Raw genomic sequence first — 144,179 nt, 5'->3', positions numbered from 1 at the left:
TTATACAGTTTATTTCATACAATTTGTATACCACTTTTGATTGTGTAAAAAAAAAACCAGTAATAAAACAATAAAAACAGTTTGAAACAATTATTCAAAACAATCAACATAGTAAGCTGACATCTAAAACCATGTAGCCTTGATAGGTGGCCCACTGAATGCCAGGGGTGGGGAATTCCCCCCTCCCATGGGCCATATTCCTTCATTGGCAACTTTGGGGAGGCCACATTCCAGGGATGTGCTGGGCCAGAAGCAAAAATGGACAGAGGAATGGATGCAAATTTTACCTTGTTCAGTAGGTTGTATTCTTTCTTTTAGAAAGTGGTTTTGCAAAGAATATACTGAGCCATGCCTATCAGCGCATAGACAAAATCGTCATACATTAAAATGCCTAATCAGTAAAAGATAGCTTATAGTTAGACTACTGGACTCACTCCCACAAAAAACCGCGATGGCCCCCAACTTGGAGGGCTTTAAAAGAAAATTGGACAGATTCATGGAAATAATGCTATCAATGGTTACTGGCCATGATGACTATGCTCTGCCTCCACAGTCAGAGGCAGCAATGTTTTTGAAGCTTGCTCTTTCTTAATCCTCTTATTAGTTACTTCCAGTTTCCCTTTACTTCCTGCATCCCTGACAGAGACTGCTGGGAAGGGTCATAGCTCTGTGATAGAACACCTAGTTTGCATGTAGAAAGGCCCAATTCAATGCCTGGCATCTCCAGATAGGGCTTGAGGAGACTCCTGAAACGCTGGAGAACCAATCGTATGACTCAATATAAGGCAGCTTCCTGTGAATTGTGGCCTGGCAAGAATATCTAGAGTCTTCTAGAACTTATATGAGCCAAACTGAAATATCATGTCCTGTGTGAAAGCAGTTTTGGGCAGCCCACAGACCTTCGCCATATTGGTATTTTTGGCCGATTGCTATCTTGAGGAAAGGAAGTTATTTAAAGAGAGAGAATGGCAGCCGATATTTGCACTTGGAGATGACAAGCTGATTGTTGCAAGGATCATTTGGAAGGAGATGGGGGACATGACATAGGCATATAAAGTCATGCGTTGGGTGGAGAAAGCAGTTCCTCCCCCTCTTTCATAATGCTAGAACCAGGGATCATTGAATGCTGAGAGATTCCTGACAGAGAACAGGAAGTACTTCTCCCAGCACATAGTTAAGCAATGGATCTGCTATCACAAGATGTGCTGATGGCCACCAACTCGGACAGCTTCAAAAGTGAATTAGACAAATTCACATACTGTCAATGACTACTAGTCAGTTCTTACAGTACTGGAGGCAGTAAAAAGGTAAAGGTAAAGGGACCCCTGACCGTTAGGTCCAGTCGTGGACGACTCTGGGGTTGCGGTGCTCATCTCACTCTATAGGCCGAGGGAGTTGGCGTTTGTCCGCAGACAGTTTCCGGGTCATGTGGCCAGCATGACTAAGCCGCTTCTGGCGAACCAGAGCCGCGCACGGAAACGCCGTTTACTTTCCCGCCGGAGTGGTACCTATTTATCTACTTGCACTTTGATGTGCTTTCGAACTGCTAGGTTGGAGGGAGCAGGGACCGAGCAATGGGAGCTCACCCCGTCGCGGGAATTCGAACCGCTGACCTTCTAATTGGCAACTCCTAGGCTCTGTGGTTTAACCCACAGCGCCACCCGCAGTAGGTCTCTGTATTTCAGTTGCTGGGCATCTTGCGCTCATGTCCTTCTTGTGGGTATCTAGCTGGCCACTGTGAGAACAGAATGCTGGACTAGATAGGCTTTCGGACTGATCCAGCAGGTCTCTTTTATATTTTTATTACTGCTGCTAATAATTCTATGCCTATCGCTGTTCAGCGTACAAAAACTTTTACCATTTCTATCTGATTTAGGATACTAGAGTTGATACATCACATATTTAAAGTTGAAGACCTAGACAGTAACACAAGTGGTCCATCTTGTCCAGCTCTTAAGAACCCTTTACTTGCCTCCCTCCTCATATGCAGTGGTCTATGTATACCCAGCATGAAACATATGAAAACCTGGGCCTGAATATTTCAAATTATCCACAGGAGGCTGTTTCCTGAATTTGAATGTCTTGCAAACAGTCGACTGAGGTTTCTGAAAAATCCAGTTGCTTTAGCTTTGTATCTGGTTACACTGGCACTGGATGAAAGATTCAGTTGCGTGGGTGAATGAACAATGACAATCAACCAGAAGTTAGTTTGTTTTCTGACTCTGTGTGTGTGCTTCAGGAAGAGGGGATACACCTGATTCACAAAATCATTTGATTTAATTATTTTATCTTTTAAAACTATGCATTCTGGGCTCAGGATAAGTTATCTAGTTAAACTGACATGTGCTAAATGCAGAGAAATTTAAAACTGGGTCAACAAATGAAAATACCTTGTTACATCTAAAAAATGTTCACGTTTGGTATTGAGTAGCATAACATAAGAAGAACCTGCTGGATTATGACAATGGCCCATATAATTCAGCATCCTATTCTCAAAGTGCCAGATAGATGCCTCTAGGAAGCCTGAGTGAAACAGTTCTCCTCCCACTTGTGATTTCTAGCAACTGGCATTCAGAGAAATACTGATTCTGGCAGTGGGGGGGTAGAACATAGATATCATGGTTAGTTGCCACTGATGACCTTATCCCCCATAAATTTGCCTTATATTTTAAAAGCCATCCAAGATGTTGGTCCTCACTACCTCTTGTGGGTGCTCAGGAAGATGGTGGCAGGACAGCTTCAGGAATGCTTGAATAGAACTGGCTATCTAGACCCATTTCAGTCTAGCTTAAGACGTGGTTTGGGGATTGGTTGTCCTGAGTGATGACCTCTGTCCTTGACCTTTCATCAGCTTTTGATACTATTGACCCTGGTACCCCCTTCTTGGACTGCCTAAGGGATCTGGGAGTTGGGGGTGCTGCTTAACACTCATTCCACTTGTATTTCCAAGGTCATTTCCAGATAATAGCATTGGGTGATTTCCACTCACCCCCCTGGAAATCAGCTTGCAGAGTCCCACAGGGTTCACTCTTATGACCCATGCTGTTAAACATCTTTATGAAGCTATTGGAAGCAGTCATCAGGGGAGTTAGAGCAAAGTGTCTTCAATAGGCTTCTGATATCTATCTATATGTTTCATCAGTATCTCAGCACCAGAAATGGCCATGCAGGTCTTTAATCTGTGTCTGGAGGTGGTAATGGGTTAGATGTGGGCCAATAATTTGAAGCGGTATCCAAAGCAGATAGAGTTGCTGTAGATGGGTCGTTCCTGGGTCAGAGAGTTGGCAGAACATCCTATTCCTGGTTGTGTTACATTTTCCTGGAAGGAAGGATGCTCCTTGTCAGGCTCACATGGTCTTGGTGGCTAGGAATACCTATGCCAGGCTTCCACCAGTGCTCCAGAAATGGGCACTCCTGGATAGGGATAGCATGGTTATAGTCACCCATGCTGGGTGGGCCAGGGTGGGAGAGTGCTAGAGTTCTGTCTAGTCCTGTTACATGGGATCAATTCCAATCTGTTACCTCCGAGGATGTGGACAGGCTGCTTGGACAAGTGAAACCAACCACCTGTCTCCTGGATCCTTGCCCATCCTGGCTGATAAAAGCGAGCCGGGAAGGGCTGGGTGATGGGCTCTGCGGGGTGGTGAATGCTTCCCTCTGTGAGGGAGCCTTCCCAGACCCGCTGAAAGAGGCGGTCATTAAATCGCTTTTAAAAAAAACATCTTTAGACCCAGCCAATTTGGCCAACTATCGCCCAGTCTCAAATTTACCATTCTTGGGCAAGGTGATTGAGCGGGTGGTTGCCAGACAACTCCAAGCACGCCTGGAGGATGCGGACCATTTGGATCCCTTCCAATCGGGGTTCAGGCCTCACCATGGGACTGAAACTGCCTTGGTCGCGCTGGTTGATGATCTCCGGCGGGCTAGGGACAAAGGTGAGAGCTGTTTCCTAGTTCTGCTGGATCTCTCAGCGGCCTTTGACACCATCGACCATAACATCCTTCTGGACCATCTAGAGGGGCTGGGAGCTGGGGCACTGTTATACGGTGGTTCCGCTCCTTTCTCCTGGGCCGTGTCCAGAAAGTGGTGGTGGGGGATGAGTGTTCAGACCCTGGGCTCTCACTTGTGGGGTGCCTCAGGGTTCCGTCCTCTCCCCCATGCTTTTTAATATCTATATGAAGCCGCTGGGAGAGATCATCAGGGGGTTTGGGCTGGGTGTTCATCAGTATGCAGATGATACCCAGCTCTACCTCTCCTTTAAATCAGAACCAGTGAAGGTGGTGAAGGTCCTGTGTGAGTGCCTGGAGGCTGTTGGAGGATGGATGGCGGCTAACAGATTGAGGTTGAATCCTGACAAGACAGAAGTACTGTTTTTGGGGGAAAGGGGGCGGGCGGGTGTGGGGGATTCCCTGGTCCTGAATGGGGTAACTGTGCCCCTGAAGGACCAGGTGCACAGCCTGGGAGTCATTTTGGACTCACAGCTGTCCATGGAGGCACAGGTTAATTCTGTGTCCAGGGCACTGTCTACCAGCTCCACCTGGTACGCTGGCTAAGACCCTACCTGCCCGTGGACTGTCTTGCCAGAGTGGTGCATGCTCTAGTTATCTCCCGCTTGGACTACTGCAACGTGCTCTACGTGGGGCTACCTTTGAAGTTGACCCGGAAACTGCAATTAATCCAGAATGCGGCAGCTAGACTGGTGACTGGGAGTGGCCGCCGGGACCACATAACACCGGTTCTGAGAGATCTGCATTGGCTCCCAGTACGTTTCCGAGCACAATTCAAAGTGTTGGTGCTGACCTTTAAAGCCCTAAACGGCCTCGGTCCAGTATACCTGAAGGAGCGTCTCCATCGCCATCGTTCAGCCCGGACACTGAGATCCAGCGCCGAGGGCCTTCTGGCGATTCCCTCATTGCAAGAAGAAAGGTTACAGGGAACCAGGCAGAGGGCCTTCTCGGTAGTGGCGCCTGCCCTGTGGAACGCCCTCCCAGCAGATGTCAAAGCAATAAACAACTATTTTACTTTTAAAAGTCATCTGAAGGCAGCCCTCTTTAGGGAAGTTTTTAATGTTTGATGCTGTACTGTTTTTAATATTCAGTTGGAAGCCGCCCAGAGTGGCTGGGGAAACCACTTATTATTATTATTATTATTATTATTATTATTATTATTATTATGCTCAAAACCTCCAAGTTGGACTACTGTAATGTGTGCTCTTTTGGGGGCTGCCCTTGAAAACAGTCCAGAAATTGCAACTAGTGCAAAATACAGAGGTGACAGTGCTGAGGAGAATGGCAGGTCAATCAAATATAACTCCCATTCCAAAACAACAGCATTGGTTGCCAATTGGTTTGGGGGTTTAGTTCAAGATGCTTGCACTTATGTTTATAACCCTGAATGGCGTGGTACCCATATATCCCCACATTCTCACATACCATCCTGCCCATGCCTTAAAGTTAGGAATGATGCTCAACTGGTGATCTTTGTGCAGGATGATGTGTGTATTCCTGTGGGTTATGAAAGGGCCTTCTTGGTGGAGGCTCGATATCTGATGAATGCTTTTCCCATGGAGGGTTCCCTAGAGGCATCCCTGTATTCTTTCAAGAAAGAGATGGTGATGCACATCTTCCAACAACCTTCCAGATGAGGGGGATTGCCATGGAATGAATTAATGAACTGTTCCTTTTATTATGAACTGTACTGAGATAATTGCTATTAAGTTTTAAAGGCTTTTGAGTTTTACAGCTGTGTTACACTGTTTTTTGTGTTGTATACCACCCCGTGGCCTGCTAGCAAAGGATGGCATCTGCATTTCTACATAAACAACTAATAAATAAATAGCCCTACTGATTGCTTCATACAGTTTTTGTGAACTTGTGACCGTTGTGTGTATCCTGTTGTGTTTGTGTTCCAATTTTATAAACTACTGTTGGGGATATGATTGAAAGGAGCTATAGGAAATGGCTATCACAAAGCAAATATGTAAAAAGAGAAAAAATATAAACACCTGATGTTCAAAACCTTCTGAGCTTCAGTTGGCACTTTTAAAGCCAATTCAAAGAACGGAGGAAAAAAGCGGAAGTCACTTGTGAAAGCTGCTTCTTTCACTGCTTCTGAAATGAAACTGAGGACTTGCAATCCAAGGTCCTCCAGAAAGATGGCTGAGGGACCACAGGAAACAGCATTAGTACCATTTTGCCAGGATATAGGATGGATGTACACAGGTGTCATGATGCACTGCAGGAAGTCCCTACTTACATGCTAGCTTCACTAGCTTAGATATTCCACCATTCAGTTAAGGGAGGGTGGAGAGTATCAAGATAGAGTACAGCAGTGGCAGGTGTCAGAAGCCACTTAGGTAAAGGTAAAGGTAAAGGACCCCTAGACAGTTAAGTCCAGTCAAAGGTGACTATGGGGTTGTGGTGTTCATCTCACTTTCAGGCCGAGGGAGCCGGTGTTTGTCCACAGACAGCTTTCCGGGTCATGTGGCCAGCATGACTAAACAGCTTCTGGTGCAATGGAAAACCGTGACGGAAGCCAGAGCGCATGGAAATGCTGTTTACCTTCCCGCTGGAGCAGTACCTATATATCTACTTTCACTGGCGTGCTTTCAAACTGCTAGGTTGGCAGGAGCTGGGACGGAGCAAAGAGAGCTCACCCCATTGTGTGGATTCGAACCACCAACCTTCCTTTTTTTTTAATAAATGTTTATTATAGTTTAAAATACAAATAAAATAGTACAGAATATAGCATATGTCATAACATATTTTCATATCTTCCTTGGACTTCCTCACGTCTCCCGCTCCCACCTTCATCATTATAGGCTATTGCCAGCAATTCATTATCTTATTTGCATTCTTATAACCCATCTATTTATTTATAATGTAATAATTAATAAAATTTATATTCTCTCAATCTCACTTGTCATCCCATATCATCTAATTTAGTGGTGCTCAGTTATTTATGATCTAGCATCCTGCTTAACGTTCAATCAAATTACAATATTTTTCTAGATAAATCTTGAATTTCTTCCAGTCCTCTTCCGTCCTCTCTTCTCCCAGGTCACGGATTCTGCCGGTCATCTCAGCCAATTCCATATAGTCTATCAGTTGCATCTGCCCTTCTTCCAGTGTGGGTAGATCTTGAGTTTTCCAGTGCTTCGCAAGAAGTATCCTTGCTGCCGTTGTTGCATACATAAAAAATGTTTGGTCCTTCTTTACCACCCCTTGGCCGACCATACCCAGAAGGAAGGCCTCTGGTTTCTTAGTGAAGGTATACTTAAATACTTTTTTCAGTTCATTATAAATCATTTCCCAGAAAGCCTTCACTTTAGGGCATGTCCACCAGAGGTGAAAGAATGTTCCTTCACTCTCTTTACATTTCCAGCACTTATTGTCAGACAGGTGGTATATTTTTGCAAGTTTGACTGGGGTCATATACCATCTATATATCATTTTCATTACATTTTCTTTCAAAGCATTACATGCAGTAAATTTCATCCCTTTATTCCACAGCCTTTCCCAGTCTTCAAACATGATATTGTGCCCAATATCTTGCGCCCACCTTATCATAGCCGATTTAACCATTTCATCTTGTGTATTCCATTTTAACAGCAAGTTATACATTCTAGAAAGTACCTTAGTCTTTGGTTCTAACAGTTCTGTTTCTAGTTTCGATTTCTCCACCTGGAACCCTAGTTTCGAACCACCAACCTTCCAATAGGCAAGCCCAAGAGGCTAAGTGGTTTAGACCACAGCGCCACCTGGTCCATCTAGCTCAGTTTGGCCTGCAGCATACCTGGCAATGCTGCAGGTTGACCCTGACACCTTCTGCATGAAAAGCCTGTGGTCTAACACTGAGCCGCAACCCATCATGTCCCCGACAAATGCACAGAAATGGTACAACTCTATGTCAGCTTTGGTGTTGAATCAATTAATTCCTTCCCATCAGAGCCAATGGGAAGGAAGAAGAAGGAGCCGCTCCTACCTCCCGCCATGTACAAAGCAAAATGACAGGGCACTTTATGTGGCAGCTACAGATCTGCCTACACAGAGAAACTTGGTGAGCTTGTTTCATTAGGCTGCAATCCTACACTTAACATAATTGAGAGTGAGTCCCAGTGAACCTAATAGAAATTGCATTCAAGTAGACACAGGTGGCACTGTGGTCTAAACCACAGAGCCTAGGATTGCCGATCAGAAGGTTGGTGGTTCAAATCCCCACGACAGGGTGAGCTCCCATTGTTCGGTCCCAGCTCCTGCCCACATAGCAGTTTGAAAGCACGTCAAGTGCAAGTAGATAAATAGGTACCACACCAGTGGGAAGGTAAATGGCATTTCTGTGCGCTGCTCTGGTTCGCCAGAAGTAGCTTAGTCATGCTGGCCACATGACCTGGAAGCTGTCAGTGGACAAACACTGGCTCCCTCAACCTATAGAGCGAGATGAGCACCGCAACCCCAGAGTCGTCTGCGACTGGACCTAATGGTCAGGGGTACCTTTACCTTAGGGATGCGGGTGGCGCTGTGGGTAAAAGCCTCAGCACCTAGGGCTTGCCGATCGAAAGGTCGGCGGTTCGAATCCCCGCGGCGGGGTGCGCTCCCGTCGTTCGGTCCCAGCGTCTGCCAACCTAGCAGTTCGAAAGCACCCCCGGGTGCAAGTAGATAAATAGGGACCGCTTACAAGCGGGAAGGTAAACAGCGTTTCCGTGTGCGGCTCTGGCTCGCCAGAGCAGCGATGTCACGCTGGCCACGTGACCTGGAAGTGTCTCCGGACAGCGCTGGCCCCCGGCCTCTTGAGTGAGATGGGCGCACAACCCCAGAGTCTGGCAAGACTGGCCCGTACGGGCAGGGGTACCTTTACCTTTACCTTTACCTTTAGACGCACATTGTGTTGTGCTGTCATAGATTACATGGATTGAGGTTTGTGAACCCCTGAAGTTTGTGAACCCCTGAAGTAATCTGAAGCTCACAGTCCCACTTGATAAAATACAGAAAAGATTCCTGAAGACACTTGCACTTCCGCTTTGCAGCCTGTCTTTGTAAGGTTTTGTGTTCCCTTCATATGATGGCTTTCCAAATAACACTAAGGAGGAGGTAGGGCAGCAATACAGATACATTACGTTCATGAAAGGAACTGGAACAAAGCAGATCTAAATTAGAAATCTGCAACTTATTTGACATTAAGCACTTACTGCCAGCCAGCCATAGCGCATATATATATATATATATATATATATATATATATATATATATATATATGTGAATGATTTACTTATTAATTTATTAGATGTCTAGCCCAGCGTTCATTGATCAGTGATCCCAGCTATGCATAATGAACATTTTGTGGATCAATACGAAGCTATTGTTGATGGTTTGTTGCATTTCCCCCTGAAATCGACCCCTTGTTGAGGGCAGTCTGTTAATACGAGCAGTTTTTCAACTCATATTGACAAATTCCAGTGTATTTCGCATGTTAAACTAGTCCAATGTGGCTGGATTGTGACCCAGTTCTTCCAGCTGGGTCAGTCTATTTATGGAACTTTCCCCAAGAACCACTGAATCATCATTTGGATTCAGGTCACATGATTCAGACAATGAGTTAAAGGCAACACAATCACTGAAAAAAGGTTATATACACTGGTTTTGTATATTTAAAGAAAATGGGTTGCATGAATTGGTCTAGAGAGAAGTGTCTAATTTCCCCTTGACATATTGATTTTTGTTTGTGTAACATTTGTTGTATCATGTTAGTCACCTGCCTTTTGTTCTGTCATTTGTGTGGCATTTCATTAAGAATACTTGGATCCTGGGAAGGCTGATGAGTTCTCCTCTCATTAGATGAGTCCTCCGCCAACAGGGGTGTTTTAGAGCCCCAATATAGCTAAATCTCATTGTCGAGAAGTCATGAGTCAGCTCCTCAAACTTAGAAGGCTTTAAAACCTAAGAAGCGTGGGAACCTTTTGTATGGCTTGCTGAGGCTTTGGTACATCTAAAGAATACCTAGATTGCACACAAATCATGCTCATAGTTTTAGGATCTCCCATCACTGAACTAGCTCAGTAACACTGTTCCAAAAAGCATCACCCCCATTGTGGGGGAAATCACTAACTCCAATCATATGAGCTTTCGTGTGCATGCACACTTCTTCAGATACACTGTATCTGAAGAAGTGTGCATGCACACGAAAGCTCATACCAAGAACTAACTTAGTTGGTCTTTAAGGTGCTACTGGAAGGAATTTTTTTTGTTTTGACTATGGCAGACCAACACGGCTACCTATCTGTAACTCCAATCATATGGTTTGCTGAATTTGCTGTTAATGGGGGGTTCTTATCCCAAAATGAAATATAGATACTTAATACGCTAGCAATACAATCCTGCTCCGGCCTTAAGATCTTCTGGGGAAGCCCTTCTTAGCATCCCACCTTTAAGAACTATACATTTTGTGGTAAAGTGGAAGAGGATATTCATCATAGTGGCATCTTGACTCTAGTAGTAGTAGTAGTAGCAGTAGCAGTAGCAGTAGCAGTAGCAGTAGCAGTAGCAGTAGCAGTAGCAGTAGCAGTACCTGCCCTTCATCCACAGGCCCCAGGATGGGTTACAACAGTTTAATATTCAGCAATGAAAACAGTTACAACAAATTACAGTCAGAGGAATAGGGTGGGTCCTCAAAACACAGGTCTCAGGTGTCAAGAGGTGTGCGTTGAATCCAGTCTAGAGACTTGTGATCCAGCTGGCACCTCTATTAATGGAAGTGGAAGGAAGACCATTGTTACCCATTTCCCCTCCACCTGCACCCTCACAGAGCTACAGTTCTCATAGTTGCCTCTGAAGAGGAATTGATTGCTAAACCACTCTGGGAATTGTACCTCTGGGGAGGAGAACAGGGTTCTCCTAACAACTCTCAGCACATTTAACACAATGCAGCTCTCGTCATTCTTTGGGAGAAGTCATGATTGTTTAAAGTGTTACAGTAAGTGCTTTAAATGCACAAGTGTGAATGTGCCGCAAGTGTGTTTAATACACATGTGGTGGTAGTGGTGTGACAGAGTCTATGGTGGACCTTGGTGCCTCAAATTTCAGTGGCACCCTGTGTGATGCTAAAATCCAGTGCCCCTCACCTCTCACCTTCTGTTGGATGTCATAATTGCGGCACCTGCTATGGTCACTCTCCGCTAGATCCGCCTTTGATAGAGTTTATCTTGAAATCTAATAATCTTATTCACTTAACAACTTTCTGGGTGTCACAGAAGGTTGACACCACTGTAAGGCATAAGCTGGGATTTCTTTCAACTGAAAAAAAAAATGAACTCCATTCGAACCTATGCAGAAGTATCACCTCTTGTGTTGCATAAAGCGGACAAAGATTCATTAATGACTTGTGACCCTTCAGGATGTCTGGAATTCAGTTCATTTCACACATAAGTTCATATGGATTCATATGTCTTTGTAAGACATTTCGACTGCGTTCATTTGGGTTTATTGCCCGGAAAGTGTTAAAAAGATTGCAAATTGAGAAACAGATAGACAACAGATTCAGTTTCCCAAGAAAGGAAGCTCTTTTCCCCTCCCCCAGAAGCTTTTTCACTTCAAAAGTTGCTACCAAAATGAGCCAAGTCTGCTTTTACCTGCTCATACAATCAGCAAGCCATAGCTTCCACAAGAGTGCAGTCAATTTTAGTGAGACACTCATAATGGAAGGCCTGCTTGCCTGAATACTAATTGACAGGATTGGGCCCATGGTGAACACCTGGGGCTGTCAATATATTCAGATAAACAGATGGCTGTGAAGAGTTTGTTTGTGGCTCTCAAAATTATTTTGTCAATGGTGCCATCTCCTGGTAGATAATTGCTAAGAATAGCTCCCCCACACAAAAAAAGGAAAAAAGAAGCTTTTGCCCCTGAAACCTTGCTAGATGTTTACTCAGTTTATGCTAAAATTACAAAAAGCCTTAACATGAAGGGATAAAACTACTTTAATCTGGCTGGGTTGACATCCTTATTTTCTTCCACACAGTTTCAAAAGGCCCTGTGGTTTTTCCCCCCTTTGGTAATTACTTAAAGATCATTCAGAAGCACAGTTCAGAAGATCTTTGGATAATTAGCCGGTTTTCAGGGAAAGTATGTCTCAGCAAATGTGCTTATATTTTATTACATTTTAATAGCTTTTAACTGAAAAAATCCATGCTTTTATATTCATAATAAATATTTTAGGTAAATTGTAGAGCAAGGGGAAAAGAGAAACAGCCCCAGAACCTATTTAGCTTTGGAGCATCGTATGATTGACCAATTTAATAGCAATTTCTCCAATCATTGTTATATCATATCTTTACTTACAGTGACTCAGATGTGATTAATTGAAACTCAGTATCATAATAGAGGTTAAATTCTATAACTGTGTTAAGTTCTTCCACTCTGCCTCCTTCCTCTCTCTAGTCTTTCCTTCACATATGTCTGAAGAAACCCCACGTCAAGCCTAACCTTCTCTATTTCACTCTTTACCATTACAAGGTCATCAAAAACACCCTCATACCAACCCAAACCAGTTATTTCAGCGCAATCGGTCTTTTAAAAGGGGCCTGAGGAAAGGCTGTGACTTGATGGACAGTTGCATGCCATAGGCACCCGAAAGATTATAAGCCGCCTGCCTAGACTTGCAGACTTCACTTGTCCCCTTCAGAACCTTCTGGAAAGCATGACATTGAAATTCTCTTTGAGCAGAGGGAGGGCTAACTATGGCCTGTTTAAACAAATTCAGCCTGTAGGGAATCATATTCCTCCAGTTGTAGAGCCAGGATTCATAGAAAAGGCATCTTAACTCTTCTTTCCTAGAGACTGTTCCCAGGTGATGTTCCTCTCACTAAATTATGAGCGGAGCCAAATGCAGCAGCAGTGCAGCTACAATGGTTGGTGGCTCCTCCGCTCTGGCACTCAACCTCCTCTTCCTGCCTCTGCCACCAGCCCAGAGCTGCTTCTCCCACCCTCCTTCCCCTATGTGGCAGGAGGAGCCTCCAGACACAGAAGCCACACCGTGCTCTTCTTGGCTCCACACTAGGCCTCCTCTGCCCCTGATTATTTGAGGGGAAGCCCCCCAAATATTTTAGTGGGGGGGCTGAAGGGACCTTGGCCCCTTAGAGTTGGCATCTATGGTACCTAAGATTCCAGGAACAAGGTCACCTTTTCTGCTGCTACCACAATTACAACATCTGCCACCAGCTCAGATAAGCGAAAGGATTGCCCAATTCCTTACCACGTCATCAGAAATGCAACAGCGTTCCTGCATTTGGAACTGCACTCAGAAAACCTGAGATCTTTTTTTCAAAATTCTGTAGGGAAACAAATCAGTTTATCAAGCCCAAGAAGAGGTTGCACAGATATTTAACACTGGTTAGTAGAAATAATTAAATTGTGGGGCCCAGAATTCTCCTCAATAATGTAAACATCTTCAGAAGCCTTCTGTGTCAGGCACCAGGAAATGTTGGCAGTGCCCTCAGCTATCCTTGCTCCTCCTCTCCATTTGCAGTATAGTTTAGTAGATGAGGAGAGCAGAGAAAATGGCAGCTGGCACCAAACTATAACAAGCTGAGCTCTAGCATCCAGACAGGGTGGAGGAGTTAGGATCACAAGAACCCTGGCCTGGGGATTTCTAAACCGGAGGAGTTCAGTTCCTACATCTTTCATTTCCACAGCTTGCTGATATAACTCATAGGTAGATATGGGCATAATCTATAAAATGAGAAACTGAGAGAAACCAATCTAAAGTTCAGTTTGATCCATTTCTGTATGATTTTGAACTTTTTTTAAAAAATGGCTGCATGAAAATTTGTATACATTTTTCTGGACTTTTCTCCGAATACAGGCAGTTCTGCAAACACTTCGATATAATGCATTTTTGTCACCATGACGATCTTTGTGCACACGTCCTCCTGATGTATTCTTTTTTGCACGACTCTTTTGGTTGGAGAACTGCCTCACAAACCCCTAGCAGTAGCTGCATTTCAGCACCTTTATTTGTTTGCAAAGTGTGAATTAGGCAGGTGAGGGGGAGAACCTGCCCCATTCCTAATCACAGGGATACTTAAAACCAGGCACAGGCAAACTCGGCCCTCCAGATGTTTTGAGACTACAATTCCCATCATCCCTGACCACTGGTCCTGTTAGCTAGGGATGATGGGAGTTGTAGTCCCAAAACAGCTAGAGGGTCAAGTTTGCCTATGCCTGCTTTAAACAGATTTCATCCTTCTGAGGTTATCTTCTGTTTGGTAGGAGGTTCTTTTCACTGCTGAATATAGGATCCCCCAGGAAGCAAGTAGTGTGCTGAATAAAGTTTTGGACAAAATTCTTCCCTAATGACAGTGCCATCCGTGCAGACCCAGCAGTTTTTACAGTTTGCCATGTGGACTAATGGAGAGCATTCTAGGAAAGGTATGTAGAACCCTTTTCAACTCCACGAGGCCCACATTCTTCCCGAGGCCACATTCCAGCAGTGGGTGGGGCCAGAAGGAAAAGTGGGTGGAGCAATGGACAGGACTTACCTTTTTGCGGTAGGCTGCATTTCCGCCACACAAAAGTCAGAAGGTTCTATATCCACACACAGACACGTACCTCTTCATCTTCCATCCAGGCAAGAAAGACACATCCCAGTTTTTCGAGCTAGGTAAAAGCAACATAGGAGAGTGTTGGTGTGGGTTGTGTTATGGGAGAGAAGGAGGGGACTGGGAAGAGTCCCAAAGGCTTGGGAGCACACTTTGAAGGGAAACATTTGGCCCCCGGGCCTGAGGTTCCCCACAGCAGGCTAGGAACCGGCACAGCTGATGCAGTGCATTCTAGACTTAGTCTCATGCAGAAGCATCTACCCCCCACCCTCCCCGAAAGCTCTCTGGCTGTTGCTTCTAACTCAAGAGGCTGTGATTGCATCAAACTCCTCCAAATTAGACAATACCTAGGAATCAAGCACCTATTAATGAAAAGCCAAATGTCTATTTGCGCTTCTCTTTATGCCACAAATATGAATGCAGCATAAATAGCTATAAAGCAAAATCAGCATTTACAAGGCTTGCAAAACAAGGCTGGCAGATTACGCATTTCCATGAAGTACAGCTGAAACATGCTCTGCGGAGTCCATTTGTGCATACTGTTAAGTAGCTGTTAGCAGATTCATGTAAATATCGCAAACTGCCACAAGGTGGCAAGGTACACAAATACACCAAAGCAGAGAGAGAGAGAGAGAGAGAGAGAGAGAGAGAGAGAGAGTGTCTTCTGAGAACAGGTAAATTCCACACATATATGTATGAGGCAGCTTGAGTTGTCTAACAATAACTGTACTCCAAGGTCTCTTTCTTGAACAGATTCGTCTTTTTTAGTTTTTGTTGACATCCATCTTTTCTTGGGAGACAATGTAAGAGTGTGCCTTTGGGGGTAAAGTCAACCATTGGAGAGTTATGTTGCCTGCTATGGTTGTAGAGACCAAATAGGAGAGACATGTATTATTGCAGGTGCCTGCTTGTGCTGCGGCAGATGCGCTGTGGCTTTTCTTCTCTCTGTGCTCCCCCAGTGGTCATTCCTCCTCTGGTCATTGCTATGGTAAAGGTAAAGGTAAACGACCCCTGGACAGTTAAGTCCAGTCAAAGGCAACTATGAGGTTGTGGCGCTCATCTCGCTTTCAGGCCAAGGGAGCAGGCATTTGTCCACAGACTGCTTTCTGGGTCATGTGGCCAGCATGAGTAAACTGCTTCTGGTGCAACGGGACACTGTGACAGAAGCCAGAGCGCATGGAAATGCTATTTACCTTCCCATTGTAGCGGTACCTATTTATGTACTTGCACTGGCGTGCTTTCAAACTGCTAGGTTGGCAGGAGCTGGGACCGAGCAACGGGAGCTCACCCCATTGCGTGGATTTGAACTGCCAACCTTCTGATTGGCAAGCCTAAGAAGCTCAGTGGTTTAGACCACAATGCCACCCGTATCCCTTTTCATTGCTATGGATACATGACCTAACTGTCTCCAGGCACTTCAGTCGTCTGTCAGAGATTCCCATACAGTGGGATTAATGTGTTATCCTTCATGTCATGTTTGCAGACATCTTTCTAACACAGAGTTCAGTTACTCTATGAATATCATTTGTTGAATTTATGAGTTGATATTTAAAATTTTCTTGGGCTATATGGCCGCTGCTGCTGCTATTATTGTTGCTTTTACCTACTAACAGTGTATAGAGCTACTGAGGCAAAATATTCAAACATTGTCCTTTTTTCAGCAGGTAGGTAGATCACAGTCATGATAATCCATAAAGTACATGGATGAATTATCAGATTAATTCAGAAATTCACCATCCATCCTTTATAGTTTCTTTCCAAATGATCATCTCAGCTATCAGCATGTACAGCAGAAGCAATACAGTGGTACCTCTGGTTGCGAATGGGATCCATTCTGGAGGCCCGTTCGCAACCTGAAAAGCCCACAACCTGAAGTGCCATATCTGCGCAGGTGCGCAGCGCAATTTGGCACTTGTGCAAAGTGCAATTTAGCGCTTCTGTGCATGCGCAAGGGATGAAACCCAGAAGTAACCCTTTCCGGTACTTCTGGGTCGTGCAAAAGACAAAACATGAAGCAAACGTAACATGAGGCATGACTGTATATATGTGAATGTAAAGCAATCCATAGTAGAAAGGAAGGAAACAGGTGTGTCTAAAACTACAAGGCAAGAAAATATATATATTAAAAAATCAGAAAAAAATAGATGCATGGGTCTATTAAGAACATCATTGTAGGTGATGCCCAAGGGCCACAACATGCCCACCATACTTTACTTTTCTCCCTTTGAGTGCCAGACCAATGTGCAATATCAGATGATCTGAAAGTCCCATGACTTTCCCAGCATAGCCCACTATGAAGCATGGTAGGCTGCTGTTTGGGAAACATAGGTGCAAAGCCCCTTTGAGCATTTAGGATTAATTGTGTGGTTCCTTGTATCCAGGAATGAGGGGAAGGGAGGGAGTAGCACTGAATGATTTTCGGAGGAATAAGCGACAATCTTTTGAAGATGAATTTCTCATTACAATTAGATTTGATTGATTGATAACTGACGGTAAAGGAGGAGAAAAAATTAGACTCCATTTGCACTTAAAGGATAAACTCCCTAATATTCACTTTCCAAAACAATACAAGAACTGAAGCACAGGTGTTAGTCAAAATTCACACTTTCCTGAATTTTGCAATGCAGTTCTCCAGCCAGGTTGTGTGTACAAAAACGAACATTCTGTGGTAAAATGTGCATAAAAATCCATATTTTGGTGAAAGTAACATGCAAAAGTGAATTGAATTAGAGGAGATTGCTTTGCAAAAGTATGTGTATTAGGCAAAATTGCACACACATATGAATATTAGGAAAAAATTGAAATGCTGATGAATTTTCAAGAGGAACCCCCCCCCCCTTCTTTTTAAACAGCAAACTGATGTGGAAATGTGGAGGCCTGGACTTGATGCTGAGAAAATGAACAATTGAGAGATGCTGAAACTGACAGATTGTCCCATTTCCTCCACCACCACCGCCCCCACAGAGAGAGAGAGAGAATATTTAGTCAGTTTGTATGGGCTCCTTTTGTTTTCTTTTAATGGAAATATAATTCCACGTCCAAATCCTTCTTATATGTTCTGAATGCCCTTGTCCAAGAGCAGGTTTTGTTTCTCTGCTCAAGAAACAGCCACAGATTTAACAGTCAGACTTATGGATCACAGTGCACTTTCTTCACGTGAGGAACTCAAGACTGTATTTCATTATGTGCTGCATGCTGGTGTTGAGCTGAACCACATCTGGCTCCTGTGCCTGAGGGTCTTCACCCCTGATGTAGGCCTTTGGGATTCTGTTGTCAGATTGAACAATTAGGTTTTATCAAGTCACTAGCATATCATATGTCATGTTCAGAGTATGACATAAATATATGACGTTTGCTACTGGGGCAATGTCATATTAGCATATAAAGCCCTTAACAACTTGGGACCAGTTTTCCTATGAGATCATCTGACCCCACATGTGCCCACGCAACCTCTTCGATCGTCGGAACTGGTGCCACAAAATACCCATTCCAGATTTGTAAGAACTCAGTCATTCAGTCTTGCAGCACCTACACTTTGAAACTCCCTGCCTATTGAGATCAAACAGGTGCCCTCACTGTACAGTAAGTCCACAACTTAACCAGGTGTTACAATCCTGGGATTGCACCTGAAGTGAAAATCACATATATTCAAAACACATTGGGTGCAATGGTGGGTGGAATTGCCAAAGTCTTTTTTCCCAGACACTTGCCACTTCCTTTTTAATTTCTTTTCATTGCCAAGTGCATAAGGCTGATTGTGCAAAAGTTAAATGCATATAAGTTGTGTGCTTACTGTACTTTTTTCAGTGCCTGCTAAAAACATTCTTGTTTAGACAAGCCTACCCAGATGCTTAGACAGTTGAGGCAATTTTAAATTGCTTTAGTATTTTAACCTTTGTCTGTTTTAAAGTATGGTTGTGAATTCTTCTCCATTTTTATGTTTTATCCTTTTGTAAACCAAGGTGGTGGTTTTTTTTTTTGGTTTTTTTTGCTATTTTTACAATCAAGTAGTGTATAAGTTTAATAGAATTTTAAAAAATAATTACTGCAGTGCCTATCATAGCTATGAGGAGCAGGAGACGTAATTTTTGGTTGACCAGATAGTGTGGGATCCAGACCCCATTGTAATAAATCAGGAGAATTTGTACTAGTTGTAACCCACTGCCACCAGTGTGTTTTCTAACAAGTCATAGTACATAAACCATTTCTTAATCAGCCTTGGAGGAAAACAAGAATGTTGAGAAAGTTTGGGTTATAGCCAACTAGGTCGTACTCAGAGTAGTAGACCTATTGAAATTGATAGACCTAAATTAGCCATGTGGGCCTTCTTTGAACAGGGCTAACACCAGATACTTCTCAAATGCCACTCAAAGGCTTTTTGTCCTGCTTGGAGAAGAAACCGTTTAGAATCCCTCAGATATTGTCCAACAAATGTACGATGACTTACTGCAACCGTTGTTAAGCCACTTCATTCAAATAAGTCAGCAAATTGCAAAGCAGTCCATGGATGATATTCTGTTGTGTATTTATACTTGCATAAAATTCTAAATTCTGGAATTATGGGGCAGGTTTTCCACATGATCTCATCAGTCATTTTGTGACCCAGCTGCTGAGTGTGAAGGTATCTATCTGATGCTCTTCAAAGCTTTCCACTACGAATGTTCAGTATAATCTGCACTGATGGTACCAGTGTTGCCCTTACCTCCATTTCATTTCTTAATAAAGCAATGGTCTTTATAATAAAGTCCACGGTATTGGCGGTTAGGCATTGGTGGGGGTACTGCTCTATTGTTATTCAGATGAAGGGGGGAAGGAGCGCCATCACCTTCCCCCAAACAAAAGGGTAGTCCGGTAAAGGATTCCGGGGGGGGTGGCCTTGTCCTAAGCCTATGGAGGTGTGGGCCCATGGCACGCCCCCACGCAGTGACCCCGGGGGGAGGTCCTAGTTGACGTGCCTCAGCAGGACTCCTCCCACTGGTGGTTAACCCTCACCAGCCTTCAAGCATGCAGGCTGAAGCTGGTTAGTTTTAGGACCAATGCCTAAGGCCAATCCGGGAAGATTGTTCTTTCAGGGCTCTACCATCGCCATCGATCCCCGGCATTGAATGTGTTGGCCTAGTGTGGGGCTCCGAGGTGAGCTTGGCTGTCTGGCTGGTGTACCGGCCACCTAGCGCACCAGCAGCCACCCTGTCAGGCCTGCTGGAGGCGGTGGCCGGCTGGGCCTTGGAGTTCCCTAACCTATTGGTATTGGGGGACTTCAACATCCATGCTGATGCCACTCCCTCCTCACAAGCTCTGGACCTGGTGTCTTCCATGGCGACACTAGGGCTCTCCCAGTTTGTTTCGGGCCCCACACATCAAGCAGGCCACACGCTGGATTTGATCTTTGGCGTCGGTATAGATGTGATCATGTTTCCTTCGATGAAGGTGCCATGGTCTGATCACTACGCTCTGAAAGCCAGGATTGACGTTCCACCCCCACCCTGCTTGGGTGGCGAGCCGATTTGGGCTCGCCCGCGGAGGCTGATGGACCCTGATAGATTCCGTCAAGCCTTGCGGGACCTTGCTCCCCCTGGCGACTCATTGACTGAGCTTGTTGAGGGCTGGAATACCCAGCTCCTGGCAGCCATCAATGAGCTCGCACCTAAGCGCCCTCTGCGACCCCGCAGAAACCGGGCTCCCTGGTTTACCGAGGAGCTCCGGAAAATGAAGCGGGACCTCAGACGGCTAGAGCGAGTATGGCGGGGTGCCCGTGACGGAGCTTCAAGAACATCCTATAGAGTTTTTATGAAAACCTATGAGATGGCAGTGAAGGCCGCTAAGAAGTCCTACTTCTCGGCCTCCATTGCATCCGCTAGCTCTCGCCCGGCGCAATTATTTAGTATAATTCGGTCTTTAACGTCCCTCGAAGGACAGCCAAATTTAAATAACAATTGGACACACAGCTATGAGGCATTTGCGAGCTTTTTTGCGGAGAAGGTCCTGTTGCTCCGCCATGACCTCCCCGCCAATTTCGATACAATAAAGGAACTGGAGGCCCCTCGACTGTCCTCGGGTCCAGTATTGGACCACTTTGACCGGATATCCCCAGCCGATGTGGACAGACTCCTCCGAGCTGGAAAGCCCACCACTTGTCCTCTCGACCCGTGCCCGTCCTGGCTGATTAGAGCGTGTCCAGACGAGGTGCGGGCCCCCCTGGGGGATATCATCAATTTGTCCCTTGGCACCGGGACATTCCCAGGGGAACTGAAGGAGGCAGTGGTGCGCCCGCTTTTAAAGAAAACATCATTAGATCCCTTAGATCTATCCAATTACCGCCCGGTTTCGAATCTTCCATTCCTGGGTAAGGTGATTGAGAGAGCGGTTGCGGAACAGCTTGGTAGGTTTCTGGATGAAACATCGGCTCTGGATCCATTCCAGTCTGGCTTCCGCGCTGGTCATGGGACCGAGACGGCTCTGGTCGCCTTAACAGATGATCTCCGTAGGCAGCTGGATCAAGGCGGGTCGGGGCTGCTGATTCTTCTAGACCTGTCAGCAGCCTTCGACATGGTCGATCACGAACTCCTGGACCACCGCCTTGCCGACGTGGGGATCCAGGGCACAGCCCTTCAATGGCTGCGCTCGTTTCTCTCTGGTCGGGGACAGAGGGTGGCGCTTGGGGGGGAATTGTCATCCCGCCACTCCTTGGTGTGTGGAGTGCCTCAGGGTGTGATTCTCTCCCCGATGCTTTTTAACATCTTTATGCGCCCCCTTGCCCAGCTTGTCCAGAGTTTTGGGCTGGGCTGCCATCAGTATGCTGATGACACCCAACTCTATCTGTTGATGGATGGCCATCCTGACTCGGCCCCAGACACACTGATCAGATGCTTGGAAGCTGTGGCTGGATGGTTACGTGGGAGCCGGTTGAAGTTAAATCCTTCGAAGACAGAGGTCCTCTGGCTGGGACGGGACGATATGAGATTGAGGGGGCAACTCCCTTCTCTTGCGGGGGTGCAATTAGTGCCAGCACCGTCCGTTAAGAGTTTGGGTGTAATCTTCGATACCTCCCTCTCCATGGAGGCGCAGATTGCAGCTATAACAAAGGCGGCATTTTTTCATCTCCGCCAAGCTAAGCAGTTGGCTCCTTACCTCTCTCGCCCTGACCTAGCCACTGTGATCCACGCGACGGTCACCTCCAGACTGGATTATTGTAACTCGCTCTACGTGGGGCTGCCCTTGAGACTGACCCAGAAACTCCAGCGGGTGCAGAATGCCGCAGCGAGACTCCTTACGGGGTCTTCGCTGCGAGATCACATTCATCCGGTGCTATACCAGCTGCACTGGCTCCCGGTGGAGTACAGGATCAGGTTTAAGGTGCTGGTTTTAACCTTTAAAGCCCTATACGGCCTAGGACCCTCGTACCTACGGGACCGCCTCTCCTGGTATGCCCCACAGAGGAACTTACGGTCTTCAAATAAAAACATCTTGAAGGTCCCAGGCCACAGAGAGGTTAGGCTGGCCTCAACTAGAGCCAGAGCTTTTTCGACTGCGGCTCCAACCTGGTGGAATGCCCTGTCGCAAGAGACAAGGGCCCTGCAGGACTTGACATCTTTTCGCAGGGCCTGTAAGACAGAGCTGTTCCACCAGGCCTTTGGTCAGGGCGCAGCCTGACTCCCTCCTTTGGCAATCTCTACAAAGCTTTAGTCTATGGTTGCCATCAATTTGTATTTTAATTAATTTTTAGAATGTATTTATAATGTTGTACTGTTTTAGTGTTGTTAGCCGCCCTGAGCCCGGCTTCGGCTGGGGAGGGCGGGATATAAATAAAATTTATTATTATTATTATTATTATTATTAATACCGCTCAATTCCTGTAATCAATAAAGTTGTGGCCTAATTTGACCCATTAACTCAAATTCTTGTGTCCTGTGTCTTTATTTCTTGGGGGGGGGAGGCGGGAACTTGCCACGCAAAGCATTTCACACATCTGGTTATCTAGAAAACGGTAAGCAAGCAAGCAAGCAAGCAAGCAAACAAACAAACAAACAAACAAACAAACAGCATAAGGTAAATCTGCAGGTAAGGGGTCATGTTAGGGTGAGACCATCCTATTGCCTCTTCATTTCAGTAAACAAGTTGCAATGTTCTTTTCCTAGTGATTTTGGCAAGCATTCGGTTATCTTAAGAATTCATGAGAGTGTCTGCCTGATTGATTTGCAAACAGTTCTGATTTCACAGCATAAGCTTTTTTTGGACAGCAGTGGGGGGAAATGCAATTTATTCTGTTGATTAATAATGACACATTCTAGTATAAAAACCAACAAATATTTGTACAAGAAGTTCTCTAATATGTTTGGCATGCTCGGTAGCTTGAGTGAGGAGGCTTGAGGACGGGGGCGGGGTGGTGGTGGTGGCGAGAATTCACTGCTTGCACACTGGAACAAAAGCTGATTGCGATCATAGTTCAATGAGCCTCAAATAAAATATCTGCTAAAAAAAGTGTAAAGCCATTATTCAGCTCTCTTTCTCATTTATATGTGAGAAATTATATGCTTTAAATCTATCTATGGTACTTCAGCAAATTAATTACTAGAACCCCTTAACAGTAACTGGGCTGGTAGTATTTGTAATTATTAAGCAGTGTTTGCCACATTTTGAGAAGAATTTGGTCAAACTGGAAATTATTGAAAGCCAGAGTGGATATTTTGAGTTCAGAGGGTGTGTAAGTTTTTATTTTTTTATTTTACTTTAAAGTATTTCTAGCTTGCCTTTCTGCCTGACAACAGACATCCAAGTAAATATATCACAATCATTCCTTTTTAAAGGCAGTAATTACTTTTGAAGGCTTGTGGGATAGGGAGAAGATAGGAATATTGAAAAGGGTCCCTAGGCCTTTGACCAGGCCTGGAAAACCTATAGTCCACCAGATGTTGAACTACAACTCCCATAATTCCTGATCATTGATCATGTTAGCTGGGGCTGATGGGAGATGCAGTCCAAGAACATCTGAAGGGGCACAGATTCTCTATCTTCATTTTATTATTATTATTTATGAATTTATATACCAATTATGGGCCAACATGGCTTCTAAGCAAGTTGCAAAACAAACAAAACACAAACCAATACATAATTGGTATACATAACATTAAAACATCATTAATTAAAATATTGGATAAAAGAAATGATGAACAAACACAACAATGAAAGCTGTTAGAATGCCATGGTGTGTCTGCAGCAGCACAACCGGCTTCTTCATCTGCCCCAGCTGCAACAAAACATGTCTCTCTGTCTCTCTACAGCCACAGCAAGCAATGCAACCTTTCAACAGTTTGACTTCACTCCCCAAGGTGCACTTGTCTCTCAAGACAGAAGGATGCCAACAACAATGGCCCAGAGTTAGTTAAGGCTTTGTATGTAATTAGCTTGATGGCTAATACGCAGTCAGATCCCTCAGCACTGGCGTGATATGTGCCCAGTAAGGAACAGCACCCACCACCCAGGTTGTGGGGTTCTACACCAGCTGCAGCCTCCAGACCAGCAGCAAAGAAAGACCCACACAGAGTGCATTGCAATAGTCCAGCCACGAGGATACCAACGCATGTGATAGACTGGCCAAATTATCCCTCTCCAGGAAACGGTGTAGTTGACACACCAGCCAAAGCTGATGATAGCTACTTTTCACCACAGACGTTGCCTGGGCCTTCATGGAAAAGGTGGCTCCTAGAGAACCCATAAACTACCTGCCCATTCATCCAGAGGGAGTGCAATCCTATCTGGCAGACTCCCAATTCTGAGATCTGGGAACCACTTACCAACAGTGCCTTCCTTACCGCTGCTGAAGCTCTTAGACTGCTGGTCTTTGAAGATTTAAGGATAACTAAAGGTACAAATAGACCCTGTCAGGGCCAGCTCAAGACATTTTACTGCCTGAGGCAAAGGACAATATAGCACATACAGAAGCCAATTGGACTGGTAGTTGAATCTTACTCCAATACTGGTGAAAGGACAATGTCTTCCACTGCACTTGAGGTTAGCAGGCCACATGACACTCCCTTCCTTAGTAGCTACCGCCTAAGGCAAATGCTTCACTCTGCCTAATCATAGGGCCCGCCCTGGTCTCTGTTCTCCAAGTGTGCTAACAATAGTGAGGACCAAGTAGCAACAATTTTCTATAGGATGTCCATCATCTGCTCCCAGATGTTCAGCCTTCTATCATGCTAAACCATGGTTACGCCTACAAAACATTGGGAACAGTGTAGTAAAAGCAAAGGACTGTAGAAAGCTGTTGTGAGTAGAGTCAAACCACCAACACATCTAACTCAATATTGTCTACAACAATGGACTGGAGCTCTTCAGGATTTCAGACAGGTGATTTTATGGCCCTTCCTTGTGGCATGAGCTTCTATGCTGCATTTCTGCAGCAATGAATTTGGCTGAAGTGAAATTGTAACATCATTTATATCTTCGATAGTGCAATCCTGTGCATTCTGCACACTTTCTAAGAGCGCGTCAACTAAGAAGCAAGTCTTATTGGGCAGGATTCAGTTAATGAGGACTTCTGCAGGCTTCACCCTTCTCCTCCTCCTCCTGCAGACCAAATTGGCTTGTGGGGGCATGGGGGAAACCCCTGGAACAGGGTGCAGGGAGAGAAGAGGGCAGATAGTTCAACCAGGCAACCAGAAATGCTTCTGCTGATAGATTGCTATGTTGGATTCCTCCCACTGATTACAGTGAGATCCGTGTATCCAGTGAGTATAGGATTATTACAGCATCAGGGGCTTGCACACACACTCTTTCAATGCCAGCTCCATGAGGGAAATGAAAGGTCATTTTGCCCGAGCCCATGAAAAAGAAGAGCTACAGATTGCAGTCAGTCAGGACGAGACAGAAGATGTGGTGCTAGACAGGGAGGGCGGGAGGGCAACTGTCAGGAAATGGAGCTGGAGGCAAGGTGACAGAATAGGGCAGGGGAAGCCTTGAGAATATAGGAAGACTTGGTGCCTGGGAAATGATCAAACAAGGAGCAAAGAGCAAGCTTAGGACACCAAACATTTGTTGGTCTTTAACCCCTTAAAGTTTCAGGGGAAGACTAATAGTGGGAAGGGCCAGAGCTCAGAGACAGAGCGTCTGTGCTGCAGGTTCAATTCATGGCATTTTCAGCTAGAGCTGGCAATATAAAACCCCATCTGATACCCTGAAGAACTACTGCCAGTTGGTGTAGACAGTGCTGAGACAGACAGACCAACGGTCTTATCCAGTTTAAGGCAGCTTCCTAAATTCTTAAAGCCAGAAGTATAGGAAGAGAATTAGTTTAGATTTGAACCAGCCACCCAAATCTTGAGTTTCTAGCTTTATTTGTAGGTTATTTGGTTTCACCTTGCCTCCTTATGTCCCCATGAAGAGGCAGGGTATATAAATTCAAATCTATAAAAACAAACACATTACATTTTGGCACAGGCCTCTCCTTTCTTCCTTTCCCCTCGCCAGAGCTCGTTCCCCTTGCACTTCCATGAGAGTAATTCAAAGCAGGCCTCAGAAATGTGATCCAGTTGGAGTTGGAAGGCAAACAACTCATTCAAATTGCCTCCTTTTGAAAGATTATACTAATTTGCAGCCTCCTTTGTATTGGTTTTAATCTCTAGGTATAACTCCCAACAATAAACAGGTTTTGTAAGTTTCAGAACACAATAAAAGTTAACATACTTTGCAGATTTTATGTATCCCATTCACGTCAGAGCAAATTTAACTTAATTATAATAATTGTGCAAAATTAGCCATACAAAAGCCACAGTTGTGTTGTTTCCTTGCATGAGCCTCCAATCTTGACAAGTTTTCAAAAACAAATCCCCCTGCAGACCATTATAAGGGGATGAATGATTCAGTTGGTGTTCAATGGTTAAAGCGTTTTTTAAATGAAAACAAATACAATAACAGTTAATGAGACAATTTGTGCTGCAGCGGAGAAAGAAGTTGGTTCTCACGTGGCTGTGTATGCTTTCTTTATCTGCCACATCATTTAGAAACTGTAAAGAATAGCCTCTTTGTTTTGAAAATATTTGCAAAGATATCGTCTATGAAGCATTCACTTGACCCGACATTGCCCAACTGCTTTGTGCGATGTAAAATCAAGCTACCTTGCAGGTGCTTTGGAGATAACCACACAAAGTTGAAAGAGCAGTGATTTTGAGCAGTGGCTCTTTTTATAGCCTTCCCCACCTTTTTGGTCATTTTTGTGAAGCAAAACTCTTGAGTTGGAGGAATCATGTCATGGGTGTGCCAGCCCAACATAGACAATTGCCAGGGTTGGTCTGCATATTGGGTGGCTCCTGAACAATGTAGGATAAAGCATTAAAAAACTTATTCATTTGTTTGCCACATTGATATTCTAGCTTTTGCTCCAAGGAACTCAAGATGACACATAAAGTTCTCCTCTTCTTCATTTAATCCCAACAACAACCCTATGAGGTATGCTAGGCCGAGAGGCAATGATTGGCCCAATATGACCCCATGAGCTGGCTGGCCAAGCAAGGTTTTGAATCCTGCTCTCCCAGGTCCTAATCCAACACTCTAACCACTCTTCCACCCACTTTGTGATGTGTCTGCGGGGGGGGGGGGGGGGGAATCCATTATCTTCCTTATCATAGGACCTAAGCCCGAACTGAAGTTCATAGAATCGTAGAGGGTCAGCCAGCAGCTGCCCCCATTTTTAAGAATGGCTTTCTAGGGTGGTACAAGTGGCAGCAGAGGTGAGGAACATGTAACTTTCATTTCATAAACTTCCTTCAGTTAACTTAATTTAGGATCCAGGCCTATGCATTTTAACCTATTTTTGAATGAGTCGAACTAAACAAGGTTGCCGCTTTTCACTAGGTGCTCATCAATCTACCTTGGCATTGTACGGAGTTGGAATTCAACATCTTCCAGTCATTCCATCTGCATAAACATTGTAGCTTGCCAGATGGAATGATCTCCCATCTCTTTCCAACATGTGCCGTCATGAGGTTTCTCCCAACCCCCCCAAGTCAATTTTAGGGGCCATGGAGGGTGGGGGTGGGAGCTCCACTGTACAAGTGGAAGCCATCGTTTGGGCTTTTCACTGACAGGGCCAGTTAGGTGAGTCCTGTCTGGAAGAATCACCTATATTGACCACTGTCACAATATGCATTCATAGGCACACCATCAATTGTACACGATCCATCAAGGACTCTCTCAAAAGGCATACATATGAATCACAACATGATTGCTCCTAAGGATTACTAATGTAAAATAAATTGTTTCACTGATGTGCAAAGTACTTGAGCGTAACTGGGTGACTTCATGAAAATACAATTTTATTCCTATGTACTGTAGGGTAGCATCTCCTTTTGGTTACACCTAACACTTCTTTGTAAATATTCCATTTGTCAATGGCCATCTGCCACTGACTCTTCTTCTCTTTACATGCAGATTTTCAAACCTGAAAGCAAATTAATTTAAAAAGAGTAGATGAATTTCTTCCCCAAAAAAGTAGTTGCTAAAAATGACTGTTATTGGTCTCTGTAAGTTCACACATTGAGCTGAGACAAACCCGGGTATACAACTGAGTGTACACTCAGCTGAAGCCCATCCTGGCTCCTTGCCATGTAAGTTTGATGCAGGTATTTGCAAGCAAAAAAACCCTATTTGTTGCAGTCAACACATTTTAGGTATAAGCTTAAAACTTACCAAGTGGGAATCAACTAAGTTTTACTCAGGGTAGCCGCACTGAAATCAATGGCTCTGACTTAAGTCACAGCAATTAATTTCAGTGGATCTACTCTATTTGAATACCACCTTTTAGATAAGACACCTAAAACTATTGTGGGTGAAACTGCCTTCAGCATATTGGTTTGACATTCTATAACTTAATGTACTCACTTATGTTCATAGTTTTAGGTACCGCTATGCTGAGGACTCATATTTCTTTTCCATTCCTGACCACTTACCCTTATCCAGTCCCATCTCTCTGTTTTGCCAGCATTTCCTGGATATCTCATCCATCAGCACATTGGAGACATAGGTTTTTCAACCCAACCCTGCTCCTTCCAGCACGTCTAAGTCAAACATTAACTCCCTCTCTTCCAGAGCATCACATGTAATTTTGCACATCACATTCAATACTCTCCTCTTGTGTCCCTGACATACGGCTGGTCGTCATGCCGAGCCACCCATAACTGTGTCTACCCTTTTAAAACCTTTGCTGTATAAGGCACACCTGTCATTTAGACTCCAGCTACTTCCCCCTTGCCAGTTTTCCATCCGATCCTTCTCCTAATCACCTGTATGTTCACAGCAACTGTGTTCATATTACCTTTCTCTCCTTCCCTATTAAGTCTCTGCAAGGATTCTCTGGCTGCTTTTCATATTTCAGTCACCATCACTATCACCTGCTGATAGGGGTAAAGAAAGAGACAGCCCTCACCACACCTGTGCACAACATTATAGGATAAGCATGAAGTGCCAGGTAAACCCAGACCTCATTTTCTGTATGTACACTACCCTAGGATGAGGGTAGCTATGTCTTTAAATGGCTATAAATAGAGGGTGGCTGTCGTCACGTTCTGATTGTGGGCCTCCCCAAGCATCTCGTTGGAACAGAATGCTGGACTTTGAAGGCTTTTGGTCTGACCCAGAAGGCCTCTTCTTATTGTACTTTTCTTCTTCATTCCACTGAAGTTTCAGAGCTATATAGTGAACATTTCAATGGATTCAACAATGGCATGTGGCATTGCCCTTTTTGGCACCTGCTTAAAACATTTTTGTTTCAGCAAGCAGAAATGTATTATAATATATATATAATAGTATTATAATATAATACTACTCAGAAATGTATTATAATCTCTTTTGATTACTGTCGATTTTAATTATCTTTGAAACGATTTTAATTCTAACTGTTGTTTTTTATGCATAATGTGTTGGTTCTGGAAACCGCTTCAAGGTTTCATTACAATCATGTGTTATATAAATTTTGTGAAATAAAATAAATAAATATGCTACCTTGAGCTCCTTGGAAGAAAGGTAGAATATGAAATTAAGGAAATAAACGAATAACTATTTTGGGGGAGTGAAACACCTTTACAATCACAGTAACGTAATGCTTGGAAAAGGATCACTTATTCTTTTTGACAGAACCTCAAGCTTGACAAGTCTTTGGACTGGTAAAGTAATTTAATATTTATTTTTTTAAAAAAAGTATTTTTCAGCAGAATTTTATTCAAAACATACACAAAGGCAACATATTGTCCAGCTTCTAAATGTATATGTTACAGCAGCATGTCATAAGAACAAGCAGGGGCTGCAATTTACATTACTAAGGCATTTAGGCTTAAAGAGAGGTTGCACCATGACTGGTTGTGGGCATCCATATAAGTGTCCAAAATGCTAGGGCATCTCATCTGCAAATTTACAATGCTGTGTGCTGCTTTTGCATTTTTAAAAAAAATATGCTTCCTTGCATCAGTATCTCAACATATTGTTCCACAGCAAAAAGCAAAAACCAGAAACAGAAATCCCCAACCCCATCGAAAACGTTAAAAGTTGTTCACAGAACAGCAGTAGTAATCTACTCTTCAAGAGTTTGCAAACAAGTACAATACTAATTTCATGATGCACACAAAACCAGCGATCCACCTGCAAATGCTTCATGGTACCCCACAAAGTTATGAGTAAGAGGAGACACTTGTCTGAGAAGGCACAGTGGAAACAGGTTTGAATGCTCCGAGTACAACAGGAATCATCCACAACAACAGGTTGAGTGTTTCTGGGAACTTTTTGTTAATAGAACACAGTTGCTCACACAAAATGGGGGGGGGGGGGGAATGCTTCTGTTGATTTGTCTTGGCAACTCCCATACATCAATGGTGGTAACAGAGTAACAGCTTTGTTCCCATCTGACAGAAAATAATGGCAGTTCTGCAAAGCAAATGTTAAACATGACCGTATGTATTTATTAGTTCCACAGTGTTTTGACAGATTACAAGGGCTGCAATTTAAAGGATGCTGACACGCTCACTGAGGGCTTTCATCTCTGCTTCTTCTGGCTCAGGGTTTTCATTGTGGTTAGCACTTGGGCTGATAAGGTGTGTTGGATACTGCAAGCCATTTTCTCCGGCATACTGTTCCCACCGCGAATCATCACTCTCATGGGTGATATAACGCTCGCCTATTTTAGATTCGAGCTCACGCAAGTCTAGCCAGGTTTGGTAATCCTGTAGGGAGAAAAACAACATGCTTAAATTAATATCTGAAAAGCAGTCTTACAGATAATACTATAGATGCCTGTTTCTCCATAATTCTGTTAAAATTTAAGTGATGTAGCACGTGTTACTTTCATAGCATCTTTTGTGAAAACGTTGGATATGAGAACACATCAATGTGTCTAGGTTCACTGGAAAGTATTTTTGAAAAGCTAGGTTCCAGAACCAGGCCCAAAGGTTCATGGGGTCTTTTCCTCAAAATTTTGCATGTATAATTTATCAAAAGTATGTTCATCACACCTTTCTGCCTTCAAGACAATGAAACGACAATAAATCAATATAGACAAAAATAACTCAACAGCATGGAAACAAAAAGCAAGAGCAGCACCAAGCAACAACAGGAATGTTTAAAATAGTATTTATTTGGGTGACCAGGGCAAACTTAGCCAACTGTTTCCTCCACACACACTCCTTATGCTTCAAGATTAGCAGAGGAAAACTCTGATGATTGAGCATGTGGTCAACCATTGAGCTATGACTCTGGCCAGCATAAAGACGCTGTATACTAATGATAGGAAACATAGCCAGGGATGATGGGAGTTGTAGTCAGTCAGCATCTAGAGGGCTATAGGCTCCAGATCCCTACTGTATGCAAAATGCCTGTGGAGGGAAAACATTCTAATGTTACAGCCTGGCTCCCAGGGCCTTGCATAGCAAAGTGGGCACACTTTCCCACAGTCTCCGGATGGGATTGTAATATTTAGCCTTCATCGAGGTAACTGTGCTGAAGTTTTGGAGTGGCTGTGGTAAACTTTTTGTCTGTGTTTGGTCTATCTTCACTACAAACAAGGTGAAAGGCATGAAATTTACAGCATTACCTGTAGCCATGGGTGGCTTAACGTCTTGTCCACACTATAGCGCTTTCTCATTTTCACTTGCAGCAAATTATTTATGAGATCAATAGCTGGAGAAAAAACATAATTTCAGAAGACATCACTCTCAAATACCTCTTGAAATCGCATATGGTTCAGAGGCAGTGACAGAACTAATAAATTGCAGGACAGAACTAATAAATCTGTTTATGACAGCCATGCAAGTTGATTTAGCTTGATTTTTTAAATGAATAAATAAAAACAACTTTTTTCCAAGTTACTACCTCACACAACTATAATGTTCACAACTCCCAAACTTGCTAATCAAGCGTCCATCACTGAAAACAGTAAACAGCTTTGTACTGAGTTAAAACATTAGTCAGTGTAGCCTAGCAATCATACATTTTGTTCTCTGCCTTATAACTAATAATATTGCCATGCATTTGGAGAGATGAAATTGAAGATATTGCGAGGAAATGCAAGGCAGCAATAAAGTGAATAGATCTCCATTCCAATTTTTGAAAGCTTTCTCTCCAAGAATAATGTATTATTACTTCAAAAGCCCTAGATAACTTTGGACCTGGTTACCTGAAAGACTGTCTTGTCCATTATGAATCTGTCTGTGTATTAAGATCTCTAGGAGAGTTTCTCCTTGCCAATATAATGTGACTGGCAGGGACATGGGAGAGTTCTTTTTAGCGGCTGCATTCATGCTCAGGAACTCTCTTCTCAGAGAGGCTGAGTCAAACTGCAGAGACCTTCCCTTCTGTTCTGTTCCTCTGCTGCAATATTCTCTAGTTTTTAGCTTACACCTGGCTGGGTTTAAATACACACTTTTGCAATTGTACATACTTGACCCTTACAATATTTCTCAGAGGCCCTTCTCTAAGGGCTCGATCATATATAAAGTAAGGTGGGTAAGGGACAGGGCCATTTAAGTAACTGGACCCTGATTATGAAACAGCCGAGCGAGTTCGTTCACCTTTTCAGTCAGACCTTTTAAAAAATCTATGTTTAACGGTTTGGGCCTCTCAGATTAATTTTTAGTTTCACTTTTCTAATTTTCATGTTACAGATAGGTAGCCGTGTTGGTCTGCCATAGTCAAAACAAAAAAAAAAAGGATTTTTTTTTTGTTTTGACTAATTTTCATGGTTTTTCTTGTTTCACAATGTATTTTATTGGTATTTATTTGTTTATTTATTTATTTACTGCTTTAAGAGCTACCCAGAGGACTCCTGTTATTGAACATCTATATAAACACAGTAAAGAAATGAGCAGATGAGTTTTAGAAAGTGATTTTATTGGGTGGTATTCAGTTTTAGTCATACTCAGAATGTCTTACTCAGACCCGACCCCTTGAAGTTAATGGACATGATTCACTAAGGTTCTTTTCTTTCAACTGGTCTACCTTGAGGAGGAATTAATTGAATATTTTTATTGTATTTATGATCATTTTTAAAAATGGTGGTTAGCTGCTTTGGGAAGCTAGTGTGAAAACATGAAATCTATATTTTCTATAAAAAATAAGTAAATATTTTGATTCTTCTCAAATATGTATGTACTAGAATTAAAAAAATAAATACCTTCATGTGAGATTTCCTTCCAGGGGTTCGGTGGGTACATAAAAGCAGCATTCTGGATTTGATCATGAATGTCCTCATCTTCATTGAATGGAAACGTGCCACTAAGGCTGACATAGATAATAACCCCCACAGACCACATATCTAATGATCTATTGTACCCTTTGTTTCTCAGGACTTCAGGAGCGAGATAGGCTGGCGTACCCACAACTGAACGTCTGAATGATTTCTCTCCAATGATCCGTGCAAAACCAAAGTCGCAAAGTTTCACCTGTTTAGTATAAAGCCATTATAATAAAATTTGTATTTTTTGTTTTATTCCGATGTTTTTCAAAGAAACAATGTGCAAGTCAACACGGTGCTTGTGCTATCTATAAGTCAATTTAGCATGTGCTAAAGCTGTTTCTCCCCCACATAACTGAGCAAAGAATGTTTCAAGCAGACAACAGTCTTTCCAAAAGGCCTATCGTTATTATAAAGTAAAACCATATGTAGTCCATAGTGCCTAGCAGTGTATTCAAAAGGACAGAACCAGTCCCTACAGTTTGGGGATACAATAGAGAAGGGGTAAAGGAAGCGTGTTAGCCAATGTATGGGCCTCAACATTCATCTTGTAACTGCATTTAAAAAAAATAAAAATAAAAATCCAATCTCTTTCTAAGCCGCCCTGTGCTCCTTCAGTTTCAGTTTATGTTTTGGGTTCTGTGTCGCTTTGTGTTAACAAGCTGCATTCTTCATTCCAAAACTAAAAGCAGCTATAACTTTTCACCACTTTGAGCCAACTGGATTACATTTACAAGCACGGGAACACCCTCCAAAATGTAGACAAATAGGTTCAGGGGCTTTTTATGGGGGGGAAATGAAAGGGATTGACTTTCCTCCATAATCCATAGTAGTTTCACATATTTGAGAGGCTTTCTCTTTCTTACTTACTTTAAACAATTAGAGGATGAAGCTTTTAACTTAAAAATAAATAAATCCTCCCACTGCTGTACTTTAAGAAAAAATAACTTTGAGCTGTTCAGGCAATACTTTGGACAGCCTCAATACTTGCAAAGCACAAAGACCAAGAGAAACTTACAGGAAAACAAAGGAACAAGATATAGTGAAGTACAGAAACAGAGTGACAGAGGAACACAGGGCTTTGTGAGAGCCCTTATTTCACACAGTGGCAGTGTTACTGACATCATCTTTCAAACTGGTAGAGGGGGAGAGACCTCAAAATCACCCTCATTTGCTTTGTTATCTGGCTCCGACACAAACCCATTGCACACCCCTAGTAAATGCATAGTCACGTAGGTGTACTAAATGTCCACAAACCCAAGAGTTATATCATGTTTCCCCAGCAGGATGAGCCCAGCTTCCTGCTGCATTTGAAATATCAATGACAGATGCAACAATGTGCAGTTGATTGTCTTCCCCCTTCCTCTGTGCTTCATGCAAACTGCCTGTTTATACAATGTTTTAAAGCACAGGATAATACCTCCGATTACTTATATGTTTGTTGCTTGACTTTAAAAACAAAAACGGCCTTCAATATATTTTTTTCCCAACTTGAAATTACACACATCTGGGTGCACCCAAAAACTTCTTGGCACTTGCAGATATAGTGTGTGTGAGAGAGGGGGGGTGGGGGAGATATCTCTGCTACTCTTCTTCACAATTTAAAAAAAACAACCAGTTGGGAGAGATTAGAGACTTGGGGTGGTGCTGGGGGACGCGGGTGGCACTGGGGGATGCGGGTGGCGCTGTGGGCTAAACCACAGAGCCTAGGACTTGCCAATCAGAAGGTCGGTGTTTCGAATCCCCGCGACAGGGTGAGCTCCCGTTGCTCGGTCCCTGCTCCTGCCAACCTAGCAGTTCAAAAGCACGTCAAAGTGCAAGTAGATAAACAAGTACCGCTCCGGCGGGAAGGTAAACAGCATTTCCGTGCGCTGCTCTGGTTCACCAGAAGCGGCTTAGCCATGCTGGCCACATGTCTGCAGACAAAAGCTGGCTCCCTCGGCCAATAAAACGAGATGAGTGCCGCAACCCCAGAGTCGGTCACGACTGGACCTAATGGTCAGGGGTCCCTTTACCTTTAGAGACTTGGGGAGGCTGCTGAAAATAAGGACACACCTGTTTTCTACTTTCCTCTTGACTACAGCAGATTTGTGTACCAGTGTACCAAGTGGAAGCAAGTGGTATCTTCATGTGGTCCGGTCTGTGTATATACAGCTCAGACCACAGGGTAGATTCATTAATTTGCATATGCAGAGGTAAAAGGGACTTGTTAGGCATTAGGTGAGTGCTTGACTAAATCAAGCCATTTCAACTATTTATCAAACTGAAAAAGAACAAAGCACAAATCTCTTAGTAATAATAATGTTGTGAGTTTGAGCGGGTAGGTAGGCTATATTGCCCGAGTCCCTTCTAATTCCTGGTTCCAACAAGGATCCAACTGCTGTAATAGCCAGACAAGTTTCTTGGAAATGGTCCCTAAGCATGGGTTGCTAAGGTAACAAAGGAAGTGGCTCTGTGCCAGACAACAATGGGTGGCCCCCCCTTCCTCAACTGTCTGATAATTAGAAAGAAAAATCCAGAGTAGAGGGGTGTGAGCTAGAAGCTAGCAGCCGGATGGGCAGCTGCTTTTGGCTGGAAACCAAGGCTATGGCTGTGGGAGAAGCAAGATTCTTTTGGGGTGTTAACGCTGTGAGTCCCTCCATTGTAGGCTCAGCTTGTACACATGTGTAAATAAACCATATTTCCTAAAGACACCACTGTCTCTGCTGTCCCTCATTCCAAGGGAACCAAACCCCAGGTAAATAGGCTGGACCCCTGGAGTCTCTTACCACGTAGAGATTGGTGTGGCATTCAACAATCATTTGGCTTTATCTAAAGGAACTGTATGTTACCTGTACAATGTGAATTTGTTTCTACTTGCCTGTGGGAAAGGATCAGCAGATGCCAGCAATACATTTTCAGGTTTGAGATCACAATGAACAATGTTTTTAAAATGAAGATGTCTCAAAGCAACCAGGATCTATAAAGAAACAAACCAGCCCTGTTGTAACATAGTTTGCTCAATATTTACTTCTGTTTCAATGTTTTTCCCAGAGACGAGATGAAAAGTAGCAAGCGCAAGCAAGCTCAAGCACAACAGCTTAATTCATGCGATTTTATGCTCTTATTCCAAGCTGTGTAAACAAACAGGAATATAAAGCACAAGGGACTTAATTTTAAAGGCATCCTCAAGTAGCAATACTTCCTACTATTATTACAAAGCATTCTTTTAGCAGCGCGTACAGCTGTGCTCTTATTCGTTAGGGGAAGTACTCCAACTTTAGTGATCAGTAGTTGGGGTACAGACAACTCTAGAAATTTAAAGGCTGGTACTATCTATTATAATGGGAGCAAAGTTTTAATCTGGAAAATGGGGGAGTGGGGGAAAAATTGGGAGGCATTCACAACCCCTCAGAGTCATCCCATGGTTGGGGGAAGAGAGAATGGTGCCTATAATGTGAGCTATAAGCTTAATTCTAAGAGGTCTTTGCCACTATCTAAATTGGGCACCCAAGTTCTGAGCACTAGCACAGCTTCTTTGAACCCACAGAAATGGTCTCCCAAATGTTTTGCTGGCTAACTTGGTTAAGCACCCCTGCCTGTGTCAGAGATGGAGAGGAGATGAGTCCATCAGAGACATGCAGGCTACATGCTAGCCCCAACATGCAAGAAGGATTTGGTGTAGACTTCCAAGTACCACACCTGAGAGATGCACTGTAGGTCATGATTTGTGGTTATCATCGTACATTAAGCTCAGAACGATACAGTCAAGCACGTGACAACTAGTCTTTATCAGAGAGAAGACACAGAGAAAGGCACAGCACCCAGTCAACTTGATAAAGCCATACTAGCAAAGCAAAAGGAAGTTACCCTAATTAGACTTTACCCACTCTGGACAGCTCTCACTCTTTAAACCTTCACCCACATTGTGACCTGCTATCCATTTCAAGGGTATAAAATCATAGATCTGTAGTGTTGGAAGACCCCAGAAGGGTCATCTAGTCCAACCCCTGCAGTGCAGGAATCTTTTGCCCAACATGGAGCTCAAACTCACAGCCCTGAGATTAAGAGTCTCATGCTGTGCTGTCTGAGCTATGACGTGAATATCATAGAAAAAGAAAACATTTGACACTGCTTAATGGGCCCTTACCTGCGTAATTAAAAACTTGGTGATTCGCTCTGGCAACCTCCCTTTTTCACTTGACAAGATCATCTCCAGCATGTCTCCATGGAGCTTCTCCATAACAACAAACACTCTTTCTGGTGTCTCGAACATGCATTCCAAATTTACAACCCCCAGGTGATGCAGATTCTATGAACAAAGAAAAACACTATTTGAATGAGCCCGATTTGTTTAGGTCCAATGACAAGGCTCAGGAAACATTAGGTAATGACATAGCCATTCATTTTTCAAGCCCTTTGGCACCAGTATAAAAGTATAAACAGCCAGAATTATGCCACCAATGATTTGCTATGCAAAGTTTAACAGGACAGCCCAAATGTGCTTAGAAACTATCAAAAATATGCTTTGTCATTGATAACGTTTTAAACTTCTATATGGAAATGAGACCTTGCCCAAATCGATTTCTTTCAGAGTATCAGAATTGAGCCATGTTATCCTCAGGTTGTTTCCAGTACTCTGCTCTTGGATCTTAAAAGCAATCCCATACCTTGCATATCAACCTTGCATCAACTTTGCATCATCAACAGTCCATGCCCACCAAGTTTGATCAGTCCTTGTTAAGTGATTTTGGGAGGTTTCTATATTAGGTTTTTGTTTGGAAGACATTCCAACCTGCTGATATCTCCCCCTCGTGTTATATATGGATTGGCGCTCAGAGTTCCCTATTGGTATACAGTAAAAAGGGACGCGGGTGGCGCTGTGGGTTAAAGGACTTGCCGATCAGAAGGTTGGCGGTTCGAATCCCCGCGACGGGGTGAGCTCCCGTTGCTCGGTCCCTGCTCCTGCCAACCTAGCAGTTCAAAAGCACGTCAAAGTGCAAGTAGATAAATAGGTACCGCTCCGCCGGGAAGGTAAACAGCATTTCTGTGCGCTGCTCTGGTTCGCCGGAAGCGACTTAGTCATGCTAGCCCCATGACCCGGAAGCTGTACACCGGCTCACTCGGCCAATAAAGTGAGATGAGCGCTGAAACCCCAGAGCCGGTCACCACTGGACCTAATGGTCAGGTGTCCCTTTACCTTTATACAGTAAGTCCTCAACTTACGTGGGGGTTATGTTCCAGGGATAGAGCTTAAAGGCAAAATCGTGTATAGTCAAAATACAATGGGTTCAATGGTGGGTGGGAGGCCAAAGTCATTTCCCCCAGAATCTCACCCGCTTTCCACCCACTTTTGAATTTTGTAAAAGATTTTTGCCATGTGAGTAAACCTGAATGCACACAAGTTAAATGTGCGTAAGTTGTAGGCTTATGGTATATGAAGCAAAACTTAGGAATGCAGCCCTAATTCAACTCATAGCACAAGAAATTGGGCTGACAATGCTTTATTTTTGTTACCACATGTGCAGAGACACACAACAGGATCTCGTAACAGCCACTGGGTAATTGTGCTAGATTATCTCAAAAGCAAATTTATTTCTGACTATGCAGATTAGCAAACTGCTGAAATTTTTGGTGCAAAGTTCCTATATTTAATGCAGATTAGACATTATTTCAGAAAGAGACATCACTTGAAAACTTTATCTGTAGTTCCAATGCTTAATGAGGTACATAGATTCCTACTGCCGAAACCTGTTCTCAAAGAGTTTTATTGCCCTGCTCTAAATTAAATACATACAGGATATAATTGGTAATTAAATAAAAGATACCTGTAAAATTGCAACCTCATTACGAAGTTGGCTTTCTTGCTTAGTTGGAAATCTCAGTTTGTCAATGATTTTAATTGCTACATCTCTTCCTGTTTTGCGATGTTTTCCTGTTTGATGAAAAATATGCCAATTAACATGATCAGCTCTGAGAAGCGTCACCTTTCCAGAACTCAAGTATTTTTTGTGTGTTTTATACAAAACCTAACTGTCAAGGTATCCTCTGAGACAAGAATGCTCTAAACCATTCAGACTTCTTTCTTTAATTTCATGAAATTGTTAAGACAGATTTTGAGGCAAAAAAGGACCAGTATATTTCCTTTTATAGGTAAAAATCAGGAAGGTCAATTTTAGAAGAAGAAAAATGTGCAAGGGGAAAGGGTGAAAAGCCCATTATCCCTCCCCTACCCCACCCTAGTCTTCTGCATTAGTATGCATCCTGAGTCCTGCCTTTAATAAAAAAGGAATATGAAAAGCTAGTGTGACATTCACATCTAGTTTGGCCCATAAATTTGGTATGTAATCCAGCACCACTAAATAAATAGGCATTGTTTATAGTACAAAGAACCCTGTGTCCACAGGACTCCCATCATGTCATAGGAGGGAAAGGTCTGGAACATGGGTAGGCAACCTAAGGCCCGGAGGCCAGATCTGACCCAATCACCTTCTCAATCCGGCCTGCGGATGGTCCAGGAATCAGCATGTTTTTACATGAGTAGAATGTGTCCTTTTATTTAAAATGCATCTCTGGGTTATTTGTGGGGCCTGCCTGGTGTTTTTACATGAACAGAATGTGTCCTTTTATTTAAAATGCATCGCTTGGTTATTTTTGGGGCACAGGAATTTGTTCATTTCCCCCCCAAAAAATATAGTCCGGCCCCCCACAAGATCTGAGGGATATTGGACCGGCCCCCTGCTGAAAAAGTTTGCTGACCCCTGGTCTGGAAGAATACAGGACACCTTTCCCAGCAATCCATCTGTGTACATAGTGTGTTTAATATTTCAGCTTTCAAATTCCCAAAATGAGGGGTGCTGAAATGTTGTCACATGACTTGGGAACTCAAAATATATTCTGGTTAAATTAATATAATTTAGTTTTACATGGCAAATGATGACATAAAATATTCACTTTTTACGTTGTTGTGGAATTTCCAATAATTTTAAACTTGTCTTCTTTTTAAAAAAAATGTGTATAAAATTGCATAAAATCATTAAAAATGATTGCCAAGTACTTGTAATTATATGGTGCATTAATATTATTTTTATTATTTATATATTATACATATTTTGTATTAAATTGTATGTTACAATTACACACACACATATATAATTCACTAATGTTGTGTTGTAACTGTATTTGCTTCTTTCAGAGGTTGAGGAATTTTATCAGTGTGTTAAATATTACTTTTCCATCAGTGCTGCTACTACTATCCTAACCAGTGGGAGTTGACCTACAATGGCTTCTAAACAAGAGAATAGGACTGGGGACGTGCAGGCATATGAGCAACCTAATTGGAACTGGCAGAGACATGTTGCCAGTTCCTCACTGAAGAACTTAGCCGTGGCCCTGCTGTTTACATGGGCAATGCATTGGCAGGAGTGCCAGATTGGCTCTGCAGCCCTCTCGCCACCACCTTGGTCAACCTCTTGCAAAGCTAATAATAATAATAATAATTTATTTATTTATTTATTTATACCCCGCCCATCTGGCTGAGTTTCCCCAGCCACTCTGGGCGGCTTCCAATCAAGTGTTAAAAACAATACAGCATTAAATATTAAAAACTTCCCTAAACAGGGCTGCCTTCAGGTGTCTTTTAAAGAGAAGATAGTTGCTTATTTCCTTCACATCTGAAGGGAGGGCGTTCCACAGGGCGGGCACCATCTTAATTGCAATGATCTGGAAAACTTTAATGAAGTTGTAGAGCTTGTGTAGAATTTCAGACACACCTGAGTAGTCATCCTAACCATATTCCATGGGTCTTACTCCCAGGTTAGTGGGATTAGGACTGGAGTCTACTTTGTCCAATGATTTCAGGCAATCTTCTCCGAGTATGACAGTGGGGTGCCAGTCTTACCTCCATAAACAATTCCAAACTGTCCTGATCCCAGCACCTCATCTGGAAAGATTTGGTATACTGTACTGATATCCTGTTAGTACAAAGATGTTGCATGTTAAACATGATGAGCATGGAAATGAAGTCAATTCAGAAAACGATTGGACAGAAATGCTGCTGAATTCCATTCAAAATGCAGTTCGGTGGCAGAAGTCGTGTTCTGGTAAGGCAACGCATCAGAACCTATCTGGAGTCTGGCTTCATTTTGGAATTATGTGCAATGACTTTGGTCCTTCCTGAAGTGTATAAATGGACCCTGAATGTTTGTGCAGACGCGCAGTACATTCAAAGTTACTAGGCATCAACAGAAGTGAAGGAGCTACCAAATACCCATCACATGTTCAGTAGCATTTAAGAACTCTGCATACTTTCTTCCCTACTCTGAAGAAACTTTGGGTTTGTGAGTCTGTGAGGTGGGGAGAGGCAACTCTTCCAAAGGGCTCTAAACTCCATCACATTCCAATGATGGAATGTAGTGTAGGCCCTAGGTTATTTGGAAGGTTCCCTGTATCAACTGAATTCCAAAAAGGAAGGTGGGATTTCAACAAGTCCAAGTAAATGGACTTGTGCGGTTAACATAAGAGCCCACTGGATCAGGCCAATCTAGTTGAGCATCTTGTTCTCACAGAGGCCAACCAGAAGCCTGAAAGCAAGAGTGAAACACAACAGCACTCTCCCCACTTGTGATTGTGCAACTGGAATTCAGTGGAAAATATAATACAACTGTTTCATATGGTTCTAATCTCAGACCACTTACACTGGTGTAATCTTACTGTGGTGCTACAAAAGAGGAATATAAATTAACCCCCAAGATTTTGGCCTTTTTCTAAAAACTGGAAACCAAAAATCAAAGCTGCTGTAAAAATCATTTCTTCAATGGCTAATTTTTTTGTCCTTCTCTAAAGAAAATGCCCAATTAGACATCGTCTCAAAGTTTTCCAAACAGATAAATGACTTTGCAAACTGAGTTCTATCACATCTGTCACAAACACTGAGAAAACTTACCACATTTTCTTGGACCTGGCAATTTGACACCGAGATACTGATGGATATATTTCCTAGAAAGAAAATGTATGGAAATTACTTCTGCTGTGAATGCACAGAATGATATGAATCCACTACTTGAGCGTGGTAGAGGAAAGCCCCACTGCCATAATACCATGACCCTCACAGTATTATGGCAGTGGTGGGCTCAGGGATGAGGTGTGTTGGAGGAAGGTACCTTTTCTTCTAGAACGAGCCTCCCCTTCTGGATAATGATGTATGTGATATAAAGTTATTATTAAATTGATGCTGTTAAATAGCAGAGGTATAACATTCCCAAACCTAACCACACCATCCATTAGGAAATATTTTTGGTTCTGAAGTAATACTGCCTGATCTGTGATTCCACAGCAATATGTCCACAGCCTTTCACAGCTCCTGCAAAGGTCTGGGGACTGAGGGATGGGATTCACCCCTACACTGATCTTGTGCGAAATTAATCTGTATAACCATCATGATATCCAGACATCAGAGTACGTGTTAAACCTCCTTGGAAACCACATGCTGGATAATAACAGCATAAGTGAAAGGTTGATGTCCCTAGCTGCTTACCTTACAATAATGTACACATCAAAGTGTCCGAGTAAAATTGCACAACGTAATTATACTGCCAATAAAGAGGGTCTAGTCCACATGGTTTCATCCAGTGGCTTATTTTAAAGTAGAAAATTAATTAGCTTACGGTGTAGACTTTGTCCTGAACCAGTGGATGCCCCTTTGGGAATAACAGGCATGAGGGCATGCTGAATTGCCATCTCCCACATCCTTGCAACATCTAGGCCACAACCACTTGTGAGAACATTGTTATTAGCTGGAGGGCTTGGCAGGTTTTCCACATTTTCCCCGACGTAGTATACGACATTTGCTGTGGTTATTTCAAAGCAATGGGGGATAGCTTCCTGTGGCATTAAATTGAAGTTTTTTGCAGGTTCCAGAGATAAAATCTCAGACAATGGAATTTCCTGTGACAAATGATAATGGCGATTAATTTTGAAAACACTTTCTCATGAACAAAGACTACTTCAAACACCTACTTGATTACAGTTTCTGAGACTCATCGCCAGCTTTTGGGGTTCATGCTTTTCTGATGGCTCCCTGGGCTGACAATTACAAGATGTTGACAGAGGAGGAGAAAGTGAAAGGAGGAAATCTGCTGACCCCAGGGCTGTTTGACAGGAAAGGGAAGGTGTTTAAGGAGGTAGAGGTGGCAAGGAGTGATTTTGTGGACGAAGAGAGCTGGTGTGGACAAAACTGCAACATTTTCAGAACATGGTCCAAGGCAGGATTGGAATCTGATCCAAGACAGACAAGAATCTGCAGGTTTTAAAACCCATAATTTATGTATTTGAGCCTGGCGTGGGTGAACTTTGTCAGTATTTTTAGTTTGCAAGTAACAGCAGTCCTGTCCCATCTCCACTTTTCTTCCTACCATTTTCACAAACCCCATAAATCCTGTGGATCCTGCTAGTACTTAGGCATTGATCAGATTCCTGGCACAAATATTAGAATGGATTTCCTGGCTGCTGGGATAACAGCTGAATAGAGAAGCTAAGGAGTCTCTTTTGTCATTTCCCTTAATAAACACCAATGAAATAAATCAGAGGTGGTTTAGGTTTAGAGCCTGAAACAGCTACACTCAGGGAAGTCCATTTTGACATTACAGTGGTACCTCTGGATGCAAACGGGATCTCGGATCCCGAAGCGAACGCAACCCACATCTGTGGGTCGCGATTCACTGCTTCCGCACATGCACGTGACGTCATTTTGAGCGTCTGCGCATGCGGCGAAACCTGGAAGTAATGTGTTCCATTACTTCCAGGTCACTGCGGAGAGTAACCTGAAAACGCTCAACCTGAAGCTACTTCAACCTGAGGTATGACTGTACTATGGTTCACAGTTAAATAATAACTATTAGCTTAACAATGCAGCTAAGTATTAGACATGCCTAAGAAACTTTGGGGATCACGTAATGCTCGTTGAAAGAAAAGAAAAAGCTTTAAAATCCATTCTGGAAAATAATTCCCCTCTAAAAGGCTGTAACTCCCCAACCTGCTAAGGGGAATGGGGTGAGGACAAAAGTCCACTCTAATTGAGAACTCTTAGGAGAAGTGCCTGGCGTGCTCTGGTCCATGGGGTCACGAAGAGTCGGACACGACTAAACGACTAAACAACAACAAGGAGAAGCTTAGTGGGCTGTGAGCCCCCATCCATGGTTTTCAGTCCTGTAGCCTCTCTTCTCTCTTTCTACAGTGGTACCTCAGGTTACAGACGCTTCAGGTTATAGACGCTTCAGGTTACAGACTCTGCTAACCCAGAAATAGTACCTCAGGTTAAGAACTTTGCTTCAGGATCAGAACAGAAATCGTGTGGTGGCAGTGGGAGGCCTCATTAGCTAAAGTGGTACCTCAGGTTAAGAACAGTTTCAGGTGAAGAACGGACCTCCAGAATGAATTAAGTTCTTAACCAGAGGTACCACTGTATAGCTCTTTTCACTAGCCAGGGAAATGAGCTTTAAATAAAGTGTGTGTGTGTGTGTGTGTGTGTGTGTGCGCGCACGCGTGCGCGCGCATGTGATGTGCTGGTAGGATGAAAAGTGGCTGGCTGGATGGGAGAGGTTAGTGGTTCATTTAGATCATTTCTATATGGCTCTATCTACACACATACACAAGCACACACAAACAAGCACACACACATATATACCCTAAGCAGTGTTCAAGAAAATAAAGCAACAGGCAACTAAAACATTACAAAAATACACCGCTACATATAAAAATGTTACATAAATAGAAAACTGTAATAAATACAAACTGATATCAACATGCCTCCCCTCTCAGCCTCCTGGCTCTCTCCCAGGACTCCACCCATCCTCCTTGGGCCCAAAGAAACTCACAGCTCACCCACCCAAAATCGGACAAAGAGGAGGGCTGCTGGAAACTGTTGACATCAATCTAGTCTCTCACTCTAGGCTTCTTTTTTAGGAGCAGGCTCAAGATGGATGCAGCTTCCTCAGGCTGCCCAGAAATCAGCTGCATTTTCCCAGGAACAGCAGGTTTGGTAAGTTTCCCAGGGGGTCCCAAGGATGGAAAAAGGACACCAGCCACAGATCTTTCTCTGGTGTCTCTGTGCACACTCCTCCTCCACCACCATCAGCTGCTGGTTCATGGTGGCACTGGTGAATTTGGATTGGTTTAGGCACAAGTCAAGCTACGTCCCGGTATGTCTGTATCTTTGGGAAACTATTCAGCTGATTTCCAATTCAATCAGATGTGCATGTGTGGGTGGGTGTATGGTGCTCATCCATCTCTTTGAAATATTAACAAACACAACATAAACTTTAATCATAGCTGCATTCTGGAATACACTATATAAAACCAGAACCCAATTTTACCTTGTAGTATTTGCTTTCAGTGTCATTTTGAAACAGTGTAATACATTTGCTGTCTAATCTCCAGTAGTGACGTTTCCTCTGTGTTGAAATAAAAACAATCAAAAATAATTTAAGAAAATTTGAAGAAACAATGAAATAAAATTAAATGAGATAATGCAACTTGAAGATTGTGAGGGATGACAAAGAGACACCAATTTCATTTTCAATACAGAGAAATACTCAATGGTATTGTTTTAAACTTATCCAAAAGTAATAGGTATTTTAAAAAACCTTTTCCCCCCCTTGTTGTTCCCTGAAGACTGCATTTTCTTCTACATAAGTTTCATCAGAGATGTATACTTGGCTTCCCCCAGAAATATCTACATACAGCATGCTGTCACGGGAGTTTCAGAATGTTACTAGTAGCAACAGTTAGCATTCTACATTAATTGACCATATACAGACTGAATCTAACAGGTGAGTGATCGTTAAGATTACCTACATATGTCTTTACCAGGCAGTAATGGAAGTTATGCTATGTTGTAAAAGGTAAAGGACCCCTGACAGTTAAGTCCAGTTGCAGACGACTCTGGGGTTGCGGCGCTCATCTCGCTTTACTGCTGAAGGAGCCAATGTTTGTCCACAGTTTTTCCAGGTCTTGTGGCCAGCATGACTAAGCTGCTTCTGGCGAAACCAGAGCAGCACACGGAAATGCCATTTACCTTCCCGCCGGAGTGGTACCTATTTATCTACTTGCACTTTGACGTGCTTTCAAACTGCTAGGTTGGCAGGAGCAGGGACCGAGCAACGGGAGCTCACCCCGTCGTGGGGATTCAAACTGCCAACCTTCCAATTGGCAAGCCCTAGGCTCAGTGGTTTAGACCACAGTGCCACCCGCATCCCATGCTATGCTGTAGCTGTAAAAAAAATGGGCAATTATGTTTCAACTAGAGTTAAGGTTAAGTTGTGGGTAAGAAAATGTAATTGGAAGCCTCTGTTTAATTGGAAGCTGGATAATTTGTGTGAATCTCTCTCCCTCTGTTGTACACTGGCATACTTACAAAGCTGACTGAGAATAGAATAGTGAGAGCCTGCCAGCCCATTCAATATAGGAATTCCTTTCATTTATACCCATTCTGCTAAAAAGATGATCAACCTGTGCATCACAGGTTAGACAGAATGATCAAGAGGGGGAAAAGGACTTTGTTGGAGTCTAAATGCTCCTTCCTCCTTCATGCATAATAGCTGGCCTGCACAGTGACAGCACCTTAGGGCTCCATCTGACTTTATTTGAGTTGTAAAGGCACCACTCTTGTCTGTGTCCCTCTCATGCAGCCCCAGGGCCTTGGAAGATATGGCCAATGTTTGCTGCCATGATGTGTCTTCTTCCTGTGCCAGCATAAACTGAGGCAATAATGTCATGGCAATAAGCCAAGGAGAATAGTCGACGGTCAGGACAATAGTGAGCCAGATGGACCAATTGTGTAAATCTGTATTATAAGGCAGTTTCCCATGTAATTAGGGCATAGACCATAGTTCTTAAAAAGATGCTTTTAAGTCTGTTTCCATGAGCAACATAATCCAAGGTATTTTAAGGTGCAAAAATAGTTGCTTTGTCCAAGGTATAACACAAAACTGGACTGACCCTCCAGGTCCAACAGATATGAAGGAAACTGGCCAATATCATTCCTTCAAAGTCTTATCTCAAAGTGCCTCATGTTACAGCATTGCACCACTGCATTGCATTGCGCAGGGCTATAATTCTCAATGTGCCCTATGAAAGTTATGGATTTCCTTTTTATCTAACAACAACAACAACAAAGATAGTCAGATGAAAGCTGTTTTCCACATCTTGATTTGGTTTCCTTCAAAGTGCTTCACATTCTACAGCATGCCAGGGATAAATCTGACCCTTCTGTTTGTTTTGAAGTCTAATCTAGCCCTGACAAAGGTAGCAAATCTTCCTTAAAACATACTTCAAGCTGTTCACATTCAAAGTTTCCACTCTGCAGTCTGAAACAGCAAGCATACATGACTGACTTTCTCTCTTTAAAAGACTCTTTTGCTCTTAAATAAAGTTGCTCAGGCATACCTCTGCTCAAGATTTTGTTCTGTGGCCTTGGTCTGCCTTTGGAGGGCCCCAAGGCATTTTGTACATGTGCAGTAATCCTTGACTGTCAAGGAGAATGAGGGAAGCACCACCAAAATCATTTGGGAGTCACAATTTATCGGTGATGTTCAGAGACTTCTTTTGCTTAACATCTTTCTTACCAGAGTGTCTTTGCTTGTGTAGTGAACCATCCACCCCTCTTTCATCACTGTGCTGCTTCTCCTTTTTGTATGTTTAATAGATTGCACTACTCTCATTAATGGAATATTGTTGCTTGTCGAAGGGCTTAAAAGAAACCACACACCAGTCAATAGATTTTAATAAACATGCAAAACAAATCTTTCTAAAGTGAGATACGTTAATTTGTTGTCCTCTGTGGCTATGTCTCCAGGAGAACAAACAGAACAAGAGAAACAAAGAGTAAGGCTAGTACTGTTGGCCCATAAGAAAAATTCCATAAGAAAAAAGTCCTATCAGAGCAATACTTTTACTGGGCCAACCAAAATGACACGCAAATGAAGCATTAGGTAGCTCCTCCCACACTCCATGTATGCCATTCTGAGGGATTTTGGAGGAAGAGCAGCTGACATAAATATACTAAATAAACAATAAAAATTTATACACTGCTCTGGTTACAAACTGTAGCATTATTCTGGCACAACAAGGGCATTACACAGGGGTGCAAATGTGTGGGTTGGACTTTTAGATCTGCATTTTTCCACATCTATTCTTATACACTAATATTTGCAGGAGACACTAAATTTTTAGTGCCATGTTAAGTTTCAAAAGAGGTGAAACCTATCACCTTACTCCTAGGGTGATATATTGACAGATATAGCTAGCAGAGGCAACAGTGGAAACAAGTTCAACTATGTGCTGTGCAAAAACTCACCTGATCATCCTATTACTCTCATCCTGGTCAGGATCAGCATCTTGCATTTCTCCATTGTCATTCTGGTTCATGATTGCCATCTCAGCATCATGGCCCACAGATTCCTCCATTTCATCCAAGAGTCCACTGTTTCTTTCACTGTCATTGTCATCACTTCCCTCTTCCATGACAACATCAGACTCAGCACCCGGGCTAAGCAAATCTGGAATTATTTTGACCACGTTATTGTGAAAGCCTTAAAAACAGATCCAGTGTTAACTCTGGCATGAAACTAAGCTCGTAGATATGAATACTGCTTCTAAAAGAGCATTTCCAGCAAACAAGCAAGACTTTAATTCTAAAATAGCTTTGAGAAATCTACTGAAAATAAAAATAAAAATGTCTAGTGTATTCAGAATGGGATGGAGAAGTTTCTTTTAACTAACAGCTAAAGCTTTACAAAAATTCCCACAAAGCAAAGCAAATAGCACAGCGGAAAATGTTGAAAATGCAAAACTGTATTAATTACTGCATGTAATACTGGAATATGGGCTTCAAACACTTCTCCTCAACTTTCTTAAAAATAGCATTTTTCTAAGCATCAAGAGTGAATCTAGAACATTGCAGCTGAGTATGCCAGTGCATTTTCTTTTATGCTTTATCCAGAAATAACATCACACTGGTGGAATAGGGCCAGTTCTCTAGTTTCATTTCTATCTGCTGATACACGTTTTGTGCCAGGAGGAAATTGTTGAGTCTTTCCCCAATGATCCTTGCTTATTTATAATTCTACCAATCTTGCTTCCCACCTATGGAATGAACTTTTAATAAACATTTGTGTAATCCTTGGATGGATGACAATCCTCGGTGACAAACACTCTTCTGTCGTTTCCTGCAAGGCACTTCCCTAAGACAAGGATTTGGCAGGCATAACAACCTCCACCAAGGCAAGGAGAAATGGTTCTCTTTCTAACAGTGGCATATGAGAGCTTGCTTTCACAGAAAGGACTGCCTACACACAGAGCAAGAGGACACAATCTGGGGAACTTCTACTGGGGATAGAACACTAAATGAATCTAAATGTATGCAAGCAAAATGCCCATCTAGAGATGCTGTTGAAACTTGCTTATCCGAGGCTCAGATATGAGCTTTTATGGGACGTGCAATACTTATCTCAAAGAAGAGGCAAGTTTTAGGATTCCTAAAGTTTTCTCTAGGTATAAAACTACATTTTCAAAGGGCCAGTGGGACCTTTTTTGTCATGGTGGAATGTTACCAGACACTGGAGAAGAGAGGGGAAGGGGTAGGAAGAGACACCCCTTCTCCCCTCTTTGTAGTTGTCCAGAACACAGCCACACATTTATATATAAGAAATATTGTATTCCTCTTCTTAGATTGTCTGACATGAGATTCAGGTATAGGACCCTCCTTCTCTGCCTTTATAAAAGAAGCAACTACTTACATACATAGATAAAGTAGAAGACTCACATGTTCCAGACTTAACCTGCCTTGGTTTTCCATTCTTTATAACTCAGGAAGTCTAAAAAATATGCTCACTTTGTCACATTTTAAAGCATCATATTGACAGCTCATTCTCAATATATTTTAGTGTACAAGTGTATAATGCAACCTATGACTTTTCTTTAAAAATAACCCCTCATCTACTTCTAAGTGTCTTCTCTCTATGCAATAGGCTTTTAGAACATGCATTGCTACAGCCTTCAGTGCAACTTACCCCCATTAATGGCCACTTCCCCAAGGCAATTATTTGGCACTTTGGGTGCACAGCGTTTGTGACAATTGAACCTGCAATCTAATTAAAGATAAGATGCATAATTTCAGCCAATGATACTGCGACATCAACAGGTGTCGAGATTTGTACATTGCAGCATATAACAAAAGATAATTGTAAGATGGTCTCTTTTGGTTCGATCATAATTCCAAACTCTGCTTTGGTGCTAACGTAAACAAGCGTGGGGTAGACCTCAGGCTTACAAAACCTGCACTTGCAATTCCCCACTTCCCTTCCATTGCATCCAATTCTGCTAAGTTTGGTTTGCATTTTCCTCGTGAACCAGGACTGTAAAACATGGTTTGATCCTAGGTTGCAGGGCAAATGCAAACCCTACTTTTCCGGCTGAATGATAGGACTTATTCACACAACACCAAATGTGGTTTGACATTGTATCTTACATGAGTCAGTATACAGAATGACATTTTTTTTCCTTTTTAAAAAAATATTATTAATAATAATAATAATTTTCAAGAAACAGGAAATAAGCATGACATTATCAAAACAATTGGTTTTCCCCCCTCCCACCCCTCTCCCAGAATACAGCATACTTTCCCATAAATCTATATACGTAGTTGGAGGGTGTCAGTCATCAGGATGTTTATTTGAATACTTTTTTAAAAAAGATGCCATATTTTAACAAAAATGCCATTTAGCCACATCTATACCTCCAGAGGGGGGGGGGGAATCTGTACAAAAAATCCGAACTCTGTGATCTGCATTTTTTTATTCATTTAATTGAAAGTATTTCTACATGATTCAACATTTAAATACCTCTGAGCAGTATCCAAAAATGCAAAAGAAAAGCAATAAAAAAAGAGTATCATAAAAACAGAGTTACAACATAAATACCAGTACAACAGTATTACAAAAGCCACATAATAGCAGATATTATAAAATCATCCAATCTTAGGGGGTCTAGGAAAGCCTTGGAAAAAGTATGTCTTTAGTCCGGGTTACCTGGCTATGATAAGGGACAAGTAGTCACTGGTTTTATTACTGAGCCTGCAGCTGCCTGCCCACTACTGAGATCTCAATAGGCATTGCACATTCAGTTTCAAGCATATTTTTGCAGATATAAAGGCCAAAAAATATGGAGGGTTTGTTTACAGCTTAAAGCTGAAATTTTGAGCTGCATTCTATGCCAAATTCCACATACTGTGCTTTTTCTGCACCCCTGCAGAATCACATTACTCACAGATTATATATAAACAGAAAAAGCAGAATGTTGTGTAAATAAGGTTCTCAGGAAGAGCATCTTTTCCTTAGGAGGTTTTGGTCCAGGAAGGTATACGGAAGCCTTGCCTATTTCTGTATATTTTTGTCTTATCTTCAAGGGTCAATGAACCGAAGCCTTACTTTGGCAGCTGATTTGATTGCCAAAGGTCACGCCCACTAATGATGAGAGCGGTATTATCAAAGCTGTGTGCAATCCACCATTCTGCATGAATGCTCAAAACTTCATGTTTTCATTTAAAAAAAAAATCTTGTTTTTTTACCTCCTGTGGCTATAGTCAATGTCAGATGAGTCTGTGGTCAATATATGGTGAAATTTCTAAAGTCATAACTGATGCAGTAGGGTTTCCAGAAGTTGTGGTCTAATGCTTCCATGTCCCACACAGCTCTTCTGAAGAGCACAGAAGGGAATTGGCAGAAATGGACTTTCTCATCCTTCCTTCCACCCTCAGCAGCCTCCCATCCTTGCCATAGGTCAGGGTCCTTGTTGCATGCGATGGCTTAGCATGGGGGAAGGGGATCCCCCAAGATTAGAAAGAGGCAACTTCAGCGTGCACTTATCTCTGGATCCAACCCCATAAGTAGCAGCAGCAAAACAAAAACACACATATGAACTTTTAAAAAGACACAACTGGAATTCTTGGGAGCATATGACAGAGCTCCTCTGAGTTCTTAAATACACTTACCTTTGCATTGCAATCCCTGTCTAAAAAGTCCCTTGAGTAGCTTCTTACAATACTGACAGACCGTTGGCCGTGTATATGAATGGATCACAAACGTATGAGGCACTTTAACCTTGGAAAGCAAAATCTTGTCAAGTTGAATAGGTCGCCCAATGTATGACTGGGAATTGGATCTCTTCTCTCTCCCAAAAGACTCCGGAGGTGATTTTTGCTAGAATGTGCATATATGGAGGGCAGATGTTTAAAAAGTCATTTTAGCAGACGCTGTTTTTAACAAACATATACCTTGCACATTCAAATTTGGCTGTGTGTGTGTGCATATGTGCGCATGTGTGTTTTATCTATATCTTTATCTATCTAGCCATTGCATGGGCTTGTCACTGCCCTCTCCACTCCCACGCCTTCCATGGCAGCTTTCGTTGTGATAATCAAACTTCAGGGAAGTGTGGTACCAAGAAATGTCAGGGAAAGTCTTGGGCGATGCTGAAGGACTAGGTGCACAGTTGCTATTTTTGCATTGCATTTCTTCCCCAGAACGGATTGACTCAGTATACTTTAAAATGAGATATGCTTTTTCCCCCTTCAGAACTTAACACATGCAAATTTATGCATTAATTGAGTAATAAATCAATTAGAAACACAATTAGCTAAGTTTTTTTTTAAGCTGGGTGACAGCTACAAAATACCACCTTTGTCATTGGATGGAGTTTTGTGGACTCTCCTTCCTTGGAGGTTTTTAAGCAGAGGTTGGATGATCATCTGTCATGGATGCTTTAGTTGACATTCCTGCTTTGCAGGGGGTTGGGCTATATGACCCTTGGGGTTCCTTCCAACTCTACAGTTCTATGATTCTAACCATGTAGGGCAAGAGCTAAGGCTTTTCTCAGAAAATACAAATTTACTGTAAAAATGCCTGCTAAAAGTAAGATCTACTGCTCTGGACTCATGCTTCTTTATCCAATGTGTTGGTGGTTAGTTAAAGAGAGATGTGAATAATTTTTTTTCCGGGTAGCCAGCCAGATTCCTGACTCAGGAAGCCTGGACACTTACCAGGAAACAATTGCTTAACTAGATTACATTATGGAAACTACAGAAGCCAGCAACCCCTCCAGGCACTAAGCAAATCAGTACAATTATTTCTCAACAAGTATATTGCTTTTAGACTGGACAGCACTGTATTTCAAGCACCTTCTGCAAATCCTAAGAAGGTTTCACATGTGCAGATATTTAATTGGACAGCTGCCCAGCTGTTTCAGTAAAGCTGATTCAACCCAAGCCATAAAAATATTATTAGGCAGGCTGTATTGTACTTACATGATTAAAAATAAGCAAGGTATGTTGCCTTCGGTACAATTTAGGAGAAAATCAATTTTTTTAAAAAAAAATCAGCTTTGTGTCCTTTTTTAACAACAAAATTAAAAAGTTAGCTAAAGAGATCTGGGTAGGCTAACAGAAGCTACAACGCATCTAAAGCAATGGCATCTGTTTCTACATGACAACAGCAAGGTCTTTGTGGATGAATTGAAATATTGATTGAAATAAGAGAGTGACAGCTGCTAAATAGCAATAATGGCTTGTCTATTCTCTCTTTTACTTGGTTCATTTAGGACTTACAAACCTGGAATATGCCTGGAGAGACAATTTTATGATGTCTATTAAAATATTAATATTTTTAAAATACTACCTTTAAAAACTTGAGTCAGAGCTGTTTGAAGGACTGCCTACACACATACCATAAGATCAAGATAGAGTCACTTGTCCACTACTAAGACCAATGAAACTGGTAGGCACAAGAGGGAGTTCTCAGTGGTGGCCCCACATCATAGGAATTCACTGCCACCTGACCTCTGTGAAGCTACCACCTATTTATTTTTGCTAGCTTATTTGGGAGCGATGTTCTGTGCTGCTATTGAACTTCTTGGGTTGGTTGAAAATGCTGTTTTTGTTTTTGGTTATTTATTATCAGTGGTTTCATTAAAGTTGTGAGCTTTGCAGGAGCCTTTAATTGTATACTACTTTATTATTGTTGGAAATTATATTTATTTTATTTTATTTTAAATAGCCGTTTGTGGGTTTTACTTATAAAAAACAGCCAACACAGAGATACACACACACACGTCATACAAACATATAGCAGCAGCTCTCCAATGTCTTTTCTAACTGGAGATGTCATAGACTGAACATATGACTTATAAAGGCAAAGGAGGTAATTGCTTGCCCCTGCCGAGCTTCAGAACTGCTGTTTGAAAAAGAGCACCAACCACATGTGCATATCTATGTAGCATGCGGGTTTTCATGGACTCAGGCAGCTGAGCAGTGGTAACTTCAAGCCCTTTTGTGAACAGTTAAACTCCTGAGAGATAGCTGATCTCTGCCGAAAGCGGGTATTGAAGTGACTTCAAAACCCACAGAGTTCTTTTACTGGTGTGGTTTGAATTCAAGATGTGCCTGCAAAGGAATATCGTATTTTATCCTTTACAGCCAAGCTTGAGCCATTGCCAGTGTGTGTGGATGCTAATGAACTAGAATAGTCCAATGGTCAGACTTCTTGTGCTCCTTTGATTTCAGTGAGTCAACTCTGAGAACGGGTTAGTTGGAGATCACCCAAGACTGAACTACAAAAGAGCACCTGAACTTCTAATTTTGGGGTTGAAAATACATTTTAAGATCAAAATACATGAAAAGTATGACCACATTTCCAAATGAAAGAAATGTGGCACAGCACTACTTTCATTATGAAATTAATTCACTGCAAAATTTGAATTGCTAAGCATTTACCATTTAGCCATATTAGACAGGAGTATAAAAGAAGTACATACCTCAAAGCTAGGGCTTGTAGGAATCTAGATAAGGAAGACCACAGTCAAAACAAACAGAGAAGAACAAAACATAAAGCCATGTTATTTGGGAAGCAAATATAAAGTTCAATTGTTCAAATAATAGCAAAAAAGTTTAACCAGTCTGCATTTATCTACCAACACTATTATTTGTTCAAACTTCTATTTTATTTGTTTGCTTATTTTAAATATGTTGCCTTTGGGGCTTCAAATAGGATTCAGAGAGTTAGACTATTTAGTAATGAAAACAACTTTCAAACATTGTCAAAAACAAAATGTATAGAACCTTTGGATTACAAAAAAAGATGGTTAATCCCACTGATTTTTGTATGTACTTCCAACAAATGGGACCTGCAACAAAATGTTGAAGTGTGGAATGCCCCTGTTCCAACTAGGAGCTATAGTTTTCCCACCCCCACTACTGATTTGTGTACTTCTGCAAGCCTGCTGATACTTCCCTTCTTGTGTTTAGATGGTGGCATATCTAGGAGATATAGATAGGCATTTTTATATGGTCGAAAGCTACAAATCTGTACAAAATTACATGGAAATAAGTCCCATTGAACTCAATAGAAATTACTTCTGAGCAGACATGCATAGGATTACACATTTATTTAACTTTAAGTAAATAATATCTAGTTTTATTGTTTTTGTCTAGATGAAGTTTGCCTCTAAACTTATCTTAGAAGACTGTGCTTGTCCTAAAATGAAATCTATCCTGAAGCTTTAAAAAATATTTGCAAATGGACTTGTCAAATATTATCCCAGAGTCACTCCTGTCTTTGCTATCATGGTTATCAGGTGCTACCATGATACACTGATAAAGGCAGGTTGCCATTCTTGAGTGTCCTTGCCTTTGTGGAATCAACTGAAAATTTTCAAATAATAGAACTTCAATTAATAATACTTGACTGGTATTCACAACACAGATAAAATGTTTTGAATATACATTTAAATGCACAATTTTAAAGCAAGAATCATTTCCCCCCGTTGTATTCTTGCCACGTATCACATGAGAAAGACATGTGAGAAAGTAATGTCTCACCCACACTTAAGATTTCCTGCATCAGAACAAAAGCACTTTGTATGAAGTGCCCCAAGAGCTATGCTGGCACAATCTCGCAAAATATGTCTTACAACGGGACTTTCTGAACTCTTCAAAGGTGCCAATGCAAATGTTTACACATTCTTATTTAGGTTATGGCCTTACTGCCACTTGAATTGCCAATAAATCTGTTATAAGTCCTGTAGTGAAATACAGCAATTTGTGTTGTGTAAATGTGTCAGCCCCTTTGACCAAGCCAAAGAGCTTGAGATTGTCTAGTGAAATTTCTTCTTCTTCAAACACTACATCCCAGTGATAAATCCCAACTATTGTTGGAAATATCCAAGGAACATTGCAGGTACTTCCATGTGTTGAAGACAGTGAGCTTCTGATTTGTCACAGTAGTAAGTCATTTGGGACATGGAAGAAATATTTAAAGGCAGATTGTGACCCTGCTGCTTAAGAAGACAATGAAATCCTAGTAAGTGTCCTTAAGCCCCTGGGCTTGCCCTACAGCTCTTTAGTTCTCTGTGTATTAATTATTATAATTGTTCTTTATTATTCTTGAATCTCACTTTCCAAGTGCAGTGTGCTTTATAAGATTTTATCTTTATCTCCATATGGAGATAAAGCAAGTCCACTAATTTTCTCATCTACCCTAGTAGCCTATAGCCTACTTTTGATGACCAATGACTCTCCAAGGCATCAGAGAAAAGGGGGTATTTTACAATCCTGCTATCCAGAGTTGCCAGGGAATGAACCTAGAGCCTTCATGGTGTGACCAGATGCAAAGGGTGGACAGAGCTCCTACAGCTTTAATAGTTGTGCAGAAGAGAAAAAAATAAAAATTGCAGCCTGGGAAGATTGTCATGCAACTATTAAAGCTTAGGAAAGCCTGTTCTCACTTGTATCTGGTCATCTGATGCCTTCTGCAGATAAAGCCTTTGCTCTACTGAGCTGTAGCGCTCTCCTTTCCACAGCAATTCCTGTCAGCAGGTTCCTCTCGCAGGTCTTGCTGTTAACTGATTGGGAAGAGTCAATAGTATAGCAAGGCCAACACAATGAATGTGTGTGCCTGAATGGGGATTTGAACCCAGGTACAGCTCCAGTGGTGCTGGGAAAGATTGATGGCACTAGGAGAAGGGGACGACAGAGGACAAGATGGTTGGACAGTGTTCTTGAAGCTACCAACATGAGTTTGACCAAACTGCGGGAGGCAGTGGAAGACAGGAGTGCCTGGCGTGCTCTGGTCCATGGAGTCACGAAGAGTCAGAAACGACTAAAAGACTAAACAACAATAACAGCTCCAGTGCTAAGACCACTGAACCTTCATCGCTAAGACCACTAAAATTCACTGACAATTATTATGCGCCCCCCAAAAATATGAAAAGAATGCTGACAACACTTCTGTAGTGACCTTATTTATTGGGGCTGCGTTGCTACGTTACTTAATCATGCATGCAACTAAGTAGCAACATATCACATTAAGAGAACAGGAATTACACCAGAGGGTTTTTTAAACCTTATTATTCTTCAGACTTTGCTAAGACAGTGGGTGCTCATAATTCTTATTGGAGCTTTTTAGTGCTGGCATATTATAAACAGACTCTGTTCTAATGGATATTACAGCTCAAATATGGAATGTGACTCTATAAGAAAAAGAAAGCTCAAACAGTTTCAGTTGGTAAAATACGTATTTGGGGGGGGGAGGGCACTGAGAAAAAATATGCATGGGAAAGATGCACATGTAAGAAAACATGTGGAATGTATAAGTAATTACTTTTTAAACCCCATGAGAGTTTATTTAGAGCAATGTTTGTATTTTGGATAAGGGAGGGGATCTTTTGTTATTTTTATTAATGTAATAGTTCAAACTATAATCTATATAGGTCTAGCATGATAAGTGCAAGTAATAGATGTTTTTAAAGCTGATTTAAGAGTGAATCTAGCTTTCGTTTTCTGTGGCAGGCTAGCTGATTATGGCATGCAATATTTTGCACATTAACATTTATATTAAAATTTTACCAGGTGTGAGTGTCTGTCAGGCCGACATGTATGGTGCCAGTATATAAATCGGTGAATAAGGAAGCATATGCATGCACGAGAGCTTTGTGAACACACTGGAACTTCCTTATGCACAAGGAATGTTTGATAAGGGCATCCATCTGTGTGGAATTCAATATCTGTCCAGTCAGCTTCTATATGTGAGAAGAGGAGGGACCTCCATCTTGCCCTTCATATCATCAAGACAAAGTCTTGAGCCAGCCCTGTTGCAGTAGTCTAGCACATAAAAACTGGTGTGTGTTTTTCATGGTATATTACTGTGTGCAGATTTCTGGAAATATATATGCATGTTTACTGTGGAAAAGCAATGATCAAGTGTTCAAAAGTCATTCATTTATTATTGTAGAACCTGCTATGTTTAATATTTATAAATTTTGTACCAGGAGAGTTTCATCTGTAGTAGTAGGTGAAAGTTCTGCAGACACTGTCCTGATATTACTAAGTCCTGTCAAGGAAACATTTGAAAGCCGTCTCTTCCGGACACAACTACAGTTGTTAGGGATCTTAAATGCACATCTCTTGTGGTAATTTAGGCCACATCCTGAAAATTAAAAAAAAAATAATGCTGATTTCAGATTATGTCAATCTAAAGCAACAGATGAAAACTAGTAATTTGGAAAGGATTTCTTAAATGCCTGCTTTTGAATAAGCAAGTTTATTCAACAGTGTGGAGTTTAGGTGGTATCTCAGTAAGTTGGGCACTAACCCTTGATTTCCTGAGCCAGCTCAGAGTGCTTCATTAGGACGGCTCTGGCTTGCATTTGGATCAGGGATAAAAGGAGGTGTCATTGTGAACTCTTTTGATGGCAACCAGCAGACCGTTTTCTTGCATTTCCCTACATTTCAGTAGGTCTACTGAAAGCATGGTTTAGTTGGAGATGACCTGGTTATGGTACATGAAAGAGGAAAAGAACGATTGTGTCTACCAAATCATGCAGCATGTATGGGGACAGGCGATAGATATGTTTAGGTGGGCACAAATGTGCATGCACATTTGAATGTGCATGCCTAAGTCAAGTTTAATGATTTTCCTCCCACCTTAGCAGCACCCCTGTTATAGCCTCTTTATCCCATAAAAGCAGCGTCTCCAATAGAAGTGAATGAGATTGTAAATCTGAGCATGAACCTCAGTAGTAATTAGTACTATTTATTTATTTTCGCAAGATTTATATACCAGTTGATTGTAGTAAAACTTCAAAGTGGTTTATTACTGAATTAATCATAATAAAATAAGAGAGAGCATAAAGAATTTTCCAAGGAGGGGCGTTATGGTTGTATGGTCTAAACTTGATTGATTTCTTTGTTGCTGCCCAGAAATTTTTGAGCATTTATATCAGTTGCAACGTATTTGGAGACTTCTTTTGCAATTGCACAGAGGCCAATCTTTAACTCACCTTCACATTTGAGTCCCTGCCGTACAAGACCCCACAGCATTTCTCCGCAGTGGTCACAAAAGGCTGGTGCTCTGTACGAATGAACAAACAGAGCATGGGGTCGAATCTGAAAGTCTTCAAATGTTGCAGAAGCTGGTGAAAGAAAAGATTTCCCAAAAGTTTAAAATGAAATGTGATGACGACGATTATGGAGGCCTAACTGTGCCTAATATTGCTAAAAAGCTACTCTTTTTCAGCAAGTGGTTTAGCTCAGATAAACTGATAATAGGTAAAGGTAAAGGGACCCCTGACCATTAGGTCCAGTCGTGGCCGACTCTGGGGTTGCGGCGCTCATCTCGCTTTTTTGGCCGAGGGTACAGCTTCCGGGTCATGTGGCCAGCATGACTAAGCCGCTTCTGGCGAACCAGAGCAGTGCACGGAAACGCCGTTTACCTTCCCACCGGAGCGGTACCTATTTTATCTAATTGCACTTTGATGTGCTTTCGAACTGCTAGGTTGGCAGGAGAAACTGATAATAGCAGGGAGTAAAAAACAACAACATATTGGGGAAAGATTTCTGGATTTTCTTTGGTTTCAATCATGAGTTCCTCTATATAAAACCAAACAATTGTTACCAATGGAAGCCCCAGTTACAGCTTAGATTGAACTTCATTCATTTCTAATCCCAATCCCACGACATTACTAAAAGCCTTATCCAACCACTAGGAGAAATCCTACCTTGGCACGAAGGATCTATTGATACTTCAGGCTCAATCACTGAAGGCTATATCATTCATAGGAAGGATTCATATTCAGGGAAAGATACTGACTAGCAGTCTTTCTGTGCCTTAAATTTCATCATGTACTGTGTTGCTCATGCAAATTGGATGTAAATCTGTATTTTTTTAATCCATAATTGCAGGGTTTGCCAACTTTTTTGGGTCCATTATCAAATTATATCATTGAGTAAGAGCCTGTTCTGGTTACTTATCTCCCCCTCTCAATTTGATGCCCCTCTCAAGAGGCAGAAAGAGAGAAACCACACACAGAGAGACAATTCATTTTTCTAAGAGATTTGGGTCAAAGTCACATGCAACATTCTCCTTCAGTTCCACAAACCTGACAGAAGAGAAAATGTCACCTTATGACTAAGGGGACATGGGGGGGGGGCGGACTCAAGAGGTTTTGTGGGTACCTGGGAAAGACTTGAAGGAGATCATTGCACTCACAAGCATGATGCTGGTGATCCTTTATTTACTGTCTGCAAAAACTTTCTGAGTCTCTCTCTGTGTGTAAATGTATAAATTGTATAAATGTGAAAAGTTATTCATCAGGAAATACTGTCAGATAGTCATAAGTGCTACACTTACAACTTACTTTATCACTGTGTCTTACTTGTCAAACAATAGAATGCCTGAGGCATTTTGGCACAAGAGTTTTAAGTTCTAAGACCTTTGTTTGACTTAAGTATACAACAAAGGTTTGCTATTTCAAGAGGACAGTAAAAGTGAAATTCTGCAGCATATGTGGAACGTAAACTGTATCATTCCAGCTAAAGTTACATTTCCAACAGTATGCAGTGCTATAAAGTACAGAAAAGCAGATCAACCACTGTGTTGCAGGGTTAAAAGTGCAGTTTAAAATAAAAATTAAAAAAATTCAGCCTGGCAATAAGAAACTTCTATTCCACCGTCTCCAAAACAATTTTCACTGCAAAGAAATATATATTTTTTAAAAAATGGAGAAAGAAGGATGCTGTTGGATCTTCTGAACTAGCTAAATGGAGGAGGGATTTCTAGGCCATGGCTGATAAATTAACCTGGTGCTTTCCAAAGGATTTGAACTACAGACTACAGCTCCCATAAGATCCAGCAAGTTTGGCTATGCTGGCTGGATGTGAGAGTAAGTGTACATCAGGTTGGCAAAGGCTGGGCTAAGCACAAGTTGTGACGTTGGTATATATGTAATAGTGCCTGGTCTCTAATGTTAAGGAACACTTTGCAGGCTAGCACACCCCCAGCAATCTGACACATGTACACTTCCTTCCTCTCCTCCCTTACATGAACTCCTCTCCCCCCCCATCCCATTTAAATAGTTAAGATCATGATCATCACACATTTCTGACAACAGTAAATTCATTTTTCTTTAATCACTTATGTACTGGTTTATTTACTTCAACTTCTCTTCTGTACCTTCTTAAATGCTGGTAGTAATAACAGCTTAAGAGAACTACAAACAGAAAACTTAGTCAAATATATGTTATTTCCTGATTGTTCATAATTAACAACACTTCTAAAAGATCATTCAGATTCTGGCAATGTACCCCAGAGGAAGGGATTTTCAAAACTGCACCACAGTCTCCTAGAATGCTTTTCTCTTTAGCTATTACCAATTTAAAATGGAGCAAGGTCATTTCCCCCCTCTGCTGCGCTTCAAATTTCATTTGCACACTGCTGTACACATCAGTTAGATTTGACGTGTTTCTAAGTCAGCCAGTTTGTCCACACCAGCATGAGGAAAGGGTTTGGGATGCAAGTACCCTCTTAACTATTTGTGAAGTTGTCATCTGTGTATACACAGTCGTCTGCATGGACACCGCAGCTGTCTAAAGTGTACACACCTCAGTTTAACTACAAAGTGAACATGCCCTAAGTTTTCAATTCAGATGAAACTGAGGGGGAAAATGCAATTAAATATTTCTCACGAAACTACAGAATACAGTGGCTAATGTCATGTGCATATTGCTTCAAAAACCAGCAGTGGGAGCTTAGTGGGTATAGAGTAAATAGTATTGTGTACATAGCCTTCTTCTTTTATGTTCAGACAGTGAAGACACCATTCTGTTTTGATTATTAGGTCATGACGGAACAAAGGATAAAATGCTCTCTCTGTGCCACACAGGTGCCACACTACTGAGGGCTTGATGGGTCAAAATCAACATCTTGAATCATGTTCTGAAGTCAGAAGGAAGCAATGCATTTTGTTATATTTTAAAAGAATAAATTATATTAACATTCTCTCTCTCTGATACACAGTTCCCATTTGTTTTGATAGACAGGGTCCCTTTCAGAGCTGCTTGTGTTCAGATTCTTACACAAACTAAACAAAAAGAAGAATGCTTTAGTTAGTGTAACTCTTTCAAGCTACTCAAGCAACTGTGTTTCTTTTTTCTTTTATACTGGTTTATATCAAATAATGTTGCTCTGCTGAGTGAAGGCTATCTGATCCAGTAGAGGCTTCTGTTAGTCAAAAGGAGGGTGCGAAGCTGACCCTTACGTATCTCCCCCTTTTCCTGAAGTCTGCTGTGCTACCTACAATGCTGTTCCAGTGAGTTCCTCAAACCACTGGAGCAGATTAAAAAGATGGACGATGTAGCTGCAAAGGAAAGGGGGTTCAGCAAAAAGTACCACCACTCTTTCTGCTAATGGAAGTCCTGACAGATCAAGCAGCCTTTCATCAGTAAAGAACACCACTGGATAAAATGCTTGGAATTCATGGAAACCACTCTTATTCGACTACCTTAATGATCTCATTATTGAGTCGTCTTAGACCCTTTCCATTTGGAACTTATGGATTCTTGAATCTGTTTTTTTCAGTACTGACTTCTACAACAATCACTTCCTAGGCTGCAGTCTTCTGCTACAAGTCAGCTAGCAATGAAGTAATTGGCACCTCTCCTATTAAAACTGTAAACTTATCCAGCTAGTTTCTCTGCAGATTAATTATGAGGTCAGCACAGCTCACAACCCTTGACATAAAAACAGCGCTTGTGAACATTTATGGAATACGTGAAAACACAGCATACACACAGAAACTAAACTCAAAACATTTTTTAATAAAAAAATCAAATAGACTTGTGAGAAGATTAAAGCTTTTACAAATCTCCTGTTCCACAATTTAACTCACTGGCCAGGGATTATTATGAACCAGGGTTCAATAAGGCTTCAATACAGAACATATTTTGAGCCCCAAAGCACATGAAAAAACAATATGAGTGCCTTTTAGGTCATACATACACTTCTCCCAAAGCAATTAGCAAAAAGCCAGTACAAAAGTAGGATGGAGGCAGGAAGAGGCTTCCTGTCCTTAAATTGTATTTGTTAGGAAGGTTAGATCTCCGACAGCTTTCCTTCTAGAAATTCAGGACCACTGATGTTCATAAAACCTAAGTTTCTGGAGTTTTTCTTCAGGGAAATAAATGATACCAACACAGTCTCTTTGAAGGGTACAGGAATCTGTACTCTGCAAATATACTTACACTGTGATTGCCATCTCACAATGGCTTCAAAAGGAGAGGTGGCAATGAGAGAAACTGCAGTGGAGATTTATCAGTTAAGTATTAGTTCATATAATGCATGCCACCACCTGATCTCTGAACCCAAGAATAGCCCAGAGGAATCACACAGAAGCCATTTACATAAGGGGGACCAGGCTTATTTAATTTGCCAATGCAAATTGTTCTTTGATAATTTAAATTGAACTTTTAAAATAGAAATGTAACAAGCTATGGGTGAAAGGCATCTGTAGATGATTTTGAATTAGAGGAATAGTCCAGTGGCTGAAGTCCTATACTGTACCTACATACTTGGAAGTAAACTTCATTGAATGCAGTGGAATTACCTTCTGAGTAGGCATTGTAGAATTGTACTGTAAATAAAGCACATTTATTCCCCATTCATAACAATAGCAGAAATATCTTTCATTGACACTAGTTGAACTTAAAACTGATTGCCTATGACTGAATCCTTCACTCTGTTTTACTATGTGCCCTACTATGCCCTTACATTCAAGTTACTTCAATTTATCCCAGTACAATGGTACCTCAGGTTACAGGCGCTTCAGGTTACAGACTCCGCTAACCCAGAAATAGTACTTCGGATAAAGAACTTTGCTTCAGGATGAGAAAAGAAATCACGTGGCAGCGGTGCGGCAGCAGTGGGAGGCCCAATTAGCTAAAGTGGTACCTCAGGTTAAGAACAGTTTCAGGTTAAGAACGGACCTCCAGAACAAATTAAGTTCTTAACCCGAGGTACCACTGTACTAGTTTCACAAAGTAACTGCGAAACATTAAATATGTTCTCCCTTCTTCCTATATATCTTGCCTCTCAGCCTTGGATTAAAATATTTTCAAATGCAAACTTGCCAGATAAAATACACCCACCATGTTTATTCTTGTTTCTCTGTGGTTTGGTCAATTCCTAGTCTATTGTTCTGTTCCAAAAGGCATGAAAAAGGCAAACAGCAAGACATACTGACTCATATGTTCATGGGCTATACAATGATGTCATGAATTGCCAGCATGCTGCCCCCCCCATCCCCAGATGTTGACCCACAGCTCCTATCATCCCCTAACTATTGGCCTTGCTGATTGGGGATGATGGGAACTGGAGCCCAACAACATCGGAAGGGCATCACGGTAATTCAAATACTCTAGCAGCTCTTAGAAAACCCTTTAATAAGTTTTAATAAGATTGTGAGGTGAAAGCTGACAGGAGCTGGGGTGAAGCTGAAACTAAATATTGAAGAAAAAAATCAATGGCAGGGGAGTGGACTTGGGGTTGTGATTGTAGGAGCACAGGACAGTAATTCAGAGACACCAAAACTAAGTCCTAAAGGAAAATGTCATGAAGAGAGACACTGTACATAAGTGTTCATGCACTAATGGTGGTGTGTGGAACCTTTGGCCCTCCAGATGTTGCTGAACTACAACTCCCAGCAGCTCCAATAAGCCTGCTTAACAGCTGGTAATGTGGTGGGTGAAAGGTTCCCTGATCTATGCTAATTCTAGAGGCCTCTGAGCCAAGCTGGGCAGACTGAAGTGCTTTAGTCTTAAATGACACCACTGCTATAATGGACTTTCTGAGCAATTTGCTGTTTCCATGTATATTTAAATTTAATAGCACTATGGTCACTGTTCCCAATTGGTTCATCTCACACCAGGTCCTGGGTGCCATCCATTATTTAAGTCCAGAATTGCTGTCCCACTGGTTGGTTTCATGACCAATTTTTCTAGGGAACAATCATGCAGAGTATCTAGAAATTTTCCCTTTTTTTGTAGCCAGTCTGTGTCACCCCTTATTATTACAACATTTCCTCTTTGGAATGCTTCCTTGATTTCTCTCTTCATCCCAAGATTTCCCTGAGTGTTTTGACTAGGGGGGTGATAGCTCTGTTCCACTTTATGCCCAATACAATCACATTTACTTCAAAAGAGGAAACTTTCCAAAAATCTGGGGGTTGGTAAAAAGGAAGTTGGCAGGCAAAGTCAAAAGGATCACCTCTCTCCAAAAAGCTTGGGAGTTGTTAGAACTCAACAGATATATGTTAAGAAGTTTCAGTTGAATGAAACTCAAAGATGAAGACAAAAGTTACTCTTCTATATTTACATGTGTGTGCATGCACACAAAACTATATTGTAGTAAAACTTCTAAGTGGCTAACAAGAAAGAGAAAATCAACTCATCTCATGATACTCCAAAAAGACACAATCATTTTTCTTTTAACTTATGATGTAAATTTTATATTTTTCCATAAAACAATCTCTTTTCAAAACATTTTTAACCAGAAAAAAATGACATCATACAATTATCTACCAGTCTGACTTTACACTGATTCATAGAAGCTTGACAAAAATATGACTCACAGAACTATATGTATGGAATTATTTTCATTCAAAATGGCTGGTTTTTGTTCTCTTTAAAAAAAACAAACCATGCATGTTGCAAAGAAAGGCAAAACTTCTCCCCTTTGAGTCAGAATGTGAATTTTATGCTTAATTTCACATTTCCTCCATCAATTGTAGTAATTACTGCTACATTCCTAGGAATGTACAGAAGAAGCATTTTTCTTTTAAAATAATAGTTTTACTTTTAGATACTATGAAACAGCATAAGGGAGCCCCACGTTGCTAACAGAGCTGTTGAAATGGGAGAGGGGTCTTCAAATATGAAACTACAAATATATCTACCAGAAGCAGTTGATAAGGAAATTTCTTGCTAACTCCAAAAGGCCACCGAATATTATTTTTCACTTCATGTTCTCATATCATAAATCAACTTTGCTCATTAGGTGACTACACCTTGAACAATTCCGTATTTCTACTTACTATCAAGGCATGTATTAGGGCAGTATTCTTTCATATGATCCAATGTGGCATTCAGATATAGAAAAGAACTTAAATAAAACTCAATTACATTTGCTATCAATGGGTGAAAAAAACACCTCATGAAATTCTGTGTGAAAGCTCAATAACATCTCACTAGCTTCCCTTCTAAAGAAAAAAAAACTGTATTAAAAATCCCATTTTCTCTCTGAGTATACAAAAGCAATATGCAATGATTTCCATGTGCCTTCAAGGACAAAATTTGGACAATCTTATTGTTGTATCAGTCATGGTATAAAATTTAATATTTTAGGTAAAATCATACTATAATAGTTTTCATTTCTTTTGATGAAATTATGCTATGAATTTGGCTGGCAGGCACAGTGTCAACCTGGTTTTTTAATGTAAGTTTTAATCTATTAGTGTTTCACATAAGAAACTTGTGAAAACTCTTCCAAGCATATTACTTTTTCATTACATAAGAACCCTGTAATTTTACATGCCAGAAAAGACAGATCACCTCAAAATGAATGCCTATTCAAATCTATAGAACATTATTTTAGATGCACTGTTCTTTTTCTGAACCAAAAAGACCTGAAATGTGTGAGGAAACAGATGACTTCCAATCCAGCTTCAGTAAAATGTATTTATTGCGCTTTTTGTTTCCTCCTAAAAAAATGACTGCGGAACCTGACAAATTTAAGATGTACAACTTATACATAATAGATATTTGGAGGCAAATGCAAAAGGTAAAAATCTTTACATTAAGAAAGTGAACATTTAAAAGAAAAACAACTTTTCTTTCTCATTTTGATTTTGATTTTCTCTCTCTGCTGCATCATAAAATATTTGAGATTCGTTTACTTATGTACTGTTATCATCACATATGGCATGTTTCGGAGTTAGCAAAAGAAACAGGGCTGATCCCTGCCCCAAGGAACTTACAATTTAAATTTCAGCAGAGGGAATAACAGAGAGAGGAGAGAAAGAGAGAGAAGGGAAACTAGACTAACACCAATAACTAAACATGTAGCCCAGGACTCTCAGAACTCTAATTGCAAGTGACTCCACCTGTAAAAAAGGTAAAGGGACCCCTGACCGTTAGGTCCAGTCGTGACCGACTCTGGGGTTGCAGTGCTTATCTCGCTTTATTGGCCAAGGGAGCCGGCGTACAGCTTCTGGGTCATGTGGCCAGCATGACTAAGCTGCTTCTGGCGAACCAGAGCAGTGCACGGAAACGCCGTTTACCTTCCCACCGGAGTGGTACCTATTTATCTACTTGCACTTTTGGGGGTGCTTTCGAACTGCTAGGTGGGCAGGAGCAGGGACTGAGCAACGGGAGCTCACCCCATTGTGGGGATTCAAACTGCCGACCTTCTGATCGGCAAGTCCTAGGCTCTGTGGTTTAACCCACAGCGCCACCCGCGTCCCAACAACTCCACCTGTAGTATTTGGTAAATTTACAATGATCTATCTCCGTCATTGGAGGCTGACTGACTGTATGTTACCTGGCCCAAATGGGGTTGTTGCTAAGATATAAGGCCTTGAAAAACATTATACTTAGGTATCTATTGGAATATTTCTATGCTTACGAGCAAGCCCAGACCTTGAAGTCAGCTATCAGGGCCCTTCTCATTGTGCTACTACAACGAGTTTGAGTTATGTAGGGGATAAGGAGTCATTTCTTGGCATTTCACTAAGTCCCTACACAACTCACAACCATTGTGGTAAGACAACAGTAGGTAACATGTGAGATCACTTGAACTCCCCGGTATGTTCTTTTGATGTGTGAAGAGATAGTGCCAGCTAGTCACACTTCCCACCCCTTGAAAAGGCTATACACAAAAAAGTTGAAAAAGGCTTTTCCATGTGAGGTAAAACCCTGGTTGTCCCAGGATTCCTCTCCCATCATGAAGGAGCCCTAAACATGCACATACATAGGGCCACTTCACATGGCTGCCAAATTTACAGCCAGCATACCCATCCATAGGCCTGGAGGGGTGCCAGCAGTGTATGGGGGGTGTCTGAACACTCATCTCAAGTGGGAGGTTAAGGCCAACATTTGCTGACATTGCTGTCCAAGTAATACTTAATGACAGCTGTGACAGAGAGGGGAAATTTGTTCTGGACTGAAGAACCAGGGAAGGAGTATGCATGATTAAAGAAGACGCTTTGTTGCATTGTGCTAGTAAATAATTTTGTGTAGCCAAATACATAACACTAAGTTGGTTGAAGCTATAGTTTGTTGAACACACTACAAACTATCCCACAGACAAACAAACCATGTTTTGTTTCTCCAGCATTTAGGGCTGTTTCTCTCTCCCCCCATTGTTCTTGACTCATGCCTTCATAGTTTGGTGAAAGTCATATCTAAAACCAACCAAGGTTTATAAGCCAACAACAAACAATGGTTTTAGCTTGTGGTTAGTTGGCAGTAAACAAACCATAGTTAAGCCAATATGAAATGTATAACCAACCATGGTTTAGTGTTATGTGTGAACCAGGTCAGTAAAAACCCTCTTATTACATCAGGATCCACTAATAATTAGAGTACAAAAAAGTCAATATTTTTGTCATTCTGACAAAATTTGGCATTCCTAAAGAATGATGAACATAAAATCTAGTCTACTGTATAATGAACATACAATAAAGTCCAATAAAGTCCTTATACTTCCCTCTGCTGTTGGTAAGCAGTCCGCCTTTATCTTTTTACAGGATTGTGCAGGCACATTTAAATAATAATCATAATCATACAGCTCCTTTTGTAATTTCAGTAGAATGAAAAAATTCTGCATGTCAGAGGAGAAATAACCATGTGCCAAATAGAAATCTTTATGTATTGTGGCAATATGGTAAAATAAACAGGACAGAAAGCATATTGCCAAAGGAACAAGCCATTTCTTGGAACAAAAAGGATAAATTTACTATAACTGAACAAAAGGAAAGTTTGGATTTGATGTTTCCAAGCCATGTGCTTAAAGTTTGTGATCCTTTAGCAAATGCCTGGCAGTTGGCCTTCTTGTAACTCTAAGAGAATGTTATCTTATATATTGCAACTTGGTTTGGAAGATTAACAAGTATGATTTTATTTCTGCAGGTCAACTCAATAGAATTTCCTATATCAATAAAGTTTAGATTCAATAAGATTTAGCGAACTTACAAATGCTAATGTCTGAAATCTCTCTTTATTTTCTTTCTTTATCTTCAACTCTTTACCTAAAAAAGAGGGAAAAGCCCCATCTACAGTATACATCTAGAGCAGTATCATACCACTTTAAACAGTGGCGGCTTTCCCCAAATAATCCTATACACTGTAGTTTGTTAATAGTGCTGAGAGTTTTTATGAGATCTCTATTCCGCTCACAAAGCCACAGTTCATAGAGTGGTTTAGCCATCAAACCCCCTTCTCAGTAATTGTAGCTCTGAAGTCCAAGGATGATTTGAGGGAAGCCAAGTCTCCTGCCAACCTAGCAGTTTGAAAGCACGTCAAAGTGCAAGTAGATAAATAGGTACTGCTCCGGTGGGAAGGTAAACGCCGTTTCCGTGCGCTGCTCTGGTTCGCCAGAAATGGCTTAGTCATGCTGGTCACATAACCCGGAAGCTGTACACCGGCTCCCTCGGCCAGTAAAGCGAGATGAGCACCGCAACCCCAGAGTCGGTCACGACTGGACCTAATGGTCAGGGGTCCCTTTACCCTTTACCTTTAAGTCTGTTTAAAGTGATATAATACCACATCAGAGGTGGATTGAGGGGCAGGGAACCTTGGGAGTGCCACAGGGGACGTTACAACTATTATTTAGAATGGAGTGTCGAAAGGCAGGGGCCGCCAAATCTTGCTGTCGCACAGAGTGCCACTCAAATTTGAGATCTGAGGGTCCGCCATGGACTACTTTAAATGTATAGCATGGATGGGCGCTAAATATATACCATACTTTTCTGTCTATAAGACGCTCCCATGTATAACCCCCCCCCCCCTATTTTGGAGAACTCAATTTTAGGAAAATGATGGGAGAGGGCCCAAAGTTGTTGAGCCTCTCTTCCCCCATGCAGCTGTGGGCAGGAAACACTCCCTAGATGGTTCCCCACACGCAGCGGCATCAGGGGGAGTTGCGCTCCCGCCAGCCATCTGGTTGGCGGGAGCGCAACCTCCTCTGATGCCGCCGTGCGGGGGAAACAATCCAGGGAGCGCCCACCGCACGCAGCGGCATCGGGGGAGGTTGCACTCCTGACAGCGAGCTGGCTGGAGGTGTGCAACTTCTCTCCCCCCCCCCACACACACACACAAGGCTGCAGGCAGGAAACACCTCCCAGATCACTCCCCACTCGCTGCAGAATTGCGGGAAGCCGCATTCCTGCCAACGAGCTGGCTAGCAGAGCGCCACTCCCCCCCCCCATGCCACTACCCATGTATTGGATGACCCCAGCTTTTTGACGTTGTTTTTGAGTCAAAAAACCTTGTCTAATACATGGGAAAGTACTTGGTTTTACTTATTACTTACTTTACAGTACTTATGGTGCATACAGTACTTATGATGCATACAAATCAATGATACATTGCATGGGTTGGCAAACTAAGGCCCGGGGCCCAGTTCTGGCCCAATCGCCTTCTAAATCCGGCCTGTGGACGGTCCAGGAATCAGTGTGTTTTTACATGAGTAGAATGTGTGCTTTTATTTAAAATGCATCTCTGGGTTATTTGTGGGGCATAGGAATTCGTTCATTCCACACACACACACCCCAAAAATATAGTCCGGCCTCCCACAAGGTCTGCGGGACAGTGGACCAGCCCCCTGCTGAAAAAGTTTGCTGACCCCTGCTACATTGTAAAGGCAATTTACAGGATAAATAAAGATTCATGTCTGCCTAACCTTTTTATCACTCTAACTTGACTGGTTGTTGTTTTCTAAAAGAAGTGAAGATTATTTTGATGATTATGGTGATTAATAACATTTATCAATTGCTTTACTGATTAAAAATAACTCCAAGTGACTTACAATCACAGTAGAGATACTAAAATCAATTGCAATAAACACAATCAATAAAAACCTTAACACCACATCATCTGCACAAATAAAGACATGTCATGCCAAAAAAAGCTGTGAATACTTAAACTCTCTTCAAAAGGCCAGGTAAAAAGGAAGGCTTTTGCCTGCTGTTTAAAACAAGGTAACCTTGTTGGGTTCCTGGAAGTTGGAAACAGGATACTGGACTGGCTTGATCCAGAGTTATTCTTTGTTCTTAAGTTCTAAAAAAAATATATCTGACAAACTGCTGGTGGAGTCAGGAGACAGGCTTGGTGGCCAGAACTATTCCCAAATTAAGGGGAACTGTTACCGATTCCCACACTGAAGAAATTATAAAATACATAAAGTATAAAGCATAAAAATATTATATTTACCTGATAAGACAACTTCAACAAGATCACCTTCTTGGATATCAGTAGCTGACTTCACCAACTGGAGAATATTTTCAGTGGTAGGGTCATGGCGAAAAAGTAGAATTTTATCATACATTCCATAAAAGCCACATTCAGGAAACTGAAAATGAATAAAATTGAGAATTTGTTTCAGTGACAAGTCGTATGTAAGCATTCTTTGGTTAGTTTGAATCAGTACAATAAGGGGGAAACAATGTTGGCTGAGGTGCTAACTGAAGTTCCTGAGAAAGAAACCACAAATCATACCAGCAGCCCTTTTCTGCAAGAGTAGAGACAATATTGCTTATACATTCCATTTTAGATTTGCAAAGTGCGATTCTTATATGGTGATTCTGAAAACACAGTCTTTTCAAAATTAACATTTAAACTTTCTATAGAAATACAAGAATACATATTGGTTTATTTGTTTTTGATTTATTATAGGCAGTATCCAATTTACTCATTTCATTAGTGAATGTGTTTTTCTTGTACAACAAAACTTTCCCCACTCTTCTCCCTAAATCTGTTTTGGGGGTTACCTCAACCTCTGGAGCAGTTTTGGGGTGGGCGTGGGATACACACAAGGAGAGTAGAAGGGAGAATTCCCATTGCACAAACGGAAATCCTTGTGTTTATTGGATATCACCCTATAGATCCATATAAGGTCTGTAAGAAGGGGAAGGTTTGTAACCAGCTTAAATGGTAGTAGGTTGCTTTAGTTTAAATCCCAAGTAGCACTTTCCTTTAGTTCACTTGAATAAGTTTCCTCAATGAGTAGAATAGGGAAACTAATAAATGTTTGCATTTTTTGCAGAAGTGGATGAAATTTGCAGGCATCAAAACACCTTTCGGAGTCCAAAATTTCAGACCGATGGGCATTTGCCTCAACCCCTCCCAGAAACTGCCTTGGGGACAACACAATTTTTTGCCCCATTCCTGCTCTAACCCTAATGTGAATTATACTTTACTGAATATGTGAAAGGGTACCCTAGCATAGTGTTTTATGCACTGTTATGCTGTATGTGTGTGATACTGTTTCACAACACAAGAAAGTACATAAGCAACACAAGAAAGTACATAAGCAGACATTCCGGCTCCCGGACGATCGAAAACTGGGAGTGTTCCGGTTTTCGAACGTTCTTTTGGAAGCAGAACGTCCGACGGGGCTTCCACGGCTTCTGATTGGTTGCAGGAAGATCCAGCAGCCAATCGGAAGCTGCACCTTGGAAGTCAAACGTTTTGGAAGTCAAACGGACTTCTGGAACGGATTCCGTTTGGCTTCCAATGTACGGCTGTAATGAGATTTTTCACATACACATCAAAGACTTCAAATTAATAGACTTGCAATTTTGAACATGAACCCAGGATTGTGACTTATACACGCATGCAAGCAAAGCACAGATATATAAATAAAATTCAATAGCTACATTTGTAGTTCATACACATCACAAAAAAAGGTACAGGGTAGTCAATCTCCTGCAGACAGAAAAAATAAATAGCCTAAAAGTTTTAAAATAAGAGCCAGAAGAACTTTTATGTGCCTTCTAAAATCTTGTTTCAAAATAACAACAAAAAGCAAGCAAGTCTGCCCAGCTCCAGTTTGCTTCTCAGTCTTTCTCACCATAATACCTGCCAAGATTGTAAATTGCTCCAACAAGCACTTAGGAAAAGCCGTTTCCCTAAAATAAACATTGCTGCTAATATAACGTCAGCTTTTCCAAACACTTCAGGTAAACAAGTTTACTCACTATTTGGAAAATACCCAAAGAAAACACTGAGCAATCTAGCCACCAACAAGCTTTTCTTACCAAAAAAAAGGAGGGGAATAAGTATGAGTATCTATGCTGAAGGAGACACAGAGGTGCACTATGATTCTCAGGTGTCCTTGCTCTTCAAAACTGAAACAGGGAAATGAAAACTTAGATTTTGCTACTTTCCTATCTATTACCTCAGCTAACCAGTGATGTTGCTCTCAGTATTTCTGCGCTTATTTTTTGTTTTCTTACTTAAGTTTATGTTCCTTTTTAAACAAGATTTGTCACCTCTCTTTTACCTCAGACTTCTGCTGCTATTGTTTTCTCACAGGAACCTGCTTCATAATTCACTTCATTCCTTAAGATGTTGTGGTGCTGAGTTGTTGCTTTAAAAATAATAATAATAAGGTTTCTGTTTTCCTTGCTTTCTCCTTCTTTTGCAGGCATTCGGGCAGGGTGTGTGTGTCAATTCTTTACCCATTTCCTTTCACACACTTTAAACTCCTGCACTGGAAGTCTGATATCTTCTTTCGACTTGCAGTACTATTGTTAAGCTGATGGTGTTCCAGCTCTATCTTTCCCTCCCTCTAGTCTTACTGATATTTCCAACTGCCTTCATAGACTCCCACATCACATCATTGTCTCAACCAGAAGAGTGCTTATTGTCTTGCCCCCTGTTGTAAATAAAAATATGCCCTTTTCCCTTATGGGGTATCCAAGAGCCCATATAGAGTCCTTACATAGGTTCCCTATTGGTAGGAGAAAATAACAGAGGCCAACCAGAGCATATTGAGAAGCAAAGCAGCTAATAAGCTTGATCTTTATTGATCTGTTGCAACAGGGTACTCCCTCACACGCAGGAGAGGAGGAGGACCCAGAAAGATGGTGTGCAAGAGCTTATAAAGACTTTTGAAATTCCCATTATCTAGATCAAGACCACCCCCAGAAACATTATGCATACATCACAGAAGGGGTGTAATCTAAGACCACCCCCCAGATACATCCCACCTACATCACAGAAATTTAAATGTTGTTTTTCTCCTGTCAGTTTATCTGCTGTCTGGCAAGTTACTTGATTGGATTTCCCGGGGAGCCTGGCCATTCTTTTGTAGTGGTAAAATACTTATTTCCTGGGCCAGGTCACAGGCTCACACCTTATTCAAACAGACATATCCTTGAGACAGGATTTGTGAGGAAAGAGACAATGGGGAGACTTTTCCAGTTTGACCTTGCAGAGACAACATTTGGTCAGTTTGGGAATCAAAATGGTTCCAGGTTGGCTTTCCTGTGCTGATCTATGTACGTGTGGTTATGAACGTTGCCATATATCTAAGACCATAAAATTCCTATCACATTATCCCCCCTTTGGGGCTAGAATTTTTCTTAAAAAATTTTGCCCCACAAATAATAACATCGTATGTTGTAAATGGATGTCTTTGTATATAAAAATAACACATGTTGCGTTTTGCTACTAAATTACTTGTGGCATTCTAACACTTTGGGAGATACCATTTACTCAATAGTGTTCTATGCTTTACACCTAGCAGGAAGGTCCACTAATGACTGAAAAATGCAGTTGGTGTTTTGTCCTTCGCCATTTTTGTGTGTTTCTCAGGTGTCAAGCTAGCTCTTCTGTGGTCTCACACTGACATAGTGCTACAGCAACACATCCTGTCTGTTGAATCCCCTCGGGGCTTTCATTTAACCATGTCGCCTGGCATTCACCATAGCTGGCACAGGTTTGGACATCTCGTGAGGGAGATGCCTTGGCCTTGGCCTTTCTATGGGATTTTATTATAGGCTGTGGTCTTGTACTCATGGGAAGTTGCTTACTTGCACTTAAAGGACCAAAAAGCTAATTGCAGCCTGGATACACTTGCCCAATTCAAACTGAGTCCAATTATAATTTATATATGCCCATGGTTCTCAACTTTCCAAACCAATCTGTTAAAACAACCATTCTTAAAAGGGCACTTGTCCAAATTAGTTGATTTAACTCTATAGGGGATCATTCCTGCTAAATCAAGGCATATACAGTTTTCTTGTTATCTAGGCTTTTATGGATCTTGAAGCTTCTCCTTGGTAAAATCAAAATTCGGCAGAGAAGAGCAAGCACACAATTTGGTTGTCCAATTGAGATAAAAAAATGAGAGCAATTATGGGGAAAAACCTTCAGATTCACTGTGTGCAATCTGGGAAAAAACTATGAAAATGATATGCAGAAGTTAGCAAAATAAAATAAAATAAAATAAATAATGTGTTGGAGATATAAACAAAGTGTAGGAACCTTATTCCATGTATGGTGGACGTGTCCTCAAATAAATAAAATTTGAGACATGATCTACACTCATTTCCATTTGGCATTCTAATCAAAACATCCCAAATAATAATAAAGTGTGTTGTTTCAAAACTACCTGATAAAATATGGTTCCAAGAATAATACTTGGTTGTGGTTAGATTAATTTCACAGGTATACGGGAAATCCAAGATTAATACAGAACAATTGCTACTTAAAGACAGTACTGAATCTGCAAGAGATACAGAAGTCATAGAAGAGATTCACATAAAAACAATTACACGCAAAAATATCCCCCCCCCCCACTTTGTGGAAATAACACACTGTCAGACACATTTCAACATTCCTACGTAATAACACATAATACACAACAAACTAATTACATATCAGATACATATCTTGAGACAATTGTGATCTTTTACGTATGTATCTCAAAAGTGAGAAAATGTCTTTGCAATTCAACTCCTCCCCCCTTTGTCAGCCCCACTCCCCCGTCAGTCTGTATCCTTTGAAAGAAGATAGCTGTGGGCACTTTGAAAACTTTGGTGTCTGTTGCTGCAGGTGGTGGCGAAGCTTTTTCATCATAGGTCTGTAGTAACACATCTGTAGAAGTGACATCCTGTAAGGGGGCGGGGGTTTTAGGGACTTAAAAGACAGTTAGAAAAAGAAGGGGCAAAAGCCCCCCCCCCCAATCTCCTTGAGTTATTAGCTGCAAATAATAAAATTTTAGCATGTTAAGCATTTTACTCATTTTAATATTATTATCACATTTTCATATAATTACTGTTATTATCTGCTAAGTTTGTTTGCTTTCCTTCACTTAGTTTTTGTTGTTTCCCCCTCATATTATTACATAAAAAATTACTCCACGTGTATAGAAAGAGAACTGTAAAAAATACAACAAAGGTTAAAAAATAAAAAAGAAAGCAAAAAATTAGATTACCAGTCAGATGAAAACATACTTGACACAAAGACATCAAATTTAGAAAAGAATTATTATTAAATAATAATAAGATATTATCAAAACCACACAGATTACCACTGGACTGAAAAAAATGGTAAAACAATGGAAAAAAGGTTCAAATTCAGCATGTGCTATCTGATAAGTAGAACTTGATGAAAATGACTTTCAACATGTGATGGACATGTCCCCAAAGTAAAACACACACACACACACACACACACACACACACACACACACACACACAATGACCTATGAGGAATCAAAAATAAATAAATGCTAAGACACACAATTTGTTTTTTTGTTTTTAACCTGAAGTCACCTGAAGTAACTTGTTTTGGCATTCTAACAACCCAATGAAAAACTGATTAATAAATGAAAAACAGATTATTTGTAACCTAAAAAAGTGTCAGAGATAGAGGAAAATCAACTAATATAGCAGGGCTTCAGACTTGTTTTGCTGAACAGAAAGAAAGTGACTGTTTGGCTTTAAGGGAAGAAAGACAAAAGAAATACAAATACAATTACTTTTTATAGAGTATTTAAATCACTGTTTGCATCCCCTCATTATCATTTGTGCTGTGGGAGAAAAGAAGGGACAAACACTTTGTTAATGGGGTTCACATATCCTGTTAAAAGAGAAAATTATTTCATGTGAGAAGTCTGCCAGGAAATGCTGTTCCTAAAATGCATAGACATATACACAAACAAACAAAAAAAACTGTTAAATCCCCATTGGGGAGGCAAACTACTCAAGAGAGGAACTCACAGTGGGAGTGCTTTGAACTCCCTGCAGCCCACCTCTCCAAACCTCCTCTCTCCCCCCTCCTTTCTCACTTTGTAAGCTGATCTAGCCTCTGTGCATGTGCAGAGTTCATGTCTCAGCAAACCTTTTATACTATTGAAAATGTTGCATCTTTTGGCTAAATTAGAATTTGAATAAGGGAAGGGAAGGGTAAGGAGTAGATTTTTAAAATAGGGTTAGATTTTTAAAACAAAAAAGAGAAACTCAGCAATTCAAGTATTCAAAATAATAGACAAAATGATAAACACTGTAATCACTCAAATGCCTGATATCACCAGTTCTGCTTCAAAACATCACAGCTTTCACCTCTCACCTTTAAAAACAACGAGCAAATCTGGGCTGAATTTCAACTCATCAGCCACAAATTGGGAAAGTTGAAAGGGACCTGGGGTCATCTAGTCCAACCCCAAAATACAGGGTTCATAGCAAGATTTGTACAACCAGAAACACACACATTCTTATGTACACAGACACAACTGGGGAAGAGACCACAAGCCATGCACCTATCACAAGCCATGCGCATATCATGTACTAATGAAGAGGAAAATAAAAGTACCCAACTTATACAGAACCCTTTTAGCAGATCTTGAAGCTAGTTTGAGTGAGAGTTTACTTCCTTAGACTAATGAGTGCAAGTTCCTAGAGAAAGTATCTTTAAAGGAAGATTGAAGTGAACATTTTTCCTAAGATAGGGAGAGGATCCCTTATAAAGCAAAGTTAATTCAATTGATATAACCACTCACAAATAATTAAAACAGCCATAGATTTGATTTAAAAGGAATACAAAAGTGAACAAATTTTCCTGAACTTGCAGAGGAATAGTAAGCCTAATCTATGCCCCCCCCTTGCAGTTTCCTTTAAAGGAAGCTTACTCGGGAGTAAATTTACTTGGCACAGAAGTAAGAAGGAGAAGAAAAGAGAAAAAAATATATGAGAGAGACAGAATGAAACAAGGGGGGGCATTTTCTAAGAAAGAGGCCAGGAAGTCTTATAGAGACTGATATTTGGACTGGACTCATAGAATTTTGCTGGCCATGGAAGCCTCTACATTTAATAACAATTTTCTTAGAAAGAACACCATACTTTCATAGGCATGTGCTTAATGAAATACATACACTGCATTTTAGCTTGAGACAGCAATTTTGCTCAACTAGGCTTTTGCAGCAGAAACATTAGGTTAACTTCGCGTTCCAAAATAGACTGGAACACAGGTGTACTCACAAACTCAAAAGTTACAACAAAACATCATTTACCATTAGATAGACTTAAAATCACCCTCCTCACTTAATCTAGAGGAAGGAGGTGGGGTAATCCTTTCAGAACACAAGTAGCACGTATACAGGATTTTACCACTTGGGAGGAAAACTCTCTTTTAGAGACTCTCTCAAATAACAAACATTTGCACACTTCATTCTCAATTTTTGTCTTGTTTAAGATTGATAAGGTTCAACATGGCTTTCTTAGATTTAGAACTTGGAGCAAGCTTGCATTTTTATTTTAGATGGCACATTTAAGATAAGCAGCTGCTGGATGTTACCTAAGTACAATTTAAACACAGGAAAAACGTTTCTTAAACACAAATTGAAGGGGACCGTCAGAGTCCAGGCGGGAAGTAAGCACCAACTGGGCTTCTTTCCCAGCAGGAGTCTGTGGGTTCATTTCTTTTGATTGAGGTGCACCCATTTTATTAAGAATTTTTAATAGCGCTAGCTTTTACTTTTATACTGCAGTCGGGGTTTTATCCCCACTATTCAGGAAACACAATAAATAACCCACAGTACACTCAATTTGGACAACTCCGAGAATTAGTACTGTGACACACCGCCGTTCGTCTGGCCTGACTTACTAGGCTGGTACAGCTGTTGGCCTTTCCTGGCTACTAAGCTAACAGTGCGGTCAGCGATCTCAACCCCCCCCCTATGGTCATTTCTCAGCCAGGGAGCCCACAGCAACCTCCTGCCTCTTACAATCTAACCTGAGAGTTCCCTACTGGACGCTTGCGTAGCGCAGTGCCAGATTGGGACTCAGAAATGACAAAGAAGGAAAGGAATCAGGTGCCCTTGCTTTCTCTGCTCACAGGTCATCTCTAACAAAGATCGCCATGGCAGAGGTGCGGCTGCACCTGGGAGTTATAGTTTTCAGTGCAGAAGAAATTGCACAACCTTTCTGGGCAAAACTCCGAAGGAATAGGTTGGCATATAGACTGTAGAAGGAAAATGAAAGAAGTTTCCCTGGGCATACTCCGAAGGGTTACAGAAAGGAGGAGAAGGCAATTATTTTAAGGGTTAGATGAGGGGGAAAGTAGCAAGTTTAGATTTGAAGGGAAAATGAAGAGTTAAAGAATTTTGGTTGCTGTGGTTTAGAGACCCCAACCCACTCCCCGTGTTTCCTACTTAATACTCACTTCCGCATGCGCTGTTCCTGGTGATCCTGCGATCTCTTGACTGGTTGTTTAAGGCCGGCCTGATCAAGCGTTGCTTCCTCTGGTTAGCCCCGCTGAACCTCCAGTTATTTCCAGACCCTGGGATCGATGGAAGACTGGTTATTCCTCCTGGCAAACTGCCTGGTGCGCGCTGGATAACCAGTCCTTCCTCGCTTCCAGAATCCGGGTAACCAAAAGTCCCTTCGTGCGTGGTCGCCATCTGTTGTAAATAAAAATATGCCCTTTTCCCTTATGGGGTATCCAAGAGCCCATATAGAGTCCTTACATAGGTTCCCTATTGGTAGGAGAAAATAACAGAGGCCAACCAGAGCATATTGAGAAGCAAAGCAGCTAATAAGCTTGATCTTTATTGATCTGTTGCAACAGGGTACTCCCTCACACGCAGGAGAGGAGGAGGACCCAGAAAGATGGTGTGCAAGAGCTTATAAAGACTTTTGAAATTCCCATTATCTAGATCAAGACCACCCCCAGAAACATTATGCATACATCACAGAAGGGGTGTAATCTAAGACCACCCCCCAGATACATCCCACCTACATCACAGAAATTTAAATGTTGTTTTTCTCCTGTCAGTTTATCTGCTGTCTGGCAAGTTACTTGATTGGATTTCCCGGGGAGCCTGGCCATTCTTTTGTAGTGGTAAAATACTTATTTCCTGGGCCAGGTCACAGGCTCACACCTTATTCAAACAGACATATCCTTGAGACAGGATTTGTGAGGAAAGAGACAATGGGGAGACTTTTCCAGTTTGACCTTGCAGAGACAACATTTGGTCAGTTTGGGAATCAAAATGGTTCCAGGTTGGCTTTCCTGTGCTGATCTATGTACGTGTGGTTATGAACGTTGCCATATATCTAAGACCATAAAATTCCTATCACACCCCCTAAGCTTTAAATTTCACATTTGCTTTTCCCTTCCTTACAAATCACCATTCTTCTTTATTCACTGCAAGAACTTGGATTCCGTCTCACTTTTCACTTCACAAAACTGTTCTTATCAATCATATCTACATATTTTAAAAACAAATCCTTTCTTATCTACTGATTGTATAAACACCCTTATTCAGAGGCTCATTCCATCCCACGATGATTGCCATAGCAATTTTCCTGCTTTTCAGTTTAAGGATACAATCCTGTACAAACTTAACTGGAAGTGAGCTCCTTTTAAACTTTATGAGACTGAAGTAGGAACCCCAACCATACCTACTCATAAGTCCCATTAAATTCAATACAGCTTACTCCCAGATTACTCACAAGTCTTAACAAACTACAGTGCCCATAATCCTCTGAGAGAAAGAATGTGTCTTAAGGTATACAGTGGTACCTCGGGTTAAGAACTTAATTCGTTCCAGAGGTCTGTTCTTAACCTGAAACGGTTCTTAACCTCAGGCGTGCTTTTGCTAATGGGGCCTCCTGTTGCCACTGTGCCGCTGGTGCACAATTTCCGTTCTTATCCTGGGGCAATGTTCTTAACCTGGAGCAACCACTTCCTGCTTAGCGGAGTTTGTAACCCGAAGTGTCTGTAACCTGAAGCATCTGTAACCCGAGGTACCACTGTAGTGTGTACATAGCCTCAGCTTTTCCTGGCTTCTTCTATTATCAATATTAAGATTAAACTACACATTTTAAGTTCATTCTTGTTCCTGTCCCTTATCTTTTTTTATTTCTTCCTCTTGCTATTCATCAAATGCTAGTCATCTTAACAAACCTCTGCTACCTTCTGCTATTTCTCATCTTGATGCTTTCACTCCCCTGTTCACATTTAGAAGGGCTTCTCTTTGTCCTCTTTTACAAAATGATTAAGGACTCCTCTCTTTTCTCTTGCTGCTGCTGATCTGTTTTGATTCTCTTGTTTGGGCCTTTTTTGCCACTCATTTCGTTTGCCATTAGTTTCTCCCTCCCTCTCTCCATATTCTCGTGTTTTTTAATCTCCATTGCGAGACAGGAGGAAGGGGGCTCTGCATATTTAAGGGAAGAAGACAATGTCAAATTGAAGGTGTTGGCAAGAAAGCTTCTGAAAACTATGCAAGCTAATAACTCTGCTGATCTTGCAAGATTGAACTCCAATCACAATTCCCCTGCCTCTTTCTCAATAGTGTTAGTAGTTCCAAATATTAACTTTGACTCCAGACCACACATACTTCCCTTTGCATACTAGAGTATCCTTCCATAATTTTAAGATTAAAAACTATGTTTTGACAGTAATTCTATGGCTTCTATGAAATTCTGGAGAACACTGTGCAACCCACAAAAATATCAAAAGCCTTAATTTCTGACCTGCTTCCCCTTCTACAAGGGCTTCTGCTGATGCGGTTCATTAGGTTAACACTGCCCTAAACACACACATACAGTCTTCTTCTGCACCCATGTTTTGATGGATTGTTACCTGCCCATGTAAACAAATTAGAGATGACATTGTTCCCTTAAGATACAGGTGGGTAACCTTCAATGCTCAATGCTTTCTGAAGCTGCCCCATTCTTCCAACCCATAAATTCATTTCATTTCATTAGTTTCCTCCTTGTTATTTGCCGGCTTTTAAAACTATTCTCTCCTCCCCCAACCTCTTTCTATGTAGTTACAGAACAACTGGAAGGGGCAATGTTTTATTTAATAAAAATAAACTGATTTTTTAAACATGTATTTTCCTCGTTGAACTGCTCAGGTAAAAGCAGCTTTTCCCCAGCTGTCTGAGAACAAATTAGGAGACTTCTGGCCAAGAACAAAACAGCAGGTTTCTGTGCTCTGTGTGTGCATGTATAGCATACAAAAGTCAGAAAGGAACTCAGTGAGGCTTACTTCTGAGTAGATAGCAAATTGTAATTTGAAGTAGCCATGGTGAAAAATGCAGCAGGGTGGTCTTCATTCCCTCTTAATTAATCCAGAACACTTTTGTCTCCACTCACCACCAACATACAACCCCCAACAGATTATCCTCAAATGTATGAGACCTTCAACAGAAACAAAATTGCCCACTCATGGTTTTAAAAAATAAATAAATGCAGCCCAAGAGGATCAGACGAAAAAGACTAGCTACTACAGAATCCTGTTTCCAGCAGTGGTCAGCTACATATTTCCCAGGAATCCCTCCTGAAGTGATATTTAGTGGCATGGCTGATGGGTAGACTTATCACCCATGCATTTGTCCAATTCCTCTTTAGGCCATCTAAACCCATAGACGTTATCACATACTGTGGCACTGAATTTTTAAAAAATGCATTCTGTTAAATACTTGCTTTTCTTTGTCTCAAATCTACTTCCAATGAAGTTCATTTAGAAGAGCAGACCCAGAATAGCTGCCTGCAAAATAAAATTGGCACTCCCAATTCTATTAACAATGCAGAATTTGTTGTCTTAAGGTTCTGAACACCTTTGAGTGTGATGAAGGTTCCTTTGTGCACATCGGGCCCATCAGGAACTGTTTAGAAATAAGCACATCTATTTTTGCCACTGTGGTCTGAAGGTGCAAGGCAAGGACATGTTTTCGTTCTCAGACTGTTTCTGTGCATTCCTTTCCAAACAAAGGTCTTCTCTTCTCATTCATGAAGATTCCTATAGCATTTCGTAGGCCTCGTTTCTATAAAAGCTTCAGAGCGGTAAAATGCAAGCCAGACAAGTCACTGTGACAGCTGAGTTTCAATCATTGTTTGGTTGCCATGGCAGCCCAACCAGGCTTTTTAGCAGATTAAACACTTTATTTATTGGACAGAACAAACAAATGCATATTGGCTTAAAACTTACAAGATACGCAAACACCCGCCCCCAAAGTGTGGCAAGTATATCAAATAAGATTTAAGACCTCAAGGTTTTGTTGAGTTTTTCCATTAAAAAAAACTTTAGTAAGGGAAAGACAGGGAAATAAAACCAAAGTATCTCAGTGTGCATTAAATATGTTCAAAGTCTATGGAAGGCCGACTGTTTTAGAAGATATCTCTACAGGAAAGAGGTACAGTGGTACCTCAGGTTACAGATGCTTCAGGTTACAGACTCCACTAACCCAGAAATAGTACCTCGGGTTAAGAACTTTACCTCAGGATGAGAACAGAAATCACATGGCGGTGGCACGGAGGCAACGGGAGGCCCCATTAGCTAAAGTGGTACCTCAGGTTAAGAACAGTTTCAGGTTAAGAACGGACCTCCAGAATGAATTAAGTTCTTAACCCGAGGTACCACTGTAAAGCTAGAAAGATGGGCTAGAGGTACAATGAGGGGGGGAGGAGAGAGAGGGAGAGGGAGAGAGGAGCCTTTAAAAAAAGTTCCCATTGGCATCCTACCTACACTTGGGAGTGGGAGTTCATCCTGATCAGGTGAGCAGGAGGGACTCGGAAATAATTCACACAACCAACTTTTTACAATGTGTGGAGTAAACAGGACTAGCCCCCACCCCCAACTATTTTGGCTTCTTTTACTAGTCTTGGGAATGCTCCAACATGGATGAACTTCTCTTCTGAAATGCATTCTTCAACTTGAGAAAACTTTATTTCTTGCCTAATGAAATTTTCTATGTACTTCAGTTCTGCAGACTGTCCATACATTAGGACTTGGTATTTTAAAAACACACACACACAAAATCAGACTATATTCCAAAGCCCTTCAGACAGCAGCCCTGTGGTAAATATTTGGAATGACTACAAGCCTACACATTCGCATTCAGTTGAAACAATCATTCCCAGTTAAAGATCTAAAAGAATAGTACAGTGTCAGTATGAGGCACTTTTCTTCAGTTCAATATTGCCCTTAGAAAGGCACATTCATGCCACATTTTTCGCTGCCCTCCAATATTTCCTTGCCACTTCCAAATGCTTACATCTCTTCCTCATTTCCTACAAGGAACTACTGGAATAAAATTGTTGACATATTACATTCAGCTCCATGGTGGGCGAGAAAATAGCTGCCCCCAGTCAGTCAGTCATCACTGACAAAAGTTTTTTGACAGTCAAATTCCAATTAGTCCTTTGTGACCAAAACTGCTTTGAAAATGTTGAAATAATCAGTATTAAAGTTTCCTTCAACTGAACTGACTTTATTTTAATGCTCTAGGGACGCAGGTGGCGCTGTGGGTAAAAGCCTCAGTGCCTAGGACTTGCCGATTGAAAGGTCGGCGGTTCGAATCCCCGCACCGGGGTGCGCTCCCGTTGCTCGGTCCCAGTGCCTGCCAACCTAGCAGTTCGAAAGCACCCCCAGGTGCAAGTAGATAAATAGGGACCGCTTACTGGCGGGAAGGTAAACGGCGTTTCCATGCGCTGCGCTGGCTCGCCAGATGCAGCTTTGTCACACTGGCCACGTGACCCGGAAGTGTCTCCGGACAGCGCTGGCCCCCGGCCTCTTAAGTGAGATGGGCGCACAACCCTAGAGTCGGACATGACTGGCCCGTACGGGCAGGGGTACCTTTACCTTTACCTTACCATCCCGGAGCCTCGCTTTACCCTCACATTCTTTTGCACAAGTCTTTTGCAATGCCATCCTATGGTTGTTTTACTCAGATGTAAATTCTACCATGGTTAGTCATGTTTAATCTCCTGCAAATGTCTCTAAGATTGCAGCTGAAGAGTAAGAATTCTTCACTGATGGAAGTACCCACCCTCTGGGTTCCTCCATGACTCACAGATCTGGAGGCACCTTTTCATTGGATGGAGGCAAGTCCAGCTAGTGACTGACACAGAGACAGAACTGGGAACCTCGTCTGAGAGCAAGGTACTTCTGTTTAACCTCTGGAATTTGGTGTTCTGGAGTAATCCATTCACACCCAAGTCAGAGCATTCAAGAACCATTCATCCCCATAGAGTCTGATTGGAAGGAGATATGGCTGGATGGACCCGATAATTATGCAGAGATGCAGCAGACAGCCTCTGTGCAAGTGGGTGCTTTGGGCTCATGTGAGCCTTTAATTAACTTTCTTACAGTGTGCTACATGGTGTAGCCTTGGTAGTAGCTCTTGATGGCATTCCTTTTGTGTGTGCCTGCATCCCTATTTTTGTCCATGAAATGTTGGAAGTCTGCTGTTCCCACAAGGCAAAGCCTTGCATCTAGCATCTAGGAAGGAGCAAGCCACTATATGCTAACAGAGGAAGTGTGGAAGTGCTTTAGCACCATAGCAGGAGAGGACATCTACACCTCACTCTCTGTACACGGAGATAGCAAGGCTGCAGCTTTCAGTATCTGCATAAAAGTGATTAATAATTACTTCTTAACATATTTTGGACTGCTTAGATCATAATCTATATTGTATGTTCATTTCTGCATTCAACTTCTTACATTTTAAAACTAGCTTTCGTTGATGGATTTAAGACACCTAAAGCAGGTGAACTGAACTTGTTCTATTGTATTACAACTAGTTACTCACCTGGGATAAAAACTAATTTCTTTTCTTGAGTGCAGCTAGTGTGGCTAGCAAGGTCTTTTTGCCAAAATATATATCTTTTAGAACAGAAAATACCATTGTATAGTCCTAGTACATTCTCGTAATAGATGCCTTTCTTATCCTCAAGAACAAAGAAATATGTAACCCTCTTATGTTACCTTGAATTCTTTTTACACCAATGTATTTTCAGAAGCATGTGTTGTTTGTTAATGATTATGCCTGTTCAGTGAACTTCACAAACACTTCAGTGCTCTGTCTAGGGTTAATTTATTCACAATCCACATCAACATTCCACAGTGACCCATGGCGTTCTCTCTACAAACACACCGGTAGAATATTTTGGAATGAATGTATCAGGTAATTCATCTCTTTAAAGAATGTTTTACCTGCTACAAAAACTATGGAAACTGAGTTGGTTAGGTAGAAGAAACAGAAACTGGGTACACAACTAAAATTAGCCTCCCACCTTTTCTCTTTATTAAAATGCCTCATTAAACAAGGCAGTCATTAAACATGACCCAGAAATTGTTAACAATTTAATATGGGTGGACAAGAAAGCCAAGAGTGGGTTTTTGCCTCTTCAGAAGCAAAAACCCAAGGAGGAATATGAGACAAAGTTGTTTTGCCTATCATATTTAAATCTCTCTTAATGTTATGAAGATGTACAACTTCTTTAGCTTGTGCAATGGTTCTGTCTAAATAACTTTTATGTTAACTATCTTACACTTTTATGTTGGAACAGAAACATGTCCTAACATGAAACCTTTGTCTGCAATCTGCTTTGTGATTCATTCATTCATTCATTCATTCATTCATTCATTCACACAGTGTACAGAGCTATACACAGAACTTGTCCTACAGGAGGCAGTGAGGGCCACCAACCTAGATGGATTTAAAAGAAGATTAGACAAATTCATGCAAAAGGACGCTATCAACGGCTATTAGGCATGATGGCTATTGCTCTGCCTCTACAGTTGGAAGCAGCGGTGCTTCTGAATCCGAGTTGCTGGAAATCACAAGACAGGAAAATGCTCCTGTGCTTGAATCCTGCATGCAGATTTCTCATAGGAATCTGGCCGGCCACTGTGAGAACAGAATGCTGGACCAAATGGGCCATGGGCCTGATCCAGCAGGCTCTTACGTTCTTAAAAAAACACCTGAATTTATTATTTTACTTTGGATGTAGATAAAGAAATAAATGATACAGAATGGCCTCAGTGAATAAATTTTATCCACAGGAAAAAAATAAATGATCCCAGAAGTTCATGAAGAATTTCTGATACCCAGCAATTCACAAATGTTAAAATCAAGGCCATGGTCCAAAAAAACTGCAACTAGTTGCATGGGCTAGAGACATTATTTATAATCCAGTTTAAATAATTCTATGCGTTTTGCCAGAATTGGTCCCAATGAGGTTTACTCAAAAAGGCTTTGATTTCCCCCCCCCTTTTTTTAAACAGCAACCCCAGCACACTGCATGGGACATCATTTATTAAACCAGATCGTAATATGGGATGAAAATCTGCTGTGCAAAGGAGGAAAGAGTCAACAATCCCATTGGACATGCTAAATCCTTGGGTTCGCACCTAACTGATAAACAGATTTTGCCTTATGAACAAGTATAACAAGATATCGCTGGAAGGAAATAAAAAAAATTCAGTATTTACAAATTAGACACTTTGGCATGGATCCTAACTTTTTGCTTCATAATCTAAAAGAGCTTCTGCTCAGAGAAGAGAGTTGTATTAGTAAAAGTAAAGAGTGAGTTCAACTCCACTTCTGTGAATAGAGGAAAAAGTTAGGATCCAAGCTTTTACGAACACTTTAGAATAAGCCTCTGCAAACTGACTGACTTCAGGGAGATCTATGTACTATATACACACAACTATATACCATATTTTTCCGTGTATAATACGCTCCCTATTTTTGGGGACGCCAAATTACGTAAAGACACCTCAGCACTACCACTGTATAAGACGAGCCCCAATTTTAAACCTAATATTTTGGTTTTTAAAAAACCTATTCTTATACACGGAAAAATACGGTACTTTAAGTTTTTAAAAAATCCGTCAATAATTTATACTTTCACAACACAGAGTACAGCAAACTAACTTCTTCACAATTGTGGCAGGAGTGGTATATAATAAGGACATTTTGAAAAGTATTTTATATTTATTTCGACAATTTATATACTGCTTAATTACGATTGTTTATAAGCAGTTTTTTAAAAGCAACAAAGATAAAAATCTGTAAAAATTGGTATCCATGACTGGATAGGAAATGAGATTCAGTAGTGGTGCTGTTTTCAAGACTTGAGGGTCAGGCGATTTCAAATGAATACAGTGATGCCTGCCCAAATCTATACATGTTTATTAAGAATGAAAGACAGAATTTGATGTAGTACTAAGTGGGATATGTGCACAAGGAACAAAGTCTGCATGCACAATGAGACTTCCCCGCCTCCTTCCCCTGTGCTCCCCTAAACCTTTTCTGGAGTTTTCTCCAGCCCTGCAGAGCAGATTTTAGTAGACTTGTTAGTTGAACCCCACCCTGAATAAATATTAATAGAAAGCACTGTAAAGATGACAACTCATATGGTACTCAAACCCCTCCCACATTTCTATGGTATTATATCAAGGTTCCACAAGAAGCTGTTCATTCAATAAGATGAAAAGTTTTGATTTGTCTTAACTTTGACTGTATGTTGCCATGACTGTCCTGCTATGGCAGCACATATAGCAACATTTTACTTTGCAATGTGGCCTGTCATATGGCAGGAAGTTCAGGGTTGGTAAAATTATCTATAGGACTTGAAATTTACAGGGTTTTCTAACTATTGATAAAACCTGTGTAACTACCCTTTTAAAGAGTTTAATTACTTAGATATCCTTCAAAAAGGCAATAAAATTTCACTCTTAGAGCGCTAAAAATAAAATGTTCTGCCAAGAATGAGAAAAGTTCTTTCTGAATAATATCAAACATGCAGAAATACGTAAACCTAACAAAAGAGGGGGGGTTTCACCTTGTGAGAGCACTATAATTTTAGCCAACTAGTAGGTGTTACTTCTGAACAGAATAGCAGTTGATAAACTCATGCAATTCCATACTATAAATATAACAGCTTTAAAAAGTTGCCTTTAAGGAATATCGAACTGTCTTTAAAGTCTCCCCATCAAAAATAATGCACATGAATACATGCAAGGAAGAGAAAGAGGAATCACATTTTAAAAGCCACTGAATTTTCAAAGTCAAATTTGGTCAATGTCCAAATTTCTTTCCTTTGTGTTTTTATGCCTAAAAGTTCTAAGAAAATAGTTAAAATCTTTGTTTCAAAATGCCTCTTGCCTTGCATTCATATATGCACACGAACATACCCCAATCATTCTATAGGAAGCGTCTTCTTTGTTGAAAGCATGGTGCCAAATCATTGTTTATCAAATGGTGCAGGAACTTAGAAAATAAGAGGCTTGAACTAGCAATTTCAGAGGCAAGACTAAAATATCTTGCTTTATTTAGAGTGTCCCATGCCACTTATTACGCTTGGCAAGGCAAATGCCCTCTTTTCATTCTATCCCTGGCTATTCACAGAAAACTGAACTCCAAGAATGCCACAAAGAACTGGGATGAAGTGGTCCTCTTAGAGCCTCTCCATAGCTCAGATATGAACTACTCTGGCAAAGAAGGATGATAGAATAAGACTTTTACTATGGGGGGAATTGCATTCAGACTCAATGCAGGCAAATGGAAACAGGAAGAGCCACTGGAGAGAGGAAAGATGGAGTCAGGAATCTTGTATGGAATTAAGACCAGTCCCAACTACAGAAGAGGAAATGGACCCAACATTACACAGCTGTCAGTCAAAATGTAATTGTGGTTCAGTGAATAAATAGTACTTTACAAATAAGTATAAACACATTAATCACCCAGGTTATTCCATATACCGTATTTTTCGCTCTATAAGACGCACCAGACCACAAGACGAACCTAGTTTTTGGAGGAGGAAAACAAGGAAAAAAATATTCTGAATCTCAGAAGCCAGAACAGCAAGAGGGATCGCTGCACAGTGAAAGCAGTGATCCCTTTTGCTGTTCTGGCTTCTGGGATAGCTGTGCAGCCTGCATTCACTCCATAAGACACACACACATTTTCCCTTACTTTTTAGGAGGGAAAAAGTGAGTCTTATAGAGCAAAAAATATTGGAAATTGGAAGTTTGTAGCCTTCAAATTTCAACAAGACGAAAAGATTCTGACGACTCTGGAGTCCCACCATCATGACCTCAACCCTGAGCAGCAGCCAGGATTAGAGTGTTGAGTAGGAAGCAGACAGATCAATATAACCATGGTGCAACTTATGGCAATGCTGATCCCAGCCCTAGCCCCAGCACTAAGCATGAACAAGAATTAAGCATGAACTGGAGTCCTGGAGGGAGGAATTCCAGAAACTGAGCCAATTTATTTTGAAGAACCTGCCCACTGGGAGCCTCATGCTCCCTACTGCCTGCTTGCCTGCATAAGCAAGGAGCTGACAGAGGCAATGGAGTGCTAGACTTTAGGCCAGAAGACTATCCTTTTAAGGCTACATTCTTGAAGAAAACAACAGAGCTTGGAAGGGAGAGTCTGGTGCAAAGGGAATGAAAGACCTCAACTGAGCTTGAGCTTTTTTTCCTTTCCTGTTTGGAGCTATCCAAGGTCCTGCAGCTTCATGCCAACCCTACCTGTCTCCCTAACCCACTTGTCTCACATACACTGCACCCTACATGGGTTCCTAATTAAAATTTGAACAGCACAATATGAAACTGTAGAGGGGGAAAATAGGCGATAATCGCTAGTCTATACAAAAGTAGAATAAGCAGGCTTCTGTAGCGCTGGAAAGTTTTCTCAACCAGGTCAGTATCAATAATGATGCAATCAGTCATCTTTTAAAGTTGGTTTCCAATTACATTCTCTCGTGGTTGAAGACAGCAAAGTCATAATTTAATCATTTGACAATCTCATAACTCTAAGCATTCCATTTGATTGACTACCTTGTTCACCCTGGGTTTTGTAAACGCTTTCTTTTCACAAAATGCTCTCTTTTCACAATGGTGATAGATGGGTATAAATCATTTTGATGCGGGTCGGCCATATTTCTCCCCCTCTCTTGGCATGTGGGCTAGATGTCAACCATGAAAGGGATTTCAATGCCACTGGCAATCACCTCGTTCCTTGAGGTTAATATTGGATTTTTTCCAGGTTGAAGTCCGGCAGATGAACTTTTGACTTTTCCAAGGCTGGGGTGAGTTCTAGAAATTGGCCTAATTCCTGTATTATAGGCATTTGTTTATTGGAGAAGCCTTGCTCAAAGGAGATCAAGTCCTGGTGTTCTACATTGATTATGGCATTGGGCTCCTCTTCTTGGTCATGAGCTAAAAGCAATTTGAACTTAGCTGCAATACTTTTATGGGACGGCTCTGGTTTGTCTATTTCATCTGTTTCAAGAGTTGATTTTTGGTTACTTTAGTTATTTACAATGAGCAATAAAGATGATACTAAGTATAATAAATAACCAACACAAGGCTATTGCTATGACAGATCATTTTGCGTAGCACTTTAGCTAATGGGGCCTCCCACTGCCGCCATGCCGCTGGAGCAAAATTTCTGTTCTCATCCTGAAGCAAAGTTCTTAACCTGAAGCACTATTTCTGGGTTAGCGGAGTCTGTAACCTGAAGCGTCTCTAACCTGAAGCATCTGTAACCCGAGGTACCACTGTACTCTATTCCCAACTTCAGAATGAAAAGTGAAATACCAGTTGGCAACAAAAGAAGTTTAAAGAGGCTCTCAAGTCAAATCTCTAAAAATATAGTAGATTCGCCAAAAAAAGGAGTACTGATCACTAATGTTAGCACGCTGCACCCTTCAACTGATTCCATTGAGTACCTGGGCGATAATACATCTATGGACATTGCCAAAATGAATGAAATCCAACCAACAGATAAAAAGATAGGCCCAAAAAATCTTTCAAAGGCAAATTGACTAAGATCAATTTTTGGCAAGACAACGTGCAACCTTGCCTTGCTAACTTGGAATATTGCAGGTTGGCAAAAGAGGGTTTCTGACCAATCCTTTGTTAAATATATCCAGAGACATGACATTGTGTTTCTCCAGGAGACCTGGAGCACAAGTGAAGTGGAGTTAAATGGTTTTTCTGCGTTCTCCCTCCCAGGTCTTTTAAGTACTAGAGGGGGGCGAGTTAAAGGTGGGTTAGTTACTTTAATCTCAACAAGGCTAAGGGCCATATTTAAAAAACTAGACCCACTAGACCATCTGGCCACAGCTGTGCAAGTACAGTGGAGAACCCACAGCTTGCTGCTGATTAACGTATACCTACCCCCACAAAGAGAGAAAAGATTGATAAGAAATACTTGGGCTCAGTTAGAACAGTATCTTGACAAACTATCAAATCAATTTCCTGATGCCTCTGTAGTGGTGGCAGGCGACCTAAATGCCAGAACTGGACAATCTGATGAGGCTTTGTATGCCCATTTCCACGAAACAGCCCCCATTATAGAGGAAACCCACCCAATACCAGCTAGAATCTCAAAGGATAAAGGCTGCAATTATGCCGGCTTATGCCTATTACAGTTGGTCAACAAGTTGGACTTGGTTATACTAAATGGCCGTACAGAGGGGGAGAAGGTCGGAGAATTCACATTTATATCTAACAATGGCGCCTCCACAATTGACTATATAATCGTGTCGTATGATCTTCAAAACAAAGTTCTGGAATGCAAAGTGGAGGAGCGCTTAGACAGTGACCATCTGCCATTAAGTGCACTCGTAGCTGCGGGAAAGGATTTATCCTGCGCTGAGAAAATCGAGCATTCGAGCCCTACAGCTTTGGAGCTCAGATATTCGCGTATCAGATGGACAGATGAACTGCATAAGGAAATTTCAAGTAGGCTATGCTCAAAGGAATTCCTCACTAAGAGAGAAAACCTTATAACTTCCTCAAGCCATGAATTAAAGATAAATTTATTTCAGGAATTAATTTCACTCCTTCAAGATTCCCTGAAGGAGAAAAGGAACAGGCCAAGTAGGCAATCCTCAGTATATAAAAACTCCAAACCCTGGTTTGATCAAGAATGTCAGGACATGAAGCTAAACTTACTGAAAAAATACAAGAATTATAGATCTGCCAATTTACCCCAACTCCCCACGGGCTGGTTTGAAGATAAACGAAATTATAAAATTTTGATCAAAAACAAAAAACTCCTGGCACAGAAAAGAGAATGGAAATGCCTAATAGATGCATCCAGAGAGAGAGATTCGGCCACCTTCTGGAGACTGGTAGCAAATGGAGTGCGATCTACTTCCTCAGAAGTGGAGTATACTATACCTGCAGGGACTTGGGAGGCATTTTTCCAATCTTCATATTCAGCTCTGCCTTTGACACAGCCACTAATACAGTGTGCGGCAGGTGATGAGTGGCCTCCGGTGTCGGTTGTGGAGATTAGGAGGCTTATTCAGGCACTCAAACACAGAAAAGCCCCGGGAGCAGATAATATCTCTCCTGAGCTTCTCAAAGCCAATATTGACTGGTGGGCCCCAGTCCTTGCCACCCTTTTCACCAGCATAGATCAAACAGCAATAATACCAGAGGACTGGGGATTGGCAATCATCGTTCCCATATTCAAGAAAGGCTGTAAACTTGATCCAGCCAACTACAGACCAATCAGTCTCTTAAGCATCATTAGCAAACTTTATGCAACTCACTTACGTGAAAAGTTTGCGGACTGGCTGGAACAGGAGCACATCCTAAAGGAAGCCCAGGCTGGTTTCAGGGCACATAGATCAACTCTAGACCAAGGACTGGCATTGCAACATCTAGTGGAGAAATACACCTCAAAGAAAGGAGGCTCTCTCTATGTAGCCTTTATAGATTTCAAATCAGCTTTCGATTTGATACCCCGGCACAGACTTTGGGAAAAATTAAATGCCACAAACATCGATAGACGTCTTTTGCTTCTTATCCGTAGACTACATGAAAATACTCGGATCCGTGTTAGATGCGACCGTTATGGGAACCTATCAAAGGAAATCCAAAGTTTCCATGGTGTCAAGCAAGGCTGTGTTCTTGCCCCTATTCTATTTAACTTCTATATAAACTCCTTAGTCGGAAAGATGGAGGAAGCAAGTACTCATTCCCCAAACTTAAACAATATACCAATCCCAGTCCTTTTGTACGCAGATGATGCGGCACTTATTTCCTTCTCTTGTGTGGGTCTAAGAAAACTTTTACGAGCTCTTACAGAGTATTGCGAAGCTGAACACCTAATAATAAATTACACTAAATCAAAAATTATGGTGTTCTCCAAGAGAAAACTCCGACATAAATGGAAAATCAATAACCAACCTATTGAGCAAGTAACATCTTTTAGATATCTTGGAATAATTTTTGATGAGAAGGGATCTTGGTGCCATCAGATTAAGAATTCCATTGTAAATGCGCAAAGATCTTTCAGAGCTATCATAAGATTCTTTTATAGAAAAGGAGGTCAATATGTTCCTGCTGCCTCCCAGGTCTTTGTTGCAAAAATACTTCCACAATTGATGTATGGCACCCAGATATTTAATTCTCAAAAACTCAAGTCCCTGGAATCTGTACAAACTAAATTTTACCGCTCCCTACTAGGGTTACCTACCTGTGTCTCCAACACTGCCATTAGGCTGGAGGTAGGTCAACTCCCTATTAATGCCAGGATATGGATCCTGAAGATTCACTTCTGGCTAAAACTCATATTTTTCCCAGTGGGAGTGGCTCCATTGACTCTACTAGACCCGTTCCAGTCTAAATGGAGATTGTCGCTTTATGAAAAATTGAAGGGCCTGGGGCTTTCCCCACAAGAACTTATAGCCTCAGGTTTTGAAAAGGCTAAAATGATGGTGAGCCAGCGAATAGGAGATGTAGAGCTTCAGGACCATATGAGCAAGATAGATAAATATCCAGCTATCCAAGATTATGGAAAAGGGTTTAATCTAACCCCATATTTGCTGGATCTACAAATCGCAAAATATAGGCGGGCGTTTACCCTTACCAGATTTGATGTACTGCCATCTGCCTTATTAAAGGGCAGATACGAGGGCACACCCTATGCTGAACGAGTTTGCCCATGTGGTCTGAAGGAGGTGGAAACGGCTTCACATGTGTTGTTACACTGCGACCTTTACGGGGATATCAGGTCACTGTTTATCTCCCCTATCGTTCAGAAATTTCCAGGTCGATCTGAATCTCAGCGGCTGAAAATCCTACTAGGAGATAAAAACCCAGAAGTAACACTGAAAGTGGCCAAGTTTTCTGCGGCCGCGATCAAGCGGAGGGCATTAGTTGTAAAAAAGTAAAAGATCTGACCCCTGGACAAGCCCCCCCCCCTTTTTTTTAAGTCTATACATATACTGTAGTGCATATATGAGTATATATGTGTGTGTGTGTGGGTGTGTGTGCATATGTGTATTGTTTTTATGTATAATTTTACAACTTTTAATTGACACCATCATTCCCTCGTAAACTACTGTTGCCTTTTATGTTTTTTTTTTTTCTTTTCTTCTGGTCTATGACCGTAATAAATTTATTCATTCATTCATTCATTCAAATATAGTATAAGCACTGATAACTGAGAAGCACTGGCCTGTGAGCACTCCAATTGGAGAACAGCCTTTACGAAAGGTGTCATGGACTTTGAAAAAGCACAAACTCAGGGCAAAAAAGAGGAATGAGCTAAGAGGAAGGCACATTGGGCAAACCCTCACCATGATCAACTCCCACCCGGAAACCTATGTCCCCACTGTGGAAGGCCGTGTGGATCCAGAATTGGCCTCCACGGTCACTTATGGACTCACTGTTAAGAACATGTTCATGGAAGATAATCTTACTCGGCTATGAGTGATCGCCAAAGAAGAAGTAGATTGCTATGTCAATACTCATCAAAGACAAAACAAAGTCATAATAGGAAACTGACATTTCAGGTTTAGTGCTTTGATATTAAAATGCTATTAGATTTGTTTTATATATCTGAGCCCAAAGGTACTTTAAATAACATAAGACACAAATGCAAATAGATCAATAACTTGAATCCAAGGGAATACAGAGTCTGTAATGTACAGCTACCTATCAGACCGTTTGTATAGTAATACGCAAAAGACCCATTTCACTTATCACAGAAAAGTAGACTTGTGTTTTCTACAAAGCATACATCCAACTGATAACTGCAGTCTAGCTTGGCTCCTTGACAATCATACCTTAGATTTGTCAACAACAGTCATTATGTTATGTGTTTAGATATACCGTATTTTTCGCTCTATAGGACGCACTTTTTCCCTCCTAAAAAGCAAGGGAAAATGTGTATGTGTCCTATGAAGCGAATGCAGGGGGGAGGCAGGCGGGGAAAGCCCCAAGAGCCGTACACACGCTCCGTGCGGCTCTTGCGGGCTTTTCCCCAGGAGGGAGAAGGGACTGACTGGCCGCATCAGTCCCTTCCTCCACCTCCCAGAAAAGCCAGCAGAAGCCGCACAGCCCCTTTAAAGAGTGTGCGGCTTCTGCGGGAGGTGGAGGAATTCCCCCACCTCGTAGAAAAGCCAGCAGGAGCCACGCACCCTTTAAAGAGCACGCCGCTCTTGGGGGCTTTTCCCTGAGGAGGGATAAGGGACTGACTGGCCGCGTCAGTCCCTTCTCCCTCCTCGTAGAAAAGCCTGCAGGAGCCATGCGCTCCTTAAAGGGTGCGTAGCTCCTGTGGGCTTTTGCGAGAGATGGGGGAATTCCCCCACCTCCCGCAAAAGCAGGGAGAAGGTCTGGGAGAAGCGCACAGGTTGCCTGCAGCCTCTCCGTTGCTCCCAGAGCTGGGGGGGGGATCATATGTTTTTCCTTGATTTCCCCCTCTGAAAACTAGGTGCGCCCTATGGATCGAAAAATACGGTAAGTATAAAATTCTAGCTGTGCGCCTAAAATGTAATATGTAAGGTGGCCTAATGTACAGGTAGTCCTGCATTTTGTTTGTGTGATTTGTGTTTCTTAATTGTTTCTGAAAGCCGTGTTTTCTTAACACGCACAGTAAACTGAAAAATTCAGTATAACAGATAAATAAGACAACTCACAGTAAGTTGAGTAATTTAGTATAACAGTTGAAGGTCTAATTGGCAAAGTGTCCACTGATCTTAGTGCTAATGGGCTTTGCACAGCTCTGAATAAAAGTTCTGTGTTAAGCAAAAGTTTTCACATCAACAGTCATCAACACTGGTTAGCCACTTGCTGCGTTTCCCGCTTATTTGAACAATTTTCAGTGTACTACAATACAGTCAAGACACACATGAAAAACTGACTACTACTGCTTTTGCATGTGCAAGGTGAAAAAGAGTTGTGTCATGCCCAAATGTGAAAGCCAAGCCATATCATTCTGTAAATACAGAATATATAATTATTTCTATTCTGAACTTAATCACCTTTGGGGGGGGGGTAAAGGGGATTCTGGCTGTAAAATGTAATAAACTACACTGTCTGTTTCTATATACAAAACTATATTCAGCTTACAATTTAGTAAATTTCCATGATAAATTTAGAATGGCAGGCAGTAAATGGAGTCAACTGGGAGCCATTTTCATTATGGAAGTAAATAACAAGGGTGACTGAAAATATGGGATGTCCATACTGAAACTTTAAAGTTGTTGGGAGCTCAAAGCCTTCATAGTTAGGCTGCAACAATTTTTGCTAATCATGTCAAACCTACAAGGCTATACTATGAAGGAATTGGTACCTATTTGAAATTACGTGGTCTCTAAAACCTTTTACAGATATGTATATGCAAAGCATCATGAATGTAAGGTAGTGTATAGATTTAGATAGTGTAAAACTATCTAAATAGTATAGTTTATACATTGAAGAAGGCAGAGACGCGGGTGGCGCTGTGGGTAAAACCACAGTGCCTAGGACTTGCCAATCGTATGGTCGGCGGTTCAAATCCCCGCGGCGGGGTGAGCTCCCGTCTTTCGGTCCCAGCTCCTGCCCACCTAGCAGTTCGAAAGCACCCTTAAAGTGCAAGTAGATAAATGGGTACCGCTTTATAGCGGGAAGGTAAACGGCGTTCCGTGTGCTGCACTTGCCAGAGCAGCGATGTCACACTGGCCACGTGACCCGGAAGTGTCTGCGGATGGCGCCGGCTCCCGGCCTCTAGAGTGAGATGAGTGCACAACCCTAGAGTCTGACAAGACTGGCCCGTACGGGCAAGGGTACCTTTACCTTTTTATACATTGAAGAAAGCAGGAAAAGTGTAAATTAGTTCCACCCCTGAAATTGATTCACATTCTTGGCACAAGAGAGAGAACCCGTGAACTTCAGCCTTAGGACTCAATACTTACCTGTAATCTAAAAGTTCATTTCTCATTATTCTCATACTTTGAACATTTATTCACATGCAAAATATCACAATGAGGAACAAAGAAATAATATCAAATCTTGCCAAAATTTAGATGTGCTTTTTTCTTTCTTTTGAAATTACTTCTCAAAAGGTAACATTTTTACTCTGATACATTTACACAACTCTGCATTCTAACTTTAGAACTTGGAGAGAGGAGGTAGCTCAATTTTGGGGAAGAAAATCTAGTTTAGTTTAAAACTCTCATGCAAATAATAAAAATAATTGAGAACACAGAAGACTTTATCTTTAACTAGCAATTATGTTAATAACAATTTGAACAAGAATCACATTGATGGTGCTGTCACACTTCTAAAATAGCTAATTTTTTATACATAAAAAACCAGGAAATAAGCCAATAAGCAGATTTTAAACTTTAAAAAGATGACAACTCAATAAGCCAAGAATTTCATTTTATATTTGCATAATATTAAGTTAAAACTATAGTTGTAAGGATTTTGAATTAAGAAAGTTAGACTCTTTTACATATGCATGCATGCACACACGAATTAGAGAAAGAATAACTCTGAATGCAAATGCAAATCCTAAGAATAGATTCAACGAAGGTTTGGGCGACATCCAACTATGTCATTCTCCGAGTAGATCCACTGAAATCTATGGACCAAAATCAGACAAGGAATACATTTTATCTTGGGAATATTGACCTTACAAACTGAGCACATGGGCCCCAAGACTGACCTTGTATCTGTGCACATTTTAAAAATTCTAATCTGTTTCCATAATCTTTGCTTCAATCTATAATTTGGGTTTTGAGCTGCTCTGTATAAAAACAATCTCTCTGTTCCTCACTGAGAATCTAAAAGGGGCTATAAATTTCCCCCTTTGGACCATGGATTAAAATTCAGGTACAAGAGGCCCTGCAGGATGAAGCCTGCCAAATTGCAGACAAATATATCCAGAGACTTTTTGTGAGGCTAGTTAGAGTGATTCACTTTCCTCCAAAATCTCATATGTGAAAGCAGAAGGGTTTTGTTCTTTCTAACCTTCAACTAATTAGGAGGCGGCCAAACAGTGTGCATTCTTCCTTTTATGTATTTTTAACCATGCAGTTTCACACCAAAGTATTCAGGTAGCAATATTTCATATCCTCAAGTATCTTTCTTAAACAAGTGGGGTATCTGTCCCTTTCCCCACCTTTTGGAATAGCAAACTCCAACATTTTGTAATTTCTAGAACAATAACTGTTAATAAATCTTAAATAATATAAAATAAATTTAAGGTAAGCTATCAGAATTGAATATGCTTCCATCTTTCTTGAGAGACAATGGAAGAGTGCCCCATCTGGGGGAAAGTAAACTGTTGGAGAGTTACAGCACCATTAATATATGATGATTCATTGTTACAATTTATTCACACTGTTCCTTTCTCAGTGGGTTTTCCGTGGGTTGAAGAAAGAGGAACACTGGAACCAGTACATTTCATTTCCTGTTGAAATCCAAGCTTATTGGTTCTAAGGCTCCACTTGCTGGCTTCTGCCTAGCATATTTCTACAACATAATCCTTCCAAGGAAATGTCATTCTTATAAAAAGCAAGGTCTATGTCACCTTTAATTTCAACTATCAGGATGACAGCCATAAAAAATGCCTCAGGTCAGGTTTAAACTGTTTACTGTATCTGTCAAAACCATTCCTTGGTTTCATATTAAAGGATCTGTGTAACCAAGTGTTCTGGCTGCAGGCAAATGTGGGGTTTTTTGTAAGTGGACAAAGCATTTAAGATACGGAAATTGTTTCTGTATATGGAAGCAGCCTTTGGTGGAAGAGTTACAGATGAAGAATTAAGAACCGGCTATGACTACTGTAGCCTACATACTAGTTTCTTTTAAGAACTGGACAATTCCTAAATCAAAAAAGGTATGTCTAGAAAGAAAATAATACTCTTCATTAAGAAAAGCAATTAATATTTATGTTTGGTTGGTCTATTTCTGTAAAACTTTACTTCCACTTTCTGATTTGCTAGGAGAAATACCGAGCCCATACCGGAACCTAATGTGTGATTAGATCTAGAATGCATCAACAAATTTAAAATGAACAAATCACTGATTCCAGATGGTAGCCATACAATAGTTCATAAAGAACTCAAATGCCAAATTGCCGAACTTCTAAGAAAAATATGTAACTGATCCCTAAGATTGGTTTCTGCATATAAGGGTTGGCAAGTGATCAATGAAACACTATGTTAGTTTGTTTTAAAAAAAGAAAAAGAAAGAAAGAAATATGGGGACTGCAGGAAATTACAGGCCATATAGCTTAACATCTGTTCCAGGTAAACTGGAAGAATTAATGAAGAAAAATGTCAAGCATATAGAGAAGAGGTTTTGAGGCAGTGTCATGGGTGCTACTGCACATGTCAGACCCTCCAAGTGTCCCTATTTTCCAGGGACATCCCTGATTTAGAGAAGCCATCCAGGTTTCTGATTTGATCCCGGAATCTCCCACTTTTCCTTAGGATGTCCCTATTTTCATTGGAGAAATGTTGGAGGGTATGGAGTAATTCAACCCCCAAGCCATCTGAAGGCAATCCTGTTTAATGTTTTATTATGTTTTAATATATGTTGGAAGCTGTGTGGGGTATAAATAGTAGAAGTATCATTATGGAATGGGACGTCCCTATTTTCATCAGAGAAATGTTGGAGTAGGTCCCACTGAACTTAATGGACTTCTGAATAGACCTCCATAGGACTGATCTTTCTGTCTAATCCACACTTCTTTCTATGTCTCTCTGCATTCAGATGTGGAGGTTTATTGCCTAAGTTTTACTGATTACAATTGCTGGCCCTTCTGTTCCAGTTTCTAAAGTTCATTTCACACTGCAGGACCTTGCTGCATTATGGAACTATGGCTTTTTGGTCAATATACTGCCGTGCCATGCTAAATTTTAAATGGTGGGAAAGAACTGTAGGCCAGTATATCACCCCAAATTTCATCAGTGTGAAACTCCCACAATTATCCAAGTTAATGAAGTTGCAAATTGATGTTTTCTGGAAACAATTAAGACAAAAAAGAGTGCTAAACTACATTCCACTAGTTTTCCAGAAGTGGATTTTAAGTCATGTGGAAGATCAAGATAAAATGTAAAACATGAACAAGGGAACACCATAAAGATAGAATAAAGTAGCATCTGATTGCAGCCTGTCCCTCTCACACACACACTCATATGCAGGTATTTTAACAACACTCTCTCACACACTCTCAATACAGGATTGCCTTCAGACGGTTCAAGGTCAGCAAGTGATGCACATTGGGACACACATATTTGTGGGATCTGAAATGGCAACGACAATAGATCGTGGTAGCTAGCTTGATGGAAATGTCAACCCCGTGTGCATCAGCTGGGAAAAGGTGAATTCCACATTAGGAATCATGAGAAAATGGTTTGAATATAAATCTGCAAATATTCTAACACCATTATGCAAATCTATGGTTTGACCACATTTAGAATACTGGGGGCCTGCAAGTGAAGGGCAGGTAATTAACAAACAAACAAATCCTGTTCTAGTTGCTGAACTACAAAGAGGATATTGTAGCAATGGAAAGTGTTCAGAAAAGGGTAGCCAAAATGATAATGGATCTGGAACAATTCCCCTATGAAGAAAGATCACAACAACATTTGAGGCTTTCAGCTTAGAAAAATGGCATGTAAGCAGGGACATTACAGAGGTGTATAAAGTTATACATGGTGTAGGGAAAGTGGCTAAAGAATAGTTTTCCTGCATCTCTCATACATGAAATGAAGCTGAATGTTAGAAGATTCAGGGCGGACAAATAGAAGTACTTTTTCAAACAGTGCAAACGAAGGAATTTGCTCCCATAAGAGGTACTGATGGCCACCAACTTGGAGGGATCTAAAGAGAGGATTCGACAAATTCATGGAAGATAAGGCTATCCATGGCTACTAACCATGATGCCTATGTTCTGCTTCTGAATATCAGTTGGTGGGAAGAGGGGTAGCTTACAGGCTTCCGATAGCCAACTCAGTGGCCACTATGAGGACAGGATGCCTTTGACCTGATCCAGGAGAGCTCTTCTTTCATTCTCAATATGGTCATGTTTTCCCCACAGTCATTGTCAACGCTAACATGAGTTACAAATGTCAATGAGAAGTAGAAGGAATTCAGCCATCTGGGTTGATCCTCCTGTAGAGCTGCCCAGATACCACACCTTGAATCCAACCACAGTGGTGGTGCCAGGAGTTGCACCTTCATCAGTTCTCGACAACCTCAGCTGCCTACAGACGAGGAATGACAAACTCAAGATTCCCCACCCCATCTCCAGTGAGGCCAGTTGGGTGGGGTGAAAGGGCAGGAGGGCCATTCGGCCCAGCCTCAAGCTCAAAGGTGGCCTCCAATTTAGACACTTGCTGCTGGAGGGGCATTTTATAGGTTTAACAACCTGTCTTTACGAATAATGGAGCAAAACATGACACACACTCTCAGCTTAAGAGCTGCAAATAGAAGAAAATGAGAGGTGTGATTTGGTGAGACTTTTTTCTGTTAACCAATACTGATTTTGTCATATTAAAGAGTTTTAAAATATTAAGAAATATTCATTTTAAAAACACACCAGTGCTCATAGCACAAGATCAGATCGTGCTGACTACATTGCCCCAGATAAGTTGATTATATATAAAGAAACTACTGGTACTCATTTTTGATGCCTTCTTTTGTCTTTGTTTGTTGTCATTTCCTAATTTTTATAATGGCTAGGGGCCTCAAAAGCTGGAAGCAGCAAGTTATTTTTATTCAATGGAAACTAGATGTTTCTTACAGGATCACTGACTGGATGTGAATTTTGTTTTAGGCCTAATTTTGATTTAATTTGAAGCATCTCTTTGAGCAGTGGTGGGGAACTTCAGGGTGAGAGCGGCCCTTCATGCGATTCTCATCTGTCCCTTGGGACAGTCCCTAGACCACACCACTTACCAGCCCTGCTCCACATTCTTTGTGAGCACTTTTGCCTGGTTGGAGCTGTGATAGTGCCTCTTGCTTGACTGGATGGAACATGGAAAGAGAGCAAGTACGTCTGGCACCATCCACTACCAGCCTGCAGCCCCTGAAATGTTGCTGAGGATGGAGTGTGCTCCTTGAGCTGAAGTTCTCTAAAGCAGGCATGGGGAACCTGACACTTATTGATTCAAGGAACTCCTATGGTTATTATCTTCAGATGCAAAAGGAAACAAGAAAATTCAGGATATTTCCACCTTATCCCACTGCTGTTTTCACTAAGTCACAGATCACTGTGTTGGTTTATGGAACTCTTCCCACAAAATAACAACCCTGCTGTTGCTTCCCCAGATAAAAAAGGGTGAATCAACAGCCTTGCTCCTACGAAGAGCTGTTGACTCTTCCACATTCATTCCACATTCTGACTCACCACTTCGATGTGCAAATAAAACAGAGGCTGAATACAACTTATACAATACACAGAAGAAAGCAAAATGCAGTTTTTTGTATTTGGTTAACTTGAAAATCCACACAATCCAAGAGGGTTGTTAGAAATGAGCAATTCTGTTTTCTTGAACTGTTTTAGATTTTCTGTCACCACTTGCATAAACTACTTCTGTTTGCATTATAGTAAAAAGCAAATAGCAACCACAAATTGATTGATCGTGGGCCTTTTTGTTAAAAGAATATTAATGAAATAATATTTCAAACAGACAAGTTGCTCCTCTGCTTATATAATTTTGAAATACATTTTAAAGCTACAATCCTCTACACATGTATGAAGTCCCAGTTTTCAATAGGGCTTAGATATATGCAGAGAGGACAGGATTGTGGCCTTAATTAGCTAATTCAAGCTATCCAGAATTGCAAGCGCTAGTGGGTTTCTCATCCTGCACACATCATTCACTATACAAATCTTAAAATAGCAATTCTTCTGTGTTATGGGGCTGGCCGATGAATGCTGTAGTTAAAGCACATTGTCTGAGCATCTGGAAGACTAAAAATCTCCAAGACCTCATCCTTCCAAACATATCATTAGACAATAAGGGTAATCTTAAATTTGTTTAAAGTCATACTAGTGAGCTGCATATAATCAGTCTGGGATACTTGTTTGTGTTAGCTAGCAAAACTTTTCAAGCTGTAAAATGTGAATTGCCATTGCTTTAAATCCAAATGCCTTTCTCTTTATTTAAAAATAAATGTTAACTGTTATCAGTAATATGTTAACATGTACAGTGGTACCTCAGGTAACATACGCTTCAGGTTACATACACTTCAGGTTACAGACTCCGCTAACCCAGAAATAGTGCTTCAGGTTAAGAACTATGCTTCAGGATGAGAACAGAAATCGTGCTCTGGCGGCACGGCAGCAGCAGGAGGCCCCATTATCTAAAGTGGTGCTTCAGGTTAAGAACAGTTTCAGGTTAAGTATGGACCTCCGGAACGAATTAAGTACTTAACCCGAGGTACCACTGTATTAAGTTATGATCTCTGCTGCTTTAAGTTCACTGGCTTTCTGATCAAGAAGCCACAATGCCTATCAGCTGCCTTATCACAGTCATTATTGTGAAAAGGTCCCTCCACTGCTTATAGTGAGCAGAGGGAGTTAGCCCCACCCCCAGGCAGAGGGCCTTCTCGGTGGTGGCACCCACCCTGTGGAACACCTTCCTATCAGATGTCAAGGAAATAAACAACTATCTGACTTTTAAAAGACATCTGAAGGCAACCCTGTTTGGGGAAGTTTTTAATGTTTGGTGTTTTATAATGTTTTTAATCTGTTGGGAGCCACCCAGAGTGGCTGAGGAAACCCAGCCGGATGGACGGGGTATAAATAAATTTGTTGTTGTTCTTGTTGTTGTTGTATTTTAAAAGTTCATGGGATTTCACTTGGATGCTCCTTGGGATGCTACTTTTTTTGCTTGTTCCGTACTGTTCTGGTCTGGATTTTGTGGTTAATTTTGTGACAACTTCACATTTGGGGAGGACTGGGAAGGAATTTAACTTTAATGTCAGCACCCTGATGCACCTTTAGAGAAGGCTGCCTGACTAACCACCTCACATTACTGGTTGGCTTGAGGACCTTGCTTGGTCTGATGATCTTGGGATGCAGGAACCCACCCTACTGCCAACTCAGCTAGCAAAGATGAAGTAAAGGACTGTTCTGCCAATACATCATTATAACGGGGCTTAAGTGATTTACAATGTGAGCTGAATGAAAAGAATGGCATATGTCTCTCAGGAAAACATTTAATCAATTGCTTGTTATTTACAAGCAAGATGTACAGACACCAATTTCCCATAAAAGAGTCTTAATCATCAAGCACTTTTTGGTTTCTTTTCTTGCATGAATATGTTTTGTTAATTTGCCCATAGATACAATGCCCATAATTGTTTATACTATTATTCCATTGTGGGGGAATCTCCACTTTTCTCCCTACAACCCTTGCCAACTTTGTAGCACAATTACTTCACCCATATCTGCTTCATACCACTTCTTAGCCCTTCTAAATTGCCACTGAAGTAATGTTACAGATTTCATAGATCACCCTTTTAGTTGCATGAGAGCTCTGAAATACTGCTTTCTCGACTTCAGTTAAGGAGATGGGAATGTGGCCTATTACTGTTTTCTTAAGAAGAGAAATGCTGCACAAAGAAAATGTGAAAATATTTGGGCCTGGTTTTCCTAATTTTTGTACGAAGCCCTGCAAAAGAGAAAAGAATGGATCCATTTACCAGATTGTGTATTCTGCATATCTCATAACTTCCAAAACAGCATAGCGTACAGTATAAAACAGGGATTAGAGACAACCAGAATGGTGGCTGTTGACTTGCCAAATTTTTCCCCAGACTAATAATACAGTTTTGGGAAAATGGATTACCAATCTCATAAAGTTTTTGCAAACTTGCAAGAATAATAGGCACTGATTTCCATGAAGAACATTTATGTGGACTGATATCCAAAAGGCAACCATTATGGGCCATAAATTTTGAGAGGTTAAGAGTTGCATTAGCTGAAATGCTCTGTAATAATTTCTTCAGTTAGATGCATCTAATCCCCCGTAATGCTTCTATATAGAATTGCCTGAGATATCCACAGGTTTACAGCCATTGTGAATAAAGGAATTCAAAACGATCTGCTATTTCTTCAGCATCTGAGGTATAGATATTAAAAGGGTTAGGAAAAAATAAAACAAAGACTGGATGATGTCTTCATTTTTACAGCTGCAAACCTTCCCGATAGCAAAGCTTAATTTAGGATTTTATATCCTTACCTAGTAGTTTAGTAAGATCTCTAAAATTATTGACTTGTAACAGAATAATTTGAAGGTGTTATTTATTTACACTGAGGGAACATCACCCTTATGACACTATTTCCTGATATAAAGGTACATACAATCACAAACAAGGATACCCCCTAATTTTAACATTCAACCAGTTTCAAATGGAAGGAATGGTCAAAAGAGAGAAAAAATAAGAGTTTTTTTCTACTTTGTTTGTTTTTAAAAAAGACAAAATTTGTGGAAATTAGGATAGCAACACTTAACAATATGTACAGGGAAACCTGTTGCCTTTGCAAGAAATCCTTAAATACTGGATTGATGTACAAGAACTGGCAAAGGATACTACAGTTGCTGGTATTAAAACAAATGCTGTAAGCTGTTGGCATGACAAGGGTAGGAGACTTCTGAAAAGTCAGCTGGTTTACTGTTTTAATGCTGTTACCCTTGTTCTGCCATTGCAACAGAGCATCAGCAAAGACCATTCTGTTTGTTAAGAGAGAAAGGTTAATGACATCAGGCGTAGGGTGAGTAAAGGCAGGGCTTGAAGAAACAATTCAGAGCTGGGCTCCCGATTGCTCTTTTGCACTAGAACAAAGCATGCTCCCAACCAACCACCAGCTAAGTGTGTTTTTCTCAAGGAGGCAGAAATGGTTTGTCGGACCACTTTTCTATCCCAGCAGCAGGGGTGCTGGGGCAGGTAGGTGTGTGTATGTGAAGGGAACAGACTTTATTCTGTTACTTATGCCAGCAGCAGCAGGGCAGGAGAGGAATGGGTGGTACATATCTCTCCTCCAACCCCCTGCTAGTCCTCCAGACTAAGCAACAGAATAAACCTGAATATTAAAATGTGGGCTATCACTTAGCCCAGTGGCAGGGTGGTGATGGGGAGAAAGATTCTTTCTCCCCTTTGCCCCACCTCCACCCTGCTGCTGCTCCTGAGGAAAGCAAGAGAAGAATATCAGCATTTTTCAAGTGAAGGCTTGCTTATACCAGCAGCAGGGAGAGAAGAGGGATCGGGAGGAGCTGAGAAGCCCCTCCCACCTGTCAGATTTGGCCTGCGAGGCCAATTTTGATAAAGATCTGGGCTGCAGAGCCTAAAAGGTCCTCCACATCAGGGTTATGTCCTGATTTAAAATTCCCGATACTTGTTATTGTGAGCCCAAAGTTACATGATGCAGTTACATGACAATGCAGTTACATGACTGAGCAAATCAGAAATGTTTCTTTTTACACATGTCTCTGGGAACCTATGTTTACGAGTACTTCCCATGTGACTTTGAACACACTTGCAGAGGGTTACATGGGTCAACTGTGAGGGTTACATGGGTCAACTGGGAGGATGGGAAGCACTGTAAGGGGAAATGGGTGGGTTCAGTGAGGTCTAAGAGGAGTGGGGTTGACAAAGGGTTGGGGGAGTAGTTGGGGTTGGTGAGTGAATCAAGCAGGGGCACAGCCCCTAGTAATACACATACTTGCAATAGCTAATCTTCCATATGCCAAATCAGACCTGAAAATTCCATAGCCTATTATTTCTATGCACATACATAAACATGGCAAAAACCAAGGTGACAACTGAAGACAACAGAAACTCCAGGAACACAGTCTAATTGCTTGACTGTGAGAACTGGTAACAATATTCCTCAGAATCCCTGATCGTATCAGCAAGCTCCAAAATTTGTAAACTGGAACCTGGCCCAACAGGCCCTCTGAAGTATTGCAGAAAAATACAAACACCACACCAGCTGCATAGCGCAAATCTATCAAATAATCCTCTATGGTAAAAGCCTTTGTCACAGGAGGGGAGGAGGGAATCAATAGGTGAAAAACAAATGAAGAACAAACAGTAGATCAGAGGAACTGATTAAACTGAAATAATATGCAGCAAGAATACTCGGGAATGGAGTAATGTGATATTACTACTCCTTTGTGCCAACTGGTGTGCTTTCTTCATACACACAATACATAAAATCTTTTTACTAGTCCTGTAGACAAACAATGATTCAAATTTCAAAGGTCACTTTAAAATATTAAAGAGCAAATCGCTTTCAACAGTGACAAATGTGTAAGATACAAAATAAAAGGCCGATTCACCCTTCAGTGACCAAACCCGAAGTAAACTCATTCATTTTCTGAAACTTTCATCAACTCCACAAAAAACCTTTGCAATGCTCCTTATGAAGTTCCTCTCCAGATCTTTTTTCTCCTTAGCTCAACTTCAGGGGCATAAGGATGTACATGAAAAGCACCTAGAAGCCCACAAACCAGAGACACATTTGGGGAAGTGATTATCAGATCTGCCACGATGGTTTTAGGGGCAAAACAGGCCAAGTAGGTGCAGCCTACCCTCTGGGTCTAGAAGCCAACAGCTGCACACTAACCTCTCTACACACATGCATTTAGCTCAGACCACAATGTTTTCTTTACTTTTCTTTTCTTTTCTTTTTTTACAAGGGAGTGTCTAGTGCCAATTTTACCATCCAAAACACAGTATTTTCAAAAAAGACAATTTCCTGCCATGCTAGACTTGCCATCATTTTTCTCATTTTCTATCTTCACTCAAACTGACCGACCAACTGCAGGAATACAAAATAACCACTATTAAGTTCCCCCCATTCAATTCTGCAGTTGTATGGCAACAGTATGGACATATTAAGAATAATCCAACTACTAGTAGCTCACCTTCTTAATTTTTCCACCCAGTTCTTAATTGTAAATATCCATCTAATTGCAATGTATCCTAGCTACATCACATGTGTTACACTACCCACTGAAATATTTCCCCTTCCAGTTTAATGACACCTTTTCTTGCAGCACCACTCATTAATTATGATACTGACATATTGTTGAACCAGCCTCCTCCCCACCACTGCCTTCCTATTACTCCTCAAAATACATGGTCGTTGTTTTTTTTAACAGAAGCAGAAGAAAAAATGGGTGCAATCAAAACTGATAATAACCCTAGTTCAAATTCCCTCCACATTTTCATTCAATCCATGAAACAAATAAAAACCAAGATTAGGTTGCAGAGTATGATGAGCAACAGCACACCCCTTCAGCTGCAGTTCTTTTTCACACACATCCATGCATACTAATATCTTCAAATGTGATGCTGGGAGTTGGAGGCAATTACTGCTGCGAGGCATTTGTAAGATGTCAGTCATATCAGAGCAAACACCATGACAGTCAAATCCAAAATGTACATTTCAGCAAATCAAATATTTAGTCACATGAACTGCAGATGTCAAAAAAGAAAAAAAGAAGAAGGGGGGAGGGGAGGGGAGATGCACAGCAAGCCTCAATGTGGACTATTTTCTGAACACTTTTATAGGACAAGCTAATCAGGTCAGCTTGAAATAAACACAGAAGAATGCTACTAGCATCACAAAATAAGTTCTCCTGTTAGTGAAACGTGAGAATTAGAAAACTATGTATAGGTAGCCATAGGTTTAACCCAAACCATCTCCACCTGACAAAGCACTCTATTAGCCTTATTGTATCTGTGATATACTATGGGTGCTATAGTTCAATGTGGTCTATAAGTGCCTGTACATTATTCGATTTATCTGCTAAATTGGGGAAAAGATGTTCAGCCCATCTGTTTTACTCACTAGGAGCTCTGTTTTGTTTGGATCAGCTTCAGTGTTCTCTGTCACCCAGGAAAGAGGTGGTGACATCACACTCTAATTCCTAGACAACCTCCCTCATCTAAGGGATCACCCCACTTCTGCTTGCTCTGTGCCTAAAAAGCATGGGTCCAAGCAGTTTTCTGGAACTTCTACTTAGGAGCACCTCTGTACTAGGAATGACCCAAAATGCACCTACTGCCTCTACACCAACTATAGCACCTAGATTGCATTGGATGAGAGGTTTTTTTTCTACAAACTGTCTTGTAAACTGTTCACCTACCGGTCTTCCTAACCACCTTGTGGAGCAAGACACAACAGCATTCTGACTACTCAAAACAACTCCACGGGATAATTCTAGTCTACACAGATGCAGAAGATGGAGGGAAGCAATGTTTCGTTGCTACTATCACTGCCATGTATACAGTAGGCCCTAACTCAGTCCTCTAGGCCATGCTCAGTTAGACTCTTCTGCCAACAGCACTGTAGTCACACCACTGTCATGTCATTGCCTGCAGGTCCTCGGAAAACCGGACAACCACTTTGGCTCCATCAAGTGGCAGAAGACACCTGGGGTGATCATGTCAACTGCCCTAAATATGTAGAGACTCGATGTGCTGTTTCACGCTGTTCCTGCTCACATACTCATCTTCTCTACCACTGAAGCATTCCAAGAATGAACATTGATCCCAATAGCAGGAATTGAGGCTCAGCCATAGCCAGATGCTCATGTAACATGGGTGAGTGAAGCATCAGAAATAAAGTCCTTGGAAAGGAAGTTTGATAAATGTTTCTTTTCATCCAGACAAGCCAGGACCTGGGCTTTGTGGAAGATGAATTCCCCTACCCTCCCAAGTTTCAGTAAGGAGATAAAAGAAGGTAATTAAGTCAGCTTGTTATTTCCCATGCCACACAATCGCTATGCAAGCTCTTGGTGGGATGGGGGTGGGGAGTGTGGGCATGTAAAAAAGAAGCCAAAATTAAAGCAGACAAGTGCTGGCACTTGATGTCAGAAGCATTTGGTCTCTGCTAGTTCTCATATACAATATGACACCTGACATAGTAGTAGTAGTAGTAGCAGCAGTAGTAGTAGTAGTAATTTTATTATTTATGCCCTGCCCATCTGGCTGGGTTTCCCCAGACACTCTGGTGACTTACAGCATATATAAAAACATAGTAAAACATCAAACATTAATTGCATCTGATTGCATCAAACACACACAGCTTAAGCTAATTATTTATTAGGGTTACTACTAGCATTATATGTGTGTGTATGCACACACACAACATATATAGACTGTGTGTGTGTGTGTGTGTGTGTGTGTGTGTGTGTGTGTGTGTGTGTAATCATATTCACTAGTAGATCTGTTTAATAAAACAATAACATTACAACTCCACTTAAGTTGAATAATTAATTTGAGAGTGTCTGTATGCCCCCAAAAATCTATAGGTATTTTGTTACATAATCAAACTGTTGACACATTTTCACAAAACTTTACATATCATCAAGCTCTCAGCCCTGCAGATGAATCAAAATACTCTCTTGGCCATGGCTTTGTGTTCCTACTCACCGCAAGTGTGCCACTGCTGTTAAGAGAGTGTGATGAACTGGGAGCTGCAGAATGATGATGCAACATCCCCAATTGTTCAATGAAACATGCTGCCATCCTCAGCTCCACAGGTGGGAAGAGAGTATCCCAGGGCTGCATAGCCAAACAGACAAGCCTGATGCTGCCATTCCCTGGCACCCACCCTCAAGTTTGGAACTAGACAAGAGCAGGGGTTTTTCTCCAATCTTGCACAGAAGCACACAGCCAGGGATGGGCAGGATCCCAATAATTTTTGGCCTGGCTACCAAGGTCAGTCAAGTCTTGGGGATCTTTGACAATGATCTACAGTGGGTACAGAAAACGTGTGGCCCTGCATAGGCTGTTGGGCTACAACTCCTATCATCCCTAAGCACTGACTATGCTGATGGAAATTATAGAGTCCAACAACATCTGGAGTGTTACATGTTTCCCATGGTTGGCCTACAGGCTTAAGAGTTGACTAGTTTTGAAGTCTCTGGGACAGACAAACAAATAAATGACACTTTATTTTATTCAAATATCAAAAAGGCTTTTTATTTAAACTCAAGAGAAAGTAGTTTGCCAAGTTTACACCGCCTTCATAGGCCACTTAGCTTACAAAAAAAACAAGAAAGGGATGCAAAGGTATCATTTGGTCTAAATTTAAACTTTCACAGGCTCTACGACTGTTTCAACAACACTTTAAAAAAGTAATTTTCAAGGAGAACTGTATGGGATCAGCCCACAAAACTTGCAAACCAGTGGCAAGCTGTATCCTTGAACTAACACAACCCTCCTTGATCTTTTCAAAGTCAGCTGTAATTATAATCTAATATAATGAATCCTATTCACAGACCACAGCAGGTAATAGAAGGGCTTTTGCACTGCCACGTTAATTGCAATTGTTAATGATTAAAAGTTAATAGGTACAAAGGCAAAAACACAGAAGTTTCATTTCTAGTCTACCTGCCGCAGTGGTGTGTAATATGTACCCACAGTGCCATTTTTCCAACCACACACAATTTTACTGGCAAGCTGCCACTGTTTCAGCCCCTCACACCTATTTCCCCTGCAGCCGACATACAGAGAGAGTTCTCTGGATGGTGGTTGAGGACGCAGCATGTGTCTCTTCTGCTCTGAAGGGGAAGGGCTGTAGCTCAGTGGTAGAGCATCTGCAGAAGTTAAATCCCTGGCATCTCCAGACAGAAATGTGAGAGAATCCTGGAGAGTCATTGCCTGTTAGTGTAGACAACATTGAGCTAGGTGGACCAATGGTCTAATTCTGTGCAAGGCAGCTTCCTATGTTTCTATGAAGTCCCAGGACAGTTAGACTGGTAGTTAGAGCAGACTGCTCTGGGAGGGATGGAGGAAGATGGTTTTCCCTTTGCCATGATATTCTTTCTGGGAGGCATAGGGTGCAGCCTTCCATTGACCTATGCTTCCCTGGCCAATGGCAGAGAACAGAGTGCTTTCCCTAAAGTCAAAATGAACATACTAAATCAGAACCCACTCAATTTATGGCATCAGCACATTTTTCCAGTTCCAAATTTTCCGGAAGACCTACATTACTAACCTTAATACTAGTCAGTTTTTATCATTTTCCACTACAAGAAATGAGAACAGCAGAGTCCTAACCATGTCTATTCAGAAATATGCTCTATTGAATCCAGTGGGTTTTACTCCCAGGTAAGTGGCTAAAGGATTGCAACCTAAATCATCAGGAAAATCAATGATACCTTCATAGGGAGGATAATCTCCAGGACAGTCCATCTAAGGATAATTGCACAAATGCAATAAGAAGGCACCCATGATGTGAAATTATGAAACAAGTCTTCTCCCAGTAACCAAGAGGCATTTCACATCTATGTCCAACATGCTCCCCACTGGGATTCCAACCCAGATCAACACCTCCAGTGGAAGATGCACTGTCAAACGGGAAATTAAAAATAGTATTCACAACATGTGATTCTAATCATACAATAACTTCTCCTAGAGATGTTGGGGGGGTGGGTTGCAGTGATTTTGGCATAATTTTCCTTCCAGCCACTGCATACTTTATGTCATCCTCTTTATTGCTGAAGCAATTATGCTTCAACTGCTGCTGTTACATTTGGATGAGGTTTGACAGATGAAATGCTGTTAAAATTAGAGATTCCTCGTGCTCCCTTCATAACAATGCACCGAAGAATCTGTTAGCTAAAACTCTGATGCCTGCCTGCCCGCCCCCCCCCCTCTCTCTCTCTCTCTCACACACACACACACACACACACACACTGGTTACTAACTTCAGTAGGCGAGGAAACTGCTTAAAAACCAAACAATCCTGTAGAAACTAAAGACTAACTGGAGAGTTGCCCCACCCACCTGTCAAAGTTGACCTGCAGGGGTGGGGATCAACAACATCTGGCCTGTCAGGCCAAAATGGTTCCTTGCCTCTGACACAGGAAAATTGGAAATTGCCTTATATCAAGTAAGACCATCAGTCCATCTGACCCTGACTGATGGTGACTCTTCAGCGTAGAAGGTGGAGTTTTCACCAGTCCTACCTGGAGACGGCAGGGGAAATCTGGAACCTTAGGCATGCAAAAGCATGTGCTTTACCACTGAGCTAAAGCTCTTCCCTACTGGAATGCATAATCCAAAAAACCATCTGGACACATACAGCAAGAAAATGGAATTGAACCAATAATCATTTATTAGATCACCACACTACATTTATGGATGAGGATTGTGCCAAAGGAGATAATGTACTCCAGTTACAATATGGTAGCTGCACTCATATGTGATGAAACTGCATGTTGTTGTTTAGTCGTTTAGTCGTGTCCGACTCTTCGTGACCCCATGGACCAGAGCATGCCAGGCACGCCTGTCTTCCACTGCATCCCACAGCTTGGTCAAACTCATGTTCGTGGCTTCGAGAACACTGTCCAACCATCATGTCCTCTGTCATCCCCTTCTCCTTGTGCCCTCCATCTTTCCCAACATCAGGGTCTTTTCCAGGGAGTCTTCTCTTCTCATGAGATGGCCAAAGTATTGGAGTCTCAGCTTCAGGATCTTTCCTTCCAGTGAGCACTCAGGGCTGATTTCCTTAAGAATGGATAGGTTGGATCTTCTTTCAGTCCATGGGACTCTCAAGAGTCTCCTCCAGCACCATAATTCAAAAGCATCAATTCTTCAGCGATCAGCCTTCTTTATGGTCCAGCTCTCACTTCCATACATCACTACTGGGAAAACCATAGCTTTAACTATACAGACCTTTGTTGGCAAGGCAAGGTGATGTCTCTGCTTTTTAAGATGCTGTCTAGGTTTGTCACTGCTTTTCTCCCAAGAAGCAGGCATCTTTTAATTTTGTGGCTGCTGTCACTATCTGCAGTGATCATGGAGCCCAAGAAAGTAAAATCTCTCACTGCCTCCATTTCTTCCCCTTCTAATGTTAATTAGTAATGTAGAAATGAGTAGTTTTCCCCCAAAGTGCATGTAGCTACATAAACAGTCAAAATACCACTCATTCTGTGTGGACAGATGTGTCTGCCTAGCCCTCCAAAATAACAGCAGCTTCATGCATGCATTTTTATCATGCAGCATTGGTTGCAAAAAAGGGGAAGAGGCTGTTTTCCATAGTCATCCTTATGTGGACCTTCTGCATCTCTGATGGACCAGGGAGAGAGAGAGAATGAACTCAATACAAAGCTGTACAAATACTTAGCTTTCCGAATGCCCTAGACTGGATCCTGGCTACTTCTAGCTAAAACGATCGAAGTGCAGGGCTGGGGAAATCTTCTAAAATGTCGAGGAACTAATGTCACAGCACTGCACTAGATAGTGCTTGTGGGTGCCATACCACCTGTGAAGGCCTCCAGTGTCACCCCCAGAAGCTAAGCTTTCATTTAAAAAAAAAAAAAAAACGCAAGTCTCTAGCCTACCTAGAATCAGTATCAGAAATAGATACGAAATCTAGGAGCTAAATGGCACCTTAAACCTAGGTTATGTGTGCAACAACGGAATGTCTAGGCCGTGCTTTTTTATAAGAATACAAAGCTGAAAATGAACGAACTGCAGCTAAAATATTACGTTCATTTTTCACATGGTCTAGTCCTTCCCCTACCCACCCCCTAATATTCTTAAGAGGGTCTCTTCTCCAGTCTTCAGAGAGCAGCTGGAAATCGGGAGGCAGAAAAAGGTCCTCCTTTCCTTTCACTCTGCAGTTTGAATCTGAAATCTTAGGCACAGTACTGCACCCAGAGCTCAGAAACTGCTCTCGCTAATGAAATTCCCTGTCACAAAATGCACCTAGAATGGGAGCTTTGAACACTGCCTAGATTGAAAGTTTTGAAACAAACAGTGCTGGTACCCTTCTAATCAATTTCTGAAAAATGTGCCAACCTAGCTACTCCTTCCTGTCAGTGTTTTAGCCAATGAGTGAATTCAGTACTATGATTGATAAGTGAGTTAGTTGCTTGGACACCAGGCAATATGCATCCCTGAGTTCCTACAGAGCTCTGTGTTTTCGCCCTTCCTTTTTTCCTAACACCCAGGATGCATCTTTTCTGTGGTGGGTTCATCTGAGATCAGCTACTCCCTAGATCAGTGCTTCACAACTGGAACACGTGCCCCCCAAGGGGGGCATATGAAGATCTTGGGACAAGGGGCATGTTTCAAAAAATATGCACAATAAAAGTTAAAAATTAAATGTCATGATATTTCAAGCGATTTGAATGTTTAAAAAATGTTTATGGGAGCCAGGATTTAACTGCATGTGGAATTTTTACATTAGCTGAAAGGCGGCATTGGTTTAAAAAGGCAGAGAAACACTGCCCTAGACATTATTCTTTTGCAAATACTACTACACAGTAAGTGTGGGTGGATGTTAAGAATCCCCTTTTCAAATGGCAATTGCAAAATGTGAAACTTTTGCAAAGCAGCTTGGCCACTTGCTATGTAAACCCTAAAGCCAGGAGCCCATTAAAATTCATTGTATGGTTAACTTACACTACAATGGCACACGTGTCTACTCAGATGCAAGCCTCTCTGTGTTTAATGGGGCTTGCTACAGTATGGCAGCCTATGCTTCAGTTTAGGGTTGGCATGGGAAAAACAGGGTTCCTGTGCTTTTAACAGCTGTTATCTCCACTATCAGGACAAGCAGAACGCAGCTAACTTCCCATGGAAAGCATGATGTTGGGGATGGGGAGGGAAGCAGCAATGACTACGCTCTCTAACTCCCACTCAGCCATGAAGTTCACTGGGTGACCTTGGGCCCGTCAACATCTCTTAGCCTAACCTGCCTCACAGGGTTGTTGTGAGGATGAAATGTGGAGGAGGAGGACCATGTACACCACCTTAAGATCCTTGGAAGATAAAGGTGGTATATAAATGCAATAAATAAAATGAAATAAACTAGTTAATTACCAGCATTGTGACCGGAACTAGTTTTGCCCAGTAAATTGCCAGTGTAAGGGTAGCAGATGGAGCTAACACATAAGCTTGTCCGAAAACAAATATTTTCTCTCTCTCATTGTATTATGACAATGCAATTAAAAGAGGCAGGAAAATGATTGTCCAAAACCATGTGAAGTTGGAACTATGATTGAAAAAATGTGAAAATCTATTTTCCCTAATTTGGCAAACAAGCATCGTCTTGTTGCATGCAATGTTTCTCATTAATCTTTAACTTGAAGAAGTGGTTTTGTTATTTACAATGGGAGACTAAAACGCAACATTTCAAACAATTGTCTGCTAAGTATAACATTTGTATCCTGCTGTATAAATCGCTCTCTTTCTGGAAGAGATATTTTTCAAGTGCTGATAAAGTCACTGGATGACTTTTTAATCCTTTTCAACTACAAGGCCACTTGGATGATTTTCTACACTTGAGGTGATGAATGAGCAGAACCATATGAAGATACTCAAAGGCTTTTAAAAACTTCTTTCAGAGAATCCTCTATAAAAAAAACAACAGAAGAATCGTTCTTAATCATTTCTATAGCATTTTTAAGCATATGAAGCACTTTCCGACTCTTACTCAGAGTCCTGTAGGGCGGTTTAACTTGAGAAACTTGCCCAAGCCTACCCACAACCTCACTTGGTTATCGGTTTACAACAAATTATGCACCTGTTATTCTTTCAATATATAATCTGCATACCACTCTGAAAGAAAAACATAACTTTAGGAAAATCTCATTTTCCAAATATTTCCAGTTGTTGGAAAATGAAAATGCTTTGTTCCAGATCCGAGGATGGTGACATGCCTGGAGTTGGGCAAGTACCACTGGGGGCATATACTACAAAGGGGTCCTAGTCTGATGCAGTTTTACACATCCCAATTTAAACTGAATGCAGTCCTTTATGCAGCAATGAAAGAAGCAGAAATGAAGGTCATGTGTTACTCTAGTTTGCTCAGATCTGTCATCCCTGCAGTGGGGACTGCCTTAAATCAAGGACTGTTTGCACAAGGGATTTTGAAAGGTGGGTGGGGCAACCTGTGTGTTAATCATGTGATATCATAGTGACATTATGTGATTGATGGGAGGATAGTTGTAGCATAAAAATTCTCTAACATCCTGAATTTCAGAATAGGGCCTATAATCATATAATACCATATAAGCTGAGAACATGATTGCATAAATACAATGCATAACAAATGTATCGCTATGGGTTAGTGGGGAAACAGGGACCTCCCAGATCCCTGGGTGCCATATTTCCCCCTCTAGATTCTTCGGTACTGGGGTTTAATCAAAGCTGGTATGCTGAACTGGTTGTTCTGCCAGACAAAGGTGCAGAGAGAGAGAGATGATAGTTCTGCCATTAAGCCATCCACAAGAGAGAAAAAAGCTACACGTAACAGAGGGAAAGGTTTCCAGGGAAACGTGGGTGTGGTGTCACAGAGGGAAATTGTCACAGAAGGTGGGAATTGCTTGGCAAGAGGTTTTCTGGGAAGGGGGAAGGAAGTGCCAGAACTCCAGGCACAGGTCATGTGGGGCAGAACCATTTTGGCAGGCTGGGACAGAGCCACAGGAATGGTGGGGGGGATGCCTTGGACTCCAATGCTGTGCTGCTGTGGGGAGCAAGACCCTCTCGAGATATAATGCTGTGAACTCACTTCTTCCACCTAGACCCAGGTGTATATAGGTGTAAAATAAACCATATATCTTAAAACACTACAGTCTCTGATGTGCCCAAATTCCCAATGGAAACATGACCCTGAGTAAGCGCCTGGAACCACCTGGAATCTTACCTCCTGGCAGAGATTGCGGGGTGGCGCACAACCTCTGTAACAATATATTTTCATAATAAACAACTCAAAGAATATGTATTGGCAATTATCTTTGACCAGAGTCTTTATAAACATATACAGATATGTAAAAAGCATTTCATACTGTGAAAGGTTCTTTGTTAAAAAAAAAAGATCACACAGAAGTTCTTGTTTATTTTAGCATATCAGGTCACTGCACACTGTACTACAATTCTAACTCATCAAAGTTTGTGCTTCTCATGCTTCTTCAGTTGCAAACTTTAACTGTGGATGCTCAAGCAGAGTCTCAGAAAACTGTCATTCCACTCTTTGTCATTCCGCACACATGTAACATACAGCAGTAACATACCAAAAACTTTAGATATATCTCATCCTAAAAAAATATTCAAAACAAAGTCAACTTTATGCAAACTATTGTATCATTCTAAAGCTTCAATCAATTCTCATGTCACAAGGATACATTTAAAGTAGGAAAGGAGGCCTTGAGGTTAAGATTTTTGCCTTAAACTCTTCTCTCACTCTCTCACACACACAAAACCAATGCATTTATGCCACAAGCAAAAAGCATGGGCATCACAATCCGGGTACACAGAGCAAATTGTTCCATATGGCTCAAACAAGTGTGCCAAATGTACCCTGCTGTCAGCATTTGAATTCCCCAAGTGCCAGGAGACCAAAATAGAAGCAGCAGTCTGTCCACCAACACTTGAACACTGGGCACACACGCCAGAAACTTCCCAGGCCAGCAATGGTTTGTCCATGTGAATAACCAAAAGGTAGATATCTAATCATGAACTCATAGGTCTCCTGTGGCTTTCAAAAGTCACTTTTTAACATCTAAGTAGGGCTTTATGGTACACAAACATCCTTAGTGTTATTTTTTCATATTTGTAGTTGCTCTTCAGTGGCATCTCTAGCATTATGGGCTGAAGGTTGGAGGCCCCCTGATCAAAGGTTGACTAAAGAAGGGAGGCATACAATTAAAGACAATTGCATCATGTTTGTTTGTTTTGGTACTTCAGACTCAGGAAGCAGGAGGGAACCATGCAGAACAAGTCAGGTAATGACTCCAGCTGGGATGCAGTCAGATAATTCTCTCCTTCCCCCAACATAGCCATATCTGTATATCAGAGGTGATGGGCTGCTGGTCTCTCAGCCCAAGCTTAGCAGCTGTATCTTTCTGCAAAGGTGCAACTGTTGTCTTTGGGGCTCAGACAAACTGCCCAACAGATGCACAGTCAGAAGGTTGGAATCCATCTGTCTCAGGAGACAAAATGGAAGAGTGCATCTTCGGGGGTCAAGTCAAATTGTTGAGTTACAGAGCCTGATGTGGCTGTAAAGACCAATATTGCTGCTTTTCCACACACATGCAACATCAGGCTCAAAGTGGCTTACAACAAAGAAACAGGGATGCATTTCAAAGAAACGCTACAAAAATTTCACAACAACGTAACAAAACAATAACATTGCAACAATTTTATAACATAGCAAAACAATAACAAAATCATAGCATAGGAAAGCAATAGGATTGTGTGCTGTCCTTTTCAAAAACTTATGGGTTCAAGAACTTATGCTAATACATCTTAATTTTTAAATGAGACATGCTGAGGCTTACTCAGTCTGAAGTCCATATTTCATTCATATGGAAGTTATTGTTCCATCATTGCATACAGTGAGATAGTAGCTGCTTTTCATTGGAAGGAATTTTGTACATGATTAAAAGCACTTATTCCTGAACAAGTCAGGGGGAAAGATGCAAGCTTAAACACTAAAACCCAACCAACTTCAAAAGAAACAAGCTCACTGATCTTCCTCCAACAGTTTACATGGGGGTATATTTTATCCTCAGTATAACCCTGTTAGGTAGGTTGTGCTGAAACTTGCACAAAGTTACCCAGTGAGCTTCAGAATACAGTAGGATATAAAGCTGGATTTCTTACATCCAAAGCCACTGAAATCAGTGGAACTTACTTATAGGTAACTGATATTGTAATTAAGCTGTAAAACCATACTCTGGGATTAATCATGATACATTGAAAATAGGTGGGAAATTTAGCATAACTAATTGAAGTTTAGCAATTCTTTCCTAGATGCTTTCATCTTCTGTTCAGAATTTTTTAAAATAACAATTGTCAGAAGATCCTTGCAGTGCAAATCTAATCAGATTAACTTCATAATCACTTGTAGTACAGATTTAAAATATATGTGTGAGCAAGTATGACACTTCCCTGTGGAAACAGCACACAACCATGTTTCATTCACAAAACGTTTACAGATTTACAAGCGATACAAGTTTATGTGACATCATTTTTCAGAATACCGAATACCTGGAATCACATTGTATCAACTATGCAGAATATGCACGGGCTTCCTATAACATATCAAAATACAATTCCAACTACAAAGTTTAACCTACACTGAACTAAGAAACTCAGAACCGTTCTAGAGAGGCAGTTTTACCATGTGATCTTCTATAGATTGTGTGCTTACTTTTTTCATACAAAAGTTAGCACATCATTAAAGATGCACTATCCCACTTCTACATCATTCCCACCTTTCCCCATTAGAATTTATTTCTTGAACTCTTATGCCAATCTACTTAGATGTCTTGTTAAGAGTGTCTGCACTGTATTTCACAAAAGCTACACTGAAGTACTGTATTTTATTATTATTACATGTGTATACTGCCCTTCATCCAAAGATCACAGAGCTGTTCACAACATAAAAATACAAAATGAGAACACAGAATACATAATAAAACAAATACAAACCAATAATCTCCTCACAAACACATTTAAAAGGCCATTGGACATTAATCAGCCCAAGGCCTGGTTAGAGAGAAGCGTTTTCGCATGGCGCCAAAAGATATGTAAGGAAGGCGCCAGGCAAGCCTCCCTGGGGAAAGCATTCCACAAACAGGGAGCCACTGCAGAAAAGACCCATTCCCATGTTGCCACCCTCTTGTGGAGGTGGCACACAAAGAAGGGCCTCAGCTGATGATTGCTGAATCTGGGTTGCTTCATATGGGGAGAAGTGGCTCTTGAGGATCTGCAGTTCATGTGGGGAAAGGTGGCCTTTGAGGTACTGCAGGAATAAAGGACACTGTATTCAAGAGCATAGGATTGCATCCTATTCTTATTCTTACACAGGATTGTATCCTTAGATTTAACACAACATACAATTTTCTTCATTTTTATTTTTTAAAATCTACCTAAGTATCCAAGGACAAAAACAAACATATTTTCTTCCTATGCAAGAACTTTGAATTGAGCAATTTAGAGTGGGAAAGCAGGGGGTGGGTGGGATGATTAACCCATTTCCAACTCACGACATGGTTTTAAAATTATGGGTAAACTCCTGTAACAATTCACAATGCACAAATTAATCTGCCAACATTTGGGGGACTAGAAAATAGAAACCATATGCAAACCAGAAGCTTCTATTAAAATGCAACCGAGTATTTTCATTTAATGAAGAAAACAGAGAATGCATCACCTTGTCCAGATGGAAAAGGGAGACAGAGATGGATGTCACCCACATAATGGGACAAAAACCCACACCAAACCTCAAAATGACCTCATTCACTGGTTTCATCTAGATATTAAGCAACATGGTGCAGATCAAGGGCTCTAAGAGGAGGAACAACAATATCTCAGATTAACCTTCTAGAAACTCTCCGCAAAGTAGGTACTGAATTTCAAAGTACGGTACCCCTACCCTATTCCAGAAGAACACCATAGTTTAAGGATCAAAACCATGAAAGATTCAGGGAAATCAACAGGATTACATCAGCCCAGAGTCCCTGTGCTCAGCAGCTCTCAGAGACACCATATTATTTAATTCTAAATGTATACCTTTTGCACAAGGCTCCATTTTACTAATCTCATGGTTCTAGCAAAACACAAAGCAGATCCCACAAGCCTTAAGCATGTCCTCCTCTGCTTGGTAGAACCAGTCAGTCACAAGATTTTGGATTTTTCCAAAATCACAAATTGAATACAAAATTTAGTGGCTGCATACTCTGGTTCCAAAGCAGGTAACGATTTCTATCCAGTGTTACAGCATCTTTGTCTTCAGCGGTTCTATAACTAGATAGTTCAGGCTGCTGACTAAGTGCTATTCAATTACCCTCATTATGCACAGAGGTCACCTGCCAATTCCCCAGGCTGAAATTCAGCACCAGCCCACTTGAAAGACTCCTGCCTACCTTCACATCCCTTTTGTCCAGGGCAGCCTGGGACCTGACACACTTATCATCACAGCCATTGGCACCAAGCTCAATTTGTCCCCCAAGAACAAGCTTTTCATAAGCATCAAAAAGCATGCTAAGCACACCGCAGGTGTCAGAACAAGAGAATGTGCTGTTTACCTTGCCTTCTCACAACTCCTATCACTTTACCACCTAGAAGGCGAAAACTTAGCCCTTTCTTTTCATAATGCCAGTAACTCTGCATTCCAGAGATGAGGACCAAAGAGGGGAGCAGGAGCTAGAGAAGCAGAGTAAACACTGAAAACCAGTGTAGGACCAACTAGGGAAGAGTCATAGCTAAGTGGTTCAACCATCTGCTTTGCATGCAGGTTCAATCCCCAGCATCTCCAGATAGGACAGGGAGTGACTCCCTGTCCAATATCCTGGAGAATTAATACCAGTCAGTTTGGCTGAGCTACATGGACAGTATAAGGCAGCTTCCTATGTTGCTCTGTGGCTGAGGGATGGTGCAAGTGCTCTTTCTCCAGTAGTTTGTGCTCTGCAACCTCCCCAGGTGCTCACACGTCCTGAAAACTTCATAACAGCCTTGGCTGGGCTTTTCTGTAAGAGCAGGAAGCCATGGAGGCCATCTACCATGCTCCTGACTGTCATTTCATTGTAATTTTTTTAAGTGAACTTTTAAAGAAATTAGTGGGGGGGGGGCGGGAGGAGGGATTGTCAAAGAAAAGACTTCTCTTAACTATGAAATCAGAGAGTGCACCAATCCCAGAAGTTTGGTATTAAGCCTCTTTAGCTTCCCAGTCTTCAATTAAAGGGAAGGCAACATGATGCAACTCTTCCCTTTTTTTAGATCAATACATACAGGCAGCTGGGAAGGTTGAAGAGCTCGAGATAAATGTTTCATGGAAAGGAACACACACAAACCACTTTGGCTACCTCACCATGGTAAGGTGAGCTGAACCCTATACACACACATCCCCCCAAAAACCTAAAGCACCTTGTGAATATGGCAGGAGAACAGGAACCTCTTTCATGGAGGACGCTTTCAATAAATTGGGATGACAGGTTTTGGCACAGTGATACCAAAAATCCCACACCTTATATCCTGGATCCTGCTTGAGCCTTTTCAGGCAAAATCTTTCCAGTAGGAAAGAAAATGGGCAGCAAGTACACTTAAGTTCCATATTTGTGCTGCTGCCATTTTCCCCTCCACAATCTAAAAAGTTTCAGTCTCCACCCTTCGGTTAACAGAATCATCTACGTGTGGCTAGGAGGTGTCCCCTCCCAGCAAAATGTTAAAATCAAAATTCCAGAAAGCATGTGAAACTTGCATGACTGCTCCTTGGAACTGTGATTGCCTGGAACAAGAATATCTGTTTTCATCATACATCTATCTAACCAAACAGGATATTATGTTTTTAGGGCATCGTAACGATTTCCAATAGCTATTCCACAACTTTCCATGACTAGAAGTGCTTTGGCACCTTAGAGATTTTCAGGCTGTCATTTTTTTTCACATAATAGATATGCAGTCGGCACTGATTTGTTATGCAGCATTGGCATATCTTTCCTTGCAGTAGTGTTTCTGTTGCTCGATTTCACATTTCCCCAGTGTTCAAACCCACAACAGCTTGCTGCTAGAAAAACGCAATTTAAACAGAAGGTCCAAAAAAAACCACAAACCAGTACACAGACATCTCTTTCCACACCCCACCATCCTGCAATTTCACATCAACCTTTTACTCAATTTTCTTTCTTTCCCCCTTTTCTCATTGCAGAGTATGCTGAAACACTAACTCAGCTCTGCTTCAAAAGTTGCAAACTATATATAGCTAGCTACCCACACAGACACCCCATCTACTTACAGGCAGTGTAGAATATTGGACAGAGCGTTGGGCTTTGATGTGAGAAGTCCCTGTTCAAACACTCACTCGGCCATGAAGGTCACTTGATGGCCTTGAGCAAATCACCACCGCTCAGTTTTACAGAATTGCTACAAAGGGACTGAACTCTTTTTATCCTGCTCTGACTCCTAATAAAACAAACAAATAAATCTATGAAAAAGGAAGAGAGTGTGGCAATTTAGGTCATGGCTAACATAGGTAAGAGTAAAATAAGATGGGACGTTGTCTGAGCATTGTATCTGACTGGCATATTCCCCCCCCACACACACACATACACAGTGAGCTATACAAAATTGTACGATGCACTGGTCAAATCAGAGTATATAAGAACCTACTGTCCATTGCATATCCAACTTTCTGGTTTATTCAAGAAATATTAAAAAGGTGCATGTTGTAGACATAAGAATTTACTAAACTCTGCAATTTATTTTGTCTATAGACCAGATTTTCTTGTTCCTTTTGACATCATGACACACTATTGTTAGAAGGATATTAAAAAGAACAGCTGCACACATGAGAAATTAGAAATCCAGGACTTTTATTACTATTTGACAGCATCATGACCTACCTCCCCCCGCCCCCCAAAAAAGAAGGTACAAAGACAGAAATTTAGCAGGAAGGAAGCTGAACTATATAGGAAACAAATGACAGTTAGCACCAAAATGGCAAAAACTCAACAAACGGTGACATGTGTGTGCTGGTTTTGGTGCTGCCCTGGACTCCCTGATTTCTAGTGAGCCAAACTTTCATAGCCAACAGACTCCATCAGTTGCTGAATTCTCGGTCCCTTTCACACACCTGAATATATGGTGTTGAAATTGGCTCATGCCGTAAGACTGTCTCTGAAGGTTTCCTGCGTGACTGCATGTCCTGAAGCAAACGCCATCATTTATGAAGGGGAAGAGTCAAGCCTACCAACAAAATAGCCTGATGGCAGAACCATTTTGTTTTGCAATTTACAGTAAGGGAGAGTTGGCCCTAGATGAGAGACCACCTGGAAACCACATGTAAGGCACACACAGGTATGCTGGTTGTGAGCTCTGACTAGTCTTTTCCTCAGTCAAGTGTATGCCTCACACATCTACAGATACACATCTCCCATTCAAACTTTGCAGCAGGGCTGGGGAACCTGTGGCCCGCCAGATATTTGCTGCACTACAACCCCCATCATCACTTACCATTGGCTATGCTTGCTGGGGCTGATGGGAGTTGGAGTTCAGCAGCCATGGAAGGACTGCAAGTTCCCTGCCCTGCTTTACAGTATTCACTTGAAGACAGCAAATTGACTCATGCATGGGGAGGGGATATCAAAGTTTTGACACTGGAGGGGATGGGGTTAAAACAGGGCAGAGCACAATTAAGAAGTGTTGGGAGGTGGTAATAAGAAAAGGACATTGAAAGTGTGTGACAGCACTTTAAGGTCTGCAGTTCACTTGCGGAATGAGCAAGACTGCTAAAAAGTGTGTGAAGTATAAAAATTCCACAACGCCCATATTATCTATTTGCCTACAGAGAAGTAAAGCCCATGTGAGTTCAAGGGGACTTTCATCTAGGTAAGCTGTAAACAGAATTGCAACTTAAGGCTGAACTGAGCAGTGCTTACTTCTGAGCAGGCGGGCATAAAAATGAGTTATAAGGCTGCAATTCTATGTACAGTACATTTATTCTTTGGCGGGGGGGGGGGGTTGGATGGGGCTTGCTACGAGTAAACTTGTTCAGGATTGGGTGCCTAGCACCCTTCCTTGCGGCCCTCCTACCCTCCTCACCTTTCAGCCTGGGGCTATTCCTTGCAGCCTCCCTCTCCCCATAACCAAAAGGCCGGGTAAGCTCCCGTTCGCAAGGTCAGAGCTAGCAACCCACGTGCCCCAGCGCCGGCTTGCGGGCGTCGAATTGCTGGCCTGAGCTCAGCCTACCAAGCGTGCCGACTTTGTTTTGTTTTCTGGCTTGCAAAGTGGAAACTTTCCTTCCCCAGCGGGTCCTGCGGGGCCGGGTTGTTATTATTTAGACAGCTGCAGGGGAGCCCCTGCCTCAAAACGGCCCCTCCCAGTCTTCTTTCCAAACTCCCCGCTTTTTCAAAACCCTGGGGAGGAGATCGAGTGGGGAGCAGTACCTCTATTAAATGGGGGGGGGGTGTTTAAAAGAAACCGGCCGCCGCGTGTAGCAATCGCAACCTTGCAGAGACGCAACGAGCACAAGTTGCAACGAAAAGTATAAGGGGGCGGGGGGGGGGGAGGATGAGTTGAAGGATGAGTTGCAATGCAGTAACCTGCCCTGGGACCTTCGGATCAATTAATTAATAGCAGACAAAGCGGCGGGACTATAGTCACACGTGCATTTGAGACAACCATCGCCTTTCCAAAATAAATGGTAGGTCCCCGGGGTGTAGACTTCTCTGAAACTAACGCTTTCTTGTCGCTTTACTCCGCCTCCCCCACAAAAAACCAAAACCCGTGTGGACAGCTGCCGGAGTAGGATCGGCAGGCATTCTGCACACGCTCAGAGGCATTCGATCCCAAGAATCCAAAGGCTGGCGGGGGGGGGGGAGGCGAGGGACGGAGGGAGAAAGCAAAGAAGCACACCCACCCAACAGGAGGCGCCTCACCTTTTGGTCGACGATGGAGCAAGCCATTTCCCGGACATGGGCCAGACTGAACTCCCCCGAGGAGTCTTGCAGCAAGAGCACCGGCTCCCGGCTGAGGCCGATCTGGAGGTGGAAGGAGATGCCGCCGCCGCCGCCGCTGCCCGGCTGCGAGGGGCTGGGCGGCCGGATGACCGGCGGGGCGCTCATCGACAACTTCCCGCAGCACGGAGGGAGGAAGAGGCAAAGAGGGGGAGAGAAAGAGAGAGAAAGTCAGGCGGAGTTTGCAAGAGCAGGCCGGCAAAAGTTGGTTTCTGCAAAGTCCTCTCCGCTTCCCGGCTGAAAATGGCGGGGGTGGGGAGGGCGTGAGGCGAAGGAAAGATGCCGAGGAGGAGGAGGAGGAGGGCGGCCAGGCGTGGTGGGGATGGCGCCGCCTCAGCGGCAGCAGCAGCTTCTCCCCCACCCTCCGACTCCCGAGCGCGGAGTCCCCGAGGCGGCAGCGGCCACTGGGCGGTCAAGCGCGCTCTGAGGGGGAGAAGAGGAAGGGCGGGAAAGCAGGCGCCAGAACCGCCGCCGCCACCACCCGGCGGCTTCAGGAGCAGCAGCAGCTCCGGCGGCGCCCGGGTGGCGGGGCAGGAGACGGGGCAGCGGCCCAGCTCCAGGGGGGCGGCCCGGCCTGCCAGGTGGCCCGAGGCTTATTCGGCCCGCCGTTCCCTGAGGAGCCCGCTCCGCCGTTTCTCTCTCTCTCGCCTCCCGCACCCCACCGCCGGCTCCTCTTGCCTGCGCTTCCCTTCCAAGCAAACGCGCGCAGCAGTAGCGGGCGCGTAACTTTAAGGGTCGCCCTTGCCTAGGGAGGCATCCAGCGCTGGTTAGCAGCCTTGCCCGTGGCCTAGCCGGATGTCACAGCCGGTTGCCAACTTCTGAGGGGGTTTTTTTTGGGGGGGGGAGGTTGTCCCCTAGCGGGGCTCTTGTGACTTTTAAGGGCTCTGTGGAAAGTCAAATTGAGCAGATGAAGTTGATCCTGGTAGGAAGAAGAAAACTTCACCTGTGGTGCTTTGGTCTCTCTGGGTATCTGGTTGCTGTTAGAAGTTCAAGAGCCCTAGTGTGGAAAGAAGCTGACCACCCTATTTTCCCCCCTTTACTCTTCACCCAACTTCCTACATAGCTTTCTCATTCCATTTAATAATTAAAAAATAAACTTTCTCCCTAACACCCAAGCCGCCTTCTGCTTCTTCCATACTCCTGAGATTCCACTTGCAATGTTCCCATGCAATAGTTCCTAGCAAACATTTGGAGAGAACGTTTTGATTCTGGGTCATTTTCCTCAGAGTTCAGTGGGACATGTTTTCATGCAGCAGGACTGCTACTGTGCCTACAGTTACGCTCCCGTCCTTTGCGTGTTGATTGGAACTTGCTTCCACTTGCACTGGCAGTCAATCCATTCAATATTTATTCAGATGCAAGTCCCAATGGGGCTTAATCCAGAGAAAGTGTATTTAATATTGCAAGCTTAGTCATCCCACTGACCTGGGTGAACCCATTTCTTTACTACCTCTCTCTCTCACACACACACACCTGGACTCAGTTCCTTATAACTTTCTCCCTGTGACCCTTCATGGCCTTCAGAGTGTGCCATCCCATCCCAAAGTCTAAAACCCTTCTTCAGCACCCCTGTGCCTTTCATTCCCAAGGCACTCAGGTCCAATGTTTATATACTTCTGCCTCAGCTCCTTTCCACCACCCAGCCATAAATAAGTATTTTCATTTTTTTAAAAAAAAACCTCAACTTTGCCTTCCTTCCACAATTCTTTGGACCCCTCTCAAGACTGAAGACTTTGCAGCCAGGCTCCCCTTGTCCCTTTAAATCAGCACTCTGTACCTTCAAAGCTGCCTTCATCCCAGCTGTAGCTGGTCCTTCCACCGCTGCTGCTGCTGCTGCTGTTCCTGTTGTATTAGTGAGAGATAACAGCAAGGCTAGCTGGGAGAGCCTGAAGAAACTCTGTGAATCCCTCCTGCTTTTGTGACTGCTTCTGGGCTGGGTTATGATTTGCATGTAAGTAGGAGCTTAAACCTGTCAGCCAACTCTTCCTAGCTGTCTCCATCCAGCAGAGTAGCAGTGAGTGGTGCCATCCCCCTTCTCCAAGAGCCAGTCACATGCTGATAAAGAGAGGGAGGAAGCTGTCACCACACAGAGCTATGGATCTATTTAGCTGACTGCTGTGTCTCTCATTTGAGCTGCTGCTGCTGCTCCTCAGTGATTTATTTGTGAGTGAAGAATAATCAGGGGGGAAATCCCACCCACCACCTGTCATTTTTCTATTTACCAAACATGAAAAAACATCCTATCTAGTGAATGTCGTTTACTAAGCAGAAGCTCTCTTACATCTCTTGGAGGAAAGAAGAGTTTGCCTTCCCGTTATTAGAGAAAATGCAAAACACATCTCTGTACTCCCATCTTCAAAGAATAAGACTCAAAGGAGTATGGAAACCTTTCGATTCATTACCCCAAAGTAAAGCACTGCCACTTTAACAGTCATTGCCTCTAGGGGGGAAAATCCTGGGAACTGTAGTTTGTTAAAGCTGCTTAAAGTTGTTAGGCGATCCCTCCCTGTTCCCTTAAGAAACTATAGTTCCCATGATTCTTTGTGGGAAGCCATGACAGTTAAAGTGATGTGGTGTGTATGGTGTGGATCCCTCTATGGTCTTGTAGCACTTTAGAAACAAAACAAAAAAATTATAGCATAAGCTTTGGTGGGCTAAAGTCCACTTCCATTAGATGTGTTACATGTCACCCTATGAGCACCCTATATATCTGCCAACAAGAATTCATACATCAGATGAAGTGGTCTCCAGTCTATGAAAACATATGATAAATTTCTTGGTCTTTAAGATGCCCACAAGATTCTAAGCACAAAAAGGTCTTAGAATGATGTTGTATCTCATGTTCCAGTCCAGTGCTACATTGTACAAGCCAAAGCACAGCAATTGTTTTGAGAAATGGCTCACAATGAATCTATTTCCTCCAAGAGTGCCTGCAGCTGATCCACCACTCAAGTACCTTACCTTAAAAAGTGGATATTTGTGACCAGCTGGTAGTTCTCAAATACCTCTGGGGCCAGGGGGACTTCTTCAGGAGTGGTTGCACTACTGCCTCCTTCAAGGTACCAGGCACCATCATGGGCTAACACTCCTTCAACCCACCTGGCCAGCCACCCTCAGGTAGCTTGAATTAACCATGATGGGCAGGGGTCAAGAGAGCATATGGTGGGCTGAACCAGTTCAAGAACCTTGTCCATATCCTCAGAGTTCAATTGAAACTGATCCCACAAGATCAGGCAAGATGTTGTGTTGGACACCTCACCAGGCCCTGCAATAATATGCAGTTCTGTCCAATATGCACATTTTTGCAAAGCAATTTCCCCAAATGATCATTTTCAAAAACATATGCAGTTTATGCACACTTCACCCCAATATATGCATTTTTGTATGGATTATTTGGCTGTACAACTGCATTGCAAAATCTGATTACCGAGAATTTTCAAAGGATGGCTGGATATCAATTTTTAGAACAAAGCAACTGTGATCTTTCGAGGCAGCAAATTCATTCTAAACTATGTACAAGAAAAGTCTGCTTGCCTGTGGTCACCCACATACACACATTAAAATGAGTTTCCTGTACAAACCCCATTGAAATGAACAAGAACTGGGAAGGTCCTGTTCATTTAAGTATTCCTTATGCAGGAAAACTTCCTGGTGAACTGATTTGTTGGCTTCTGACATTAATGGTACCAAATTGCAATGGCTGCCTCTGGAGCATAGCACTCCAGAGCTTGCTCAAGCGAGCTGGTTATAAAGTTAATTGATGATGAGGCAGTGATTAATTTGTGCCTGTGTTTTGACTCCATCATCTTTGTTTGGGCAGCTGTTAATTAGACCCAAGCACAATAACTAACATATATTGGACCATCTACTCTGAGAAAGAGCCCACGAGGTTTTGAGATTCACAGGTTTTTGTTCGTTTGGGGAATAATGTTTTTTTTTAATTGAATTTTTAACAATAAAATATAAATTGTAGCTTTCAATATACTTCAAATTGTTCTCAGTTATATGCAGATAGGTATGGAGACAAATTAATTCAACAGAGAGCCCCAAGCATCTTGGGCTAACATGCTATTCTCTTGACTCAGGCTACAAAATTGTATGAGTGTAAAAATGCCACAAGAAATGGTTTTTTAAATGTCTGCTGTAATAGGCAGGTAACCTAGTGAACTGTGCTAATTTCATTTCCATTTTATCTCCGTTTATTATGGTTTTCTTGAAAAACAAAGCATTAAAAAAATTGGTGTTCTTATTCAGGGGTGGGCTAACTCTGAGACATGTGAAAAGCAGGATATGCATTTTAACAATAATTAAAATAAAACTTCATCCTCCTTTGGTTTACTGTTTTTTTCCTCCCAAACCTCTGTGGGGTACCCACGTATTTCAACGTTACAAAGCAAGACTGCACAACATCTAGGGCAACCTCTAAAGTAGTATCATGATTATCTGGTTCTTTATATAATTTGTGCAGCCTGTAATTCACAATCCATGCCCTTCCACACATGGCAGCTATTTGCACTGAGATGAAAACTCCACTGGTGATGGTAGGAACCTGGCTCCTAATGCAATTACTAGCTGCGGGATTGAGAGGTCCAAAATGGTTCTGCAGTGGGAGCAAAGGGTTAAAGCCCTTCTTTTCCTGCACCATGCCACAGTCCTGATCAGAGTCCTTGTTGGGAGTCCTTCAGCAGCTATTTACTATTTATAAATCACATCTAGTTTGGTTTTTGAGACATGTCAGTCCTGATAGTTTTGCTGCGGCTGTGGAACAACAGAGCCTCTCCAGATGACCTGTTTACTGAATATTCATCCTGATTTGCATGCACAAAACCCATAGGAAGGTTGGACTCTGTCCCCTTGGTGCTGAGCATTCATTCAGATTTGTTTGCATGGAGGTTGTATTACAATGAGCATTCATCCGGATTTGCTTCGGTTGGTTATATGTCTTCCTGTAAATCCTTTTAATCCAACACTTTTAATTTCTCTGTTGCACCAGGGTGACAGCATGTTTTAATCAGCTTTAATTGCACAGAACTAAATTTCAGGTGGCGCTGTGGGTTAAACTACAGAGCCTAGGACTTGCCAATCAGAAGGCCGGCGGTTCGAATCCCCGCGACGGGGTGGGCTCCCATTGCTCGGTCCCTGCTCCTGCCAACCTAGCAGTTCGAAAGCACATCAAAGTGCAAGTAGATAAATAGGTACCGCTCTGGCGGGTAAACGGCATTTGCGTGTGCTGCTATGGTTCGCCAGAAGCGGCTTAGTCATGCTGGCCACATGACCCGGAAGCTGTACGCCGGCTCCCTCGGCCAATAAAGCAAGATAAGCGCCGCAACCCCAGAGTCGGCCACGACTGGACCTAATGGTCAGGGGTCCCTTTACCTTAAATTTCAGGTGATCATTTGAATCCCTCCACAAAATACTGACACAGTCTGGAGAAAACCCTAATAAAATGTTGGGATAATAGGGGAGGGGTAGTACCTCTGATGGGGGACATGTCGTGCTCCTTCTGGGGTAGTTTGTCCACCTTAGTCCACACCTGTGGCTCCTAGAATCTATCAGCATGCAACAGCGGCCACACCCAGAAAATGGCTTCAACTGGCTAGCTAAACCAGGTGAGGGTTGCCAATGGGTCTCAAACCCTCTGTGAGTTAGGGCCTTCCCTTGCACGTGAAGGCAGGCTCTGGTGGATTGAGCGGAGAAGATCAACGGTTGAGTCAACAGTCAAGAAGGCAGTTTCTGCACATGCTGTAGAAGGAAGTGAAGGGCAGATGGGGCTTGTCAACCTGGGAAGGTAGCCCATCCAGGATCAGAAAAACTGATCCTAGACCTCTACTGCTTTGCAATATATCCTTGGGAGAAGAAAAAGCTAAGGAGTAAACCCTACACAAATCTTGAATGGAGTTCCTAAGACAGTTGGATGGTGCCTTCTGGAAACTCCAAACATATTGTTGTGCTTTCCTTTGGATCACATCAGTGAGGCCAAGAAGGGTGTCTTGTCATCTGGGCATCCCAGGACCTCCATACACACTCCACAGACTTTTGCCTTGGGGAGGTCACTTTGGTGTCGCTAGCACAGTGATTTGACTTTGCCCCAGAAGCACACTTCATTGTCTCTTGAAGACAGACAGATGCCAACAACAACGCGATCAAAGCAAAATATATATTTTTTTCTGTGTGAAGAACTCCATAGCTATTATTACAGGTGTCTTTGACCATCCATCATCTGTCCATTTGGGCTTCCCACCAAGGCACTTTGCAACCTCAAAGAATTACTATAAATGATCAAAGGGAAATAGTTGCTACAGTACCACGAATTCAAAGGAAGCAATGTCTGTGTTTTAGCTCTCAACACCATAGGATTTAACCCTAATAACAGTTTGAACTAGAAAATGATACTCAAGTTAGCACTAACATTTTCTGCAGAGGGTTCTGGGAGCAACCATAGACAGCAGTTTCTCATGTTGGTGTTGTAGTGGAAAGCCCAAACACATGAAATGACCTGGAGACCCCCCATCCCATTCCACTCGTGTTGGGCAAGAACCATACAGATGTGCAATGTTTTGTCATCTTATTCAAAGGCACCAGAGCACCTGAACTACTTTATCCAGAGCACTGCTAGGCACTCTGAGAGCCAGTGTGGTGTAGTGGTTAAGAGCGGTAGATTCGTAATCTGGGGAACCGGGTTTGCGTCTCCGCTCCTCCACATGCAGCTGCTGGGTGACCTTGGGCCAGTCACACTTCTCTGAAGTCTCTCAGCCTCACTCACCTCACAGAGTGTTTGTTGTGGGGGAGGAAGGGAAAGGAGAATGTTAGCCGCTTTGAGACTCCTTCGGGTAGTGATAAAGCTGGATTTCAAATCCAAACTCTTCTTCTTCTTCTTCTTCTTCTTCTTCTTCTTTTGCCAGCTGGTCAGAGTTGAGGGCAGATGAGCGTTCTTGCATTCCTCTAAACTTTTTCAGTTCTTTAAAAAGAACTATTTTTCTCCCATTGGGGAGAGATGTACACATATGTAGGTGAATCAGTTACTTTAAAAGAGGGCAGGATGAGGGGTGCTCATCTCACTACAATTATGGTTTCACTTTGAAAATTCCAGAACCCTCTCCCATCTCATTTTTTAAAATTAATATAGCCTTGCCTAATGGCGGATTACTTTTATCAATTCCCACTGATATAAGAAGTCTGCTTGACTTCGCCAATACAACCAAGAGATGGTTAATGCTTGGAACTGAGAGGCATCTGCTGGGTGTATCTGTTCCAGATGTTCTGTGATGCCATTATGGCTACTCTGCTTGAGAGTGTATCATTAAACTTAAACAAAAATATATACTACTTAAGTCTATTTAAGAAAGACCTCCTGCCTCTATACAGACAGACCTGTAAGAGTATCTGGTGAAATTTTGCTTCTGGTTCCACACCCTACAGAATATCATAGGGTGGAGACCAGAGAGACAAGACATTTTTTTGCTGTTGCCCCTCTACTATGGAATAACCTTCTCTCTGCCATATGCAAAGCATCAATGATCAGTTGCTTCAGGCATCTTATAATGACATACCTGTTTGCCCAGACTTTCCCAGACCCATAAGATTGGAGCCTGGTTTTTATTTCCTTGAATCTGTTTTTGCACTACTGTTTTACTAGTTTTGCTTCAATGTTATATTTTATTAGTTTTTATGTTGAGCACCACTTAAAGGTAAAGGGACACCTGACCATTAGGTCCAGTCATGACCAACTCTGGGGTTGCAGCGCTCATCTCGCTTTACTGGCCGAGGGAGCCGGCGTACAGCTTCTGGGTCATGTGGCCAGCATGACTAAGCCGCTTCTGGTGAACCAGAGCAGCGCACGGAAATACCGTTTACCTTCCCGCCAGAAGTTTTTAATATTCTGTTGGGAACTGTCCAGAGTGGCAGGGGGAACCCAGCCAGATGGGCAGGGTATAAATAATATATTATTATTATTATTATTATTATTATTATTATTATTATTATTATTATTATTACAGTGGTACCTTGGTTTACAAACTTAATCTGTTCCAGAAGTCTGTTCTTAAACCAAAGCGTTCTTAAACCATGGCATGCTTTCCCATAGCAGCGGGGGACTCAATTTACAAATGGAACGCACTCAACAGGAAGCAAAACGTGTTCTTATTCCAAGGCAAAGTTCACAAACCAAAACACTTACTTCCGGGTTTGCAGCGTTCTTAATCCAAGTTGTTCATAAACTAAGCTGTTCTTAAACCAAGGTACCACTGTATTAGAAACTTTGCATTAAGGCCGCAGTCCTAAAAACATTTACCTGGTAGTAAGCCCCATTGAGCTCAGTGTTGTGGGACTTACCTCCTAGTAAACACGCACAGAATTACACTACAAAATTCTGCTCATATGCTAACAAAGTTAAATAACAAGAGCAAAGAACTTTGTCCAGATATCTAATTCAGGTGTTAAACAAAATTATGTGTATCCATGTTCATTTTATGCTTTCTTTCTATAGAAGGCCAAGTTATCTTCTACAGCAGTTCAAGCTCCAAGCCATGGAAGCTGAGTGTGTTTTAACATTTCTGTGGAAATGTACTTAAACTGCCCACATTCAGTCGGGGGAGTATAGAAGCAATACTGTGCTATATTTGCAATCACAAGGACACAACGAATGTGAAGAGAAACAGAAACAGATTTGTGATCAATCATCCCTTGAAAAAACGAGCACAGATGTCAAATGATTTTGAACAGCTTTGGTTAGAAGCTGACCATTCCCCCCCACTCCTCGGTTTAACTGAAGGTGACATGACAGGCATTGTTGTTATATAACACCCATTCCAAAAACATCACTGCTAAACAGATTGTAGGGTTTTGTTGTGATTCAAAAACTGCCAAACATTGATCACTGACAATGGTGGGACAATTAAATCTCCATATATTTATTTTACAAGATTTACATACTGCTTGATTATGATAAAACCTCAAAGCAGTTTACACAATAAAACAATAAAATTAGCAGGTGTTGAAAAGTGTACAGTGAAAACACCTTCCTATGTCAATAGGCAGAGAGTTCTATCACTTGGGTGGCTAACCTGTGACCCACAGGCCATATCCAGACCCCTCTGTTTTTGCATTGGCATTTTTTTTATTTTTTTTTAAATATTTTATTAAGGATTTTCTTGTTTTACAGAAGTGTAGTGCCTCGTTTTTTGTTTGTTTTTTCCCTTTGACATTTTTACAAATCCATTTCATTTGTTGAGGCATTAGGGGGAGAAGAAAAAAGAAAGAGAGAAGAAAAAGGGGGGGTGGAGAGAGGGAAGATGGATGGGGGTGGGGTCGGGTGGCGGTGTTTCTATTATGTTTAATGTGTGTAGAGTTTGGTGTCAGCGTTATTTGTGTCGTTCACTTGTGTTCCTTTGGTGGTGAGAGAGGTTGGGGTTGGCCTAGGGTGTGATTGTTTGCTTGTGGTTGGCTGTGGTGATCTTTGTTTTCGTGTGTGAGTGAGGTGGGTGGGTGTTTTGGATCAGGTTAGCCATATTGATTTGTATGCTGTTGGTGGATTATTGTCATTGTCCTGTTGGGCTGTGTGTGTGATAAAGGGGAGCCATACCGGGGTGAAGGTATCTTCTTCTGTTTGTCCCCGTGTCAGTTTCAGTTTATTAGTTAATTTTTCTAGTAGGGCTGTTTCCCATACTGTTTGGTACCATTGGTCCATGCTTACTCCTGACAGGTCTCTCCAGTGTCTGGTTATGGTATTTCTGGCTGCTGAGAGCAGGTGGGTTATGAGTTCTTTGTGGTGTAAATGGGCATTGTTGTCTTGGAAGATGTTTAGTAGGGCCAGTTCTGGGGTGATGTCTATTACTTGCTTAGTTATTGTACATATTTCTTGTATGGTTGTCGTCCAGAATATTTGGATTTTGGGACACTCCCACCACATGTGGAGGTATGTGCCTGTGGAGGTGCACCCTCTCCAGCATTTTGGTGAGGTTCCTGGGTGTATTAGCGCTAGTTTCCTTGGTGTTAGGTACCACCTGTAGGTGAGTTTCAGTGTGAGTTCTTTTCTTTTCGTTGATATGGATTTAAAGGGGGGTTTAGACCACATTCTGGTCCATTGAGTGGGGTTAATCTCATAGCCTATGTCATTCTCCCATTGTTTTTTGATTGCGTCTAGGGGATTTGCGGGATTTTGGAGTAGTATTTTGTATATTGCGGATACTGTCCCTTTACCGTTTCCCTTTGTTGTTAGGAGGAGGTTTTCGAGGGTTGTCAGGGGCCTAGTTGCTGCTGATTTTACTGTTGGGTTGTTTAAGAGGGCATGTAGTTGGTGTTGTGTTAACCAGGGCATTTGGGTGTCTTCTAGTTTGTCTTGTATTTCTTGTGTTGACAGGGGTTTGTTATTTTTATAAAAGTCTATTAGGCGATATAAGCCTTTGGCTCGCCAGGTTTTTATTTGGAGGTTTTGTGCTGCATGGTGGAATAATGGGTGGTACGCCAGGGGGATTAGTGGGGATGGGGTTGGGGATATTTGAGCTGTCCCAGGTTCTAGATTACAACTGTGTGGATAATGTATTTATAAGGTTTAGTCACTAGGTGGCACTAGAGTTAACTATAGCTGGTTGGATCCATGTGTTTCTTGTTGGTGTTATGTTCCTGTTTAAGAGAAGCAATAAAGTTCTTATATAACTTCCTGACTGGTGTGTCCAGTAATGCTAATGTAAGGTTACCAAATCTTTTTCAATGAATCCAGGGACACTTTTCAACTTCAATGGATTTTGTATGGGGACTGATTTGTAAATCTGGGGACTGTCTCCGGGAAACGGGGACATCTGGTAACCTTATGCAAATGATCATAATCAGTTTCATGTTTTCCCAGATCCTGGATATGGGATAATCTTGAACTTCCCTACACGTAAATGGCACAGTGACTTGAGCAATGCTTCGTCTTCCTTCAGAACTCAGCTATTTTTTATTAATTGATCAAGTTATAGAAAATGGAGAAAATGCCTTCCCCCATTATTTATTTAAGCAATTTTTATCCTGCTTATCAGGTTGTTGTTGTTTAAAAAAAAAGGCTTCTAGAGCAAGTTACAAATCACTACACTTCCTGCCTTCAGGTTTACAATCTAAAAAGACACAGCACAAAAAGAAAATATTGGGAGGAAGGAGAAAATAATTAAACTGGAGTAGATTTATTGAAAAGTTCAAGGAGAGGAGTCAAAAGTCTCTCATCTGAGCTGTTGGCATGGTCCGGAATCCGGAATCCCTTCTCTGCTACAGCCTGATGAAATGTCTGCCACTAGGTGACAGGTGAAGGAAGGAAATGATGATGATGATGATGATGATGATGATGATGATGATGATGATGATGAATTTATTATTTATATGCTGCCCATCTGACTAGGTTGCCCCAGCCATTCTGGGTGGATTCCAATAAATTGTAAAAAAACCAGATGCTTGGTTCTTAGCTTCCGAGTGACCGAAGGAGCATTATGGATAGTTCATCCTCTTAGGTGAACTCTTGCTACTCAAATTTATCCAGATTTTCTCTTTCATCCCTTATATTCAGAGAGGACACAGTACTTTTCTGCCCAAAAGATTAAGAATTAATTTAAAATGAGAATAAATAATGTAAGATCAGTTGTTGGCCACTACTGGAATTTTATCTCATGTAAAATGTAAATCTAAATAGATGTAGTCCATATATTATAATAGGGCACAATCTAGGTTAGAAACGATCCTTTCCAAAAGTAATCCCTCAGCACTCGTTATACCCTGGCATCCAAAAACCAGCAAAGTGATTCTGAACAGTAGTGTGTATTCTTTGGGGACCCTGCTGTCACACTTGTAACTATGGCTCCACATCAAGAATGTTGCACCAGAACTCATCTCGCTTGTTCCCTTGTACATTGCATCCCACTCTGGAGTTACAAAACCAAAGGTTTGTGGGGGTAGGAAAATAACAAAGGAGGAGTCGAGCATAGGGAGAGGCTGCATGCAACCCATTCTCTGAATGAAGGCTTCCTTTATGTCCAGCTGGCTACAGGATGCTGAGAGGTTACTGAAGGACAGCATTGTAGAAACCTTTGCAAGCTCGCTGCAGGCAGTAACATAAGTGAAAGGCTTTCATTCAGATCCAGGATCAAGCACAACAAGCACACTCCCAGAAGCCAAATAATTATATATGCATTTCAAAATGTGTCACTGACAGGGGGGTTGATCTGAAATGATGGTGATTATGTATCAGTGGATGCTTTGCTTTTCCCTAGTGTAAATAGTTTAATTAATTGATTAGCTATTAAAGCACATTAATGATTGAGTATTGTGATATTTAGGTAACAGAAGGGAATGTGTATGGATTTAACAAAGGTGCTGGCGTGCAAAGAAAAGAACAGACCCCCTCTACCAACCAACTTCTTTCATATCCTTTCCATTGAAAATGTCTAGATCTTAGAAGGAACTCAAAACCCCATACTTGATGATATAGGCGAAGGAATGCCTTAATGGGGAAAATGGGAGGAAACCTTGATGCTATCACTCAATAGTTCTGTCTTCACTTAAAAGCAGCCACAGGGTTGTTAGCTACATGGATTCCTTGACAGGATAAATATCACCTGGAGGAGGATTAGGGAATCGGTGTGGAGAAATGGATTAACTAGCAGTGCCATGTAAAATAGGAAATGGGGCTTTGATTCCTGCTGTGGAGAGATACAGAAAAGGGGAATAACCCAGGAAAGCACCTCTAGAAAGAAACACTCTACAAGGGATACATGATGGGGCCCTCATAGCCCCACCAGCCCTTCATCTGGGCCCTGTCATAAAGATGAGCATTGAAGACACCCTATGAGGAGCTGTAGGTCAGTGAAAAGGTGCAGCCTTAGCTCACATGAGGTGCTTTCTCTATTCCCTAGCTATGGTTTCCTAGAGAGCAGAGTTGGCAAAAGATAGTAAAGGTAAAGGTAAAGGTACCCCTGCCCGTACGGGCCAGTCTTGACAGACTCTAGGGTTGTGCGCCCATCTCACTCTAGAGGCCGGGGGCCAGCGCTGTCCGGAGACACTTCCGGGTCACGTGGCCAGCGTGACAAGCTGCATCTGGCGAGCCAGCGCAGCACACGGAAACGCCGTTTACCTTCCTGCCAGTAAGCGGTCCCTATTTATCTACTTGCACCCGGGGGTGCTTTCGAACTGCTAGGTTGGCAGGCGCTGGGACCGAGCGACGGGAGCGCACCCCGCCGCAGGGATTCGAACCGCCGACCTTTCGATCGGCAAGCCCTAGGCACTGAGGTTTTACCCACAGCGCCACCCACGTCCCATTTGGCAAAAGATACACACACCTGAAATGAGTATTGCTAGTGAGGTAGGTAGTAAGGTAGGGCATGTACCAATAGCAGTTAGGTGTCGCTACCCCCTATTGTTTCATAGTGCCTTTAATTTTGCTTCCTCGCCTTCAGCTATTCTCCATCATTTGATTGTTCGGTTGATCAATTGGCCGTAACTAATGTTCAACTCATCCCATCCTCCATTTCCCACCTTCCCTTCTTGGGCTCCCTCCAGTGCTGTTTGGTTCAGCTCACCATCAGTCATAGCAGAAGAAAACAGAGTGAATGGTTCCTCGTGTCCCCCACAAGCACTTTTGCTAGTGCTTCGGTGGAAAGAGTATGGGCAGGATGCAGACTCTCAACCTGGATGAGGTGTTGAACAAGAAAACTTACCCAGTGTCATAGATATCTGACAGCAGATTGACATGTTCAGCTGTCCCATACACTGCATTGATGCATTGGGTGGCATGGAACCTACTACATTACTGTCTGATACATAATTGAGAAAGCCACAGTGACCATGCTGGAACAGAACAATGGCAACCCATAGGGTTTCATGGCCTAGCTGGATGCAGAGGAGTGATATGGGGCCCCAGCTGGGGAACCCTCAAGGGAAGAAGGCTCAGAGCCAGGGGAGTGACACAGAAGATGAAGAGCCTCTCCCTGGCCACTGCTGTTTCTTGGGCCTTCCTTGTTTATGGAACACCCTTGTCTTGGTGCATGTTGAATGATTGCCTATGGAGAAATGCAGGGCTAGGGAGGCTGCAATAACCATTATCTGGGAATAACTGGATATTTGGGTTGTTGAGCAAGTGACCAGGAATATTATCACCTAGAGATCAAGAGTGGGGAGCCTGTGATCATGCAGATACTGATGGGCTGCAACTTCTCACATTCCTGACTGTCAAGACAGGAATCGGGAGTAAGTCAGCAATAACTCTCTTTATTGAGAGGAACAAAACAGCTCAGGCCTAATGAGCACAGGTCTTGCCCCAATGAGGCAGTTGCAAGGACTGAAGGTCCCCATTTTCCACCACTCTTTAAGGCTCCTCCTCCCGCAAGTCCTTCCCCAGCAACCCAAGGCTCCTTCATCTTATCTCTCTTTGCTCCACCCTTTGTTCTTAGAGACTAGGGAAGAAGGGAGCTGGTCACAGCAGGAGGGGGAGATTCCCTGGCTTCTTCAGCAGCCTGCCTAATGTCTGCCTCTTGGTCTCCACTCCTCTCAAGCCTCCACTTCTGCCTCTGGACTGATATCTGCTACAGCCTCTTCCTGCTCACCAAACCCTGTTACCTCTTTAGCTTCTGACACCACCTCCTACCAGTCTGTTCCCTCTTCTCCCTCTGACCTGTCATCATCATCCCACCACCAATTCCTTGGCTTGGAGCCTTCTTCCCTTGGGGGTTCCCTAGCTGGTACCTCCCACCAGTGCTCTGCATCCAGCCAGTCTATGACACTGACCACTGGCCATGCTGGCTGAGGCTGGTGGGAGCTTTAGTCCAGCAACACCTGGAGGGTCCTAGGTGCTCCTCCATTCCACATGTCTTTACTGAAGATCTCTTTGTTCCTCTGAATTAACCATGGCATTTCCCCATTGTGCTGCTCTCCTCATGCTAGGGCAAACATAACACTGTGTTTTGGGTCATCCTGTTGAGCTGCATTCCTATGCATGCTTACTTGGGAGTAAATCCCATTGAACACAGTGGGAATGACGTCTGAAGAAATACGCATCAGGTTGGAGTGCAGCTTTAGTGACAACAGTCTAAGTTTGTAGCATGCATTGTGTCATGGCAGCCCATGACACATGGGCCTGGTGTGCATGAAATATTAAGTCAAACTATGGCTAAGTATGAGCATGTGAGTGTACGGATACTGATGGTAAAAGCCATGGCTGCTTCACTGCTCCTCTGATCCTCCTGCTGCTCTGCTATCCATAGCTTGGCTTTGTGTTATGTCTGAACCCAGGTTTATAGTCTATCTCCAGACAATCCACAAGCTGTAGCCAAAGTTTCTTGGCTTACTGCAAATGGTTACTGTCAGTACCTGAACACTTGTGTACTCACACTTAGCCATGGTTTGGCTTAACATTACATGCAAACTGGGCCATTCTGTTTGTTTCCCATTATTCAATGTTTTATTCCCTCTACATTTTCCCCCCTAGCAACAATCTGTTGTTGTTGTTTTTAATAAAACTTGGTT

General features: G+C 41.9%; 1 protein-coding gene across 5 annotated transcripts; it reads right to left on the bottom strand.

Annotated features, from left to right (window-relative positions):
• Positions 1 to 29,736: 29,736 nt before the first annotated feature.
• PRKD1 (protein kinase D1) lies at positions 29,737 to 130,608 on the bottom strand. 5 transcript variants are annotated; one of them, XM_077926305.1, is made up of 21 exons: positions 130,474 to 130,607; positions 128,619 to 128,810; positions 125,978 to 126,144; positions 72,139 to 72,277; positions 59,661 to 59,792; positions 58,647 to 58,807; positions 55,140 to 55,163; positions 52,324 to 52,531; positions 50,345 to 50,422; positions 48,631 to 48,832; positions 47,900 to 48,023; positions 45,650 to 45,727; positions 42,944 to 43,223; positions 42,223 to 42,275; positions 41,179 to 41,251; positions 39,107 to 39,213; positions 37,429 to 37,590; positions 36,160 to 36,258; positions 33,240 to 33,507; positions 31,662 to 31,747; positions 29,737 to 30,795 (listed from the first exon to the last, which is right to left on the bottom strand). In XM_077926305.1, exons 4-21 carry the CDS (start codon positions 72,251 to 72,253, stop codon positions 30,577 to 30,579), a joined length of 2,469 nt encoding a protein of 822 aa, XP_077782431.1. In that variant the 5' UTR covers positions 72,254 to 72,277; positions 125,978 to 126,144; positions 128,619 to 128,810; positions 130,474 to 130,607; the 3' UTR covers positions 29,737 to 30,576. The 5 variants fall into 5 exon arrangements, with proteins under 5 accessions (XP_077782431.1, XP_028577377.2, XP_028577399.2 ...); XM_028721544.2 differs by lacking the exon at positions 125,978 to 126,144 and having other exon boundaries at positions 130,474 to 130,606; XM_028721566.2 differs by lacking the exons at positions 36,160 to 36,258; positions 125,978 to 126,144 and having other exon boundaries at positions 130,474 to 130,608.
• Positions 130,609 to 144,179: the final 13,571 nt, after the last annotated feature.

The sequence above is a fragment of the Podarcis muralis genome, chromosome 1 (genome assembly GCF_964188315.1).
Source record: "Podarcis muralis chromosome 1, rPodMur119.hap1.1, whole genome shotgun sequence".
Taxonomy (NCBI): Eukaryota; Metazoa; Chordata; class Lepidosauria; order Squamata; family Lacertidae; genus Podarcis; species Podarcis muralis.
Note: the sequence above shows the minus strand (reverse complement) of the source record. Positions and strands in the feature narration are given on the sequence as shown.

Excerpts from the sequence above, each read along its gene's own strand:
- PRKD1 (XM_028721544.2), bottom strand. Across the intron at positions 50,423-52,323 it reads ACAGGGATTGCAATGCAAAG|ATTGCAGGTTCAATTGTCAC; the intron begins GTAAGTGTATTT and ends ATCTTTAATTAG. Across the intron at positions 36,259-37,428 it reads CCAAGTTTTTAATTACGCAG|ATCCTGGTTGCTTTGAGACA; the intron begins GTAAGGGCCCAT and ends GTTTCTTTATAG.